The sequence below is a fragment of the Emys orbicularis genome, chromosome 1 (genome assembly GCF_028017835.1).
Source record: "Emys orbicularis isolate rEmyOrb1 chromosome 1, rEmyOrb1.hap1, whole genome shotgun sequence".
Classification (NCBI taxonomy): Eukaryota; Metazoa; Chordata; order Testudines; family Emydidae; genus Emys; species Emys orbicularis.
This window is the reverse complement of record NC_088683.1, coordinates 361285295-361429473: the sequence shown is the minus strand read 5'-3', so window position 1 is coordinate 361429473 and position 144179 is coordinate 361285295. Positions and strand designations below refer to the sequence as shown.

Genomic DNA, 144179 nt, shown 5'->3' with positions numbered 1-144179 from the left:
CTTTTGACACCAGTATCCCCTTCTGCAGGTGCAGAGAGAATATTTTCATTTCAGTTTATTCAACTAGTTCAATTCAATGACTAGTTTTTTTCAAATTTAAGAAACCAGTGGGAGATTAAAAAACAAAAACTCATTTTCCTCTTTCAAAATATGAATAAAGACTATGTATGAGGGAGGAGCTCTACTAGTTCTAAAATTTTGAAGGCTACAGAGACCACAAACAATGAAACTTAATTCGCCAACTCCAGATAATACTTACTTTCTTTAAGAGATCTGTTTTAAATGCAAAACATATTTTAATATATTTTTTACATATCCAGAGAATTCAAGCTAGTTCAACTTAATAAAAAAATTAATGTGGCTTGTGCATTTTTAATTGAACCTGAATTTCCTTCTAAAAAGAGCTTGACACAAATCTCAAATAAAAAAAAAATCAATCATCAGCTGGTAAATAAGAAATGCAGCCCCCCCTTGGAGTGCTCTAAAACCCCCTCAGTAACCCTATTTCCCTCAAAATCACCATGCCTCGGCTCCCCCGCAAAACACTTAACTCTTTGTGGAGCCCCCACCACCTTCCCTGTTCAAGCATCCTTAAAGCCTTCTGTGGGTCCTGCCCTACCCCTCCACACTATCTCTGACCACACCATGACCCCCAAACTCCCTACTCCACACCTCTCCCCCTCCTCTGTTAGTTTCGGCTTTGACCCTGCCAAATTATTGGTTCTAGACACACACCAAAGTTGGGTTTTAAAGTATTGTTTATTAGGTGGCCATCTTGGTCTGAAAAAGAACAAAGTGACCTCCATGTTGTAACAGGTTCTTGTTCCCCTACGCTAATAAAAGGCGGGAAAACAGAAAGTGCGGGAATCTGTTGTTGCGAAGCAACAGGTTCCTATAAAGGCAGATGAGGAGAGGAGCCAAGGGGGCTTGAGCTCTTGAGTCTTTGGGACCTCAGGTATCCAATGCTCTGTGATATGATACACCCTGTCACACTGGTTACTGGCCTGCAGTAACCAGTTGCTAAATAGAACTGTTGTTTGGGGTTTGTTGTTATTTTCTTTTGGGAAGCATACTTGCATGCGGACTTGGTCTGATTAGTTAGCTCAGACTTGCAACCATAGACGACGCAGCGGGGCATAGGGGGGGGTCTAAGATAGGGTTACATACCTGTCTTCTGCACCTGTGATCCACCGTGGGTGGCCAGCGTCGAGTTTGTTGGTGTGAATTCTGCAGCCTCTCCATCAGCAGCATCTGAAAAGGTAGAAGCACATCTATGCCTTATTGAGTGTGTATGCTTGTGTGTGTGTTTCCATTCCAAATCTCCAGAGTGTTAATCCATTCCCCCTCCCCTTCCTTCCCTCTCCTTTAGTAAATAAAGTGTTCTTGTGAGTTTGCATCTGTGTGGTGGTTCCTTTTAATTTTAGCTCTGATAGACGGGCTTAAGGGGGAACTCAGTGGGAGGTATACTGTAAGGCTCCCCGAAGTCTTCTGGTCAGATCGGCCGCCTTAAAAGAGAAAAATCCTTACACCTCCCCCATCCTGTTCAGCCTCTGCCCCCACAAAAATCATTCTCATCCCACCAAAAACTCAGTGGGCCTTGCTCCTCATTCCCTGCTGTGACTCCCTCTGAATCCCATCTAGTGGGCCCTCCCACCAGCCCTCCTCGTGCCTCACTAAATAGGCCCTCTTCCCTTCCCCCTGCAATGCCACACTGCTCTCCGCACACATCCCCGCCCTCCCCGGGAGAGGCACCACTTACCCTTCCCCACCTAAACTGATCTGACCAAGGGCAGGAGCAAAGTCCCAGCATCAGCCCGGCCATGGAACCCCCAGGAGGCAGCTACACCCCAGCCGCTCCTCTCACACACCAGCCAAGTACCGGCCTCGAGAGACATTACCTCAGCCACTTCCCACCCAGCCCCTTTTCCAGCTCACCCCTTTCCAGCTGATGCTCAAGGTCACCCTGCTCCAGGATCCATACGCCTCACAGCCTATCACCCCTGGCTCTAACCCCTCCCTGCCCCATTGCTTGAACCTCCACCTTGGTTGTCTGTGCTCAGTTTTCCCTGCCCCTGAAAGAGTCCCTTTCCCCCCTTCCCAGTTTGCCTCCATGAACCCTCAGGCCCACAGCCCCTTTCTGCCTCCTGCCTGGTTCCGGGCCCTGACCTGCTCTCAGCAGATCCTGCTCCTAGTCCTGCTCTGGCACCTCCTGAATCTCCCGTCCGTGCACCCTGCTCCGGCTTCACAAATCCCCCACCTCCTTGATTTACCCCCAGTGCTCCCTGCTGCCCCCAATCCCCATATTCCCCCTCCCCTCAAGCCTCTGTTCCCTGCATTGTGCCTCAGTCCTGCTCCTCCTCCTGTTCTGGCTGTTTTCCCTCACAGCCCTGCTCTGACTCCTGACTCCCCCCTTCCCTGCTTGGCCTCTGCCTTGCAAGCATGACCCCAAATATCTACCCGCTCTGGCATCTCCACCAGACTCACTGCCCCCCTCACCTGGGCTGAGGAGCAGGAGCAGGGCCCAGACCTGCAGCCCCATCCCCGCGGCTCCTCACAGACACCGGCCAAGCACCTGCAGCAAGAGCAGAGACAGCGTCTCCCACACCCTCGGCTCAAGTGCCCTAGTGCCAGCTCCCTCCAGCTACCTCAGGCCCATGTCCCCTCACCCCCCTCCCCTTCCTCCAATTGCCTCAGGGCCCGCCCCCTCCCCTCCCTCCAACTGCCTCAGGGCCAGCCCCACCCCCTCCCCTCCAACTGCCCTAGTGCCAACTCCGCTCCAGCCCAACTGCCTCAGGCCCATGACCCCTCCCTTCCCCTTCCTCCAACTGCCTCAGGGCCAGCCCCGCCCCCTCCAACTGCCCTAGTGCCAGCCCCCTCCCCTCTAACTGCCTCAGGGCCAGCCCCGCCCCCTCCCCTCCAACTTCCCTAGTGCCAGCTCCTCTCTAGCCCAACTGCCTCAGGTCCAGCCCCACCCCCTCCCCTCCAACTTCCCTAGTGCCAGCTCCTCTCTAGCCCAACTGCCTCAGGTCCAGCCCCGCCCCCTCTGCTCCTATTGTTTCAGTGCCAGCCCAGCCCCACCCCCTCTGCTAAACTGCCCTAGTGCCAGCTCTGCTCCAGCCCTACTGCCTCAAGCCCAGCCCCCTCTCCTCCCCTCCCTTCCCCTCCAACTACCTCAGGCCCACGTCCCCTCCCTTCCCCTCCCCTTCCTCCAATTGCCTCAGGGCCAGCCCCACCCCCTCCCCTCCAACTGCCCTAGTGACAACTCCGCTCCAGCCCAACTGTCTCAGGCCCAGTCCCCGCCCCTCCCCTCCAACTGCCCTAGTGCCAGCTCCCTCCAGCTACCTCAGGCCCACGTCCCCTCCCTTCCCCTCCCCTTCCTCCAATTGCCTCAGGGCCCGCCCCCTCCCCTCCCCTCCCTCCAACTGCCTCAGGGCCAGCCCCACCCCCCCTCCAACTGCCCTAGTGCCAGCTCCGCTCCAGCCCAACTGCCACAAGCCCAGCCCCCGCCCCTCCAACTGCCTCAGGGCCAGCCCCATCCTCTCCCCTCCAACTGCCCTACTGCCAGCTCCGCTCCAGCCCAACTGCCCCAGTGCCAGCCCTGCCCCCTCCCCTCCCCTCCAACTGCCTCAGGCCCAGCCCCCGCCCCCTCTGCTCCTATTGCCTCAGTGGCAGCCCCAGCCCCTCCCCTCTCTCCCGCTACCTCAGCCCCACCCCCTCTGCTAAACTGCCCTAGTGCCAGCTCTGCTTCAGCCCAACTGCCACAAGCCCAGCCCCCTCCCCTCCCCTCCAACTGCCTCAGGGCCAGCCCCGCCCCCCCAACTGCCTCAGGGCCAGCTCCAGCCCTACCCCCTCATTTCCAACTCCCTCAGTGCCAGCCTGGTCCCCTCCCTGCCTCAGGCCCACCCCAACTGCCACCCAATCCTATCCCCGCCCTTTCCTAGCTGCAAGACCCTCCCACCCCACGCCTGAACTGCCGTTTGCCACGTCCCATTTGCCTCACTCCCCCCAAAGATACCTTGGTGGCTCCCGCCCTGATTGGCTCCCACATGAATCCCCCTCAGCCAGCCTCGTTCCTCTCTCCTTACTCCACCCTACCATGCAGTGCTGCCAACTTAGCAATTTTGTTACTAGGTTTAGTGACTTTGGTTTCCCTAGCAAGGAAATAAATGTCAAAGTGACCAGGAACAAATCAAGCAACTTTCACTGCCGATTACAGTGATATTCAGAGAAAGAAGTTGCCAATTTGTATAGGCAGCTCAATAGTGTTAATAAAATCAATTCCTCGCTCTTCTTACTACGCCAAGTCAATGCCATTACATCTCACCTGGGCATGTCCTTGGAACTTCTTGGGCTGAGAGGCTATGAATGAGAAGAAGGGTTTGACTAGAGCTTCTGGTGGCAGAATAAATGCTTAGCACGTAACTGGGGCTCAGCGTCGATTCCTTGGTGGCAGGGAGGGGGTGAAAAGCCAGATCTAATGGGGTGGGGAGGCTGGAAGGGAAAAGGATACAACTGCCCCTATGGGAAAAAATTATGATCTTCTGCTTAGTAAAAGCCATTAGTGATCAGGGCAGGTGCTACTCCCTGGGTGAGGGTGATGCAAGAAAAAACATCTGTCAACAGGTCTTTGAGCCTTTGGCCACTGAAATGTTAACTGATCAAAATCCCCCTCCAAGGAGTGGGAAGCTGGCTTGTCTAGCTGAGCAATTCCTTGGCACTCTGTTGAACCTGCCCGCATTACTTGCTTCTGCGCTCACCCTGCCTGGGCGAGAGGCCACTCCCAGGTGCTGAACAGAAAGCAGAAGCAATGCTGGGTGCTTCCTCTCCAGTTAGATAGTCTTGGCAGCAGCTCTATTAGTGTCTCTCAGCTACTAGGGGACTGGCAAGAGGTTTCTGGCTGTCCTGGTTACATGGGGCAGGGCTGGGGTCCCCCCTTGTTTTTAACCTGGCATTTGGCTGCCTCTCCAGCCCTCTCTTTGGGGCTCTGCTCTCTGGGGCATGGCCCAGATTCACTTAGCCCCTGCAGGTATGATCTGTCCCAGGCAAAGCGAACATGCCTCCCTAAGTCACCTCCTGTCCCTGTGGGCCCTGCTCCACTTCCCAAACCACCCTCAGTGCATCGCCCGCCCCCTCAAGCAGGCCGTGTTCTGCTCCTTCCAGTTCCACCTTCAAACCTATCTGCATTGCCTTCCCATCTCTCCCATCTATGAATCCCCCATCTGCAAGCCACATTCTGCCAACTCATGACTCTACTTTTTGTTGATGTCGACAGAGTTTCAAGAAAACAATCTCTCCATGAATCCCATGGAGATGGCACTAACACTGACCCATGAAGGGGCATCGGCAGCAGGGATCAAACCAGGGAACCCTCTGGAGCTAAATGCATGAGCTGCTAACGCATGAGATAAAAGACACACATCTTTTAGCCAAGGCTGCTGTAGGCTCGTCAATCTCTCAGGGGCCTAACCACCACTAGAGGGGGCCAGAGTGCCACTTCAAGCACGCAGGCGTTACAAGACAAACAGTACTTTTTCAATTTTCCCACTGTGACAGACCCAGACCAGTGGGGTACAGGAGTACAACTGAGTGTTGTTCAGGGCTTTTATAGCCCTCCCAGCCTTCAGCCCAGCTGTTGCTGCTTAGCTCAGTCTATTGCAGTGAGCCAGCCCTCGTTAGGACCCGCAGCTGGGCTCCCTGCTGGCTGCTTTGAGCCTCTGCCCCTGGCCTCTCTGCCCGAAAGCAGGGCTTAGCCAGCATTTTAGCAGGGCATTCAAGGGGTTTCACCCCTGCCCCTGCCACACCTACATATTATTCTGTTTTCCATATAAAAATTTATATTTTCTCCATCAAAAAAATTCAGGAAGAGAACATTAAAGTTGTGCCATTAATCATATCAAAGTCAAGACATTTCAATTTTTAGTTGTAGAAAAGCCTTAGATCAGTATTAGGTTTCAGTGTTAACAGCCAGTTGACGAATTAAAGTAGTTCTCACTTCTGGGAGTTATTATTTCAAGCTGTTTTTCAAATTTCGGAGGAGATTTTGTAAGTTTTTAAAACGTTTTTTAAAATTTTCTTTCAACCATTAGGGCTAGAAACACAATTTTAATAACAGCTTGGTTATATTCTGGAGCAATATTGTACAGTTAAAGGGTTGAGTCTGTGGAAAATATATTCATACCAGTCTCTGCAAAACTAAGGTAACTATGAGGAATTTTGTTTTTCTCAGGAATTCGGTCAACTCTCTTAGATCTAAAATAGGCCTGTGATTTCCTTTTGCTTTGAGAATACAAAAGTAGCGGGAATAGACAACTTTCCCCTGAAGCACAACTGCACTTCCTTTATGGGCCATCCCATATGAGTGACTGGATCTCCTGCTGAAGGACAATCTGGTGAGAGGGGTCCCTGAAGAGGGACAAGGGATTGGAAGGAGGGGTAGAAATGAACTAGAGGGCATATACCAGTTCGAGCATGCTTGAGACCCACAGATCTGATGTTACATGGGCCCAAGCACTTAGGAAGCAGATAAGCAATTTGTAAACAAGAGGTGGGAACAAGATAGAACTAAAGTAACTGGCACACTGCCCTGGACCAACCCATCAAAATGCCTATTTAGATGAGGTAGCTGGAAAGGATGAACATACTGATGCTGAAGAGGAGGGTAGTGGAGGTTGTCTCCTGTCCTTTCTCCTTGTTGGAGCTTGAGAACAGGGAGTAAATCCCTGGCATCTGTATGACTGTTGTGGAGGGAACTGTTTCCTTTTTGTTGCCAGAGTATAGATTCCAAGTGATTTTAATGTTGCCCTGGAATCTTTCAGGCTATGGAGCCTATCGTCCGTCTTATCCGAAAACAAAGAGAGACTTTAGAAATGGAGATATTGGCTAGTATGACAGACCCAGACCAGTGGGGTACAGGAGTCTGGTAGAGGGCAAATATACTGGTCACTGGATGAGTAGTTTTCTGTTCCCAGAGTGACCAGAGCAGGAGCTGCACTAGAGTAATCAGGAACCTGCTAGAACCAGTTAAGGCAGGCAGGCTAATTAGGAGCCAATTAAGAAGAAGCTGCTAGAATCAATTAAGGCAGGCTAATCAGGGCACCTGGGTTTTAAAAAGGAGCTCACTTCAGTTTGTGGTGAGAGTGTGAGGAGCTGGGAGCAAGAGGCGCAAGGAGCTGAGAGTGAGAGGGTGTGCTGCTGGAGGACTGAGGAGCACAAGCGTTATCAGACACCAGGAGGAAGGTCCTGTGATGAGAATAAGGAAGGTGTTTGGAGGAGGCCATGGGGAAGTAGCCCAGGGAGTTGTAGCTGTCATGCAGCTGTTACAGGAGGCACTATAGACAGCTGCAGTCCACAGGGCCCTGGGCTGGAACCCGGAGTAGAGGGCGGGCCCGGGTTCCCCCCAAACCTCCCAATTGACCTGGACTGTGGGTTCTTCCAGAGGGGAAGGTCTCTGGGCTGTTCCCCAACCCACATGGTGAATCTCTGAGACAAGAAAATCCGCCAATAAGCGCAGGACCCACCAAGATAGAGGAGGAACTTTGTCACACTAGTCTGTTAGACCTGTGGGGGAGCCCAGATGACTACAACCACAAACATCTCCTCACAGAAAAAAAACACTTACTAACCTTTCCTTAACTGTTGTTCTTCAAGATGTGTTGCTCATGTCCATTCCACATGAGGTGTGCACATGCTGCATGTGCTGTCACCGAAGATTTTTCCCTCAGTGGTATCTGTTGGGCCAGCTCTAGCACCCTCTGCTGCCATGTGCTCATACACCTGTATAAGAGGCCCAGCTGGCCCCACACACTCTCAGTTCCTTCTTGCTGGCTAGCTCTGACAGAGGGGCAGAAGGGTGGGTCAAGGATTGAAACAGTGCTCTACCAAACTTGGCGTCATCCATAGCCTGTTGGGTGATGATGTAGTGGGAGGAGAAAGTATGTCCTGATGACTAGATCACTGCCCTGCAGATGTTCTGTATCGGGACCGGGGCCAGAAACACCACTGATGAAGCCTGAGCTCTCGTCAAATGGGCAATCAAGATGGCAGGAGACAGGGCGCTCGCTTACTCATAGCATGTACAAATGCAGGAAGTGATCCAGGATGAAATTCTTTGGGCCAAAATTAGTAGGCTTTTGATCCTGTCTGCTATTGCCACAAACAGCTGCATGGATTTATAGAAGAGCTTGGCTCTCTCAATGTAGAAAGCCAGACATCCAGAGTGTGTAGACAGTGCTTCTCTGTATTCTTTTGCAGTTTTGGGAAGAAAACTGGCAGGAAAATAGCCTGATTACTATGAAACTGCGAGATCACCTTTGGGAGGAATGCTGGATGGGGGCTCAGTTGAACCTTTTCCTTAAAGAACACCGCATACAGGGGTTCAGATGTAAGGGCCCTGATTTATGAGACCCTCCTGGCCAAGGTAATCGCTACCAGGAAAGCAACCTTCCAGGAGAGATACAACAGAGGGCATGATGCCAGTGGCTCAAACAGAGGGTCCTATGAGTCTGTCTCATTGGCCACTGTGACCACAAGGATCCTGGGTGTGGGGGGTTGGAATATAGGTATTTGTATTCCTTGGCAGGAAGATAGAGCAGAGAAAAAGAACTTTCTGAGGTTCGAGACAGAAAGGATGGGACCCATAATGGCCTCATTGAGGGATAGGGCTACCTTTGATGGGGCTGCCGTGCCCAAAATATCAGACTGTGGGAGGACTCTTTAAGAACCTCCACCTCTAGCCCCACATTGGAAGTAACCATTTTCAGTAGCTGCTGGTGAACTCTAAAATCATCCTGTGGCACCAAGCTGCTCAGTCCCAAGACGGCTTCATCTGGGGAAGAGGAGGAGGAGGTCTGCACTGGGCGGGGGGAGCCTTCCTCCTCTTCTTTTGCACCTACCATATCCCGCAGGCCTGAGTGTTGGTACTGGGCTCGGTACCGGAGTCTGGGTCGGGTGCCGCATGGTGCAGTAGAGGAGCCGTTCTCTCGGACACCACCGAGTATGAACGGCTGGAAGGTGATCCCGGTACTGGGGAAAAAACCCACAGATTCCAAAATGGTGACTGGACCTGCATCGGTCACTTTCCTCCAGGCCAGGTGCCGGGGTGGGGGGGCACATGCACCAAGATCTGGTGGAATGTAAGTCACGTACTGGTGATGGCTCCTTGATTGGGTGCAGGTCTTCACCTCCAACTCTGAGGACAAGTCCGCTTGAGGAGGCCATGGGAAGGCGGTACCCCTCACTTCCACTGCCCAGTGCCAAGGGTCTGGGGAATGGTGCCAGAGTGGGGAAGTCTTCACTGATGTCAGCAGGGCTGGTTTCCCTCTAGTCGGTACCAGAAACCATGGTGCTGGATAGGAGCTTGGGGGTAAACAAACTCCTTCTGCTCGACATGCTTGCCGGTGCCAGGATTGCCTTATTGGGGTGGGTGGTAAAAGGAGAATCAACAGGTCCCTGGCTGCTACGAAGGCCTCCGGGGTGGATGGCACTGCAATCCCGCTGGTGCCATGATGTCACCCTGGTGTCAGTGGATGGTCTGGCACCGGGACTCAATGGCACCTGCAAGCAGGGCAGAGTCGATGGTGCCACTTGTGAAGTGGAGTTGGAGGAGTGGCCCAACACAGGTCATACTCTACTACACTCACCTTGCTTGTCCTTTCTTGATTCCAGGGAGTGTCCCCTCTCAGATAGTTGTTTCTTGTGCTTCTTTCTCAGTACTGGAGAAGGGGAACGATGCTGAGAAACCTGTGTTGCTGGAGGAGCATTCCATACCAAAGATGAGGAGCTCGGTGATGAGTCTGACCAGCTTGGCTCTGACACGAGTCTAAGTGCGGCTTCCATCAGGATAGCCCTTAGCCTAGACTCCCTGTCCTTTTTTGTACAAGGCTAAAATTCACGGCAGACTTGGCAACACTTTTGTATGTGAGCTTCCCCCAGACACTTAAGACAATTGGAGAGTGGGTCGCTCACCGGCATAGTTTTGCCACAGGAGGCACAGGGTTTGAAGCCCGGAGACCGGGCCATGCCCAGCCCCAGGGGTGGAGGAATCCCCTCTAAGCTACAAGAGGGGGTTTACTATATACACTATTACTATATACGCTATGTACACTTATACTAAAAAATAAAAACTGAAGGTAACTACATTTGAGAATAACGGAACCACTGATGAATGCCTTGTGGAAACAAGAGAAGTTGTTCCAACGACCGTCACGGGTAGTAAGAAGAAATTGAGAGGGTGCAGGGATAGCCAGGCCCCTTATACTGGTGCATGAACGTGCGGCACCAGAGGGTGCTAGAGCCGGCCCAACAGATACCACTAAGGGAAAAAATCTCCAGCGACAGTGTACGCAGCACACGCATATGTAACATGGAATGGACGTGAGCGAGCACTCAAAGAAGAAATAGCTGATGCCATGTTCAAGCAGCCAAGTCTGTGCCTTCTGAACTGTCCTGGAGAGCAGTTCTGGTAATCAGCTTGACCTCTTCCACAAGTACTGCAAACTCCTGCGTAGAGTCCTCTGGTAACTCATCTTTAAATTTTATAACATTTTCCCAGAGAGTGAAGTCTTAGTGAATCAGGAATGTCTGTTGGTTTGCAATCCTGAGTTGCAGACTTCCTGTGGAATAAAGTTTACATCTAAACAAGTCCAATCTCTTTGAATCTATTCCTTTCAGCATTCATGTTTGGTGTCTTTGTCTTTCTCATTCATTAGCAGCTGACACCACCAAGGAACCTAGGAGAGGGTGAGAGTACAAATGCTCATATCCCTTAGACCAGCATTTCCCAAACTTGGGACGCCGCTTGTGTAGGGAAAGCCCCTGGCGGGCCAGGCCGGTTTGTTTACCTGCCGCGTCCGCAGGTCCGGCTGATCGGGGCTCCCACTGGCCGCGGTTCGCTGCTCCAGGCCAATGGGAGCTGCTGGAAGTGGCGGCCAGTACGTCCCTCGGCCCGTGCCGCTTCCAGCAGCTCCCATTAGCCTGGAGCAGCGAACCACATCCAGTGGGAGCCGCGATTGTCCGAACCTGTGGACCTGGCAGGTAAACAAACTGGCCCAGCCCGCTAGGGCCTTTCCCTACACAAGCGGCATCCCAAGATTGGGAAACACTGCCTTAGACAGAGGGGATGTAGTACCTCCTCTCAACTCACTTTACTGTAGGAGACAAGGAGGAGGGTGTCCACCACATTACTTTAACTACTTCCATAATGGCTTTATTAAATGCCAGAGTCACACTGGTAGCGACCACTGATATCAAGATGTCCACCAACTTGTGAGACCACTCACACATCTCCTCTGTCTGAATGTCAAGAACACAGGCCACCTTTCTCAATAGATCTTGATGAGCTCTGTGGTCCTCTGGCAGTGGTGAATTGCTTGCTGCCCTCAACAGCTTTGTCTGGTGACAAGGATGAGGATGCAACAGGATTCTGAGGTGGTGACTGCTCCAGGACTTGTGGTGGGGAAGCTGCCTGAGTGACTTCTGGCTGTTCAGTACCGATCTCAGTCCTGAAGAATGATGCCCTCTGTGCCGATGCCCCAGAGACCAAGATGGTTGCGGGGAGGTCCTAGTGGGAGGGGGGATGCCAAACGGTGTCTGGAATGGCCACTGATAGGTCCCTGGAACCCATCCTTGACCAGGCCATTGCCCCTTAGAAGGAGGTCAGTGCTGAGATTCCTGTATAACCCATGGTCTCCATGTCTCTGATGGAGCGTATGCTCTCTGTCTTGCATGGGACACAGACAAACACATTTCTGAGTCTGAAGAAGAAGAATCCAGAACAAATGACAGCAGGGGAGCAGAACAAGTTGGGACTGTGGATAGGTAGCCTGAACTTGGGGATGGTGGTGCCAGGGAGGCTTGTGTTTCAATTGCACTACCCTTTACAGAAGCTTGGGAGGCTATGGTACCACAAGTTCCTCATGCGGTGAGATAGGAACTGCAGGTTTCAGTACCGACTGTAAGCCTTCCTACACCACCAGTGATACTCGTTACGAGCAGTTAAGCAGATCCATGTGCCTCTGGAGTGGTCGAGAGTGGCAATGACTGATGGCTGCGCTGCAGAGATCTTTCAGGGGATGCCCTTGACAGACCTGGCACAAGCTCCAGAGATGGGGATCCCTTCTTCTTAGCTGAAGAGTGCACTAGCAAGAGACTCACACCTGAATGTCTTCTAGAGTCTCTGCCCCTACTTGGCTTGGTATTGACACACCCAAGCAAGGTACCTAACCTGAGGAGGGCCTAGGCCTTTTCTTCAGCACCAGCGAAAGAGACCGAGGAGCTGCAGACATCTCTGGTGGGCCGTTCCATACCTTAGCTCAGGGGTGGCCAACCTATGGCTCTGGAGCCACATGCAGCTCTTCAGAAGTTAATATGCGGCTCCTTGTATAGGCACTGACTCCGGGGCTGGAGCTACAGGCGCCAACTTTCCAATGTGCTGGGGGGTGCTCACTGCTCAACTCCTGGCTCTGCCCCCACTCCACCCCTTCCCGCCCCCTTCCCTGAGCCTACCGTGCCCTCACTCCTCCTCCCTCCCCCACAGCCTCCTGCACACCACAAAACAGCTGATCACGGGAGATGCGGGGAAGGAAGGAGGAGGTGCTGATCGGTGGGGCTGCCGGTGGGTGGGAGGTGCTGGGAGCGGGGGCGGGGGGGGAGGTTCTATGAAGTTATGAGGAGACACTTATGTGAATACAGAAAGAGAAGCATAAATAAGGACAAAACCTGTTTATTCAAATTAAAAAGTGGAATAGAAGAACAAAATAAACTGACAGTTTCAAAAAAAAAAAAAAAAGAAATTCTTTATGAATCCCACATAATTGGGAGTTTTGACACACCACTATCTCAGCAGCGTTTCACATGCTCTTTCAGTGGCTGAACTGATGAGAAAACAATTGCTTTTTCAAACGTCCAGTATCCTGTGTTTTGTTAAACAAATAGCTTCCCTTCTAATTTTTAGACCGAATACTGCTTTTTTTCTTCAGGATCTTCTAAAAAAACAAAACAGTAAAATGATTAAAGCATAGTCTATCTAACTGGCAAACTTTATGTTACCACATTTATCCTGCCTACAGTCATTCAGAATCTGGCATTCAGAGTTCTAAGTAGTCATATTCCCTTTTGACGAAGCAAAAGTTAGTACAGGGGAAGGCAATCTATGGCATGCGTGCCGAAGGCGGCACGCGAGCTGATTTTCAGTGGCACTCACACTGCCTGGGTCCTGGCCATCGGTCCGGGGGGCTTTGCATTTTAATTTAATTTTAAATGAAACTTCTTAAACATTTTAAAAACCTTATTTACTTTACATACAACAATAGTTTAGTTATATATTATAGACTTATAGAAAGAGACCTTCTAAAAACGTTAAAATGTATTACTGGCATGCAAAATCTTAAATTAGAGTGAATAAATGAAGACTCGGCACACCAATTCTGAAAGGTTGCCGACCCCTGTTAGTACAACAAAGTCACATTTCCAGTTTTACTTTCACAAAGACCCTCTCTCAGGCACTATGATTGTATGTGCTACTGGCTGATATGGAAACATTATTTGCTAAACCTACCAGTTTCCATGTGATATGAATTACTATGCCAAAACATTTCAAAAAAGCCCTTAAGAGACCTTAATGTTGTATAGCTAAGCACTCAAGTCAGGACATTTTCTTTCTTTCATTAGATTTATAATAAAAGTCTCACTACACCTCTACCCCGATATAACGCGACCCGATATAACACGAATTCGGATATAACACGGTAAAGCAGCGCTCCGGGGGTGGCGGGGCTGCACGCTCCGGCGGATCAAAGCCAGTTCCATATAACGCGGTTTCACCTATAACGCGGTAAGATTTTTTGGCTCCCGAGGACAGCGTTATATTGGGGTAGAGGTGTATTCATCAATCTTATCCCTTAGAAAATATTACAAAATTAAAATATAAATAACCACACAGTCCAGGATTACTTGAGATATAAATAAATAAATACATAAAATGACAATAAAAAATAAAGATGTCTCCAGGTCTCAGCCGGTTGCATACACAACCTTAACTCTGCTCCTTGTGTGAGTGCCTTGCGATATTGCATTGCATATTTACATACTGGTTTTCAAATTTCATAGATCACTACACAATTTTTCTACATGTGTGTGTGTGTGTGGCATCTTGCAATGCATTTTCACTCTTGAGTAGTTACACTGATGTAAAATTTCCAGTATAACTTTATGCACTTATGCCCCAGGCCAGCAAGTAGCTCCATTAGGGAGAATGCCATGGCCATTCAAGCAGGAACACAAAACTGGGTCCTTAGACTTTTTACATTACCTTTTACTCTTATCTTTTTACTTTCATTGTATTGCAATACCTTTGAGAGTATCCACATACACTGCTTTTTTATCCAACTAGCAGCACAGCCTTCCTTCTGTTTCAGTTCAGGTGGCAGGGATAGCTCAATGGTTTGAGCATTGGCCTGCTAAACCCAGGGTTATGAGTTCAATCCTTGAGGGGGCCACTTAGGAATCTAGGGCAAAATCAGTACTTGGTCTTGCTAGTGAAGGCAGGGGGCTGGACTCAATGACCTTTCAGGGTCCCTTCCAGCTCTATGAGATAGGTATATCTCCATATATTATTAAGAGTTAAAGAAGAAGTAGGGCTGTCAATTAATCGCAGCTAACTCAAGCGATTAATGCAAAGAAAATTAACTGGATTAAAAAATAGTTGTGATTAATTGCAGTTTTAAAACACACTTTTAAACAACAATAGATTTCATTATAAATATTTTGGATATTTTTCTACATTTTCAAATACATTGATTTCAATTACAACACAGAATACAAAGTATACAGTGCTCACTTTATATTATTATTTTTAATTACAAATATTTGCACTGTAAAAAAGATAAAAGAAATAGTATTTTTCAATTCACATCATACAAGTACTGTCGTGCAAACTCTTTATCGTGAAAGTGCAACTTACAAATGTAGAATTTTTTTCACATAACTGTACTAAAAACAAAACAATGTGAAACTTTAGAGCCTACAAATCCACTCAGTCCCACTTCTTGTTTAGCCAATCGCTAAAACAAACAAGTTTGTTTACACTTACAGGAGAGAACGCTGCCCACTTCCACTTCTTATTTACAATGTCACCCGAAAGTGAGAACGGGTTCGTTCGCATGGCACTGTTGTAGCCAATGTTGCAAGGTATTTATGTGCCATAGTCTAAATATTTGTATGCTCCTTCATGCATTGACTTGTAGATTGCACTTTTTTTACAGTACAAATATTTGTAATAAAATAATAATATAAAGTGAGCACTGTACATTTTGTATTTTGTATTGTAATTTAAATCAACATGTTTGAAAATATAGAAAAACACCAAAAATATTTATAATAAATTTAAATTGGTATTCTATTATTGTTTAACAGTGTGATTAAAACTACCATTAATCATGACTATTTTAATCTTGCGATTGTGATTATTTTTTGCAATCGTTTGATCACCCTAGTAGGAAGCTAAATTGCCTGTAAATGTAGGTGGCCTTGTAACATCTTTTAACATGGTTTTCATTCTTGAATACTTACGCTAATTTTGCCTACTTAAGTGTACTGTTGACAGCACCCATATACAATGCTAAATATTTTCTTATCAACCAGTAATACAGTTCCCCTATATTCACTTCAAGGGATGAGGCAATTATTTACACAGCTAAATTACCTGCAGATGTTATGGCCTATCTACATCACCAAAATTTCACTGGTTCTTTGGGTTGTTACACATAATCTGTAATATGTGGTGTGCACATTTTACTTTGTCTTTTTCATCTAAATGACTCTCCTCTCTCCTGGCCCATGATGAACTGGCATATACAGTACTGCAAGCAGGGCCATGTGTACTGTGCTGCAAGCTGTATCTCATTTCTATTGGCACCCCAGTTCAGCAGTCTAGAAATTCTGTTTCAAGTCCTTTGGAGATGTGGTGGGAAATTCTGCGTGACGCAACTGTTTCAGACTGTTTGCAGATTCAGGCATGGGCTGCACCACCTGAAACCTGTGGCCCAAGTCTGTTTCTGGATTGCTTCCGGGAATGGAGGAAAGGGAAGAGGAGAAGAGAGGGTTACTCATCGTGTGCAGTAACTGAGTTTCTTCCAGATGGATGTCTCTGTGGGTGCTCCACTTCAGATGAATGTGCATCCCTGCACCTGCAATCGAAGAATTTCAGCAGCAATGCCCGTTTGGGTTGCACATGCACTCTCCCCGTCTCGTGCCACCTCTTGGCAGCTACATAACACTGTGCGATCAAACCATCCTCAGTTCCTTCTCCATCACAGCGTGGATATCTGAATTCCAAAGTAGAAGGGAGGAGGGCGGGTAGTGGAGCACTCACAGGGACACCCATCTCAAAGAATTTCAGTTACTGCACAAAGTGAGTAACCTTCTCTTCTTCAAGGAGTGTCTCTGTGAGTGCTCCACTTTAGGTGACTGTAGAGAAATGCCACTCACTGGAAGGATGGGGCTCCACAGTTGGATCTGCAACTGGTGATAAGACAGTGAGTCTTAACAGAGCATCCGAGATTGAGTCTTGCTCAATTGTGTAATCCTCCGTGAACATTTGGTTTGAGGCCCAGGTGCTGCTTTACAGATATCTGTGATGGGTACACTGTTTAGGAAGGCTATCGAAGTGGAGAGCGATCAGGTAGAGTGTGTTCAAGCCCCTGGTTGGGGTTGCAGTTCGTGGTGGTGGTAGCAAAGATGAATGCACCCGGAAATCCATTTAGAGAGTCTCTGCTTGGATATGGCGGAGCCATGGCTGCACCTCTTTGCTTGCTTCACATTTACCTCTTGGAGTTAGTGTTAGTATAGTTTTAGAGTAGAGTTCGTTAGCTATAGCTATCCTCCTCTCTCCCCATTTATTTCCTTTCAATTAAAAAAAAAAATTATTGGTTAAGATTCCGTTCACCCTTTTAGTGTAGTGTAGCTTTAACCTCCTTCATCTGGGGGAACGCTACTGATGGGGCATGCCTGGATCCCCGGGGTTTAAATTACTTTCTTGCCAGGAGTTATGGGCACTCTCAATGTATCTGTTGTCTGGGTGAGACACATGTACCTCAGAAGTGCTCCCATTGCCATAATCTCAAGTCTCATGCCAGAAAAGCAAGGGAGCTCAAGTTGAAACTCCAACTCTGGACCACAGACCCTCCCCCTCCCCCAGACACTGGTCTCTGCCAACCCCAGTGACGGCTTCCAACAGACATTCCCTGTCATCCTCACAGAGGAAATCACTGTCCTCAAAAAAGGTGGTTAAAAAGTGAGCAACAACCTCTCCTTCCAGGGAATCAGCTAAAAAGAAACAATCCCTAGCTCATTTGACACTCTCGGTACCGACCATGGTGCTGTTGAGCACCTACGAGTCAGCGGGATCCTCTGGTATCGCTGATACTGCAAAACCCAAAGACCCTAAGTGGATGGGCTCTGAGAGGAATGGCAAAGAGAAGCTTACTTCCTCCTCCATGGTACCCACAGAGCCGCTTAAACATGTAGCACCAGGCAGTTTAGTATCACTGCATTCTATCCCTGCATAGCACAGCCACATTTGTACCAACAACCTCTACAACTTCAGTGGCACCACCACCAACATCCTCTGCGGTACCGATGCTCAAAGTTCTTGTGATGGGGTGTCTGCCCCACACCGGCCCATAAGGGGTTAATAGAGCCCTAGGGAGGCTGCACAGGAAGCAGCCAATCACAGAAGGGCTTATAGGAGCTGCCAATCAGGGCTGGGCTTGCCCATATAAGAAGGGCTGGGGAGTAGAGCACCTTCAGTCCCTCCTGGAGCTTGAGGAGAGAGGTGGACTGGCTGCCTTTGAGGTTGAAGGCAGCAAGCACCATGGACAGAGCAGTGCTGCAGGCAGAGACCTGGGGAGCTAAAGGCAGCTCCTGGCAAGTTGCAGGGATTTGCAGGCTGAGGCCCTCAGGCACGGGCAAAGAGGGTGCTGGGGCCGCAGGGAAGTGGCCCAGAAAAATCTACTGAGGAGTCGGAGGGGGCGCCGCAAGCAGCGGCCATCTACAGGGTCCCTGGGTCAGGACCCGGAGTAGTGGCAGGCCTGGGTCTCCCCCCCCCAACTTGCCACTGAGGAAGTGGCTGGACTAAGGGACTGCGACATTCCCCTAGAAGGGGGGAGCACAGAGTGTGGCACAGCCGGAGGGCTGTGTCCTGAAGAGGACACCGTGGTCTATGGTGCGACACAGGACCAGGAGCACAAGTGATGGTAATGAGGCACAACCAGAAGAGGGCACACTGGCGAACAGAGCCAATCCCCGGGACAGCCAGCAGGAGGCGTCGCAGTGGTGAGTCGCACCCGGCCACAGTTCTACAATTCCTTTTCCACAAAGACCTGTTAGTCTTGGCAACCCCGGAATCTCCCCTTCTTGGTACTGATATTACTCTGGCACACTCGGTACTGTTCCAATCTACACCACCATCCAAATCGACCCCTCCTTTTTCCAGTGAGGATGAGGAGGAAGGGGACATTTACTCCTCATGCCACTCCTCACCCATTCAGACAACCGCCAGATGAGGTCCAATCGAGCAAAACTTTATTTCAGATGCTCTGTTAGGACTCACTGTCTTATCACTTGCAGGTCCAACTCTGAAGCCCCATCCTTCCAATGAGGGGCACTGCTCTACAGTCACCTAAAATGGAGCACCCACAGGGACATTCCTCAAAGAAGAAGAGTGCAGTAACTGAGTTTCTTCAAAATGGGTGTCTCTCTCTCCTCCCCTCTACTTTGGAGTTCAGATATGCACTCTGTGGTGGAGAAGGAACTGAGGGTGGTTTGGTCGCACAGCGCTATGTAGCCACCATAAGTGGTGCGAGATGGGGAGAGTGCATGTGTGACCCAAGTGGGCACTGCTACTGAAATTCTCCAACCCAGGTTCAGGAAAGCACATTCACCTAAAATGGAGCACCCACAGGGATATTCCTTGAAGATGAAGGAAAGGTTAAAGAGGAGGTGAAGGTGTAGAAAGACTGCTGTGGGTGCAGAGTGGGTGGCCTATATTTCTCCCCTCCCCCTTGCAGAACAGATTGCTGAGAGGCTGTTTGTTCTGTCATAGAAGCAGCAAACCAAGCTGTGGGGCCGTTCCAAATTAATATAGAGAGTGTAATTTGAACAAAACAACAGAGTTTCAGGTATTTTGGTGGGTGTGGTTAAATCAGAAGTCAGACCCCGACCAATGGATTTCTTTTTATGTGTGAGAACAGAATTTTAGAAACTAATGTTAGCACCTGGAGCAGGAGCTCCTTGCCAAATTCCACACCTACAGAATTATGAACTACATTGGACTCTGACTAAAATATGCTACATGCGTATCTAAAGTTGCAACTGTGTGATTAATATATTAGATTATTAGAAAAATAATATAAAACCATGTAATTAAGGAATGTATAATAAAAGTGTACTCACAACTGGTCAAAGATAAGGTAGTGGTTGCAATTTTAACTTTGGCATCATCTGACTTTTGAGTATTTAGTCATGCAACCTTAACACTTCAGTCTGAGTGACAAATACTAGAATTATCATGCTTCCACTACTAAAACATCCTTGGAATTTCTAAATATTATTGACAACCATTTCCTAACTCAGAGTGTTGCACTCAGCATGGAGGAGTTTTTTTTATTAGACCTCATCTTGACCAATAAAAAGGAACTGATCACAGAACTCAAAATTAATGCTAAATTAAGTACAAGAGATCATGACTTGGTCACCTTTATAATGTGCAAACAGAATAAAGTCCAGACCAGTGATATATATATTTGATGCTTTAAAAGGTCTAGTTTCATAAAGCTGAAAACAATTATAAGCCAAAGCAATTGGGAGGAAGAATGTAATCAGAAAAATGTGAATGATAATTGGGAAATGTTTAAGAACACTTTACTAAATGTCCCAAAGGCCCACAAATAACGAAGACGACTGTATTGGTTAAAAAAAAACAATCTGGCTTAGAGGGGAAGTGAAGGCAGCTGTGAAAAATAATATAGGAGAAGTTGAAAGTAATTAATTTAAATCAGAAGCTAGAAATTGTTGAAAATTGATAATGGAAGCAAAGGGACACAAGTAGAAATACATGGCCAGCATAGTTAAGGACAATGAGAAGGAGTTTTTAAAGTATATTAGCAACACAAAGAATTTTAATCATCACATTCGTTTATTACTAGATGAAATCGTAGAACCAGCAATAATAATGCAGAAAAGGCAGAAGTGTTCATAAATATTTCTGTTGTATACTTGGGTAAAAATAAAACAGATGATGTAGTCATATCAAAGGAAATACTCTTTGCACTCCACTAGTATTTCAGAAGGATGTTAAACAGCAGCTACTCAAGTTAGATATTTTTAAATGAGCAGGTCTGGATAACTTGCATCCAAGAATTTTAAAAGAGCTGGGTGAGGAGCTTGCTGGACCGTTAATGTTGGTTTCCAATAAGTCTTGGAACACAGAGGAAATTCCAGAAGACTGGAAGAAAGCGAATGTTATTCCAATATTTAAAAACAGTAAACATGATGGATAAATCTAATAGTGTTGATGTAATATACAGCGATTTCTGTAAGGCATTTGATCTGGTACCACATGATATTTTTGTAACAGATATGGCAATTTCCTGCACTATCTTTGGGAGATCTTACTGTATTAAGTGTATGTACCATTGTGGAACAGGGACTATAAGTAATGCCATGGGAAAGGTAAATGGAATTAAGAACAATGGGGGGTGGGGAGGAAGAGGGGTGATTAGGTAAATTCACTCAGATTGTAACACTTCCAGAGAAGTACACCTCCGTGGGTGATGCTTACATATACTTGCTCAAACTGGATTATCCAGAAGCCAACAGACAAAGAAAGGACTTTTGGATAAATAGCCTGAGTTTAAACTGACTCAGGGCCTTCTTTCTGATCCAGAAAATGGACAGGACCTTTTGTCCCCAGTGGGTCTGGGGAAGGTTTGGAAGGACTGATACTTGCCATTGGGGTGGAGTTGGAGTGGAGTGACCTCTGGGAAGATTTTTAACATGCGTGTAAATTCTTGTAGTATTTTAATCTGTGTTTTTAATGCTTTCACTTTAAGAATAATGTGCTTGCTTAGAAAGGGCTGTGTGGTAACTTAGAACTGTGGGCAATTACAATTGTTCATAGCCTCTGAGGAGAAAGCAAAGTGCAGACACAGGTCAATTTAGGCCATTTGGCTTGCTAGGAAACTCACAGTGTAGACAGGGAACAGTGCAGCTTGAGAAAACCCCGCTCAGGAAAAAGAAAGATGTAGGTCTCTGTCCAAGAGAGATGATGGCTGAAAAGCCAGGAGCCTACAATGGGTGCCGTTGCCGGACCATGAGTGGGAAATACAGGCAGTTGCCCTGAAATGTGGCTATTTTGATTTAAAATCTAGAAAGATATAAAATTAACATGGCACATATTAAATGGATTAAAAGATGGCTAATTATTAGGTCTCAAAAAGTAATTGTAAATAGGGAATCATCAGATGGGTGTGTTCAGGCCTGCCGATGGGGGAGGGCAAGGGGGCAATTGCCCAGGGGCCTGGGAGATTTAAAAGGGCCCGGGGGGCTCAGGCTGCCACTGCTGCTGCGGTAGTGGCGGCGGCAGCCAGGAGCCCCGGGCCCTTTTAAATTGCCTGGGTGGGCTGCAGGGTTCCTACAGGCGCGCGCGACCACTCCGGGTCCAGTGCTTTGAGGGGCCCTGCACGGGCCGGCACAGTCGGTCCCGGAAGTAACGGCGTCCCAGAAGTGATGAATCATCACTTCTGCCCCGGGCTCCCGTCCCCTCAGGGATGGCCCTGGCCCTTGTGCCTGGAATTGCTCTTGGCGGGCATGGGTGTGTTTCTAGTGGTGTCCCACAGGGATCAGTTCTTGGCCCTAATTTAATGTTTTTATTAATGACCCGGAAGAAAACATAAAATCATCACTGATTAAGTTTACTGATCAAACAAAACATTGGGGGAACAGTAAATTACAAAGAGGACAGGTCACTAATACAGAATGATCTGGGCCATTTGGTAAGATGGGCACAAGCAAACAATATGCATTTTTAATATGGCTAAATATAAATGTATATATCTAGGAAAAAAGAATGTAGGCCATATTTACAGAATGGGGGACTCTATCCTGAGAAGCAGTGACTCTGAAGAAGATTTGGTGGTCCTCATGGATAATTAGCTAAACATGTGGCCAAAATGGCTAATACAGCACTGAGATGTATAAACAGGGCTTTTTTCTTGCCAAATATCAACTTGCTACCCCAAAATGTTCCTGTGCTATAACTGTTGAGAGAAAGCTTGCTGATTTTTTTTTTTGCATTGGGAAAATGTTTCCAAATCTCCTTGTTTGTAAAATAGCTCAATGACTTTTTTGCTTATAATTAAAAAACCAAACCAAAACCTAACCAACGAAAATAAAAGCAACCCATGGGCGTCAAAAAATTCACCCCCAAATGTGAATGTTTTGGAAAGCTACAAGGAGCTAAAAATAAAACGATAATTGGAATGGCTTTGGGAACCTTATCTGTAGTAGTTGCAAAACTTGTGCTCCTCCTGTCATATTCGGCTGTATTATTTTCAGATCTACATGATCATTTTTCAAATTGAAAAAAAGGAAGATAAGTTTTGATTATCTTCCAGACTAGAAAATGCTCATATGCTCTTCACATATTAAAGAGTAACTGAAGTGAGCTATATGAAAAACACTTACTGTGCCCGCAGCATCAGAACTACCTTGTGTTGTCTGTCTTTTTCTGGAGGGCCTACAATACAAACCACATGCTGTTTAGACAATAGAGTTTGTGAACAAGCTGAAACTGTAATTATTATGCATGGTTTTGAGAAGATGCTTCTAACATCTATCAAACCAGCTGTGTTACATGACAGAATGTTAGTTAATCACGTTTCTGCATTTCAGATTAAACCAGTCTAGGTGAATGGGTTGCTCTTTCCCCCTAAGTAACTGGCATTAGTGTGCAAATGTTGGCTCCTGCCAGCCTCCATCTCTCTGGAACTCCTCACTCCAGGTTTTCTATAGCACTTTGTATAACCTTTGATCCCTGAAAGTGGATTGATGCTAAATTGATGTTTGGCCAGAGGGAAAAATGCCAATAAACCCACTTAAGGCACCAGAGCAGCCCACCAGCTGTGGAAGACTGGAGGCAGAAGGGAAACTGAGGTAGCTGAAGCACCCAATGCTAGATCAGGTAAGATGCTCCTACACTCACACACAAGTTTCTTATTAAATCTGCAGTCATGATGCTATTATAATAGGTCCTGAACAAAGTAAAAAAAGTGCATTCTGATGACCAGCGAAGCTAGTCTCTGGAATGTACCAGGTGAATTTTAGAAATAAATAGAATAATCACATTTTTTTCTTTATTGAAAGAAACAGGACATTAAATGCTGTATGGCGATCCCATCATATTCTGAGCCAATCATCCCTTTGTCATTTTATCTTTTTTAGCTGTGTAACCTTAACTCTGTATTAACTTTTTCTACATTAAATTTAGTTTCTTTTTTTAAAAAACCAAAAAGGAATTTTCCTTTGCTTAGTAATAGCATTTAAATAGTCCCATTTAGGCACTACAGTTCTAACATCCATGAGGAAAATTTGGGAGGAGGGCCAGCTCCCATCTATGCTGCTACTAAAGCCAGTCAACATTTTTCATATGGAAAGTTTTCCAGCAGAAAAAATGAGGTTTTGTTCTCTCTGAATTTTTTGCAGGGAAACTTCATTTTTGATGGAAATTTTTGATTTTCCTACAGGAAATTTTGATTTTTTTTGTCTTGACTTAAAATGTTGTTTTGATTTTTGAAGATTAAAAATATTCATTCTCCATTTTCAGATGTGTGGGGGTTCTCTTCCATTTTCTCTCATTTTTCTATTGGAAAACAGTAAGAGTGCAAGAAATGCTTTCTCCCTGCTTTCTCACACTTTTATTTACCTTCTCCACACTCTCCAATGAAAATAAATATCTGTGTGTCAGGGGTGGAATAACAGAGGGAGAGAAAAGGGAAGAAAGCCTCAGACCCAAAAATGGCAAACTGAATTTTTCACTTTCCAAAAAAATAGTCTCCGTCACTGGCAATTTTAAAATCAAGATTGGATGTTTTTTTAAAAGATCTGCTCTAGGAATTATTTTGGGGAAGTTCTATGGCCTGTATTATACAGGTATACCCTTGCCCTCACACTGTCCACCGACATTCTGATAATTTATCTGCATGCTGCAGGTGGACTTTCCCGGGTTCACCTTGAGACTGAGCCTTCTGACCAGGTCTAGAAGCATGGTGGTGGCTTCCTGTGTTTCCTGGTAAGATTGTCTCTTTAAAAGCCAATTGTCCAAGTAAAGGTACATCACCACCGGTGTTGGTTAAAGTAAACTTCCACACCTACAGTACCTCAATGAAAACTCTCAGTACTGCCAAGAGTCCAAGGGGAAGGACCTGATACTGGTAGTGTTGCTGGCTGGCCATGAACCGTAGGAATCTCCTGTGTGCTGGTTGAGTATTCACATGGAAGTAGACATCTCTAAGATCAAGGACCATGAACCAATTTCCTGGATTTAGAGAAGGCATAATATACAACAAGGTCACCATTCTGAACTTCAGGTTGCAGATAAATTTGTTCAGTTCCCTGCAGTCCAAGATGGGTCCTGTCTTTTTAGGACAAGGAAGTACCTTGAATGAACCCCTTTCCCTTTCTTGCTGAAGGTGCTAGTTCTTCTGTTTTTGTTTTGAGGAGTGACTACCTCCTGCAGAAGAATAGGTTAGTCCACTTCAGGTGTGCATATGCCTCGAGCCCTTGATTGGAGATTTTCCATTAGCAGTGTCCATTCAGCCTGTGTGTACATATTATGCACTCTTGTGCTGCACACTGAGGATATATAGAGCTGTACGGGAGAACCGCACTCAGTTCCTTCTCCATCCAAACATCCTACTGAGAACAGTCTGAAGTAGAGGAGAAGGGAATATAGTGGAGCACCCATAGGGACACACATCTCGAAGAACTGCAGTTACTGCATAAGTTGAGAAACCTCTTCTTCAAGTAGTGTCTCTATAGGTGCTCCACTTCGGGTGGCTCCTGAGCTGTATCCCTAGAAGGAGGAGGGAGCTTCGGAACTAAGTCCAGAACTGACAATAGTACCTCATTACTAAGTGCCACCTTGAATCTGGTGGCATGGATCAAGGCATAGTGCTTAGAAAATGTATGTAATGGAGCCCATGTAGCAGCCCTACAATATCTCAGATACTGGAATGTTTTTGAGTAATTATTCCTTCCTGTTTATTGATGTAAAATATGCAGGCCATATTGTCCATCATGATCTAATTGATTTGCCCCATTGAGAGGTGAGAAATGAAAGCAAGCATTCCTGACTGCCCTAAGTTCCAAAAGGTAGATGTGGAGATTGGTTTCCTGAGGTGACCATCTACCCTGAGTTGTGAGAGTACTGAGGTGAGCTCCCTATCTCAAGAGAGATGTATCCATTGTGAAGGTTGTTGTTGGAGGTGGGTGAATGAAAGGAATGTCAGCACAGACTTTGAATTGATTTTTCTACCAGTCTAGGGAGTTCTTCATGGGGAGGGAAAACATGACTTGCCTGTTCAGGAAATAGGTCATTCTGAGCCAGCTCTGGAAGCAGTGGATGCATAGTCTTGCATGATCAGTCACAAAGGTGCAGGCTGCCATATGACTCAGGAAATGTACACAGTTCCTTACGGAGGTTCATTGACTCCCCTGAATGGTCCTGACTAGATATGCTAATGTTATGAATCTGTCGGTGGGGAGGTAGACCCTGGCTGTCAATGAATCTAAGTATGCCCCTATGAATTGTATTTTCAGTACAGGGTGGTATGTTGGTACCAGGGAAAAAGACAGTATAGAGGATAACTGGGATACCGAAAGACCCTGTGTACCTATGAGCAGTGGAGAGTCGAGTTCATCTGAAACAAAGAGGTCTTTAGGAAAGCTAAACTTCTGCAGGACCAGAGGTCAACTGAATAGAGGGGGACTAGTTAGAGTCTAAGCCAAGAGGTGTCAGTACCAGTGCTAATCTGGTCTTAGTGGGCGTCTGACGATCTGACTGGACAGTAGTTTTCTGTGATGCAGAAGCCATGGATGGTATGGAGGGTGCAGAGATCAGTACTGAGACTTCTGAAATATCAGAGTCTCTTGTATGGTTTCTTTGGTACTGGACACCCGGCATGGGTCAGTCGGTGGTTCCCATCAGTAGTGGGTACCAGGAGACTTAGAGCTACTGGAAGTCTTTTTTTAGATGGTACTGGGCGCTCAATACTGAAGGAGCTTGGAGCCTCAACAACACTTCTTTTTTGGGCATCAATTCTCTGAAGTGATCTAGGTCTCTTGAAGCTGACAACTCTCAAAGGATAATTGGAAAACTTCTTCTTTGAAGCCTTAGAGGAGTCTCCTATGGTCTCTTCCCAAGAAGGCCTATCAGGAGAATAGGCTGTAATGGAAGTCAACAGGGCACTTCAGTTACCAAAGACTGTTATATGTGGGGATTGTGCAGGCCTGGGTCTGATGAGGATCACAGGGAGTACCCACTGATAAGGAGTCTAAGTTTCATCTACTTGTTCTTCCTAGACCTGCTCCCAAAACCAATACAGATTTGGCACCTAGAAAGGCAGTGGAGATAGCTAGTATGCCCATCACTAACGGGAAGTCTGTGTATGTCTCTTGGCTTTCACTAGAGGTACCCCTGAAAAGGTAAACTGTAAACCAGAAGGCTTCGTTGGGATTCTGGTGAATGTGCTAAAGCTGTTGGGGAGACCGCACTAGTTTCAGGACCTAGGCATTTCGACTGCAGAGGTCACTGCTGCCAAGAGGGGTCTCCTACTTGAGATCTGCTCCAGGAGTGTGTGGCCAGAGGCACAAAGCCAGGAACAGTGCCTAAGCTCAACCCTGTCCCAGCAAGCAAAGGGCATGTGGGATTCAATATGTGGATTAGAAGTGGGCAAAAAGAGGAAGTGTGTGAGGGGGTCTCTTTCTGTTAAAACTTTCAAGGTTTTGAGAATATTTAATCCCCAAACTGGACAAAATGTCAAAACCACAAAAAATAATTGAAGAAAGGACTTTGAAGAAAAAATCCACTTTGAGACAACCGAAACATAACTTTTTAGCTTCCCAGCTACCCTCAAGGAAGGTTCAAGTCAATTTCACAATAAATTGAGAAGAGGCCTCCAGCCCTGCTGCTGGAGAGGCAGAGAGCCCCTTCACTCTGTTTCCCTGCCAATCCCCTCAAGTTCCCAGAGCAAGAAAGGTGTTGTCATGGTGCTCTGCCTGTCTGTCCCCTAGAGCCAGTTGGGAAAGTGGGGAGGCAGAGCTTCTGATTCAGAGCCTGTCTGTCCCCCTGGAGCTAAGGGAAAGGTGGAAAGGTAAAGCACAGCAGTGCTGTCCTTCCCCATCCCCTGGCACTGCGGGGAGATGGTGACTGATGAAGATTTAGTTGAATCTGTACTAGATTTGATGAAACATTTTATTCTGCCTAATTGGCATTTTCTGACTAAACTCAGTTTTGGAAGAAAATTTCCAAGTGGCTCTAAGTTAGATTTCCTCACAGCAGTCTGGTGAGTGTCCAGCAGCCGGGAGCCCAACCAGATCTGTGACAGCACCCTAGGCTAGTAATGGACCAGTTAGGAAGTGTAATAGAGGTGCTTTTGCAAGTGACCAGCCAAGTGTAACACTCAGGGAGCTGGGATTTGAAATAAGTAAAAGTGTCATAACCTTATATAGTGTAAATATGAATGGAATTTTACTTACCTGCTAAAGACCTGAGCAATTTGAGTTCTCTTATGCACAGCAAAGCTGAGAACCAGAAGAAGAAGAAGGATGCTTCCAATTGCTACTCCCATAATGATGACAATGTCACTATTGGAAACTTGGAAAGAAACAGACATGGAACATTACACTTTGTTTGCACTTAGGACTTACTCATACAACTGTAACAAACATTTCCGTATAAACAGATGCTTGTCCCTGTAAGAAGTGTGCATGCATCACACACACATACAGCTATCTCATATGTACATTAACAATACTAGCAAAGAGGGCCTCCAAATTTGTTTTGTCTGCACAAAATATGCCAGCATTGCTGTTTGTTTCTGCTGTGCATTCCCCCTAATCATGGATACCTATCTCATAGAACTGGAAGGGACCCTGAAAGGTCATTGAGTCCAGCCCCCTGCCTTCACTAGCAGGACCAAGTACGGATTTTGCCCCAGATCCCTAAGTGGCCCCCTCAAGGATTAAACTCACAACCCTGGGTTTAACAGGCCAATGTTCAAACCACTGAACTATCCATCCCTGGCAGCATGGGGGCAAGCGGTGTGGTTGGCATATTGCACGTGAATGATGATGCAATATATCTGACCAAAAAAAAAAAAAGCGAATGCAGTTTCAGGTTGTGTATGCACAAGCATCAGATCATGGAGTAAAGAGAGAATACTTCTTTTCTATATGGGCCTAGAGTGACCACACCTAGAATTGAGTTCATTTTTCAGCACTACAGTAACAGAAAGATATTTACAAATTAGAGGGAGTGAAAAAAAATAATGAAACTATCCGGGATCTTGAGGGTTTGATTCACAAGGAAAAAGTAACAGAGATACTAGGTTGAGCAATGACTAAGGGGGAACATGGCAACAGTCTACAAATATGTAAGCATTCTCAAATGAGAATGCTCTGCTTCTGCCGACCCTAGTAATTCAACCAGAAATGTTAGCTGCCGCTGTAAGAGAGGCAGTCTCTCAAAACCTGGATCCCAGGCTAGACAGAGCTTTAAATTTCATACCCAACATCCAGAACTGCAGCCACACATGAACAGATACCCAGTACAGATCATACAACATTGCTGTTATATGCCAATAGCTAACTCACTCAGTTCAAGAGGAGAGCCACTGCCTTTTGCACCAACTACCTTCTGGGGGCAGATTCGGACCCACAGGAAGCATGGAAGGAGTATATAGGCCAGACAGGGTCCTTCCCCGTGACCATCCCATGGACAGAAAAACACTTCTCTAAGGCAGTGGCACTGACACACAAAGCACCACATGGGAAAAGAATTCTGGGTGATACATACACTACAGAGCAACAGCCTGAACTCATGTCTCTGGGTGCCTCCAGCTATCTCCATGATGTCAGCAGCACCAGTGTGTGTGTAACTGCATATTTGTGCAGGAGAGAGGGATTAAATGAAAGTGTGTTGAAGTTGCTGGAGGAGAGGCTAGGAATTGCTGTGTGGAGGGAGAAAGAACATTTATTCACCTTAAAGTAACTTTGTTAAATCAAGGGTAGTAATATACTATGCCTCTCCCAGGTGGTCAAGGAGCTTGTCTACCTGCGGCATTGGGTACACGTCGAATTGGGAAATTACACTGACCCTCCGGAAGTCGATACAGAACTGCTAGGTCCCGTCCAGCTTGGGAACAAGCACAATAGGGCTCCACCACTTCTGGAAGATCGCTCAATGACCCCAAGTTCCAACATAGCTTGGACCTCCTGTTCCTCCACTTCCTACTTGTTGCAGCTGGGTTGTTCAATGGATGACCTCTCCGGGGTTGGTGCATAGCTATGAAAGTCCTAGGCAAAGCCTCAATGAGACACCGGGCTTGCTTCAGCTGGTCCTCTGAGAGTGTATCCCCGAGCAGGGGTGTCTCAGGTTCTGTTTCCATGATGGCCTGCAGCCCCGGTTTGGGTTCCAGGGGGTACAGGATGATCAATAGCCCTTCCCTTTCGCACCAGGGTTTCAGAAGATGAATGTGGTAAATCTGGTGCTTCTTTTTCTAGTTGGGCTGTTGGACCTCATAGTTGACAGGACCTGTATGGCAGATCACTTCATACGGATCCTGCCAGCGAGCTAGCAATTTTGACTCCTCGGAGGGGAGCTGTATGAGGACCTGATCTCCTGGTTCGAAGGTCTGCACTTGTATGCCCCAATTATATCCTCTCACCTGGGCTCCTTGGATGGCTCGGAGGTTCTCTTTTATGAGTTCTTGGAGCTGTATTACATATTGGAGTAAACCCTTGGTCTGGGACAGGGTCTGCTCCCATGTCTCCCTCATGAGATCCAGCAATCCCCGTGGCTGGCAGCTACATAGCAGCTCAAATGGAGAAAATTTAGTGGAGGCCTGCGGCACCTCCCAAACGGCGAGTAACGGGGAGGAAGAAGCTGGTCCCAGCGGTGAAGTTCTTCCAGCGGACACTTCCAGAGCATGCTTTTTAATGTTGGGTTGAACTGCTCAATCAAACCATCTGTCTGCGGATGGTATATGGATGTCCGGAGTCTTTTGATCCCCAGGAGGCCACAAACCTCTCAGAAGAGTCGGGATGTAAAATTTGTGCTCTGGTCGGTCAGGATCTCACGGGGCAGGCCCCCTTCCTCCCCCAAGGTGAAGATCTTTAGGAGTTCTGCTGCAATGACCCGGGCTGTGGCACTCCTCAGTGGCATGGCCTCAGAGAAGCGAGTGGCATCTCCTCTATAACAAAGGTGTATCGGAAGCCCGCGGCACTCTTTGTGAGGGGCCTCACCAAGCCTATGGCCACCCTCCTGGAGTGATGAGTGTGTATTAGGTATATAAGTAAAGCAAGGCTGAAACACAAGGCCTACAGCAGTGGAAGGCAACTTGCGGCCCATGGGCTGCATGCAGCCCCTCAGGCTAGTACGCTGGCAGGCCATGAGACAGTTTATTTACATTGACCGTCTGCAGCTCCCAGTGGCCACGGTTTGCCATTCCCGGCCAATGGGAGCTGTGGGAAGCAGCAGCCAGCACGTCCCTGCAGCCCACCACTGGCCTATAGGCTGAGACCTGTAAGATTTTATCTTAGACATACTAGCCAGGCTTAAGAATGCTTGACATGAGTGAGTGACCTAGGAATAAACCTATGCCAGCAAGGTCACAAGGTTATGGCATAAGATGTGCAAATAGGTGATGTTATGGAAAAATGCATTGCAATGTATTGTCCAAGACTGTGAGACACCTGATTGTAACATATTTGAAAGTCTCTCCTGACCACATCCCAATCGTGCACCCCAATATTCATGGGGTGTGGAAGTACTGAAAAGGAAGAGAGGATTGACACCTTCATGCATATGAATAAGGTGTTAGGTGTGGTCAGAATTACAAAATAAAAGAGGGTTACCTGGTCGGGTAAAAGTGGAAAAACCAAGGTCTGGCTTCATGGGAAACCCCATCAGGAAACATCCTGTGACACTGCACCCCATATTATTCACAGTGATATTATTATTGATATGATTATGACATAATTATAATGCATTTTATGAAAGATAAGTCATGTGAGATGTCATTGAAAATGTTATGATTTGCTGAATATGATTATCCTATTTGTATACATATATCATTTTTGTATCTGAAGTTGTGAATATTGACTATATATCTGTATTTCAAAATGCAGTTACACCTGGGGAATGCCCACTAGACAAGAGGCTTTCATTCTAGATAGCTGGGTGGGGAAGGGCCTATTCAGGGCAATGAGGTATTAGGAAAAAACAATAGGCCTTAGAAGCAGCTTATCTCCCACCTGGGGAGCCTTCTTGAGAACTGCTACAGACAGCCTACGAATAATAGCTGCTATGACTCAACAAAGACATGCAATGTGACCACATCTCTCTAGACTCCATCTTGGGATGTCAGTGTTTTTCCACAGACTGGTCTGGGAACTAAGCTTTGAAACAAAGGGTTCCCGCCATATGCAAAAGCTATATAAGGCAGGGAGTGACATCATCTGGTGTTCTTCGCTCCTCACAAAAGATGACTCCGGGAAACACCTGAGGAACAAAGACTGAACTGAGGGGAAGTGCTGGACCCATGCTAAAGGGATTTTTAGCCTGTGAATGGGGTTCCAAGCTGTATGTATTACAACAGTTATAACTCTAACTTTAAACGGTGTTCAGAGAAATTCCCACCACAAAAAGAAAGGCAGTATAATTATCAAGTTCAGGAAAAATTACAGCCCTACTGCACAAGTAGTAGCAGATCACCATTCACTAGCTGAAATGGTTACAAGACCAAACCATGAAGGTGTTGAGCGAATGAAAGGATGACAACAGAAAATTTTGAATCCAGCCTAGCCTGAAAGAGTTGTTTTCCGCCTTCCATGAAGTTACGGAAAGAGAAGGGTGTAAAAACCCTCTCAAATAAGCAAACTCTCTCTGCTCCTTTCCTCAACTTTACAGCATTCACTATAGCCTCTCATCTCTGCTTAGCTTGTCTCTACAAGCAAGCCAGCTAAGGAGAAAACAGCCAAAGAGCAGCATCAAGAAGAAGCAACCTTTCAGTTCAGATGACATCATCATCAAGATTTCAACATGTATGGTGAAATGAAGTTGTAAAGCCCTGTTACGGGATTAAATTTAATGTTTTTCTTGTAATGATTTTTTAATGGTACTGAAATGCTATTAGACAGACAAGATGGGTGAGGTAATATCTTTATTGGACCAACTTCTGTGGGTGAAAGAGACAAGCTTTCGAGCTATGCAGAGCACATCTTCAGGTCTGGGAAAGGTAGTACTTGTAGTGTCACAGCTAAATACAAGGTGGAACAGATTGTTTTGCATAAGTATTTAACACATATTCTAAGGGACCATTCAAGGTGAAGAAGCCCACTTGTCTCTTTCACCAACAGAAATTGGTCCAATAAAAGATACTACTTTACCACTTTCTCTCTCTAATATCCGGGGACCAACATGGCTACAACAACACAGCAAACATTGAAATTCTATTGTCATTTAAGATATAACAGCTTCTCCTGTTAAACCAAATTATTTAGCCTATTGTGATGCTGTATGATTGAAATATGACCATCTATATCATTGATATTGCCAATGTTAGACAACTGCAACAAATCTTGTACAACCATGGCATGTAAGGTGTCAATGGAAAAGTTGTGATTTTCTAAGTATGATTATCCTGTTTATATGCATGTATCATTTTTGTATATGAAGTTATGAATATTGGCTATGCACTGGTATCTTACATATGTGCTGTATTCCTGAGTAACACACACCAGAAAAAGATGTACATCAAGGTTAGACAGCTGTAAGTTGATGGCCCATTAAAGACACTTAGCTCTCACAATGGGCCATAGAAGAAACTCATTCCCTCCACGTAGATCTTCTGGCAGATGACTCAGCCTCCAAGGGGCCAATGGCTACCCCCTGTGAGTCATCAAGCCATGTAAGGACATTTGATATGCTCATGTGACCCTGGACTCCTGTGACGCTCCCCTCTGGTGTTATCCGGACCGGTGATCTGGTAGGTCACTCCAAAACGGAGCCAGCCTTACCCTGTTCTGCTGTGAGAACCCCCACTCCAAGGCTGTTCACGCACAGCCTCTGGCATGTAAGCTGCTCCTTGGACTGTGCAACCAAATGACACTAGCCAATATCTCCAGTCCCAGACACAAGCCTAGGAACCTCCATCTTACAGTGTCCAGTTATGTTCACTGGATGCTGCAAGCTTATATAAGTTCGTCAATTTAACAAAGAAATTGATATGTACCAGGCTTCTTATCCCAAGGGGAGTCTCTGACACACTTCAAACCAAACACACTGCTTCAGGTAGAACAAACAAACAGATTTATTAACTATAAAGATAGATTTTAAATGATTATAAGTCAAAGCATAACAAGTCAGAGTGGTTACCAAAATAAAATAAAATATAAGCACACAGTCTAAACTCTCAACCCTATTAGACTGGGTAGCAGTGAGTTTTTCTCACCCCACTGGATATTGCAGTGTTGGAATCTTGTCTTCTTCTCAGTGGTTGCTTGCAGCATAGATGGGGGCAGGAGAAGGGCCCAGTATGTGTTTACTCTGTCTGTTTTATACTCTCAGTCCATGTGCTTGGGGAGCACAAGTCTAGGCATATCTGGAGGGCATTGCTGAGTCTCTTCAAGCAAGGCTGAGTAATTCCCCTGGTGTGGCCTTATGCAGGTGAGTCATTGCATTGTAGCTCCCTTGCTGGGCAATGGCTGCTGATGGGTTGTTTGACACCCCACCCAGGCATTGGTTACTTTCCTTGTTGTTGCCTCTGGGGAGCTAATATCTGGCTGATTCCCCTATTTACAGCATGCTTTAGTGACCACCATACAACACAATTCTCATAACTCCATATGCATTAACGATACACATATATGGATAGAGAAAGGACTCTCAGCAGATCATAACCTTTCCCCTGATACCTCACAAGGCATGCTTTATACGTAAGATCATGATTATATGAAAATGAGGAATATGGGGGTTACAGTACGCTCCTCCATAGTATAGAATGTCACAACTCCATCTTGTGCCAGTAACTTTCCACAAACTGGACTGTGAGCTTTGTTTGAAACATAAAATTTCCAGGCACATGGCAAAGCATATCAAAGACCCTTGTGTTGACTCTTATTTTGTTTCTTTCATGCTCTATTCCCTGGATTTACAAACTAAAACGAACATATTGAACTATGGACTGAGGACCTTCCAATCTTTTGAAAGTTACCAGAGAGACTTTACAAGCCAGCAGTCTCCACTATCACTGCTACAAACCTGATATAATGACATTGCAATTATTGAATGCATATGATCTATTAATCCTTTAACTCTTTTTTATTAATAAACCTTTAGATTTTAGTTACTAAAGGATTGGAAGCAGAGTGATTATTGCGATATTGACCTGGCTAAGTGGCTGATTTCTTGGGATTAGAAGGACCCTATATGAGATGACATTGGCTTTCAATAACCACTCATCATAGTGTCCAGTGTCTGTGTGGTGAGATAAGGGCCAGAATGCCTAAGACAACTGCATTTTGACTTCTTTTTAATCAATGTGGTGAGACAGAAGTTTACTTTGGTCACTGGGTTAGTATATCTAATAATAAAATAACCACTAGTTTAGGGTGATTCTGCCCTGTTTCTCAGCTGTTTGTCCTGAATCTGATATTCTCAGCTGTGACCCACTGAGGCACAGTGACACCTATGTATTCCTGGGCAGGAGACATAAATTAACATTGGTAAACAGAGAGAAATAGTGGGATTTAATTTGGATTTAAGGTTTCATTGATTTGCCTCTTTCAACTAAGCTCCTTGAATGACTTCTTTTGAGTAACTGATTGAAATAGTATTTTTGATTTCATAGCACGTAGTTAAGATTACTCACTTTTGCCCATTTATAACCTGTTATGTTATCCATTATTACTCAAAAAGGGCTCCTCTGCCCTTAAACAAAAGCCTTTTGTCCATCTATAAACTGTTTTATTATCTATGATACACTGAGACAAGGCTCACTACCAGTTTTGGGAAATGAGGTACTTTGGCCCCCTCCAAGGGTAGACCAACTCTGAAAAGGTGTAATCTTTGTCAAAAGCTCTCCACAGAGAAACATATAGACAAGATTGTAAGAGAAGTAACCATTGTTTATTGTTTGTGTTCTCTTTTGGTTTTAATCTTTTCCCTGTCTTTAAGAATAGTCATAGTTAATAATTATGATTATTTTGCTTGTCTTTAGTTGTGGTATCCTTTAAGGCCTGGCAAAGAACCTCATGTGACTAAAACAGTGGGAGTCATGTCCTTGAATTGGTATTAAGAGAGAAATTTATTAAGATTTGGCCTATTAGTTCTTATTATTCAAGACTACAAAATTTTAGTCACTTTTAAGATGAAATTACTTGGTGCTCAATAACTTGGAACAGTCCTTTTTACCCCAGATGCACCCCAGAAATGGACTATATGTGGACAATCACTGGAAGAATTGGGGAGATATGGGAATTCAGTGAGTTTATAAAAACTGGAAAGTAATAACCAGTTAAAAGGAATGGGTGACTACGAGGGCTGGGGGATTTAGGGTTATGGTAAGACGGAGAAATTCTACATAAGGAAGAAGAAAAATTCAAGGGGTTTGGGTAGGAACCCCCTGGAAGGTAGGCAGGAAAAAAGTGCATCACCTTCTTTACACTACTCTGGTGTCTATTTAGGGCCAGATTCTGATCCACTCATTCATGATGAATAGTACCTTAACTCCACAAGTTCCCAGTGATCCATTTGAGAAGTAAGGTGCTACTTGTGTAGCCCAAGGGGCTAGCTTTAGCATTTATTTTATTTGGCAGTAATGCAAGGAACCTACAGGCCTGTAACCTGTAAGACATGGGCTTGAGCAGTTAACATAAGGATATGTACTGTGGCACAGATAAATGGCCTAAACTTCACCCCTAAGTTTTGGGGAACTGGAAATAGAGTGTGTAAGGGGGAATTTTGTCCATAATGACACCGGCCAACCACAGGAACATGAGCTAACACTGGCTTTTGGAGAGAACATCTGCAGATATCTGAGCACAAGAGTGCCATAGCAACGAACTGATGTATATGATAATAAGTTGAGATCATTAGTATACTAACCAATAGGAGAAGGGCACCTTAACATTAGTAGGGTGAAGAAATACAGATAAGGAAGAGGGGAGAAACTCCTATTGAATATGGATTAGCCATAGTGGCATCAGTGTAACATATTATAAAAGTTGCATCCAAGCCTGTGTGTGGGAGGAGAGAGAGGTGTAGCCCTTGGGAGGTGCCAGGATGATGAACATTGGAGGTGATGAGGAAGATAATGGTTAACATTTCAGGCTGTTCTTCAAGGGATGGTGTGAGTATATGGATGTTCAGATGTACATTCTGTATTATCTCTATTCACTTTACTGGGTTCGAGTGTTCATGACTTTGCTAAATGTATTGATAAATTATTGTAGAATAGTGACAGTATTGCAACTGTGCACATCAGGGCTCCCAATTATACAGTCATTTTAATAATACTGGGCCCGATCTTGGGACAAGAACCTGTCAAATCTCAGAGTGATAACTGGGAATTCTTAAGTAATCAATATAATTAATACATAATTTATGGATCAGGCTACACTTAGTATGAGTAAGGATATCAGAATCAGGCCTTTTGAGTGTTCTATAAGTAATGACTTCCAGCTCCTTTCAAGGGCAGCTCCAACTGACCACATTGCTGTAGTATGGACTGGATGTGACAAAGGCATGGCTGACAGCTGCAAGGACCACATTAGAATACAGGTTACAGATTCCTGGCTTTAGACTAAAAAACAGGTTAAAATATAGAGTGCTTAGTTTTACACAGCACTTACTACTGGTAGTCGGAGGGGGTCCACTGTCAACACTTCCTCCAAAGCCTTTTAATGTACAGTCTGGAGGGGCCCAACCAAAATTACAATGGCAGTTTTTCTTACTGTTGCACATCTGAAATAGAATAAGGGTATAAATAACATGAACCAAATAAGCAATTTGATGAAAATACGGCCTTCCTGAGCTCTTGGTGCAATCTTACTGCCCTGTACTGTATAGCATCACATACTAAATAAAAGACAGAATGGTAGTTTCTTAGATGCTATTTTAGGTTACTCCAAGTCTCTTGATAGGAGCACCAAGATAACTAGTTATCCAGAGTCTCCATCTTTGGCAGGAGGAGTTAATGTACTGACTGGTTTATTAGCGTGCAATCTTTATCATCTAGTGGCTGACCAAAAGATCTAAAAATGAAACCAATTTCTCAAACCACTTAAATCAGTTCTCCTTTAGTTTAACTTCATTAGGGCTGTATTTTGCAGTTGAAAGACAAAGTTTAATGGAATCACTGCATACTCAATCTGATAGGGATCTCAAAGCCTTTGAAAACAGAGTACACGATAGAGCAAACTTCCCCTCAGATGAGAAAATCCAATGTGTAGTTATTAATTTCTTATAAAAGACATTTTAATGTTATTGAAAGCCCTAGTGAAATCATGTGGAAAGCCCAAAGAGGAAAGATAGGAAGCGAGAAAGCAACAGCAGATTGCATATGGCAGAGTTGGTTTCTTCCTTCTCTCTGGCTTGTAATATAAAAAGTAGAGATCTGGGCATTTTTATCTTGGAGGAGTATGTTTTACCTTCAGAGCCAGGGGAAGCTGGCTTTATTAACCTGTAGGTCTTAAACTCCATTTTCAGTCAAGCAAGTGCTACTGTTTCTATTTTTGCACTGCTCCATCTGGTGCTAGAAATGCAACTTGGGAAGCAGGAGTTGGCTCATTGACTGATGTAAGGTAAAGAAGGAGCCATGGGATTATAAAACAGGTTTTCTACTTCTGGGTGTAAATCAAGGCCAGGACACAATGCTGGTTGTTATAATTTAACATTTACGTTGCAGTAGTGCCTAAAGGACAGAAGAAGGTTGGACTCCCCTTGTGTTAGTTGGTGCACAAATATGTGATAAATGACAGTTCCTGCCCCACAGAGCTTGGTTAGAACTTGGTTGAACTTCGGTTAATACTCAGTAGTACAGTGACCTCGGGTCAGGCCAAAAATCAGCCAGATGTTTTTTATACTGTAGAACTAGGTTTGAAGAAAAATTCTTAGTAAAGGCATTACTTGAATTGTTGCTACTAGAATTTCATAAACCACATTTATTTTTCTCAGGGTTATCAATGAAAACCTCTCCATTCCCTTTAATCAGGACAGGCAAATAGTCCGGGGCCCCCTTTCTTGAAGGGATTAAAGAAGAGAGTGGTTGTCCCATTTCCAGGCTCCAATCCACACACAAAATCCTCTCCCCTCCATTTAGTCAGAAGCTGTGCTTCTTCTTCCCAGGAGCACCTGCTTCCTACTGAAACCTTTAATCTCTTATGACTTCCTCTGTCAGTACCATTCAGCTAGCTAATGTGCTACAATCCTCAAGTCTTCTCCACAGCTTGGCACTTAAGGTGATCTTTACAGGCTGCCCACTGAAGAGTTTAACTCCCTCACAGTCCAGCTAAGACTAGGGCACATACATCCTGGGCTTCTTGTCCCAGCTTCCCATTTGTTTGTGTTTGATTTAAATAGTAATTGCATCTGTGGTCTGCATAGATCACCTTACAGACGGGCATCTGACTGCTAGACACCAACTCCTGAGCATGTCAGTTGCTCAGGCTGAACATTGGCTAACTGGTACGAGGGTACGTTTATGGACTGACTGTCATGTTGTTTTTTAATGAGATTCACAGTTCCATTAGTAGCTACTACAGGAGCTCTCCTTTATCTCAAGCAGTAAAGACTTGGATTTTTGGAGCCAAAGGATCAGGCTTCTAGCCCCTGCTCCCCAAGCCTTATACCTGTCTAGTAGGTATCCTATCTAGTCTGTATCATGCTGGGACTTTGGACAACTTATCAGGAATCCCAGTGACTCCTCTGCCATTGAGGTGATGATATTTAAAAGAGGAGGTTACTCACCCTGTGCAGTAACTGATGTTCTTCGAGATGAGTGTCCCTGTGGGTGCTCCACTCCAGGTGTTGGTGCATCCCTGCGCCTTTGCTCGGAGATTTTTGTAGCAGTACTCGTACCGGCCAAGCATGCGCAGAGCCTGCCCCACGCTCTGAGTATACCTTAATAGTACACATGCATGGCCGGTCTCCTCAGTTCCTTCTCTACAACGGAGGCTACCCCAACTCTGAAGTAGAGGGGAGGAGGGTGAGTAGTGGAGCACCCACAGGGACACTCATCTCGAAGAATGTCAGTTACTGCACAGGGTGAGTAACCTCCTCTTCTTCTTCGAGAGATGTCCCTGTGGGTGCTCCACACCAGGTGACTTAAAAGCAGTGTGTCTCAAGGAGGTAGGGACTTCGGATCTGATGGGAATGCAGTAGATAGTACAGCTCTGCCCAATCCTGTATCAGAGAGAGGGCCCTGAGTAAGGGCATAGTGTTTAACAAATATGTGTTCAGAGGACCAAGTGGCTGCTTTACAGATGTCAGCCAGGGGAACTTTGCATAAGAAAGCCACAGAGGCAGCCAGAGATCTAGTGGAGTGAGTTCTGATGCCGGCTGGGGGTGTAACCGTCTTTATCTGATAGCACAATCGGATGCACTGAGAAATCCAATTTGAAAGTCTCTGGGTAGAAATAGGAGTCCCTTTGGAACGGTCTGCGATGGAGACAAAAAGTCTAGAAGAATTTCTAAAAGGTTTGGTTCTATCCAAATAGAAGGACAAGGCCCTGCGTACATCTAATGTATGCATTGTGGCTTCGAACGAGTTTTCATGTGGTTTCGGAAAGAAGGTTGGTAGGTGTTTCGGCTCATTAATGTGGAATGAGGAATGCACCTTTGGAAGAAATTTGGGGTGTAATCTAAGGGTAACCTTGTCCTTGAAAAATACCGTATATGGTGGGTCTGCCATAAGAGCTGCTATTTCTCCTGCCTGTCTGGCGGAGGTAATTGCCACTAAAAATGCTGTTTTCATCGAAAGGTGTAAAAGGGAGCAAGTGGCTAGGGGCTCAAATGGTTGTTGAGTTAGGCAGGATAGTACTAAATGAAGGTCCCATGGAGTGGTAGGCGGTTTAATGTCTGGGTATAGGGCTTGGGGTCCCTTGAGGAAACGCTTGGTGATTGGATGAGCAAAAACAGAGGTATCGTCAATTCTGTCATGAAAGGTTGTAATAGCAGCTAAATGGACTCTGATGGAGCTGAAAGAAAGGCCAGATTGCTTAAGGTCCAATAGGTAGTCAAGTATGAGCGGGAGAGGTACCGACGTGGGAAAAAGTTGCTTAGCTGAACACCATTGTGTGAATCGCTTCCACTTTCGTAGATAGCTGGTGCAACTAGATTGTTTTCTGCTTTGTAGGAGCACTCTTTGAACTTGTTCAGAGCAATCTAGTTCATTTTGGGAGAACCATGTAGGAACCAGGCTTTGAGGTGAAGCATGGAGAGGTTGGGGTGAAGAAATCGGCCGTGTTGCTGTGATAGGAGGTTCGGGATGAGGGGCAACAAAATTAGTGGTTGAATAGACATTCTGGTGAGGAACAGAAACCACGGTTGTCTGGGCCATGACGGGGCAATCAGGATCACCTTGGCAAGGTCTGTTCATATCTTTATCAGGACTCTGTTGAGAACCAATATCGGGGGAAAAGCACAGAGTAAGTTCCGGTGCCATGGGATCATGAATGCGTCTCCCAGGGAATGTTTGCCCAGTCCCGCTCTGGAGCAAAAGTCGGGACATTTCGTGTTTTTCGCAGTTGCAAAAAGGTCTATGGTTGGGTAACCCGAAAACGGAATATGTTGTGAATGATTCTCTCGTCTATCTCCCATTCGTGATCCCAGGGAAAGCATCTGCTTAATTCGTCCGCTGTGGTGTTCATCACTCCGGGATGATAGACAGCTGATATCCGGATGTTGTTCGCAAGGCACCAATTCCAGAACTTCATAGCCTCTGTGCAAAGCGAGTGGGAGCAAGCTCCTCCCTGCTTGTTTACATAGAACATGCAGGCAATGTTGTCTGTCATTATGCGTACATGTTGATTCCTGATTAGTGGGAGGAAGTAACGGCACGCATTGTGTATGGCTTGAAGTTCTAGGACATTTATGTGCAGGGAGGTTTCGGTTGAAGACCATTGCCCCTGGACTGTGTGGTGAGACATGTGTGCACCCCATCCTGTCAGGGATGCATAGGTAGTCAGTATGAGGGATGGAGCCTCCTGGAGAAAAGGGACTCCAGAACAGAGGTTGGAGGGAACTGTCCACCACAGTAGAGAGTCTTTGACTCGGAAAGGTATGGAGAGAGGCTTGTTTAGAGAGTGCACATTCGGTCTGTAAACCGTGGCCAACCACGCTTGGAAGCACCTCATGTATAGTCGTGCATTTTGGACCACGAAAGTGCACGAGGCCATGTGACCTAGTAGTTGTAGACAGTCTCGGGCAGTGACCTGGGGACTGTTGCGAAGTTTTGTGGCCAGTAGGCTTATGGAGTTGAAGCGGTCTGGTGGGAGAGATGCCAATCCTGTCCGGGAGTCGAGGTATGCTCCTATGATTATGAAATTATGCTGGATGGGGCATAATGTGGATTTGTTTTTGTTTATTTGTAGGCCGAGAGATAGGAAACAATCGACGGTGAGCCGCGTGAATCGGAGAGCTTCGTCGAACATTGAGGCTTTGAGGAGGCAATCGTCGAGATAAGGAAATATTATGACCCCTTGTTTCCTGAGGTAGGCAGTGACAATGGCTAGGAGCTTAGAAAAAACACGGGGGGCCGTGGACAGTCCGAAGGGTAGAACCCTGTATTGAAAATGAGTTGAGCCGAGGGTAAAACGAAGGAAGCGTCTGTGGGCTGGATGTATAATCACATGAAAATAGGCGTCCTGTAGGTCAAGGACTGAAAACCAATCGCCCTGCTCCAGCGCTGGGATTATGATGGTGAGAGTAACCATCTTGAACTTTTGCTTTTTGATAAATTTGTTGAGGTGCCTGAAGTCGAGGATTGGTCGCCATCCCCCAGTTTTCTTTTCTCTTAAGAAATAATGGGAGTAAAAACCCTTCCCTTTGTGTCGTTCGGGCACAATTTCTATTGCTCCCAGTTGAAGGAGATGTTGCACTTCTTGGAGGAGCAGTTGCTTGTGAGAGGGGTCCTTGAAGAGGGACGGGGAGGGTGGGTGGGTGGGAGGGAAGGAGAGGAAGGGGATAGAGTAGCCAATTGTAACGACCTCTATAACCCACTTGTCGGTGGTAATGCTCTGCCATTGATGGGAAAATGGTCGTAGGCCGTGTCCAAAAATAGGTGCATGCGGTGTACGCGCTGAAGTGGGAACGCTGTTTTCTAAACCCTTGACCAAAGGTTCAAATCTGCTTATTAGTTAGAGGGGGTTGAGGCGCCCCTGAAGAATTGGGATGACAACGCTGGTATCTTGGGCTCTGGCGTTGCTGTTGTTGTTGTTCCTGTGATCTATGGAAGTGCTGTGTATATGCGGGGTAGCGTGGACGGTGGTAAGGTTGATATCTATATTGTCACCTTCTGGTCGTAGGGGTTTGGATTCCTAAGGACCGGAGGGTTGCCCTTGAGTCCTTCATTGAATAATAATAATAATAAAAATGAATGAAGTACGTCGTTCGTGGTGGAAGCAAAGAGTTTGTCACCGTCAAAGGGAAGATCTTCAATGGTACTCCGGACCTCTCGAGGAAAGGAAGAGGAGGAGAGCCATGAACCTCAGCGCATGACCACTGCTGTGGCGGTGGATCTTGCTGCAGTATTGGCTGCATCGAGGGCCACTTGAAGAGTGGTACGTGATATGATTTGTCCCTCGGAAACTAGAGCTGTGAATTGTTGTTTCTTTTGTTCTGGAATGTCATCAATAAAGTCCATGAATTTGTTATAGTTTCTGTGGTCATATTTTGCAAGAACTGCAGTATAATTAGCAATACGAAATTGTAGCGTTGAAGATGCATATACTTTATGACCAAAGAGGTCCAAGCGTTTACTTTCCTTGTTGGACGGGATGGAGCGGGAATACTGCTGTTTGGTCCTTTGGTTGGCTGTGTCTACTACCAACGAGTTTGGCACTGGATGGGTAAAAGGGAATTCAGAGCCCTTAGAAGGGATGAAGTACTTGTGGTCCGCTTGTTTACAGGTAGGTAGGCTTGTAGCTGGAGTCTGCCAGATGGACTTAGCAGGTTCTAAAAGGGCGACGTTGACTGGTAATGCAACCCTAGAGGAAGAAGAGGGCTGTAAGATGTCCGTTAACTCATGCTGTTGTTCAGGGACTTCCTCCAAGTTAATTCTCAACTCACTGGCAACTCTTTTAAAAAGGTCTTGAAATTTTGAGAAGTCATCTGAAGATGTTGGAGGAGGGGGAAGTAAGGCTTCTTCAGGCGTTACCTCCGGCTCTACTGGAATAGGAGAAGGATTTGATTGATCCTGCAAGTGTGACGGTGTTACCTGGTGTCTTGTGTCATTGGCAGGTTCGTCAGTTGGTGGTGCTAGGCAGGTGTTGCGCCTGGTTGAGGTGGAGTAGCGCGTGTGTTCCTGAGGATACGATGCCCATGGGGCCCAATATTGCCATGGTGGTGGGAAGGGCATAGGTGGTGCCATCCAGGGGTTCACACACCAGGGGGCAGGATCCTGAGAATAGGTTGAGGTAATTTTTCTATGACCTCTGTTGAAGTCTGAGGATGGGAGTCTTGATACAGTGAAAAATCCCCCTGTGGTCTGGCTTCCTCCTCACTGGAGGAATTCTGGGATGTATTAACAGGTGTGTTGTGAGCAAGACACGAGAAGTCATTCTTCCGCTCTACTCTGCTCTGGTTAGGCCTCAGCTGGAGTATTGTGTCCAGTTCTGGGCACCGCATTTCAAGAAAGATGTGGAGAAATTGGAGTGGGTCCAGAGAAGAGCAACAAGAATGATTAAAGGTCTTGAGAACATGACCGATGAAGGAAGGCTGAAAGAATTGGGTTTGTTTAGTTTGGAAAAGAGAAGACTGAGAGGGGACATGATAGCAGTTTTCAGGTATCTAAAAGGGTGTCATAAGGAGGAGGGAGAAAACTTGTTCACCTTAGCCTCTATGGATAGAACAAGAAGCAATGGGCTTAAACTGCAGCAAGGGAGGTTTAGGTTGGAGATTAGGAAAAAATTCCTGTCAGGGTGGTTAAACACTGGAATAAATTGCCTAGGGAGGTTGTGGAATCTCCATCTCTGGAGATATTTAAGAGTAGGTTAGATAAATGTCTATCAGGGATGGTCTAGACAGTATTTGGTCCTGCTGTGAGGGCAGGGGACTGGACTCGATGACCTCTCGAGGTCCCTTCCAGTCCTAGAATCTATGAATCTATGAAGGTTGTTCAGACACTGACTCAGCCATTGGAGAGAAGCAGGCATTCAGCAGGGGTGACTGCAGGATAGGTGACACGAGCAGATCTCTTGACTGAGTAAATTGCAGTGCTGAGGCTCCTGTGTGAGGTGAAGGCTGTGCAGGAGGAAGCTGCTGTGAGGAAAAATTCCTCTGCACTAGTGTTTTGAGCGTGGGCTCACTGCCAGTTAGCTCAGCGGGTGTCGGTGCTGGAGCCGGTGCCGGGAGATCAATATCAGCCTGCAGGGGGTCAGGCAGGTCGTGGTATGTCGGCACCGCGTCCGTCGCGGTGCCGAACGGTGCCAGAAGAGAGGCAGACAACTGGAAGCGTGAAGCCTCGGCACCGGAGCTTCGCGCCACCGCCACAGGCGGGTTTCGCGCGGTGCCGGAGGAGCCCAGCTCATCAAATGTGCTCAAGCGGGGAAGCACAAGAAGGGAAGCGGTAGATCTGCCCGGAGAAATCTTGTGTCGCAGGGTTTCCTTTATGGATGACAAAAAGTGCCCTCTTTTTGAAGTTTTCTTGTGCTTCTTTGAGGCGGGGCGGCTGTGGTGGGCAGCGGAGCCGGAATCAGCACCTGGGTCTGAAGCTGATCCCCAGGGCATTCCTTCCATGCCCTGGAGCTAAGTTTACTGCAGTGGGCACATCTTTGGGGGATGTGGGTCTCCCCCAAACATTTTATAAATTGTGAGTGGCCATCTGACAGAGGGATAGGCTCCTTACAGGTAGAGCAGCGCTTAAAGCCTGTGGAGCCAGGCATGTCCGAAGCGGCTAAGAGGAACGAATACATTTTTATTTTATTTTTTTTTTAAAAGAAAGAGAGAGAAATGGTAACTAACTACGACTAACAACGAACTAACTAACTAGAAGGGTAATTGTAACAAGAGGAAAGAAGTTCTTAACGAGTCTGCTGAGCTCCATCTCAGGCCGGGGACGGTAGAGAAGGAACTGAGGAGACCGGCTGCGCATGCGTACTATTAAGGTATACTCCGAGCGGGGGGCAGGCTCTGCGCATGCATGGCCGGTACGAGTACTGCTACAAAAATCTCCAAGCAAAACCGCAGGGACACACCAACACCTGGAGTGGAGCACCCACAGGGACATCTCTCGAAGAAGAAATTTGCTGTAGTGATACACATAAATATTGCATTTCACTGGAATTTGAGGGCAAGTTAAGTCTTCCTGTTTCTCATTGTCAGTCATTGCAAAAGGATTTGAAATAACTATGTTAATCTCTTCCTGATTCCTCACATTAATTTTGGAGTATAAGCTAAGATACTACCTACAGTTAATAGCCTTAAAGTTAGCATGGGATAGATTCAGTCTTACTGAGGAGAGTGTTGTTAGATGTTTGGCTTTGTGCGTGTTCTCATGTGTGTTTTACCATGTGCTGTCCCAGCTCTGCGCAGACAGCTGGCACAGCAAACCTCAAGCGAACCACCCAATAAATCCACAGACTTGGCTTGTAGCGAAGGCATTTGTTAAGTTTATTGCCGACGAAGCACGGTGCTAATGCCCCAGTTCAATGGTTACAGGTACACTAACACATGTATGCTTGTGACAATGGACAGGCTCAGGTAGTGGCAGGACTTTCCACTATCTCCTAGGCCAGACAAAGACACTCCCGCTGAGATACATCTTTATACACCAATACAAACAAGTTACGTATCACCCTTGATATATCAGGGTGCCACCCATTGCCTTGTACCTGTAGGTTAGATCAAAACATCTATATTTATTATGCTGTCATCCTGACCTTATCCTTAAGATGGGTCAGCATGTTCCTGTTATCTTTGGGGAATGTGTTTTTCGGGGTGTTCTCGTACCACCCTTCTGGAATGTGCTTGCGTAAGTGTTTTGTGCTAGCACCTCTTAGGAATATGTGTTTTTATAATATCAACCCTATGCTTGCCAAATTCTGTGAGCAGGGCCTGCCTCTTACTCACAACTTAACTTTGCTTCATATCAGCAAGGTTTTAACTACTTTAGGCCTCAGGCCTCATATCAGGCCTCTGATATATGGGCTTATGTTTCAGGCGCTCTTCCTACTACAGAGAGCAAGTTTTTTTCTGAGGTTTTCCCATTCTGCTAATATTCTGGAGCCTTTCAGTCTCTTCACTAAGTAAGTGACAGAACAAGGGCTGTTTGTAATAGGACTGCCATAAAATACAGGGTTTGTAAAGTTTCAGAGTAGCAGCCGTGTTAGTCTGTATCCTCAAAAATAACAGGAGTACTTGTGGCACCTTAGAGACTAACAAATTTATTAGAGCATAAGCTTTCGTGGGCTACAACCCACTTCTTCGGATGCATATAGAGTGAAACATATATTGAGGAGATATATATACACACATACAGAGAGCATGAACAGGTGGGAGTTGTCTTACCAAGTCTTTGACAGACCTGCGGGTGGCTATCTTAAAACAGAAAAACTTCAAAAACAGACTCCAAGGAGAGACTGCTGAGCTGGAATTGATATGCAAACTAGACACAATCAACTCAGGGCTAAATAGGGATTGGGAATGGCTGAGCCATTACAAACATTGAATCTATCTCCCCTTGTAAGTATTCTCACACTTGCTTCTTATCAAACTGTCTGTACTGGGCTATCTTGATTATCACTTCAAAAGTTTTTTTTTTTTTTTTCTCCTCTCTTACTTAATTGGCCTCTCAGACTTGGTAAGACAACTCCCACCTGTTCATGCTCTCTGTATGTGTGTATATATATCTCCTCAATATATGTTTCACTCTATATGCATCCGAAGAAGTGGGTTGTAGCCCACGAAAGCTTATGCTCTAATAAATTTGTTAGTCTCTAAGGTGCCACAAGTACTCCTGTTATTTTTGAGGGTTTGTAAACATTCCTATGAAGTTCATCTAGAAATTCCAAAGTTCACAGGCCTCAAGTTCTATCATTTTCTTGTTGAAGAAGGGATGAAAATTGTTGGGAGAGAAAACAAGAGACAATATAGAAGAGGAGACATGGTTGTATGTGGATGAGAAGCCTACTCAGAAGAAATAAAATTAATCAAGAATTTTGCACCATTCATCTAAGGAGCTCAAAGGACTTTAGTTAACAGAGATTTGCAAGTCCCACACCCCTTTGTGAGCAATATGGGTAGTACTGTATCCATCAGTAAACCAAGGAATCCCAGGTAACAATGATGGTCGAAAATGTTTTATCATCATCTTCTGCTGGCCTGGATATTATGACCTTTGCTGTCAGATGGACACCTCGCCTCAGTTTTTGGCTGAGCAAAATGAAGTGGCCCTAAACACAACTACACAGTATTTCTCTTCCTTCCTCTCTCTGTGTGTGCAGCCTCTCCAAAGTCCGCTCCATAGTTGTTGTTGGGGGAGGAAGAAACAAGAAACAAGCTGTCTGTCCCTCCCTTCCATCCCAGGGGAGAAAAAGATCCTTGGGGTGGGGGTGGGGAGAAGAGGCGACACACACAGAGCCCCTGTCACAGGGGTTGGGGGCTGGGAAGGCAGAGCATAGAGGGTAATACAGAGCCCCTGGTATGAGGGAAGGGGCAGGGAGGTTGCAGCAACTTCCTGAAATAAAGGTGGATTGGAAGGTGGCACAAGGAGCTTATAGGGAGAAATGGAAGATGTGAACTGGTGGATTCTCACCTGGACCAGGGAGTTTGGCAGATAATCATTAATGTACTTATACTTAAAAAGGCGTATATGAGTATTTAGTGTTTTCCCACATCAGTGTTTTTCTCTTCTCCTGACCGTTTCTGGAGCTGTTTTCCCCTACGTACTTGTAGGAATATAGACCTTGTAAATTATGATTTTAAATTGAGTTTGGATGTTAGTGCAAGTGATAAGCCCAAAACATGTGACCAAAAAGAATGAGAAGTGGAGAGGGTGAAATGAGAAGAAAGGATGTTTGTGTTAAATTTATACTGATCCTTGAAATACCAGCATTATCTTCTGTAAGGTTTGGGTTCAGATGCAGTAAATAATTCTTTAAAAATAAAGAAAACATGGTTAATTGGGTACCAGGTGCAGTAAATAATTGATTGTATACGCTTCCTTAAGTTCTTAAGTACGCAGTTCTTATTATAAAGAACTGCTTAATCCAGTAGCTAGGGAGAAATACAGTAAAATAAGAAAAGAAGAAAACCTGGAAGAGAGGGGGGGGTCCAACCATTAATCTTGTCTCAACCAGTCCAGAGGACAGGGTTCAGCCATAAACTGACTCATCAGGCTTTAGCTAAGGTCTGATAACCAGCAATGACATCACTTGCTTATTATAATGTTATAAAAGGCAAAATGTTAGGGGTTCCTTTGTCACGTTTTTTTCTTATTCCTCTGCAGTCATGCCAATGTGGAAGCAGAGAAAGAACTGACAGGAAGGGGATGCAATGTATGACAGTTCGTTAGCAAGAGTCAGGCTAACTGTAACCCTAATAACGCGAGATTTGTAGAAGCGAGGAATGTGTGAGGCAAGTGGGAAAGAACTGTGTGAGAAGTTGTTGCGACCTTGTGTAGATAATGTGTAGATAATATGGAATGTAGACTAAGAGTCTACATTAGTGAGCAAAACAAGATATCAGAATGACCTATGTATAAACAAAATGCAGCTGTTGCTCATTATTGTCTGTAACAAAAGGTATAAATGCTTGCTGTAATTGTTTACCTGTTGAGAGACCTGTTTAGCTCTCTCCCTCTACGCAATTGCTTGAGAAAATAAAGTATCTGACTTGCTGTACCCAAACAAAAAGTGAGAACTCTGTTATTCTCCGACACCAAGATAGAAAGGTTTATCCCAAGCCTGATCCTATTGTTCATATTTGTGCAATGCTTATAATTGTATTGTCAATAAAATATAATATACTGGTATTTGTATTTTGAATATAATCAACACCAAGAGGCCTTTCGACTAATAAAGGAATACTTGTGTACAAGCTAAGTCATGGTAAACCTTAGTAAATGTACTAGGAAAATTATTTCCAACAGTACTGCTTCAGCATTCCAGTCTTTTAGAGTGTCACCACACCTTTCTCTCCCTCCTTGGAATGATCTGGGTCTTACTTATATAGGTCCAGAACCCTCCCCTCCCCATTAGCCTCTGAGGGGACTACTTAATTGGAGTCAGTTACTTGTGTTTTTTTCCCCACTCCCCCTATGTGGCAGTTCACTCTCTAACAGAGGGATGCAAGACTGTGCAAGCAGTGAACTCGGCCTACAGAAGCAATGAAGTGTGGAACCCTCTAAATCCTATCCGTGTTAGCGCCAAGATGCATTAGTGTAAAGTACTCCACATAGGGCTATTCTTGAAGACCCCAGGAAACCTTTATCTTGTGCTATGAGACTGTAACACCCAAGTTTCTTGTTCTGCACTGACTTCCCAGCTGACTTCTATATGTAAGTGCAACATATAGAAATAATTTTTTAGCAATAAAATCCAAAATGGCATGAGATCTGGCTATTTTGCAGATCTGACTGTATCATGTGTCATATGGGGCTTTTCATCAAATGATGTACAGTTGATAAGATACTGCCTTCAAAATACTTTAATTACTGCTTTTCAAGATCTGACTAAAATAATCTTAAGTCTAATGTGAAGCATCACTGCTAAGAGACTACGTTCAGTGTTCTACGTATTATACTCTGAAATTCTGAGGATGTTAAAATCTTTACTACTTACCCCTCTGTTACTGCATTTTGTGTAATTACAATCGTAATCCAGAATTGTTATATTGACACATGTCCTGTTTATACATATCTGTAAAAGTTCACAAATAAATATACATTAGATAATAGAATGGCATTAGGAAAGCCTGTATTCTGACTGGTTATTCAATGTGGAAACCACACTACAGATCAAAAAGAAAGGTTAATGCTAAATAACTTTTTTTACAGAGTTTCTTAGCACAGCGTGATCTTGGCACCATAATCAAAACCCTCTAGAAAATAGGAAGCATTAAGGTCATGCATGTGCTCATTTGCAGAACAGAGTTACTTCCACTTCTTCAGAATCCATATCAGAGACACTGAAGAAGTGGAAAGGGTGAAACTATGTGGACAATCTACTCAAAGAGTCAGTCTCTGGCAAATAGCATTTCTCATTTAAGTATTCTTAGTGTAAAGCCTTGCACTATTGCTTTCTTGAAACAGGCATCAGCTACCAAGTTAAGAGAGTAATGCTGGATGAATGTATGAATTGAGTTTTAAGGAGCAGCCATACATGGTAACAGCTAAAAGTCATCTATAGCCTCTAGACTACTGCAACATACTTTTTTCTAGCATCTCCCCATTGCTTTCCATCAATTCAAAATTATCATCCTAGCTCAATTTTCTGACCATGTAACCCTCCTCCTCCTTTGTATTCCTTTACTGTCTCACCTTTTATTCATTGCATTGCATTTAAAATTCCTTACCTTCACCTGTTACCTGGTCAGATTTAATCATTTTTGGCCAGTATTTTCAGCATTACTTGGTAGAAAACTAGTCTGTTATTTTATATCCTCTGCCTTTTGAAGGATTAAGGAAAATTATTGCTGGGGAGATTCCCAATGAGCAGCTGCACAAAAGAGAGTCTCTAGAGTATCAAATGGACATTTAGGATTATGATTTGTGCTTTATAAATAGGACCCTACCAAATTCATGGTCCACTTTAGTCAATTTCATGGTCATAAGATTTTTAAAATAGTAAATTTCATGATTTCAGCGATTTAAAACTGAAATTTCATGTTTTTGTAATTATAGGGGTCCTGACCCAAAAAAAGGAGTTATGGGGGGGAGGGGGTTCCGCAAGGTTATTGTAGTTATGGTTGTTGTACTGCTATCCTTACTTCTGTGCTGCTGCAGGTGGCGGCGCTGCCTTCAGAGCTGGATGGCCAGAGAGTAGTGGCTGCTGGCTGTGAGCCCATCTCTAAAGGCAGAGTTGCTGCCAGCAGCAGTGCAGAAGTAAAGATGGCCTCATATGGTATTGACACTCTTACAACTACAACTTCCTCTTGGATCAGGTCCCCCAGTTTGAGAAACTCTGGTCTCTCCCATGAAATTGGTATAGTATAGGGTAAAAGCACACAAAAGACCAGATTTCACAGGGGAGACCAGATTTCATGGTCCGTGACGCATTTTTCATGGCTGTTAATTTGGTAGGGCCCTATTTACAAATCGATCCATGGTTAAAGATCATATGGGGAGGTGAGAGCAAAGAGCTGAGTAACAACTGGGTCAGATGGGGCATCAACCTGAAATTCCTAGGATGATGGTGGTAAACTGAGCTGAGAGGGAAAAGGGTGGATCCGGCATCAAAATACAGATTCTATTTGATGCTATTGGGGAGAAAAGTTACCAGTTCAGAAGTTAAAGGTGCTGTGCAGAAGGAGAGGTCACTCGCTTTGTGCAGTAACTGCAGTTTTTCAAGAGCTGCATCTCTATGGGTACTCCATGTCAGTTGTGCACGCATCCATGCGCCTCTGATTGGACATATTCGGTAGCAGTAACCATTTGGCCCACTCATGTGCTCCAGACTTCCTCATGCCCTGTACTGAGGATATATAGAGCTGTGCTAGTGAATTTCCCTCAGTTCCTTCTCTACCATGAAGTCCAACAAGATGAAACTCTGAAGCAAAGGGGAAGGAAGGAGGATAACGGAGCACCCATAGGGAAACATATCTGAAAGAACTGCAGTTACTGCACAAGGTAGTAACCTCTCCTTTCAGTAGTGTCCCTGAGGATGCTTGAATTTACAGATTCCTGAGCACTATCCCTGGAAAGAGCTTTGGATTGGAGTCCAACACTGAAGACACAACTTGATTGTCAACCACCATATGGGATCTGACTGCATGAGCCAAGGTTTAGTGTTGGCTGCTGCCCTACAAATTTCAGCCACTAGAGCATCATTCAAGAGCGCTCTAGAAGTAGACTGGAATCTTGCAGAATGGGCTAACACCTCAGAAGAGATCCACCTTGAGAGTCTTTGAATGGAGACTGTGGATTCCCTGAATCTGTCTGTAAATGAAACAGTCTGGGAGACTTTCAAAAGGGTTGTTTTGTTCAGACAGAAGGCTAATGCCCTTCTGACATCCAATAATTTCCTCCCTGGTCTGGTGTGGTTTCAGGAAGGAGACTGGAAGCTGAATAATCTAATTAATATGGAATTCAGACGATAATTTTGGGAGAAACTTGGGATATGGTTGTAATGAAACTTTCTTCCTGAAGAATACTGTACTGGGAGGAACTGCAATTAGAGCCCCCCAGTGACAGTGTTCCCTCTCTGCTCGTGGCACCTCCTGTTCGTCGCTCTGGAGATTAGCTCAGTCTCTCAGCTGCATCCTCCTCAGCAGTCTCTCTGCCCGTCTTCTCTCCACATGTGTCCTCTCTCGCTCTCGGTGCTGCCGCTTCAGGTCCGTGGCTTGGTACTCCATCCAGGTTACTAAGTCCCTCCCTTTCTGGGGAAAATCACAGTCTTTACGGACAAGCTGTCTGGCAGGCGTCTCCAGTGCCCTGAACCACTACCCAGTGTCTGGTATGGGTACCCAAGCCCACCCTCTATGCTGGGTTCCATCACAGGGACCCTATTACATGCAGCCTAGGCCTGTACTGCCTGTGACCTTACTGCTGTTTCCCTGAGCTTTTTCCTACCTAACTGGCTCCCCCTCTGGGTTCATCTTCTCTACTCTCGCCTCTCAGGAAGTCTGTGCAGCTTGCCATCCTGCAGCCACAAACACTCCTTCCCTCTTTTCAGGGAGTGATTGCCCTTCCCTAGCTGCCATGCTCCTCTCTAGCCAGCTACTTGGCTTTCTAGAAGCCTGTCCTGTCCTGTCCAAGGGAGCCTGTTCCTCATCAATTAACTCTCTTGCTTGTAGCCTAATTAGTAGCATAGGCCCACCTGGGCCCACCCAGCGCTTGCTTGGCCATCATGGGGTGGATGTCCCATAACACCCTTAGTTCCCCGACTCTTCATGCAGAAGTGATACCGTCCTGAAAGTCATTTTCATGGCCAGGTGAAGATGGGGACAGGTGGCAAGTGTCTCAAAGGGGGATTCCATGTAACAAATAAGGACCAAGTTTAGATCACATACAAGGGTGGGCTCTCTAATCAGTGGAAAAAGGTTCATCAGCATCTTAATGAATCTTGCTGTTGTGGGGTGAGCAAACACTGAAAATCCCTCAACAGAGGAATGAAAGGCAACTATTGCCACCAAGTGATCCTTGACAGAACTCATGGAGAGTCCTGACTTTTTCAATTCTAAATGGTAGTCAAGAACAGCATAGAGGAAATTGTGAACACGTGAAAACTGTCACCAGATAAACCAGTGCTGAATTCTGAAGATAAGTGTTTTGGGTAGACAACTTCATACGGTTTAACAGTACCTGTTTTACCTCTGCAGAACAGGAAGTCTCTATCTCCGAGAACCATTCAGTAACCAAGTTCTGAGATGAAGAATTCCCAGAATGGGATGAAAAAGTCCGACTGGAGTCCTAAAACAACAGGTGGGGAATGGCCAGAAGACAACACCAGAAAAGAGGCAAGGTGAATCAGGTAAGGGTACCAGACTTGTCTTAGACACACTGGGACAACTAAAATGATGGCCCTGACATCGTCATGTTTGACTTTGTTCAATACTCTCAAGATCAACAGTATTGGAGGAGTTCCATAGAGAAACCCCTTCATCCAAGGAATGAGGAACGCATCCCCCAAGGAGTGAGGACCCAGCCCTCCTCTCAAGAAGAATATATTGCACTTCCTGTTGGTGGCTGTGGCAAAAAGGTCCACCTTTAGAAACCCTATCGTCAGAAAAATGTGACTGAGGTTCTGTAAATCCAGCTCCCATTTGAAATTATGGAATAAGTGCCTGCTGAGATTGTTGTTCCTGGTGTCTTCTGAGTCAAAACAAAACAAAAACCCCAAAAATAAAAAAGTTGCAGGAGTAAAAAGAATGCATGCAGAAGTCCAGCTGCAGAGTTGGGGCTATCCAGTTGATTGCACTGAAAACAGCATGTAGGATTACCTTGTGGGCAGGTAGCATGTGTGTGTGCATCCGGTGCAAAGAGCTCATGGCCCTCAGAGACTGAGTATGAGCTCTTGAAACCAGAGTGGCTGAACTGGAGGAGTAAAGGGAGACAGAAGTACACAAATGAGACTTTCTAGGACACTGTAGAGTGATCCCAGCTCCAGTCTGACAGCCTTTGTGCTGCTGAGGAGGATGAAAGTCTTGGGGAAGGAGAACATCAAACTGGAGCAGAGGGAAATGATCCCGTAGTTGGGACCCTCTTTTTAGATCATGGTATCCTCTAGCACTGAGGATACCTCTCGGGAGGGAATCTCAGTTATTTAGGAAGAGACAGGTAATAATAATGGGGGATTCAATCATTAGAAACATAGATAGTTGGCTTTGTGATGACTGGGAGAACCATATGGTGAAATGCCTGCTGGTTGTGAAGGCTGTGGATTTCTTGAGACATCTAGACAGACTTATGTATAGTGCTGGGGTAGAGCTGGTGGTCGTGGTTCATGTAGGTATTAATAACATACAGAAAGGAGGAAAGAGGGTCTGGAGGCCAAATTTAGGATGCTAGGTAAGAGATTGAAGTCCAGGACCTCCATGGTAGCATTCTCTGAAATGCTTCCAGTTCCACATGCAGGGTCAGTTAGACAGGCAGAATGGAAGGATGTCAATACATGGATGAGATGATGGTATAGGGAGCAGGGATTTAGGTTTATTAGGAACTAGGGAATCTTTGGGGAAAGTAGGAGCCTATCCAGAAAAGATGGGCTCCACCTAACCCAAAACTGATCCGAATTGCTGGCATTTAAAATGATCAAGGTTGTAGAGGAACTTTTAAACTAGGGGCTGGGGGAAAAGCCGACAGGTTCGGAGGAGCACACAGTACAGACAAAGACATCCCATAATTGAGAATCTATTAAGGGGGATTCTCTACATCCTAGTAAAGAGGAGAGGATGGATGTTGATAAAGTACAGATAGGTGTAGTAGGAAGAGAGTCTGAGACATAAGCCCTTATATTAGAGGCCTGGTATGAAGCAGGACCTGCTCACAGAATCTGGCAAGAACAGGGCTGATATTGCAGAAATACGCATTCCTAAGAAGTGCTAGTCACAGTGTAATTACGCAAACACATCCCAATATCAAGTGGTACCAGAACATCCCTATATGAAGGATGGTACAAAAACACTCCCCAAGTATAACAGGAACATACTGACTCCTCCTAAAAGAGAAAGTCAGGATGACAGTATGGAATAGAGATGTTTTGATCAAACCAACATGTAAAAGGTAATGAGTGATAACTAGCCACGTCAGGGGGCAGTAACTATGTCAGAGGGGGAGTATTAATTTGTTTGTATAGGGGTATAAAGATGTATCTCAGAGGGAGTATCTTTGTCTGGCCTAGGGAGGAATGGAAAGTCCTGCTGTTCACTGAGCTGGTCCATTGTTCCGGGCATATATATATTAGTGGTCCGGTAGAGTCTGTGGGATACTAGTACCATGCTTCATCAACAATAAACCTGGCCAGGTGCCTTTGTCCCTTAACAGATCTTGTGGTCATTGGGCAGTTCGCTCAAGTTGTGCTGTGGCAGCTGTCTGCACAGGGCTGGGGCAGCACACAGCACTCTGGGGAACATTGCTACTTACCTGTCTCCATTCTGAAAACTGACAATTTATTCTTACCCTGGTTTCCTGTCTTTTAACCAGCTACTAATCCATGAGAGATTTTTCCCTCTTACCCCATGACTCCTTACTTTGCTTAAGTGCCTTTGGTGAGGCACCTTGTCAAAGGCTACTGAAAGTCCAAATACAATATATCCACTGTATCCTTGTCCATATGTTTGTTGACCTCAAAGAATTCTAATAGATTGGTGAGGCATGATTTCCCTTTACAAAAGCCGTGTTGACTCTTCCCCCCAAAATTGTGTTCATCTCTGTGTCTGATCATTCTGTTCTTTACTATAGTTTCAACCAGTTTGCCTGGTACTGAAGTTAGGCTTACCGGCCTGTAATTGCCAGGATAGCCACTGGAGTATTTTTTTAAAATTGGTGTCACATTTAGCTATCATCCAGTCATCTCCCACATAAGCTGCTTTAAATGACATGTTACATAAATATGAAATTGCTGAAGTACTAAGTGTGTTAAGTTCCTTCAGAACTCCTGGGTTAATGCCATCTGGTCCTGATGACTTATTAGTGTTCATCAATTTTTTCCAAAACCTCCTCTATTGACACCTCAGTCCAGGACAGTTCCTCAGATTTGTCACCTAAAAAGAATGGTCAGGTGTGGGCCCCTCCCTCACATCCCCTGCAGTCTCAAAGGAAAGGTCTTCCACAGTATTTTGGTGCTCAGTGCAGGACAACTGCAATAGAAAAGGAACGAGCTGCAAAAGCAGCTGCATCTAAGGAAGCTTATAATGAAGTTCTTGCTATAAGAGCTAATCGTCAGCTATGATGGCCTAAAACTATTCAGGATGTTACACAGGAAGGTGCTCAATAAAGCTGTTTAACTCAGTATAGTTGATGTTGTTATTCTTCACCATCAAATTTTAGTGGTCCATGATCCTAAACTGCAGCGTCACGGATGAGTAAGTCTTACGGCCAAACAGGTTGAGGCATTTTTATTCCTGATCATATGGTGTTGGTTTAGTGTGGTATTGTCTGCCATGTTCATTGATGGCCTTGATAACTAAGGAGTTAGGTGAAGGGTGAGAAAATAAAAGTTCAGATTTTTTGGCTGAAATGTAATGCTTTTTTTTTTGGAGCCTTTACATGTAGGTGGTACCGTTGCCAGGGTCTGCCAGATGGTCTTGGAGGGTTTTGGTAAAGCATCATTTACTGGGAAAGTCCCTCGAGGTGAGGCAGTCAAATGAAGAATGTCTAAAACTTATGCTTCAACTCTTGGACCTCCTTTAATGGTATCTGTGGCAAATCAGCAATTTGTTTCATCAGCTCTTGATTTCTGTCAAGATTTTGTCAGCCAGAAAAGGTGGGCGAGGTATTATGGCCTCATTTGGAGAAAAGATGTTATTTGTTTGTGGAGTGACTTTCTTGTTTGCTCTTGCCTCTTGCTCATCTCCTTCAGTTGAGCTTGTTGAGGAAGAAGAGATGGAGCAAGAGACCATCTCCCCCATGGTCACCACAAGAAAGACTTGGGGCTCTTGAAAACTGTTGTCAATAGGTGGCTCAAGGGTCCCAGCATGGCCACAGAGGGGATCCATAAGGCATAGGAGGTGGCAGCTAATGCTGCTTATACCAACAAGAAGGGTTGTCTTGTCTCTAGGTCCTCTCTTTCCATAATGGTGTCAGGGAGGTTGGTCCTATGTTGGCAGATAGGGGAACCTTGCACAGAAATTTGGGAATCGGAAGAGAGGGAATCTCAACATCATCTAGAGGAGGAGGTCTGCCTAGCTCGGGTAGTACTGGAGAAGCAGATGGTACTGTGGAAAGATCCAATCCCAGTGACCCTGTTGATCTCGGTACCAACAGGCATTTGACACCCATTAAGAGGGAGACTCCAGCTTGTCTGAGACAATCAAGTCTCTTGAATATTTAAACTTCTATGGTACCAGATGGATTTGCACAGAGAATGAGTGAGATTCATGATGGTGGAGCCTGCTTTGACAGATCCCGCCTGGTGGAAGTTGTCACTATAGAACAGATCAACTGCTTTGGAGGTAGCGAAGTATCGCGAGATGCCTGATTAGACTACGGCAGTACTGAAGGAGTCTGGGTCGCTTGTCTAGGTACCAAAAGTAGTACAGGAAGGTCTGTCAATACAGTCTTTCTGTAAGCAGAGCGTTTAGAGTCTCTGCTAGTATAGTTATGCTTAGGCGGTACCGAGGTATGCTTAGTACCATGGCTTTTTGAAGCGCTTGGAGTCTTAGAAGGGCTCCCAGTACCTTAGAAGCCTGGAACCTCAGCAGTACCCAGTCCAGGACATGAGATATCTGATGCGGTTGATTTCTGAAGAGACAGAGGCTTTTTTCAAATAGGGTCTTTATGAGGAGAACTAGAACTCCTCTTCTTAGGGGCCTTCCCAGTACCTTCTGATGTCTTTTGTCATGAAGGTCTGGGACAACGAGGTGTGGATGTTAATGGGGAACTACACTTGCTCATAAGAGATTGATGTATGGGGCTGGTATCTTAGCCTGGATCCAAGGTAGGGCAAAAGGAAGTGTTCCAACATAAGGAGCCTGAGCCTAATCTCCCTGTTTTTTTTCTAGCTGTGCTCTGAAAAGTTGAACAAATATTGCACTTTTGTGGGATGTCAATGTCCCACAGACAGAAAATGTACCAGGAATGCCCGCCACTGTCCAGGATAGATTCCCAGCAGGTGAGGCAGTGCTTGAATCCTGGAATATCCTGGTTACAATTTCCAAGTGGAAACTCGTCAGTAGGGAGGAGGGGAAGACAGGGGAGAAGGACTGGAAAAAATAACCCTCAAATGAAGTAAAAAAATAATTAGGATATATTACTTAGAATAGAAATAAATAACTACACTACACTAAACTAAACTCTAGAAGATGCTAAAGCTAAGCTTTGGACAACACTAGAAATGTGCTTGCTAGAAGCTCCATCTCAAGCCGAGATGGCTAAAAAGGAATTGAGATTGGTTTGCTCGCACAACTCTATAAACCCTCAGTATGGGGCATGATGTCTGCAACACATGTGTGGGCCAAACAAGTACTGGTACTGAAAAATCTCTGATCAAAGGCACATGGGGTGCACCTGAAGTGGAGGACCCACAGGGCCACTATCTGAAGAAAAAATTATGTTATTTTTAAATTTCCAGGGTCTTTTCCCATTTTTAAGGCAGACTTTAAAGCACTTTTAAAATACAGCTACAATGGATCTTGAAGGCTTCAGAAAATTCTCCTATGATGTCACCAATATTCAGACATGAATAAATTGATTTACTTACTTAACCTGAGAAAACGAGTACTATGCATCTAGGAGACTGGATTGTGCAGATAGTCTCAGGTATCAAAATAAAAATACAGTGACAGTGGACATATAAGAAGCTAATTAGATGGATAAACTTCTGTATACCCACCCAATGGAAGAATAACATGGTGCCTAGTCATCCCATCAGTTGTATCTTTACATGTGATGGAACAAATAGACCAGGGGGTGGGCAAACTTTTTGGGCCAAGGGCCACACTGGGATATGGAAATTGTATAGCGGGCCATGAATGCTCACAAAATTGGGGGTAGAGGTGCAGGAGGGGATGAGGACTCCGGCTGGGGGTACGGGCTCTGGGGTAGAGCCAGAAATGAGGAGTTCAGGGAGTGGGAGGGGGCTCCAGGTTGGGGTACGGGGGCGAGGGTTTGGGGGGGATGAGGGGTTTGGGGTACAGGAGGGGGCTCCAGGCTGAGACTGAGGGGTTCGGAGGGCAGTAGGGGGATCAGGGTTGGGATATGGGGAGGGGTGTGAGGGCTCTGGCTGGGGGTGCAGACTTTGGGGTACAAGAGAGGGCTCTGTGCTGGGATCGAGGGGTTCAGAGGGCAGAAGGGATATCAGGGCTGTGATAGGGGATTGGATAATGGGGGGGAGGCTAAGGGGTGCAGGCTCCAGGCGACACTTACCGCAAGCAGCTCCCTGAAGCATGTCCCCCTCTGGCTTTGAGGCACAGCCAGGCGGCTCTGCGCGCCGCCCTGTCCGCAGGCACCACCCCTACAGCTCCCGTTGGCCAGGAACTGTGACCAATGGGAGCTGCGGGGGTGGCGCCTGTGGACGAGGCGGTGCGCAAAGCCACCTGGCGACACCTCCGTGTTCTACAGAGGAGCTGGGGGCGGGAGGGTTTGAGCCGGAGGGGGGTCATGCTGGCTGCTTCCTGGGAGCTGTGTGGAGCGGGGCAAGCCCCCGACCCCGCTCCCCGGCTGGAGTGCCAGAGCAGGGCAAATCCCAACCCTGCTCACCGGCGGGAGCTGAGGGCCGGATTAAATGGTTTGATGGGCCGGATGTGGCCCGCGGGCTGTAGTTTGCCCACTCCTGAAATAGACCCTAAATTGGGGGAGGGATAGCTCAGTGGTTTGAGTATTAGCCTGCTAAACCCAGGGTTATGAGTTCAATCCTTGAGGGGGCCACTTAGGGACCTGGGCAAAATCAGTACTTAGTCCTGCTAATGAAAGCAGGGGGCTGGACTCAATGACCTTGCAGGGTCCCTTCCAGCTCTATGAGATAGGCATGTTTTAACCACTATTTTAACACTTGAGGATTTTGTATCTAGATTTGTAGTTCAAACCCAGATAGATACCCAGGCAGAGAAGGCTTAATTCAAGTCTAACTATACTCAGAGTATGTTGCAAGATCAACTTTTTTGGGAAAACATTCTTCCTGAAGAGTATTGTCTTTTTAGTCATGCTTTAGCATATACTGAGCAAATGAAGATGGATTTAGATAGCTTAGCAACTTCAGGAGGGAAGAAGACATCTAGGGACAGATTTTTAAAAGTATTTAGGCCCTGAGGTGGAATTGTCAAAAGCGCAGAGAACCTCAGGATTGTGACACTGACCCCTACTTACCATTTTTCCATCCACCACACAAAAGGGAATAGAACATCTGCTGATCCTTGTAAAGAGTTAAGCTGGTCTTCTTCAGCTGCTTCTGGGTGAGAACAGGCTGTGCTTATAGGTATCTCCAAGGTTTTTCAAGTAAGAGAAGGGAAGGAAACCTGGAGTGGGGAAGAGGAGTTCAAGGCCTTCCTCTCCATTTAACCTCTATTCCACTCCATTCACAAATCTAACTATACTTACTACAGTACCTTGTTATCACCACATGCGGTGCCATCTCCCACTGAGCCAACATCCACCGTGTCTCTCCCACTATTAAATTCTGTACCCCAACACAAGATATCATCAACTGGGGTTTGAACTATGGACCCAAGACTTTTCATCTGAGGTATTTTTTTAACATTAACACACTGCAGTCTTCCACACAAGACATCGCTGAAAGAAAAAAAATAAGAACAGTTGCTTAAAAATTTATACAAGATTTGAAGAACTCTGTGTGAGAGTTGAGGTATGTCTTACTATGGAAGAAGCAAAGTCTCTCCCATAAATCTTTTCCAACACCCATTCTCTGTGTGACTTGTTAATCCCAGTAATGTTCCAGCACAATTACTGATCATTCTGAACTGAACACAGCCATTCGTGGCAATCAGGAGCTCAATGTTGCAGCAGCAAGGTACAGAGGTGACAGCACAGCAATGTCAAAGGCTGCTTCTGCAGTACTCCTAGCCTGATGCCTAGGAATAAGGAATTGAGTTTGTGTCCTGAATTTGGATCCTATACTGTAAGTCTACTGTTCTACCACCAGCCCTCCTACCCTCTGTAAAGTGCTCTGGTATGTATGGATGAAAACTGGTAGTTTTCTCATTTCTATTGGAGTTCTCACTGGCTCTATCATGGTTGTCCTGTTTCAAATCTGAGGGATCAATTTAGTATGGTAGGAAACAATATAGTGCAGCGTGAAAAAGGCTAATATTCTGGGGTGTATTAACAAGAGAGTTGTATTTAAGACATGGGATTAATTCTTCCGCTTGACTTGGTGAAGCCTTGCCTAGAGTATGTGTCCAGTTTTGGGAGTCATACTTTAAAAAAAGATATTGACAAATTGAAGAGTCCCAAGGACAGCAATAAAAATGATAAAAGGTTTTTAAAAAGCTGACTTATGCGGATAAGTTAAAGTAACTGGGTATGTTTAGTGCTGAGAAGAGAAGAACAGCTTCCAACCAAGATACATACATTTGCAATAACTGCCAAAGATCATGGAAATCTCTGATTGACCTATTGAGTCACATGAGACATTGCAAACCATCTACATCAGAGGCTGCAATTCCCACTGTCTCTCACAGACTAAAAGATACCAACAAAATGAAAGAGAAGATTGGGGGTCGGGTAGGATGGGATGGGGTGGGAGCCCTGAAAGAAGTCTTCCAAAATGTTAAGGGCTGCTATAAATAGGACAGTGATCCACCTCTGAAGGTAGGACAAGAAGTAATGGGCTTACTCTGCAGCAAGGGAGATTAAGGTTAGCTATTACAAAAAACATTCATACTATAAGGACAGTTAAGCACTGGAACAAGCTTCCAAGGAAGGTTGTAGATTCCCTGTCATTGAAGGCCTTTAATAACAAGTTACACAAACACCTTTCAGGGATGGTCTAGGTTTACTTGGCCCTGCATCAACATGAGTGTGTGGACTAGATGACCTCTCAAGGTCCATTCCAGCCCTACATTTCTATAATTCTATGTGATCTTTTTGGACTAGGTGACCAGCTGGGGAATCAGAGGTTAATGGTGTGGTAAGAGGAAGCAGAAGGGGTGGAAGCAAGTTTTCAGGGAAGAAAGGAAGGGGTTTGAAGAGTCTTTCAAGAAATAGAGCCTACAGTCTTGGACAGCAGCCAACTTCTCCTGCAATCCTGACCCTGCTTGCTACAAACCAGCACTTCAGCCCTTTCTGCTCCTCATAGCTCAGAGAAGGTGCAGTGTAGTAGGTCACTCATCTTTACTGCTGGCAGGAAGTGGAGGACGACAGAGGTGGTGGTGGCAGCAGCACCATCTGCCTGGTCATTGTATTACCCATTGGTCATAACTCCCAAAGGAAAGACCTGCAGGAGCCAAACTCAGTCAGACCTACTGAAGAATCATGGTTAAGGCTATGTTTTAGTCATATACATGTCACGGGCAGTAAACAAAAATTCACGGCCCGTGACCTGTCCATGACTTTTACTATATACCCCTGACTAAAACTTGGGGTAGGGGTGGCTTGGGAGGGCGGCCCTGAGTGCACCGTGGGTGCTGGGGGAGGACGGCCCAGGGGGCACAGTGGATGCTGGGGAGGGGGTTGGCAGGGCTGGGGCAGGCTCCCTACCCAGCTCCTGGGAAGCGTCGACCCCAGCTCCTAGCTCAGGGGTGGGCAAACTTTTTGGCCCGAGGGCCACATCTGGCTGGGGAAATTGCATGCAGGGCCGGGGCAGGGGGTTGGGATGCGGGAGGGAGTGCAGTGTGTAAGAAGGAGCTCAGGGCAAGGGATTAGGGCAGAGGAGGGGTGCAGGGTGCATGAGGGGGCTCAGGGAAGCAGGTTGGGGTGCAGGAGGGGTGCGGCAGGGAGCTCAGGGCAGAGGGTTGGGATGCAGGAGAGGCGTGGGGTGTGGCAGGGGGCTCAGGGCAGGGGGTTGGGGTGCAGGAGAGGTGCAGAAAGGGGTTGGGATGCAGGCAGGGAGCTCAGGACAGGGAGTTGGGGTGCGGGGTGCAGGAGGGATTTGGGCTCTAGCCTGGCGCTACTTACCTGGAGCAGCTATGGGGTGGCAGCGGCACGCACAGGTGCCAGGGCAGGCTCCCTCTCTGTCTGCCCTGGCCCCGCGCTGCTCCCGGAAGTGGCTGGCACCACGTCCCTGCAGCCCCTGGGGGCGGGAGGGGGGAAAGAGGGCTCCACGCGCTGCACTTGCCTGTGGGTACCTCCCCCGAAGCTCCCATTGGCTGCGGTTCCCTGTTCCCAGCCAATGGGAGCTGCGGGGGGCAGTGCCTGCAGGCAAGGGCAGTGCACTGAGCCCTCTGCCCCGCCCCCACCAGGGGCCGCAGGGACATAGTGTTGGACATCCGGGAGCGGCGACACGGGGTGGCAATCCCGCGGGCTGGATCCAAAGCCCTGAGGGGCCGTATCCGGCCCGGGGGCCATAGTTTGCCCACCCCTGTGCTGCCTCCGCTCCGCCCCAAGCCACGGTTCTGCAGCTCCCATTAGCTGGGAACTGTGGCCAATGGGAGCTGCGGGTGCAGTGCCTGTGGGCAGAGGCAGCACGTGGAGCTAGGAGCTGAGGGAGGGGAGTTCATGTCACCCTTCTGGGGGCTCCCCCGGTAAGCACTGCCCCGCACCCCAGCCCCCCCCCCAAACTTCTGCTGCTGGGCGGCGTGGCGGCATGAGACTGCCCCAGAAGTGGCAGGTGCACCTGGCCCAGAGGCTGCCCAAGCTGCTCAGGTGGCCCCCGGGCCAGGCACACCAGCTGCTGCAGAAGTCATGGAGATCACGGAATCCGTGACTTCCATGACTGCTATGACAAACATAGAGCCTTAATCATGGTTGGTTCACACCATGCCCAAGACCTGGGTGAAGATTGGGAGAATCTCAGGCAAGGGGAATGTGCTCAGAGAGTGGTCTGTGGAAATACCTCAATATCAAAACAAAAATGGGTATTTATTAAATTATTCTTACAATATAAATTAATTACAAAGTTATTTGCAATTTTCCTGAATATTAAGATACATCTACATGTATGTTGTAGCCAGGATGCTTGGTGAATAGGACAATGCATGTTATGTTTTTAGTTAGTTATGTTATGAGATGTTCAAGCTAATCAAAGGAATTCCAAGAGGCTTCTGCTTTCTGTTATCTTGGGGATATGTCCCCAAATGTCCAGGGAGATCAGACCATATTTATTACTCCTAAGAGGGAATATACAAACTCAGTAAAGCTCCATTTTGAACTTTATTTTGCTTTAACTTTCTATGCCAATTTCTTTATACTAATTATTTGGATATAGATGTAAATATGGTTGTTGTGATGGGTGCTTTCTATAGAATATTTGATAGGAGATTTAATTCTAAAAATAGCAACTGGCAACACCATTTGGTCTAAAAGGCAACTAAATGAAAACAGTGTCTTATCAAGACCAGGGCACTTCTGCCTGGTATAAGATACCCGTTCAGTAGACATATAAATCCTTATCTCAAGAAAACAAACATTGTAAAGAAGATATTTTAGGAAAAACCTGGTCATGTAACACAATGTGAGGATGTTCTTTACTCAGGATATTTCACAGAGGAATGTAGGGATGTGTTCTCTAAGCATAAAGTGAACCCTTCCCTTCTCTTTTCGCAAAGAAAAGCCTTTAAGAAAAATGTATATAGTTGGAAATGTTATAAACCTTTTGTTTATTTCTTACATGTTGAAATGGCAAACATCTCTATGAAATGCATACTTGTAAATATGTTACCTAAATGCAAAGCTTCTAATATAATTTCCTAATATCATTGCTATGTCAAATGTTATATGTACCAGAATGGAATTTAGTACTATAAACTACTAAACTGATTAATAATACAAGAAGCTATTTAAAGTATAGAATATTTATATTGGTGAGGGATTACTTAATTATTTAACAGTACATAAGCAACTCCCTCACCCAACTCAGGAAGACAAAAAGAATCATCTCTCCAAAATTATTAAGAATCAACAATTTCTTTAATAACTATTTAAGCTACAAGCTCTCTTTAACATAAAGAACAGGAGAATTAGGACTTTTTGAGAACAGAATTTTATTTCCTGTTGAATTCTAATATAACTGAAGGAATATCTCAGAAAATAGACAGGATAAAAAGAAAATTAAAACTCTACAAGTTATCTGAGATTTTCCTGCCACAGAAGAATAAAGACAATTAGAAGCATATTAATTCTTCATTCATTGCATAGACATTAAGCAGACTGCATATTTACAAGCTGCAGGTGTCACTAAAACCAGCCCTCGAAGGCATGGAGCCAGTGAAAGGATGACAAGACTTAAAGAGGTGTATTTTCCTATAATTTCACGACAATAGGAAGAAGAGTATAAAAACTCTGCAATGAACACCCTCAGCCTCTGCTACAACACATAACACCCATCAATTCATCCTGTCTATCTCTACAAACAAAGTGCTACAGATACATAAGAAGAACAAAGAAGCTGTCACCAGAGAAAGCTCATGAAAACCTACCCAAGGGCAACCTTCTGAAGAGTTCAATATAGATTGGTGACAGGAAGTTAACTGGAATGCTGTCAATAGATTAGATTAAAAAACTGGTTTTATTGTGATACTGAAATGCTTTTTGTTAACAGTTTCTCCTGTTATGTACCAAATGATTAGACCCTTTATTCCTGGAGAACACAGAATTCCTGGAGAGAATATCAATTATTGGTAAACAGAAAAGGTTGGGATTTAATTGGATTTAAGATTCTTAACATTCATTACTTGGCCTGTCTTAAAACAGCTCGTCAAATGACTTCTTCTAAATAATATCAATACTTTCTTTGAGTTCATAGGATTAAGTTAAGATTGAGCATAGTAAACAATTATAAACTGTTATTCCTGATAACCAACAGAACTCACCTATCCTGAAACAAAGTTCTTTGGCCCATTGTGAGAAAGAAAAGGAGTGAGATGGAGCAAGAGAGCTGCCCTGCAGGAGACTTGAAGAACCCAATATGAGGAAAAACCCAATATGAGGAGACTTGAAGCCTGGAGCAGTCTTGCTAAATAACTCAACCAAAGACACCTGGCACAGGAAGGAACCCCAAGCAGCTGATCCCCTATAAGAGAGCTGAAGCATTTCTTGGGGAGGAAGGATGGACAGATTGCAGCTTCTGAGAGTCAAATGGATAAGAGAGACCCTGGGAAGGAACCTTTTTCATTTGCCAAGGCTCTGAGGTAAGAGGCATGACCTGGGATAGATTTTTGGGATTCTGTAAGTGACTGGGGAAATTCTGTTTTTAAGTTTGTTTTTGGACACTTACCCCAAGAAAGGAGCCCAAATGGGCTGTGTGTTGATGAAACAAACTTTCATTAAAGTTTCTTGACTTCTTATTAAACTAAACTGCCAGCCCAGATCCTTGTGTGAGAAAAGGTGGTGGGGTTGGATGGAGAGGAGACAGGTCACCCCTTCATTGCCCTTCTATTCCCATTTATATTAGCAGTCCTGTTTTCTGGACTCTCAGTAATTTGGGAAAATAATACCTCTTATTAACTTAACAAGAGAAAAGCACCCCAGGGGCAGCTCAGGACTACTAATCTTGAGGTTAGTGAGTTTGTTTGACTACTTGTTTCTCTCTCTCTCTCTCTCTCTCTCTCTTTCAGGTTACTTAAAGTTACAGGATCAGTTGGGACTGTGTGTTTGGGGACTGCTTGAGCCTTTGTTCCCTGGATCATCCTTGATTAGCCTCAATCAGCCTTATGATCATCCTCCCCCTGTTTGATTAATGAGAGGGTTGGTCTGATCTAGGAGAGAAGGCCTTAAAAGCCACAGGTTAAGTGATGAAGGGGAGCTAGGAAATGAGGGAGTTTGTAAGAGGGAGTCATAATATAATTGCTATGGTTTGGAAGAGTCACATTGCTAGTACCAATGCTGCTTCTGTCTCCTCCTGGCCTGCACAGAAGAATATGTATAAGTACCTTTAAAAAAAAATCAAGCCTTATTAAACACAGTGGGGGTGAAAATGAAGGGTTTAAACAAACTGTACTGCTCGTAAAATGCCCTCTGCATCTCCTCTCACTTGTCTGATTTATTTTCCGACACTACTTAAAATAAGGGGTTTTGTTTGTTTTTTTACAGTGGTTTCTTCTTAGTACATTTTCCAGTGGATCAGAGACATCAATATATATATATATATAACTTACTTGTCTTGACACTTATTGTAAGTAAGTCCATCCCCACCGCAGTTGCCACACCGGTCACCTTTAGTATTCACTGCTTTGAAACAACTCAATGGGGCCAGATGTGCTGCTGCAAGGGGAGGTGGGGGGAAGCACAAGGTAAATGACAAGACAGAAATAAAGCACACAATTTATTCTATTCATTCCTCCAATCATTTCAAGGCGTTAAGGGGAAACTGAAGTTATTCATCTGTAACCAGAGTTCTTTGGAATGAAGTCTGCATATTCACACTCATGGGAGGCACCCCTAGTGCAGATATGATGATGGAACCTTTAGGTAGCAGTGCTGGTTGGAACTCTCACATACTCTCCCACCCCTGCCCTCACTGTTCCTGAATTTTGTGAGGGCAAGGCTTAGGGTGACCAGATGTCCTGCTTTTATAGAGATAGTCCCAATTTTGGGGTCTTTTTCTTATATAGGCTCCTATTACCCCCACCCCCTGTCCCGATTTTCCACATTTGCTGTCTGGTCACCCTAGCAAGGCTATAACAGGGGGCATGGCACTTCACCCACCTCAGTGACTTCCACCACTTCCTCCCATTTTCAGGTTGTACTTAGGACTCTAAAGAAGAGGAAGGTTGAGTGTGGAGAGTGAATATACAGAGTACAACTTGAATTCTGGCTACAGGTTGATAACTTCCATTTCTTCTTCGAGTGTCCTCTGCATATTCCACCTTGTGGGACAAGCAGTACTCCCTTTGGATGGAGATGGGTCCTATAACAGAGAGAGATTGAAGTACTGCCCTGCCAAATTGTGCATCCAATCTGGATCCTAAATACAAAGAATAGGGTTTTGTAAAATGTTTGCAAAGAGTTCAAAGTTGCAACACTACAGATCTGTATAAAAGGAATATGTCTAAGGCATACCATTGAAGCTGCCTTGGTCCTAGTGGAATGTGACTGAATTCTATCCAGAATAGGGTCTGATGCTAAAGTGTAGGTCTCGTGAAAGTACAGCTTAACTAATTCTGAGCGTGTAGGAGACCTGAGGACTTGTTTCTTTTTATCAGGATAGAAATGAATAGATTACAGCACTATCTGAATCATTTAGCCCTATTGAAATAATAAGCTAAAGATCTTTGGGCACCTACAATAAGAAGCGTGTTTTATCCTGCACAGGTGTGGCCTTAGAAAAAAAATACTAGTGAGTTAATTGACAGATAAAATTAAAACTCAGTCACCACATTAGGGATGGAGATGTAGCTCTCCTCTATCCTTATGAAAAACAGTGAATGGTTGGTCAACCATGACGGCCTGCAATTTACTCTCTTCTAGCAGATGTGATGGATTGGCTAAGCAAGAGACTTCAACCCCCATTAGCCCTTCACACTGTATTTCCTTTTTCTCTGGGCAGGAGAAAAGGTCCTGAACCAGGAGGGGCTGGGCTCTGTTTGTTTAAAAAGCAGCAGCCACATGACAAACCAGGAGCTGCAAAGAAGAAACTCCAGGAACTGTATGCGGAGCCACCTGTGGAACAGGCTGTGACTGCTGAATGTTACAGCTGGGAGCAAGTGTGTATGGGACTTATGGGGCAGTGACAGGAAGCCAGAGCAGAGGGCCCCAATGAGAGAAACTGAGCATGGCTTGGAAACCAGCAAGAGCCTATTCACTTCAATAGGGACTGGACTGGAAAGGGCACCCCAGGCACTATCCTGAAGAACCCTGATTTTCAATAGGACTGCCCCACGGCCCAAAACAAGAACCCTCTATTATGAACTTTGAACTGTAACTCTTAAGCCTTTATACCTAGCATATTTGCAGACTTTTCCTTCCCTGCCAGCCCTAGCACATTACCCTTTCACTTAACCATTGGGCTGAGTGATTACTGGGACCTATCAGGGCTATCATCTACAAGGCTTAGCTGCTGAACCACCTACAGGACTTGCTTCAAAGTTGCTGTACACTAAGTATGCTGCTAGTACCTTAGGAATTTAGAGTACTTCAACACAGAGCAGCCCACCGTAACTACACAGATGGTATGGCTATCTCACTTCCTGCAGAAAGGGAGTTTAGATTAGATATGAGGAAAAACTTTCCAACTATAAGGTTAGTTAAGCTATGGAATAGGCTTCCAAGTGAGGCTTTGGAATCCCCATTGGAGGTTTTCTTAGAACAGGTTGGACAAACACTTGTCAGGGATGGTCTAGGTTTATTTGGTCCTGACTCAGCACAGGGGGCTAGACTTCATGATCTCTCAAGGTCCCTTCCAGCCCTACATTTCTATGATTCTATGATAAAGGCTGTTTTAACTGAGAGTTAAAATAAACACCATTCTGCTATTGGCTCAAATGGAAGCTTCATTAGCTACTGGAGGTTCCATGCTGGATAAGGGTCTTTAACGTGTAGGAAGATTTACTGAACACTTTCATGAAGGTCTTAACTATGTTGTGTGTGAATACAGACTTGTTATCTATGAGAGAGTCGTATACCAATATAGCTGCTAGATGGACATTAATTGCTGATAAAAAAGGTCTAAAAGTTTCAGCTGTAGCAACAAGGAGTCTGGTGGCACCATAAAGACTAACAGATATATTTGGGCATAAGCTTTCGTGGGTAAAAAACCTCACTTCAGATGCATCTGAAAACTTATGGCCAAATATATCTGTTAGTCTTTAAGGTGCCACCGGACTCCTTGTTGTTTTTGTGGATACAGACTAACACGGCAACCCCCTGATACTTGTCAGCTGTAGCAGTTATTCTAAAATATGATGAACTGGAGCCATTGTTGTAGCTACATTACTACTCTTTATGTAGTCTGACTCTCTTCCATTTGAAGCTATAACACTTAAGCTTGTGATCCACTATGATCCCCAGATCCCTTTCTTCAGTACCCCCTTCCTAGGCAGTCATTTCCCATTTTATATGTGTGCAATTGATTGATTGCTTCTTCCTAAGTGGAGTACTTTGCATTTGTCCTTATTGAATTTTCATCCTATTTCCTTCAGATCATTTCTCCAGTTTGTCCAGATCATTTTTAAATTTTAATCCCATCCAGCAAAGAATTTGCAACCCCTCCTAGCTTGATGTCATCCACAAACTTTGTAAGTGTACTCTTTATGCCATTATCTAAATAATTGATGAAGATATTGAACTGAATAGCACCCAGAACTGATCCCTGCGGGATCCCACTTGATATGTCCTTCCAGCTTGACTGTGAACCATTGATCATGTATACACAGAGACCTTATAGTAGTTCCATCTAGGTTGAATTTCCCTAGTTTGTTTATGAAAAGGCCATGCAAGACAGTAACAAAAGCCTTACTAAAGTCAAGATATACCACATCTACCACTCCCCCACAGCCAGAAGGCTTGTTACTCTGTCAAAGAAAGCTAATGTGTTGGGTTGGCTATTTGTTCTTGACAAATCCATGCTGACTATTACTTATCCCCTTATTATCTTCTAGATGTTTGCAAACTGATTGCCTGATTAATTGCTCTATTATCTTTCTGGAGACTGAAGTTAAGCTGATTGGTCTGTAATTCCCTGGGTTGTTGTTTTCCTTTCTATAGATGGGCACCATATTTGCCCTTTTCCAGTCCTCTGGAATCGCTCCCATCTTCCATGAGTTTTCAAAGATAATCGGTAATAGCTCAGACATCGCCTCTGTCTGCTCCTTGAGTACTCTAGGATGTTTTTCATCAGGCCCTGATGACTTGAAGACATCTAACTTGTCCAAGTAATTTTTAACTTCTTCCTTCCCTATTTTAGCCTCTCATCCTACCTCATTTTCCCTGGTATTCACTATGTTGGACATCCAATTGCTACTAACCTTTCTGATGAAAACTGAATCAAAAAAGTCATTTAGCACTTCAACCAGTTCCATATTTTCTGTTATTATTTACCCCTCCCTTCACTGAGTAACAGGCCTATCCTTTACTTGATCTTCCTCTTGCTTCTTATGTAGTTGTAAAATGTTTTCCTATTACCCTTTGTCTCTAGCTAGTTTAGTCTCATTTTGTGTATTGGCCTTTCTAATATTTCCCTACATACTTGTGTTCTTTGTTTATATTCATCCTTTGTAATTTGATATAGTTTCCACTTTTAGTAGGATTCTTTTTTTTGAGTTTCAGATAATTGAAGATAGCCTGGTTGAGCCAGGGTCAAAGAATTGAGTTTCTTTGGGTCTATTATAAGACAGAGATCTCAGTCCTTCTTTGGGATTAGGAAGTACCTGGAATAAAATGTTTTAACACTGGACTCCCCTGTACTATGACCAAGGCACCCATATCTCACAGGTGCTCCCTTTCTGGTTGGGTGTATGCCTGCTTTTCTTTCAGTTCTTACAATGGGGCTGCATTTGCTTCTCATGAGTGCCTCCCCGGCTGATGGTTCTTTGGGCGGGTGTTCAGTGACTCAGCCCTTCAGTCAGACACAGTCCCCCATTCTGGGTTATACAATCACCAGTTCTTTTTCACGGCCCTGGTATGTGGACATAAAACCAAGGTTTCCTCTCCAGAGGTACTGCCTTCTTTAAGGGTACGTCTACACTTACCTCCGGGTCCGACGGCAGGCAATCGATGTTCTGGGATCAATTTATCGCGTCTTGTCTAGACGCGATAAATCGATCCCGGATCGATCCCAGAAGTGCTCGCCGTCGACGCCGGTACTCCAGCTCGGCGAGAGGAGTACGCAGCATCGACGGGGGAGCCTGCCTGCAGCATCTGGACCCGCGGTAAGTTCGGACTAAGGTACTTCGAATTCAGCTACGTTATTAACGTAGCTGAATTTGCGTACCTTAGTCCGAAGTGGGGGGGTAGTGTGGACCAGGCCTAAGAGCCCAACAGGGGCCCATCTCAGTACCTTCCATTGATGTCCTTTCAGCAGCCCTCCCTGGGCTCAGTCTTCAACCAGAACAGCAGGGCCCATCACAGCCCTCCCCCAGTCTGGCTAGATTCTGGGTTCAGTCCCCTGGGGTCAGCCTGCCTGCACTGACCTGTCCATGGTTCTATTGCTCTTCCAGGCACCCAGTCCTCCCTCTTTGACCTACCAGAAGGAACTGGCAGCTCTGCCTCTGCTGCTTCCATTTATATAGCACTCTGGCCCCTGATTGGTCACTCCAGCAGCTCCTCTGATTGGCTGACTGGAGGACTTCTCTGCTCTTTTCTGGGGAAGGAAAAGGCAGGGCCACAAGGCCTCCAGCAGGGGGCCTCCAGATCTAGTCCACCCTATCACACCAAAGTAGATATTGAGAATGACTACATTCTTCCTGCGTATCTCAGCACTCTTTCCTCTTTAAAATGCTTCCCATCTCATTAGCTCTCACTTAGCACCTTCTGTAGCCAAAGAAGACACTCATACCACTTAAGAAGATATCTACCCCAACTTTCCAAACCACCTGTTCCCAAAGTCAGCTGTCTTGTGTGCTAGGAGCCAGTCCAAACCTCTTCTATTGCTTCCTGAGCTGAGGAAGCATGTAGAATCCACCAACAGGGGAAGTAGGGCACAGTGAGACTGTTTAGATATTTCAGTGATTGGTGTTATAGAATAACAATCCTTATCTGTAGGCGTGATATGCAAAATCCACTGATTAGACGGGGAAGCTCAGGGAGAAGGACAGATTCCTAGCAGATGTGAGGCAGGATCAACCAAGACTGCAGCCACTCTCAGCAGGCACACAAACTCTCTTTCCTTTGTGCAGAGCCCCCTGGCCAAAAAAGTCTGTTTGCCCTCTTGGTATTAGGTATCATTTAAGAACTGGCCAATTTCATAAGAGTTAATTGATGTGGCTATGTGTTTTTCTAAATAATAATGCAGGTCTTGCCTTTGCCAAATACAGCTTTGCACTGTCTCTCGTGGTTACGGCATCTCCCTTGGAAACAACAGTCATTGTCACCGCATGGAGTTCCATCTTGCTTAAATACATCCTCTGGGCACCAGTCTGAAGTCCCATTGCAGTACTCAGGAAGGTCACACTCACCAATACTTTCTCTGCATATTTTCCCTTGTCTATGAAACTGTTAAAAATAAGAATACAAGGATCTGGATGTGATTTCTCTCTGGAGGCCTACTTCATGAGCCACCATTTACCTTCTTAAAATATGTTTGTTTTAGAAGTCCCCAAACATCTAACAGGTAAGAAAAAAAACCACCTGCAGTTTCTTTGCCATTTATTTTAACACAGATAAGATAAGAGGAAGATGCAACATAAATACTCCTTGTGCTGTTTATTAAGGAGTGCACTCTAATTCCAATATTTAAAATGTGTGATTCTTTTCCACTCCCAAATGATGATCAACTTTTCATGCTTTTAATCAATAACAATGAAGAAAGGAAAAATAGTTTTTGCCCATCTACTCATTTTTTTCCATGTTGAGTCTGCTGAGACTAGAGCTGGGGACACTTCACCCACAGTGTTCAGAAGCTGGATCTTTCAGTCACTGGGGAGAGTGGGATGGGAACCACCTATCTATATCCTCTCCAGAATGAGCACTTAGTACAAGTGGTATTACTGTAGCACTTAGGAGCCGTAGTCAAGGAACCAGACCCCATTTTGCTTGGTGCTGTACAAACACAGAACAAGACAGTCCTGCCCCAAAGAGCCAGAACCCAAGTATAAGACAAGAGACAAATGATGGATACAGATAGATGTGGGAGCATACAAGGAAACAGTTTGACAGTATTAGACAGCTAGCTAGGCAGTGGTATCAGCTCACCAGCGGCCTAACTACTGTCAATTTTTGGTAGGCATTAAGGAAAAGGAGAGTTTTGAGATGGGTTTTGGAGGGTAATTGCTTAGTTTTAATCAATGTTTATGGAGAGCTCCTCCCAAACATGAGGGGCAGCATGGGAGAAAGCATGAAAGTCCTTGTTTGAAAATTTAACAAGTGGGTAATGGAGGCTGGCATCATGGGTAGATTGGAGTTGAGCGTTGAGCGCTCAATAGCAAACAAGAGATGATATGGTGGGGATTGGCCATGAAGGGCCTTGAAGGTAAAGACAATTAGGTGAAGACAAATGTGATAGAGAAGAGGGAGTCAGTGGAGGGAAGCAAAGAGGCAGGTGACATGATCAAAGTGACAGACTAGGAAAACGAAATTTGCAGCAGCACTCTGAAAGAATATGAGTGGGCAAAGATTGCATTTGTCAAGACCAGAGAAAAGGATGTTGCAGTAATCGAATTGAGATGATGGAAACAAGGATGAGTTTTAGGTATGTGATTGGAAAAGAAAGGCCATATCTTAGATATGTTATACAGAAAGAATTGGCAAGGTTTACAAACTGCCTGGATTTGAGGTCCTAGACAGAGCTCTAAGCCAAAGATGGCACCCAGGTTACAGGCCTAAGGGACAGACATGATGGTATTGTCCAGTGATCAAGAAAGGAGGTAGTGGGGAGGGCGTGGAGGGGCTGGAGAGAAACAGCTGAAGAGTTCTGTCGTAGCTATGTTGAGCTTGAGCTGATGGCTGGACACCCACAAGGAGAAATCAGAGAGGCTGAGATTTCTGTTGTCAGAAAGAAAGACAGGTCTGGGGTAGCAAAGTAGATCTCTAAGAATGTGTTTTGTTTTATCTGTGACCTGAAAGTAGAGTCTGGATGCATCCTCCTATGTTGATTCTAGAGGATTCCATGAATCTTTGAGTAAATGCAGCCTTGTGGCAAATATTTCTGAATAACTGGGCACTGGGAGGAAAAGGCCTATCCGTGTGCCCAACACTACACAACTATCATAAATATCATTTGGAATGTTTCCCCAGTTTTCCTGAGCAACTGGGGTGGAAGGATCGGGTGGTGTGATGAAGCTGGATTGCTCTGAGAGGGCTCCTACTCATGAAAACAGAAGTAAAGGTCTGAAAGGATGGTAGAGAGATTTTCTCCAATCCCAGGGAGCTTCTCTGCTGAGTCCCGTATTTCCTGACCAGTTAAGATACTGATCTATAGGGTGGACTGAATGGAAGCACTTTCTGCTACTGTACTGGATCCTGTGGCAGCAGATATCACATTTATTGCATCAGTGATAGCACAAGAACTCTCTGCTATTGACATAGGCTTTTCTAGAGTCTAGAGGAGGTGACTTTATCCTTTATTGCAGAACCCTTAGTTGGGAGCCTGGCTGTCAACTATGTCTTCTCCAGTTGATCTGAGGAATCTCAGAGAGATCTCCAGAGGGAGCAGAAGAACTTCTTTCCATCTAAATAAAGATGCCTTGTACTGGGAGATGGAGACTTGGCTCTCCTTTTCTTCTCAGGCTCAGATGACTCTGGAAATAAAGGTGCTCCAGGCTATGGCAGGAAGCCAAGAATGACGATGAAGGAAGAGAAGGACAATAGAGAGAAATTGGAAGTCCGTGTAGGAAGATAATATTGGGGGAAATATCAATTTGGGGATGTTTTGAAGTCACATAGGGTATGTCTACACAGCATTTGGGAGCGAGCTTCCCAGCCAAGGTCCACAGACCTGTGCTAGCAGAACTTGTGCTAGTGCACTATTTTTAGCTGTGCAGACGGTGCTTTGACATTTTGACTCAGGCTGGAACTTGTGCTCTCAAGCCCACTCCACCCACCCCAGGTTTGGAGTCTGAGCTCCAGCCCAAGACGCAATATCAAAGCACTGTCTACACAGCACGCTAGAGCACACACTGCTAGCACAAGTCTGATGACCTAGGCTGGGAGGCTCACTCCCAAAAGCGGAGTAGACATTCCGATAGGGCTTGGTAACATGCACTGCCAATGGAGGCAGAACATTCTGGAGAGGATGTTGATGGGCAGGTCCTTTCACCCTCTCACCAGTCTGTCACTCACAGGTTTAGCTGCTATCTTAGGTGAGTGCCATAACTGCCAGGTTATAGAATCATTCTCAAGCTTTCCCTGGCCCAATGATTATTCAGTCATGCATAATGATAATGGAGAGTTATTGGGCCTAGGAAGGAAAGTGAGAATGATTCTCTAGGCTTGTAGTTTGGGCATTTACCTAGGATATAGGGGACCCAAGTTCAAGTCCCTACTCCAATGACTACTTAATTATTTATTAAAAATGGAACAGCTTCAACAGGTGACATTGAGATACACTGACACCCCATATCCCAGTGGCTAGGGCACTCTCCTGTAATATAGGAAACCCAAGTTTAAGTCCCTTCTCCACATCAGCCAAAGGGGGGGAATTGTATATCAGCTTCCCACATCCCAGGAGAGGATCCTAGCCATTGGGCTAATAGTTATAAGGGAGCCCTATCCCCAGAATTTTGCAAATTTTTCCTCCTTTGCTTTTGTCAAAATACCTAAAGTCAAAACAAAAACATTTGATTTGAACATCATTGAAACATTTCGATATTTTGGTTTGGTCAAAATCATTCATTGAACTCTACATGAAGCAGCGAATAGTTTTGGGTTAGGCAACTATTTTCTAAAAACAAGTTGCCCAGCTCTAATCCCAACACATCTACATGGGATTAGCAGATCTAGTACTTGAGAAGGAAACTGTGAAAATGAATAGCATTGCCACTGGTGTTAACTTTAAAAGAAAGTAATTAAACATTCAGTTTACCATTAAATACAAAACCTACTATATGTTTTTCTTACCTGACAGTTTTTGCAGCAAAGTCCAGAAATACAGGCAGCACCTGGCTTTATTGTACAATTGGATAGGCAACAACCACTCCGTAGGCACACCTTCAAGTACAAAATGAATGGCACCTCACCTTAAAAATCTGTTGTGGGACTCTCCTGTAATAACACCACTCTTACCCTTTGAAATCAAACAATAAATGGTAACAAAACTCAATGAATTTGAGAGACAAACTCCCATTTCTCAAAATATGCCCTGTTTTGGCCAGGGCAGTCCCTTTTCTAAGCCCTGTCCCAGCTGACTCAACCTTTTTGGCAAAAGTGGGCATTTTTCCCGTTTGCTCTTGCCAACAAACAGGACAAATGCCCTCTTTTGTCAAAAAAGTGGGGTGCAGAGGAATGTGCAGGAGTGGGTAAGTGGTGATGCCAGCCTCACACAGGGGAGGAGGCAGAGCTCGAGCGAGCAACAATGCTAGCTCCAGCCATAGACTCATGCAGGGGGCAGGCAGGGCCCAGATGAGCGTCTGGGGTCAGCTCAGTGTGGGGAGGGTGGAGGAGGCGGCTCAGGATAGCCCGACATGGTGTCCCGTTTTCCCTTTGGGAAATATGGTCAACCTAACCATAGTTCTAATTACACAGCATTTTTATAAAGTATTATTCTTATTATTTGCTATTTCTGCTACACAAAGACTCCAAAGAGAATGCTACCAAGAGAGGAAGGATGGTCCAGCAGCCTGGGACAAAGGACACTGGGTTCAATTCCCTGCTCTGCTGGAGCTTGGACAAGTCACTAAGTTTTTCTCTTCCTCAGTCCCCTATCTGTAAAAATGGGGCAATAGAGAAATACTATCTCACAGGTGTGTTTGAGTATAAATACATTAAATGGGATAAAAGGGAAGGTCCTTTCATGGATTGAGAACTGGTTAAAAGACCGGGAACAAAGGGTAGGAATTAATGGTAAATTCTCAGAATGGAGAGGGGTAACTAGTGGTGTTCCCCAAGGGTCAGTCCTCGGACCAATCCTATTCAACTTATTTATAAATGATCTGGAGAAAGGGGTAAACAGTGAGGTGGCAAAGTTTGCAGATGATACTAAACTGCTCAAGATAGTTAAGACCAAAGCAGACTGTGATGAACTTCAAAAAGATCTCACAAAACTAAGTGATTGGGCAACAAAATGGTAAATGAAATTTAATGTGGATAAATGTAAAGTAATGCACATTGGGAAAAATAACCCCAACTATACATACAATATGATGGGGGCTAATTTAGCTACAACAAGTCAGGAAAAAGATCTTGGAGTCATTGTGGATAATTCTCTGAAGATGTCCGTGTAGTGTGCAGAGGCGGTCAAAAAAGCAAACAGGATGTTAGGGATCATTAAAAAGGGGATAGAGAATAAGACTGAGAATATATTATTGCCCTTATATAAATCGATGGTACGCCCACATCTCGAATACTGCGTACAGACGTGGTCTCCTCATCTAAAAAAAGATATACTGGCACTAGAAAAGGTTCAGAAAAGGGCAACTAAAATGATTAGGGGTTTGGAACGGGTCCCATATGAGGAGAGATTAAAGAGGCTAGGACTCTTCAGCTTGGAAAAGAGGAGACTAAGGGGGGATATGATAGAGGTATATAAAATCATGAGTGATATGGAGAAAGTGGATAAGGAAAAGTTATTTATTTATTCCCATAATACAAGAACTAGGGGTCATCAAATGAAATTAATGGGCAGCAGGTTTAAAACAAATACAAGGAAGTTCTTCTTCACGCAGCGCACAGTCAACTTGTGGAACTCCTTACCTGAGGAGGTTGTGAAGGCTAGGACTATAACAGCATTTAAAAGAGAACTGGATAAATTCATGGTAGTTAAGTCCATTAATGACTATTAGCCAGGATGGGTAAGGAATGGTGTCCCTAGCCTCTCTTTGTCAGAGGATGGAGATGGATGGCAGGAGAGAGATCACTTGATCATTGCCTGTTGGTCCACTCCCTCTGGGGCACCTGGCATTGGCCACTGTCGATAGACAGGATACTGGGCTAGATGGACCTTTGGTCTGACCCGGTACGGCTGTTCTTATGTTTAAAAAGATGGAGAGGTGCTAGTCATTACAGTGACGTGGGTCACATAAGTACCACAGATATATGTGATGTTTCTAATGATTTTAAGATATGTGAAAACAAAATTAAATAGTTTTATTTTAATATAAACTTTTAAACCTAGTTTCACCAATACACTAGAGTAGCACAAAGAAACCAAAGTGTACTTGTGATTCTGACACAACACTGAATTTGTAATTGACTTACTGGCTTGCAGGGTTATGTTAGTGAGACTGGTACTATGTGATATTAGGTGTGGGGATAGCATAGTCCCTGAGTCCCAATGTCTCCATGGTTTAAGGGCACCCCCTGTACTTCTGCCTTAGTTCTCCTGGCTGTGTTGCCAAAATGGGAGTGGTGCCAAGGCAACCTTTTAAGGTGGGGAGCCTTTTAAGCACTGATGTTCAAGCTAGTATGCAGCCACATAATGTTTAAAGAGCCGTGAATTTGGCCAAGAAAGCTACATGTGTACAGTCACTCCTCATACCAGAGTCATTATAACCAATAGAACGGTGGCATGCAAATTAGCTGCAGACAATGGGTGGGGCTTGGTTGAGTTAGCACTGATGTCACACTGACCCCAGTGAAGTTACCCAAGCTGTTGAACCCCGGGAGGGGTTGGTCAAGGTGACAGTTGGAAAGTGGATCTTGAAAGAGGGAGATCTAGTAATTGTGACAGGACAGTCACAGGCTAGACTTGCCTGGAGAATGGGCTAAGTGAGGAAACGTTAGTAGAGTTCTGAGAAGGGAACCTGAAGAGGCTGAAGAAAGCTGAGCTTGATGTCCCTAGCCCCAGAAGCTTCCCACGTAAGTAGATCATGGTGTATGATGGTGTAAGACCTAGTCTACACTAAAAAGTTGGGTTGATCCAGCTAAGTCACTCAAGTGTGTGAAAAATCCACACCCCTGTGTGACGTATTTAAGCTGAAATCATTCCTGGTGTAAACAACACCATGATGTAGACAGAACTGCAGTGCTGCAGATGTGGCACTCTTGCATTTCAAGTACAGACAAGCCTTAAGTGAGTTAGGCTTTGAAGTGATGCTGTATAATAATTACCACAAACAAGAGTGTATCTCTTGGTTTTCCAGTTCCCAGGAAGAAAAGACTAAACCCTTTTAACTCTAAGTCTAAAAGAACCAAGAAGAGAATAGTACCAGAGGATACATGTCAGCTGTTCACGAAAGGGGAAATAAGTCCTAAAGAAAGTGAAGGTTTATAAATTGTCACAATGACCTGTTATATGAAATTGTTTAAGAAAAGATGTAAGATGGAGACTGAGTGAATTAAATTAAACAAAGAGGGTTTTACTGATACCACTGACCAACGTAGGCCACAGAAAGGAACCCAGAAGGGCACTGCCACCTCCACATGCTCTGGCTAAATCCTGAACCCCAGCTCGGATGTGATACTTCATCTTTCTCCACTCCCACCCCTAATCTTCCCCAGCTTGCCCTCTTCCTTTCCCACCTTGTTTCTTCTCTTTTCCATTGCTCTTCTTTTTCCTTCTGTTTAATAACAGCCTGGCTTAGCTGGCCAAGACTGTATATTTTGCAACATGGCTGTAAGCCTGTGAGCAGAAAGGCAGCTAAAAACAATGCCCTAAACAGCCCAATGTTGGTACAAGTTTGTCAGGTCTCAGAGTGGCTGATAAGCCCGTGTGCTGTGCCTGTATTTCTCCCATAATAAGGTTGTAAGTAAGGGTCAGCACCAGAAATAGAAGTTGCATTTTCTATCTTTGCTGTTCTTTTCTATCTTGTTTTGTGTGATTGTCTTGGTTTGTCAGGATCAGACTTCAAGAAAAAATGCTAAAACAACAGTTCCAGCCCATTTCAACTGACCTTCCTCTTTGACACCATCTAAAGAATAGTTATTACCATCTTTGACACCTCTAAAACACTGCCAAATGAGGTTTTTTTCCCTTCTAAAATCTCTGTCCAGTTAAGGAAAAAGAATAAGGGATATTGTTAAAATAAAAGCCTTTTTTAAGACCTTACATTTCAAATGCTTGAACTGTTTTTCCTTTTCTTCTGCATCTTTAATAATAGGTCAAATGGATTTGGGGTGCTTGCCATGATACTAAGTAGGTTGTGGTATCTGTATACCAAACCTTGTTTAACACTGGTTAATGTTGGACAGTGACTGGGTTATGTTAACAACTTTGACTCTTTGGACTCATATATTCCATCTAAATTAGTACAACACATCTATTATGGGGGTGCTGGCAATGATGTCATAATTTAGGTTGAGTTCCACTTTGCACTTAAAGCCAGAATTCAACCTCTTTGCTATGGTATCCAGAGTAGTTATAAGGAGCTGGACATGGATTGTAAAATGAGTGTGTGAACAATATCTCAGTCAGAAACAGAAAGATTTCTGGGTGGACAAGCATATCACAAGGCATTCCTGAAGTACCATGGTTTGCTGAAATTAGGGGCAGTATAGTTTGGTTCAGAGAAACAAGATCAGCAGGCAGGGGAACAAGATTCAAGAGCCCATCAGGTTCACAATTGCAGAGTGGATTCCCTTTGGCTGAGTCCAGCAGCAAGTTCTACAGGCCTTACTTTTGTCAACTCGTCCTCTGGTAACCACTCAGCTCTGACAATGTAACTGTGCTGGTTGATCACATTCACTGATGGAGACTCTTGGGTGAAAAGTTTCACTCATGATATAAGGGACCTTCTCAGATCAGGATTGACTTTCATTGAGAGGGCCAGTGCCCTATGTTCAGAATAATAGTCGTTTGCATCAGAAGAGAGGGTTACTTACCTTGTGCAGTTATTGAGGTTCTTTGAGATGTGTGTCCCTGGAGGTGCTCCACTTCAATGGCGCTGGAATGCACTGACATCTGATCAGAGATTTACGGTAGCAGTATCCACGGGGGTCGCGCGTGTGCAGTAGGCGTCTTGCAGTGCCATTGGTGCTGTATCTAGCGCATGCACGACCTGAACCCTGCAGTTCCTTCTCTACCGCAGAATCCTTACTGCAAACTCCAAAGTAGAGAGGAGGAGAGTGGGTATTGGAGCACCCATAGGGACACACATCTTGAAGAACCTCAGTTATAGCACAAGGTGAGTAATCCTCTCTTCTTCTTTGAGTGCTGTTCCTGTGGGTGCTCCACTTCAGGGGACTGTAGAGCAGTGCCCCTGAGAAGGCAGGAAAGACTTCGGGTTCATTTGAGTCATAGAGGTGAGTACGGTTAGGCCAACTATGGCATCAGCCCTGGAGTCTTGAGTGATTGCATAGTGCTCAATGAATGTGTGGACAGAAGCCTAAGTGGCCACCCTACAAATCTCTAATATCAAAACATTATTGAGGAATACTATCGAGGTAGACACTGATCATATGGAATGCACTCATGTGCATAGGGGGGTCCGTGTTCAGAATACGATAGCAATGTTGAATGCACATGGAAATCCATTTAGACAGTCTCTGAGTGGATATTGCGCAGCCTTTCAGACACTCGGTAGTGGAAACAAAAAATCTAGAAGATTTCCAGAAAGATTTGGTCTTTTCCAGGTAAAATGATAACGCATGTCTGACATCCAATGAATGGAAGCCAGTCTCTGTTGGAGTCCCATGAGGCTTGTGACAGAACATAGGAAGATGGATTGGTTGGTTCACACGAAAGCATGATGTTACCTTTGGTAAAAAGTTTGAGTGCGGACGTAGCATGACCTTGTCTTTGAGGAATATTGTGTAGGGAGGATTGGCCTAAGTAATAGGAACCAAAAAGGCCACTTCCATGGATAAATGTAGGAGGAAACAGGTGGCTAATGGTTCAAATGGCAGTCTGGTGAGGCACTTCAATACCAGATTGAAGTCTCAGGCCGAAGAAGGTTGGCGAATTTCTGGGTAAATGTTCTGGAGACCCGTGAGGAAGTGTTTAGTAATGGAGTGTGAGAAGATCGAGGTCCCATCAATCTCATGATGTAATGCTGAAATGACCGCAAGATAGACTTTGATTGAGCTCATTGCTAAACCCGAACGTTTCAGCTCCAGTAGGTATTCCGACACTAATGGTAGTAACGCTGTGGAGGCTGTCGCATATTTTTCTTCACGCCAGGCAGGGAATCTTTTCCATGTTTGAAGGAAGTTATTATGCATGGTCACTTTCCTGCTGTTTAGTAATATGTGTTTAACTTGTTCCAAGCAGGCTAGTTCGCCACAATCGAACCATACAGGAGCTACACTTGAAGGTAGAGTTTCTCTGGATTCGAGTGAAGAGTGCAACCATTGTTCTGAGACAGCTATGAGTTGACCCTCATTTACAATGGCCTGAAATTGTGATCATTTCTCCTTGGGGAGCGCCACCGTGAATGAGCTAAGTTTGCCATAGTTATCATAATCATATTTAGCCAACAAGACTGAATAGTTGGTGACTTGGAATTGAAATGTCGCCGAGGAGTAAGCTTTTTGCCTGAAGAGATCGAGCCTCTTGTGTTCCTTATCTTGTTCAGTCGATCTAAACTGTTGTTGTTTGCCACGTTGATTAGCTGCGTTGACCACCAAGGAGTTGTGGGGTGGGTGTGAGAAGAGGAAGTCCACCCCTTTGGCGGGGATGAATACTTCTTATCCGCCCTTTTGCATGTCGGCAGAATTGAGGTTGGTGTCTGCCAGATTGTCTCTGCTGGTTTCAAAATCACATCATTGATGGGCAGAGCGCTTTTGCAAGCAGATGAAGGTTGTAGAATTTGTTCCAGCTTGTGCCGGTTTGTCTGCACTTCCTCCAACGGGATGTCCTGGCTTCGGACAACCCACTTAAACAGTTCCTGAAACTGTTTGAAGTCATTCACCGAGATAGGCAGCGGTGGCATAATTGCCTCATCTCGGGAGGAGGAAGACTTGTGAGCTGGAGATGTCATTTCCCGATCTGTGCCTGTTTCTGTGTTATCCCCAACATCCTGAGCCTCCATTGACTGCAGGATGGGAGATGTGGGATTAGACATCAGCTCGCCTCTATGAGCCGTGGGTGGCCTGGAGCGGGGGCCCTGGTAAATTGCCTAGGGTTGGGCCCATTGCATTGGGAAGGCTATTAGTGGATACATCCACAGCGGTCCGTACCACGGTTGAGCTATCTGGTTGTAAGGGCATTTGGATTCCATCTGGCTCCAGGGTGGTCGTCGCTCTTTTGGTGATGAGTGATGTGGTGAAAAAGTGCATGGTTCTTGCACATCATCATCGTCTTCACTGGACGAGTGTACAGCGTTATAAGAAGTAGGGGATCTCCTCTATAACTTACAGGAGAGCCCTCAGTACCAAATAGTAGGGACTGCAGTGCCAACAAGACAGACAAATCGCTCTGTTGCAGTAGATTTTGTGGTGGTTCTGATGTCGGTACCATCGGTGCCAATGGGGAGAGACCGCCTATGTTTCTGTGGTGCTCTCTGCGGAGACAACTGTGCCCTCTTCCTCAGTCTTTTAGAGGAAGGCATGTCTCCTGTCCCTGCCAAGAGGTCCATTGGTCTGCCTCTGGTTGGAGAGATTTCTCCATCAGTATCATTTTAAAGCAGAGATCCTGGTCACGCCGGGCTCTTATTTCAGATTACTGCAGTAGGCGCGTTTTTGCGGGATATGCACCTCCCTGAGACCTTGGACACACAAAGAGTGCCTGTCAGAAATGGGCATTGCTCCACGGAAAGAGCAGCATCGCTTAAAGCCTGGGGAGCCAGGCATCTCTAATGGTTATGCAACCCCAGTGCGGGGAAACTACGGGGAGGGTAAAACTGGGAAAAGTAAATGTTTTTTTTTAATGAAAACTAGCACCAGCACTAACTATAACTTTTTAAATGACTACTGAAACTTATTTTTCTAAAGGTTTGTTGAGAGTGACGAACACTGCCCCAGAGCTCCATCTTCAGCTGAGGACAGCCTAGCGCATGGACATTGCTACCATAAATCTTTGATCGATGGTGCTGGGATGCACCAACACCTGAAGTGGAGCACCCACAGGGACAGCATTCAAAAAAGAAGTAAGGGTCCAGTACTTCTGACCACTCCTGCTGGGGTCCAGGTTTAGTGCCACTAGTGGGGTAAGAGGAAGAAGCAGAAGAAAAAACTATCAGTTCCCTCTATGTGCATGGCTAACCCATCAGTCTTTCTCCAGACTTGACTACTGCATACAAGACTTGAGCGTTGACATTAACACAAGTGTTAGGAAATCAAATTTAAACACTACGACCGAGTAAGTCTGGCATGCGTTCTGAAGATACATAAAAAGGAAAGAAGCCAGCCTACCCAGGACAATGAACTGGCCATAAATAAAATCAGGCTGGAAATTAGAAGTAACTATCAGAGGCGTGAGGTTCTGGAACAGCTTTCCAGTAGGAGTAGTAGGGGGCAAACTAACTAGTTTTAAGATGGAACTTGATAGGATTATATGAAGGGATTGCCTGCGATAGCAGGGGACTGGACTCAATGACTTCCAGTTCTTTGTTCCACAAAAGCTACATCCCAATGGCTGAAGTAAAGATTGCAGGGGGGTTGTGCGTTGCACACCCTTTGTACAATCCCCCCACATCTGTTGCACCCTCCCTTTACCAGTGGAAGAACACAGGCCTCTTGCAAAAGGGCTCTCTGTGGCCATGGAAGATAGGGCTAGGTTTGTACACAAAGGGCTTCATCCTGTTTGTAGGCAAGTAATACATACAGTAGAATTCACACAAGAAATGCACTCAAAGTGGTGCCTCATTATACATGACTTCTGTTGATTTGAATGGAAGTTGTAGACCTTATGATCAGTACTGGGCTCAAACTGATACACTTTAAGGCCAAAAAGGACCATCATGATCATCTAGTCTGGACGTACATTGCAGGACACAGAACCTTGCCCACCCACTCTTGTAATAGACCCATAACCTCTGGTTGAGTTACTGAAGTCCTCAAATCATGATTTAAAGACTTAAAGTTACAGAGAATCCACCATTTCCTCTAGTTTAAATCTGCAAATGCCCCATACCCCATGCTGCAAAGGAAGGCAAATTCCCCCTACCCCGAGTCTCTGCCAATCTGACTTGGGGGGAAATTCCTTCCTGACCACAAATATGGAGGTCATTTGGACCTTTAGCATTGCAGAAAACCAAACAGCCAGACACCAGGGAAAGTATTCTCTGTAGTAACTCAGATACCTCCCTATCTTTGTCTCATCATGGGCTGTTAGAGATATTTGCTACTTTCAGTCACAGATTGGCTACATTCCATTGTAGACAGTCTCATCATACCATCCCCCTCCATAAACATATCAAGCTCAATCTTGAAACCAGTTAGGTTTTTTGCCCCCACTGTTCCCTTTGAAAGGATGTTCCAGAACTTCACTCCACTGATGGTAAGAAACCACCATCTCATTTCAAGCCTAAACTTGTTGATGGACAGTTATATCCATTTGTTCTTGTGTCCACATTGGTGCTTAAATTAAATTAAATGACTCCTCTCCCTCTTTATCCCTCTATTTATCCCTCTTATGGATTTATAGAGAGCAATGAAATCTTCTCTCAGCCTTCTCTTGGTTAGGCTAAGCCTGCTCTTGGTTAGGCTTTGGTTAGGCCTTCTCTTGGTTAAGCCATCTCTTTGTTAGCCTTCTCTTGGTTAGGCTAAGCTCTTTCAGTCTCTTCTCATAAGGTAGGTTTTCCATTCTTCTGATCATCCGAATAGTCCTTCTCTGCACTTGTTTCAGTTTGATTTCATCTTTCTTTAAAATGGGAGACCAGAACTGCACACAATATTCCAGATGAGGTCTCACCAGTGCCTTGTATAATGGTACTAACACTTCCCTATCTCTACAGGAAACACCTCACCTGATGCATCCTAGGAATGCATTAGCCTTTCACAGATGAATCACATTGGCGGCTCATAGTCATCCTGTGATCAACCAATACACCCCAAGACTTTCTCCTCCTTTGTTTCCAACTGATAAGTCCCCAGCTTTTTAAAAAAAATCTTATTCTTAGTCCTCAAGTGCATGACCTTGCACTTTGCACTATTAAATTTCATCCCATTTCTGTTAGTCCATTTTCAAGGTGATCAAGATCTTCTTGTATGATATTCTGATCCTCCTCCATATTGGCCTCCTGACTGTGTCAGCTGTGAATTTTATTAGCACACTTCCACTTTTTGTGCCAATAAAAATGTTAAATCAGATTGGCCCCAAGACCGATCCCCGAGGAACTCCACCAGTAGCCTCCCTCTAGCCTGACGGCTACCCTTTCAATATGATGTGTTGCAGTCTCCCCTTTCACCAGTTCCTTATCCACCTTTGAATTCTCATATTAATCCCCATCTTCTCCAATTTAACTAATAATTTCTCATGTGTAACTGTATAAAATGCATTACTGAAATCCAGATCGATTTGATCTACTGCACTTCCTTTGTCTTAAAAAATCAGTAATCTTCACAAAGAAAGAGATCAGGTTGCTCTGGCATGATCTAACTTTTATAAAACCATGTTGTATTTTACCCTAATTGCTGTTTACCTCTATGTACTTAACTACTTTCACTATCAAAATTTGTTACAAGATCTTGCATACAATTGAGGTCATTCTAACAGGCCTGTAATTTCCTGGATCGCTTTTTTCCCTTTCTTAAAAATAGGTACTATATTAAGCAATTCTCCAGTCATACGGTGTGGTCCCTGAGTTTATGGATTAATTAAACAGAAGGGGGAAATGTATTCCTGTTTTTTTTTAAATATCCTCATAATTTATTGTGTACTCAAGGAGTAATTTCCTTTGTACTCAAAGCTGTAATTTTGATGTGCATAAGATGTGTTCTTCATACATAATAAAAAAATAGTTGAATCCTATTTTAAATGCAAAACTCAACTTTTAGTCTTAACTATGGAACCATGAACAGCACTTCCATCGTAAAACCATATGTCTCACGGAGTAGTTTTGAAGTTGGATAAACCAATCTTAACAATACTTCTGTAAAATGTGCATGAAGCTAAAGTATTTAATTACTAACCTCATCCATACCACAGTCACATTCCTCCTCATCTTCTAGTTTACCATTACCACACGTCTGTGTTCCAAATATTTTCTTTTCTGGTATGTTAAGAAGGCATGTTTTTCCTGGTTTTCTTATTGTGTCGAAATAGAATCCTCTGGAGCAGTTACTGAACTCTGTGCACAATATCCGCCTGCACAGCGAGAAAATATCTAATACTAGAGAGCACTTTAATCTGTCAATATATCAAAATCCAATGGCTGGAAATTGAAGCTAGACAAATTCAAACAATAGAAAATGGAACTAATAGCTTCATTCAGCACTCAAGATGGATGCACAAAGATATAATGGGAATCTTAAATGTGGCATTTTCCTAATTTTTAAGTGCTTGACTTTGCAACCCAAACAACATTCTTCTTGAAGCAGAAACGTGTATTACCTTCAAGCCATTCACCCAGATAAAATTTGAAGATCTGATTTAAAATTAAATGAACTTCTCTAACACACAACATAGTCAGTTGGTCTCCATTCTATGCACTTAGATATAAAATCAGACTAACTATGCTTGGCTCAGGAATAACACTGATCATTAAAAATGTATATACTGTAGCACCAAATCAACCTGTATTACATTTTCAGTGGAATATTCTCTGGTCAACAAGTTAAAATTTAAATGAATTAAAATACTTTTGATTTTATAATAAATCCCCGTTTAAAAATAGAGTTCCATACCTGGGTCATTCTTTCCTGCAGACTGATTCCATCAGTACAGACCAGATCGGTAGTCTTCCTCTATATGTAAATCAACTTAGAGCCTACCAGTAGTAGTAAAGAATTTTCCAACTTTTTCCACTGACTCCTCTCCGTTATTCTCCAGTCAAAGTTTAGCAAAACTATAACTTCAGCTTAGGTTAGTCAGTAACTGAAGTGTGGGGGATGTGTAGTTTTGGACTTGGTTCACAGAAAAAAATTCCCAAGTGAGAAATTCTTTCTTCTGCATCCTGTTTCTAACATGATGATAGACAAAGCTGTTTTGAAAGGAATATCCTCTCTCCCAGCAGGGGCTAGGAGGGAGAAGAATGGTCAGAAAGAACCAGACATTGTGCCTTTGGAGAACTGGGGGATGGGGGGGAGAGAGATGTCCTAGCAAGGGCCTATGAAAGGTAATCTTAGAAAAATGAAGGTTATTTACCTGTAATCAGAGTTCTTCGAGATGGACTCTGCATATTCACACTCATGGGATGCTCTGATCGGTGGAACCCAAGATGGTAAGGGTATAAAAGGGTGTGGCTCTCCAGCCACCTCAGTTCCTTCCCCCGACATCCCAGGTCCCTTGGTAAGTAGGATTCCAAGGAAATGGGGAAAGATGGGCGGGGAGTATCCATATGCAGAGTCCATCTCAAAGAACTCCAGTTACACAAAAGTAATCTAATTATTTCTTTGCGGGGCCTCTGCATACTCCCACTCATGGGATAGATGAACAAGCAGTAACTGTAACCCAAAATGGTGGGATATGGAGTCCTAAATGAACAATTATTGCAGAACAGCCATACTACACTTTGCATCTGATATAGACTCTAAGTCTAATGAGTAGTACTTAGTGAAAGTATGCATTGAAGTCCAGGTTGTTGCTCTACAAATTTCCACAAGGGGAACGTGTTTGGGGAAAAACCATAGAAGCTGCCTTAGCCCTGGTAGAAAGTCCAACAGACCTTGTACTTTTGTCCCATTGATCTATACAGGGACCATTATTTTAATGGGTCCTTGTTCTGCTCTCCATACCTGCGCATACTCACATTCCATAAGGGGGCATTCTGTTTGGACATGTCCTGGTAGGGGGCAGGGCATGTCAGGGAGAGGACCACATTGGAGAAGTAGAGTGGGTCAACATGGGGCATGGCTGGGGAAGCCTGGCTGAAGCCAAGGCAGGAGTCACAGCTGGAGGTGAGTAGAAGGCAGAAAGGGCCCAACTCAGCATACACCTTGGGCTACATAAACAAAGTAACATGTGACCCTCCAGTAAGCTGTTGCCTACATGTGTATACAGCAGCATAGGGCAGGAGAATCTCACCCACCTACTCCTGTATCAAACCTATGTCTGAGCCACTGAAGTCCTCAAATCATGGTTTAAAGACTTCAAGGTGCAGAGAATCCTCCAGCAAGTGACCCATGCCCCACGCTGCAGAGGAAGGCGAAAACCCCCCAGGGCCTCTGCCAATCTTCCCTGGAGGAAAATTCTTTCCCAACCCCAAATATGGTGATCAGCTAAACCCTGAGCATGTGGGCAAGTCTCACCAGCCAGACACCCAGGAAAGAATTCTCTGTAGCAACTCAGATCCCACTCCATCTAACATCCCATCACAGGCCATTGGGCATATTTACCGCTAATAGTCAAAGACCAATTAATTGCCAAAATTAGACTATCCCATTATACCATCCCCTCCATAAACTTATCAAGCTTAGTCTTGAAGCCAGATATGTCTTTTGCCCCCACTGCTTCCCTTGGAAGGCTGTTCCAGAACTTCACTCCTCTGATGGTTAGAATCTTTTGTCTAATTTCAAATCTAAACTTCCTGATGGCCAGTTTATATCCATTTGTTCTGGTGTCCACATTGGTACTGAACTTAAATAATTCCTCTCCCTCCCTGGTATTTATCCCTCTGATATATTTATAGAGAGCAATCATATCTCCCCTCAGCCTTCTTTTGGTTAGGCTAAACAAGCCAAGCTCTTTGAGTCTCCTTTTATAAGACAGGTTTTCCATTCCTCAGATCATCCTAGTAGCCCTTTTCTGTACCTGTTCCAGTTTGAATTCATGCTTCTTAAACATGGGAGACCAGAACTGCACACAGTATTCCAGATGAGGTCTGACCAGTGCCTTGTATAACGGTACTAACACCTCCTTATCTCTACTGGAAATACCTCGCCTGATGCATCCCAAGACCGCATTAGCTTTTTTCATGGCCATATCACATTGGCGGCTCATAGTCATCCTGTGATCAACCAATATTCCAAGGTCCTTCTCCTCCTCTGTTATTTCCAACTGATGCGTCCCCAGCTTATAACAATAATTCTTTTTATTAATCCATAAATGCATGACCTTGCAGTTTTCACGATTAAATTTCATCCTATTACTATTACTCCAGTTTACAAAGTCATCCAGATCTTCCTGTAGGATATCCCAGTCCTTCTCTGTATTGGCAATACCTCCCAGCTTTGTGTCATCCGCAAACTTTATTAGCACATTCCCACTTTTTGTGCCAAGGTCAGTAATAAAAAGATTAAATAAGATTGGTCCCAAAACCGATCCCTGAGGAACTCCACTAGTAACCTCCCTCCAGCTTGACAGTTCACCTTTCAGTACGACCCGTTGTAGTCTCCCCTTTAACCAGTTCCTTATCCACCTTTCAATTTTCATATTGATCCCCATCTTTTCCAATTTAGCTAATAATTCCCCATGTGGAACTGTATCAAATGCCTTACTGAAATCGAGGTAAATTAGATCCACTACATTTCCTTTGCCTAGAAAATCTGTTACCTTCTCAAAGAAGGATATTAGGTTGGTTTGGCACAATCTACCTTTTGTAAAACCATGTTGTATTCTGTCCCAACCTTATCTCCACATTAATGCATTTTTTGCCATTTAATAATTCCTTCTTTGGCACATGTAGAAGAAGCTGAAGAAGAAGGTGGGGTATCATCATCATCATCATCATCATCAAGTGGAACAGAGGATGATCTTTTGTTTTGTTTTTTTTTATAAACAAACACCTAAAGAACTAGCTGCATGTCATGACTCATGGGTCTTGAATTTGAGTCCACAGGGTGAAGCCAAACTCCATCCTCCACCCAGCAGCCTGCTGCCAACTGCTTACCTAGGGCCCATGAAGCCCAGTCCCAGTTTGAAGCTCTGCCCCTGAGGTCCTATTGGCAGAGTCCTGAAACAGCTGATGGGCCTGCTGGCCTTACTGAAGCCAGCAGCAAGAAGAGGAAGGTGTCTGAACAACTGGGCCCCTCCCTGTTCTGGACTGTGCACCTTGTGCTTCCTGCTCCCCCAGCTTGATTTCGTGGCATCTGATTCATGGTTCTGATCTTCAGTTGATCTCCTTCCTCCGAGCCCCAGATATCCTGACATGGCCTGACTCATGGTTCTGATCTTAAGTTTGTCTCCTGCTTCTGACCTTCCAGTATCCTGACACAGCTGACTTTTGACTCCTGGCTCGTGAGTGTGGACTCTGGCTCTGATCATTAGGTCTGGCTGTGCACGACCTGGCCATGATACTGGGCTAGATGGACCTTTGGTCAACCTAGTATTGCCATTCTTACATTCTTTTGTTCCCTCTGCCAGAAGGCCATAGCCTGGTACTGTCAAACTGGGAAGATTTTCTGCAGTCAATATCAGCCATCTTTGATGACCCGCACTGAGTTTGAACAGCTGAGGCCACCCTGAGGAGACTCCAGCAGGGGCAAGGCACAGTGGCATCCTGCGCAGCACACTTCCACCACCTCACAGTGGATACAGAGTGGAATGAAGCAGCACACCTGTACTAATTGCAGTGGGGCTTGCAGGAACAAATTAAAGATGAACTGGTCCATGTAGAGATACATAGGGCCATAGGGCCTAGATGCCCTTGTGGACCTTACTATCTGCATTGATGATGGTCAGCGAGAATAAAGAGAGGAGAAAAGGGGGTCCCTGCAGTCCCTCTACCCACATGCCATGACCTTCTGAATTGATACCCGCTGAATTGATACAAGCCAATGTGGCTTGTCAGCAGCTGAATCCTAAAGAAAAAGAATGGTGCCGGCAGCACCACTTGTGCGTCTGCTGTGGTGAACGTGGCTTGCTGTTTCAGGTGCAGCAGATAGTCAAGTATTTGTTGGATGGACACATGCGTCAGCGAGACTCCAGTTTGACAAACCCAGATAGAGAACCTCTTCGATTTTGACAGGTAGTGGCCCTGGTGGAGGGCTTTCTGCAACCTAGTAAGACCTGGCAAACTTGCTCCAAACAAGCCTGCTCTTTGGGATGGAGCCTCTAGGCCATTACATGAAGGAATTGCAGGTTCAGGTGGAGCAACTGACCATGGTCCTGGGAGATCAAATCCAGGTGCAACGAGAGTGAGATTGGAGTTGCCACTGATAGCTCCAGTAGAGTTGAGAACCAGTGTTGGGTGGGACCATGCTGGGATTATTAATATAACCCAGGTATGGGCCCCCTTGATCTTTAGTAGCACTCTGTGTGGGAGTGGGAGTGGGGGAAAAACATAGTAAAGCTTTCCCGTCCCAGGATAGCAAGAAGGCATTTGTGATGTAACCTAGGCTATGACCTTTTAGAGAGAAGAATTGGAGACATTTTCTGTTGTATTTGTTCATAAATAGGTCAATTTGTGGTGTCCCCCACTGCTGGAAAATGCACATAGCTATATCCAGGTGAAGAGACCATTTGTGGTGACTGGAGAAAGACCTGCTCATAAAATCTGCTAACTTATTCTGCACCCCTGGAAGGTAAGAGGCCTCGAGGTTGACTGAAAGAGCTATGCAAAATTCCCATAGTTGAACTGCTTCCTGACACAGGAGGGATGACTGAGTTCCTCCCTGCCTGTTGAGGTAAAACATAGCTATGATGTTGTCCATAAGGACAAACAGGTTTCTCCCCCTGGCATGAGGTAGGGAAGCCTGACAGGCAAGACAAATCACTTTGAACTATCTGACATTGATATGAAGAGAAAGCTCTATTGAGGACTAAAGACTCTGAGTTCGGAGTGGCCCCAGGTGAGCTCCCCACCCTAGAGCCGACACATCTGAGACCAGAATCACCAACGGTTGAAGGCAGAGGAGGGGAACGCCCACACAAATCTTGAGAGGATTCAACCACTAATTCAGCAAAATTAGAACCTGTGAAGGTACCATAAGCACAGGATCCAGATGCAGACAGCTTGGAGAGTACATTGAGGCCAACCACAGCTGAAGGGGTCTGAGGTGCCACCTCCCATGTGGTACTACATAACTGTACAAGGCTATATTTTCTAACAGCCTCATACAGTTTTCGGCTGTTGTGATTCAATGAATCTCGAGGAATCTCATGAGAGATTCAATAGATTGAGATCTCGACTCTTTGGCCTGGGTAGAGTCCAACATAGCCCCTATAAACTCTATCCTCTCTACTAGAGAGAGGATAGACTTGTCCGCATTGATCAGTAGTCCTTAGGCCTTGAAGGCTGACTGAATGAGATGAACACTGGATATAACCGAAGCTTTGGACAGCCCTTGACTTGCCAGTCATTCATTTAAAGGTAGACTTGCACTCCTAGTCTCCTAAAGAACACTTCTACCATGAAGACATGTTCTGTTAACACTCAAGGAGCTACAGATAGGCCAAATGGAAGCACTGTGAACTGGTAATGAGGAACTTTCTGTGCTCTTGGTATATCGATACATGAAAGTGGGCATCTCTTAAACTGAGGACGGTGTACTGGTCTCCAGCACCCCGAGAGGGAATAATGCATGTCAAGGTTACCATGTGAAACTTTTTTTTTTTTAGATAATTGTTGAACAGAGACAGGTGTAAAATAGGTGTGAGTCCTCTCTTGGTTTTGGGGATTAGGAAATAACGGGAGTAGAAAACCTTCCCTCTTAAATTTTGTGGCACCTCCTCTATGGCTCCTACCTGAAGGAGAGATTGAACCTTCTGGACCAGAAGTGGAGTGCCTGAAGAGGGACGGGAAGGGAGGGTAAGTAGGTGGGGTAGAAATAATTTGTAGGGTGTACTCCACTTCTGTCGTGCTCAACACCCAACGATGCATGGTGATATGGGACCAAGCACTGAGGAAATAGGAAAGGCAGTTTGCAAATAAAGGAAAAAGAGGGTGGGTCTGGCATCCTGGGAACTGGCATTGAAGCAGAGGTAGGAGGAGGAGGTGATTTACAGTTAAAACTTCTTTCTCTGCAGGTCTTGTTGGAGAGTGCAAGCAGAATACCGGAGGGGTTGTTGAGGCCTGAAGTGCTTCCTGGAAGGAGCTGGAGTGTACAACTTGAATGTTGCCCTTGAGTCCTGTAACCCATGGGGCTTAGCATCAGCCTGCTCTGAAAAGAACTAAGATTCTTTGAAGGGCAGATCCTGCATAGTTTGTTTGACCTCCCGTGGGGGCCACAAGGACCACAACCAGGAATTCTTATGCATGGCCTCCGCTGAAGCCATGGACCTGGCAACCAACTCAGCTACATTCAGAGAAGCTTGCACTGAGACATTCGAAATCAATTTTCCCTTATCCACTAGCAAGGAGAATTCCTGCCTAGCCTATTCTGGGAGCATATCTTTACATTTCAGCATAGAGACCCACAAATTAAACTCTTACCTGCCCAAAAGTGCATGCGTTTTGGTGCAGTCTCAGCGTAATCTTGTCCGGAAAAAATATTGTGTAGGGAAGATGCACCATCAGAGCTGCTATCTCTCCTGTTCTCCTGGCTGATGTAATTGCTTCCAGGATGGCCCTTTTCATGGATAGGTATGTTAGTGAACAGGTGGCCATGGGTTCAAAGGTGGGCCTCATCAGTCTTTTCAATACAAGGTTCAGCTCCCATGTGGTAGTAGGAAAAAGAGGTACTGGTTCTATGGCTCTTAACTGGAGGTGGCGATCTATCTCCTGTTGTAGTAAGCGCTCATGAGAAGGGTCCCTGAAGAGGGACTGGGAAGGGAGTTCTGGAGGGGGTAGGTAGGTAAAATGGATGGAGTACCCGGTTAGAATGATCGGTAGGACACATCAATCCGATGTTATGTGTTCCCGGGCACTGCAGAATGCTGCCAATCGGTGGACAAATGGGTGTGGAACAATGATCGGCTGTGTCAATTGAGGGGAGTGGTCTAACAGTGCCTTGACCTGCCCATCAGAAGTGGTGCTTAGACGTAGAGAGCTGCAATGAAGGTTGTGGGCCAGGTGGTTTGTGTTTAGGGAATTTCCCTTTCTTTCTTTGCAGCTCTTAGTGGCACTGAGTTTGGTACTGAGAGGTCTGTGGTCTGTGCTGGGATTGGGGACTAAGTAATCTCTTTTGTCTCGGTGCAGAGATACCCAATGACCGCAGGGTAGCCCTGGAGTCTTTCAGGGTGTGAAGGGAGGCATCAATCTTCTTGGCAAAGAGCTTCATACCCACAAAGGAGATGGATCTAGCTGCCATGTTGGCCACATTGAGGGCAGATTGCAGTGATGTCTTAGCTACTAATTGACCCTCCTGGATAATGGCCTTGAATGAGTCACAATGTGCTTCTGGCATCTTTTCAATAAAGTCATTCAGCTCAAGTAATTTATGTAATTGTATTTCGCTGTGAGGGCCTAGTAGTTGGCAATACAAAATTGTAGTGTGCCTGAGGAGAACGCTTTTCTACCGAATAAATCAAGGCACTTCATAGAATCATAGAATATCAGGGTTGGAAGGGACCTCAGGTGGTCATCTAGTCCAAAGCAGGACCAATCCCCAACTACATCATCCCAGCCAGGGCTTTGTCAAACCTGACCTTAAAAACCTCTAAGGAAGGACATTCCACCATCTCCCTAGGTAACCCATTCCAGTGCTTCACCACCCTCCTAGTGAAAAAGTTCTTCCTAATATCCAACCTACACCTCCCCCACTGCAACTTGAGACCATTACTCCTTGTTCTGTCATCTGCTACCATTGAGAACAGTCTAGATCCATCTTCTTTGGAACCCCCTTTCAGGTAGTTGAAAGCAGCTATCAAATCCCCCCTCATTCTTCTCTTCTGCAGACTAAACAGTCCCAGTTCCCTCAGCCTCTCCTCAGAAGTCCTGTGCTCCAGCCCCCTAATCATTTTTGTTGCCCTCCGCTGGACTCTTTCCAATTTTTCCACATCCTTCTTGTAGTGTGGAAACTGGACACACTACTCCAGATGAGGCCTCACCAATGCCAAATAGAGAGGAATGATCACGTCCCTCGATCAGCTGGCAATGCCCCTACTTATACAGCCCAAAATGCCATTAGCCTTCTTGGCAACAAGGGCACACTGTTGACTCATATCCAGCTTCTCGTCCACTGTAACCCCTAGGTCCTTTTCTGCAGAACTGCGGCCTAGCCATTCGGTCCCTAGTCTGTAGCAGTGCATGGGATTCTTCCGTCCTAAGTGGAGGACTCTGCACTTGTCCTTGTTGAACCTCATCAGATTTCTTTTGGCCCAATCGTATAATTTGTCTAGGTCCCTCTGTATCCTATTCCTACCCTTCAGGGTATCTACCACTCCTCCCAGTTTAGTGTCATCTGCAAAGTTGCTGAGGGTGCAGTCCATGCCATCCTCCAGATCATTAATGAAGGTATTGAACAAAACCAGCCCCAGGACCAACCCTTGGGGCACTCCGCTTGATACCAGCTGCCAACTAGACATGGAGCCATTGATCACTTCCCGTTGAGCCCGGCGTTCTAGTCAGCTTTCTATCCACCTTACAGTCCATTCATCCAGCCCATACTTCTTTAACTTGCTGGCAAGAATACTGTGGGAGACCGTATCAAAAGCTTTGCTAAAGTCAAGGAATAACACATCCACTGCTTTACCCTCATCCACAGAGCCAGTTATCTCATCATAGAAGGCAATTAGGTTAGTAAGGCATGACTTACCCTTGGTGAATCCATGCTGACTGTACCTGATCACTTTCCTCTCCTCTAAGTGCTTCAGAATTGATTCCTTGAGGACCTGCTCCATGATTTTTCCAGGGACTGAGGTGAGGCTGACTGGCCTGTAGTTCCAATGTCTGTTGTAGGTAGAAGCCCTTGACTGGTGTTGTTGGCTGTGAGAGTTGACAGTGTCCACCACGATGGAGTTGGGTGGCAGGTGGGAGAATAGGAATTCAGATTCCTTGGCGGGGACATTGTATTTTTTGTCTGCTCGCTTGCAGGTTGGGGCCACTGATGCTGGGTTTGCCACACAGTCTTTGCCAAGTCTAAAATGGCCTCATTATTCGGAAGGGTGATCTTTGAGGAGGCGGGAGAATGAAGAATATCAAGGAGTTGATGGTGGGTATCCTTGACTTCCTCCAATGGAATCTGGAGAGTGTCTGACACCCTCTTTGCCAGTTTCAGGAAAAGATGAAAGTCGTCCACCAAAGATGGTGGGGAAGCCATGACAGCTTCATCTGGAGAGGAGGAGGATATGGTCCTTGGAGTCACTTCCTCATCAGTATTGGCTTCCTGTTCCTCTAAATTGTGAGATGGTTCCGAAGCCCTGGATGGTGCAGCCCAGGGAGTGTGCCTCAAGGGTTCTTGGGCGAGGCTCAGAGCTTGGGAGGCATGCTGGCAGTGTGCTGCCCAAAGGTCCCAATATGGTTATTGGGATGGTGATGGCATAGAGCCTGGTGGTGGTGTCCATGTGTTGCCATACCAGGATGGTGGTGGTGGAGCCATCTGTGGGTATATCCTTGGGCTCTGTTGGTAGTGAGCACCATAAAGAGGAGGGAGGAGTACTACAACACTACCTCCTCAGGATAACTGTCTGAACCCTCGGTAGAGAGCAGAGGGGCATGGCATGGCATGGCATGGCAGCGGGGCTAATTTCAGTGCTTGGAAGAGGCTTGGTGCAGAGGTCTTGATTACCGAGAGGAGGGGACTCGGGTGCATCCGGCATGCAGATGTTTCTTGAATGGCAGACTTATGCCTTTACCAATCATCCCGGCATCGGTGGCGGTGCTGGGGGGACGAAGATCTTGTCCACACCGGTCGCTTCTATGCTGGGTGAGCCATTGCTGGTGGTATCAATGTGGACTTGCATACCAGGAACATCTTTTTAAAGGAGTGCTTAATCCCGTCCTTCGGTGCTGATGACTCTGTGCCTGTGCCCATCGAATCCATGGACTTGTCAGCGGTACCAGTTGCTGTCAGTTTCCATGAGCCATGGTTGCCAGACTGAGATGGCTTCATTGCCAAAGATACCGAGTGAGATGGTGAGCGCTTGCAGCTATCTCATGACTCACTATGGGGGCTTCCTGCTCTTTTCTTAGATGGTTTGTGAGAGATCTCCGCAGCCTGCTTCTTCAACCCTCAGTCCTTAGATGTAGAAGGCTGTACGGAAGACTCATGTCTGCCAGGCAACTGGTGTTTTAGCTGCCTCCATGAAGATAATCTTCTGGGAAAGCTCTCTCTCTTTGCAGGATCTTGGCCAGAGTTGTTGGCAAAGACCGCACTTCTATTGTATGTGGCCTTCCCTGAGGCAGTGAATGCAATGAGTGCACTTATCTGCAATTGGAATCACCTCTTTACAAGTGAAGCACTTTTCGAAGCCCAGCAAAGGGGGCATACCTTGTTGGGGGAAAGGATCCCCAATGGGGAAGAAAACATGGGAGGAAAAATAAAGTTTCTTTTTCTTTTTAAGAGGAAAAACTGCAACTATAACTATAACTAGGAGACTAACTAACTATAGGTATGTAGATTAAGACGACAGTCTTAATGGACTGCTAATGGCTGTCTCTAGCCAGAGGTGGTTGAGAAGGAACTGAGGAGGGCTAGCCAATGCACATGGGCTAGCCTTGTGGTGCAGCACGAGGAGAGACAGTGCATGTGTGAGCCCAATGGACACTGCTACTGAAGTTCTCCAATTAGCAGCGCAGGGATGCAAGCACACCTACAGTGGAGCGCCCATAGGGACACTACATGAAGAAGTACAGGTGTGGCCAGTGGGTAGGTGCCACTTCCCTTTCTGAGGTAACTGAATTGGAGTGCTTGCAATACAATATGTAAATGGGGGGAAAGCCCCATGGATTCCAAAGAGCCCAATGGATAGGCGTAGGCCCCCAGTGAATTCCTCATCAACCACTCAATGGTACTCCCATGAGTGGATCCATGGAAGAGTGGAAATGGCAGGAGGAGGAGCAGTGAAAGTGGCTCAGAGGACGAAAAACATAGGATTGAACCTCTGACTCAGAAGACGACTCCTCTCCTTCTGTTCACCATGGAGGTGCAGTTTCAGATAATGCCAGCGACTGGTGCTTGAGATGGAGAGGCCCACAGAGAAGCGAGCATTGCAGGTTCCCTCTTTGACAGTACTGAAGGGCGAGCTGTCAGGGGTACATGAGGCTGGTACAATACTGAGTGTAGTAGCGATCCTGCCTGTTGTCCCGTGTGTGCCAGCACCGATAGTGTCGACTCTTGTATTGCTGGCAATAGCAGCACCAACAGGGTCATGATGTTCCGGGCAGCCACAAATGCCTCTGGCGGGTCGCTATCAAGATAGTGTCATTGTGGTGCCACAGATGCAGAAGGAGCTCCTTCTGTCTCTGGATTAGATTAAAACTGCCTAGGCACTGAAGTCAGCAGTGTATTATTCTGCAGTCTCAGAAGAGTGCTTGGGCTTGGACCGCAGTCTACTCTTATCCCCATGCCTAGCAGACTTCGGTGCCCAAGATCTCTCCCTTTTGGCCGTCTGCTTCTTATGTCTCTTCTTAGGCAATGGGGATGATGAGCAGTGTCGGGACTCAGGTATGGCAGGAGAAACACTCCTTACTGACATCGAGGCACTCGGTGCTGAGTCTGACTAACCTGGCTCAGATGGAGAGCTCAAGAACTCTTCCATGAGTACAAACTTTAGGATGGCTTCATGATCTTTCTTCATATGGATAGTAATTTCATGCTCTAATAAGAATATAACGTTAGGGATCTATTATCGACCACCTGACCAGGACAGTGATAGTGATGATGAAATGCTAAGGGAAATTAGAGAGGCTATCAAAATTAAGAACTCGATAATAGTGGGGGATTTCAATTATCCCCATATTGACTGGGAACATGTCACCTCAGGACGAAATGCAGAGACAACATTTCTCGATATTTTAAATGACTGCTTCTTGGAGCAGCTGGTATGGGAACCCACAAGGGGAGAGGCAACTCTAGATTTAGTCCTGAGTGGAGCGCAGGAGCTGGTCCAAGAGGTAACTATAACAGGACCGCTTGTAAATATTGACCATAATATAATAACATTTAACATCCCTGTGGTGGGAAGAACATCTCAACAGCCCAATACTGTGGCATTTAATTTCAAAAAGGGGAACTATGCAAAAATGAGGGGGTTAGTTAAACAGAAATTAAAAGTATCAAAGGGGTAGCCATGTTAGTCTGGATCTGTAAAAGCAGCAAAGAGTCCTGTGGCACCTTATAGACTAACAGACATATAGGAGCATGAGCTTTTGTGGGTGAATGCATCCGAAGAAGTGGGTATTCACCCACGAAAGCTCATGCTCCTATATGTCTGTTAGTCTATAAGGTGCCACAGGACTCTTTGCTGCTTTTACAGAAATTAAAAGGTACAGTGACTAAAGTGAAATCCCTGCAAGCTGCATGGGCGCTTTTTAAAGACACCATAATAGAGGCCCAACTTAAATGTATACCCCAAATTAAGAAACACAGTAAAAGAACTAAAAAAGAGCCACCGTGGCTTAACAACCATGTAAAAGAAGCAGTGAGAGATAAAAAGACTTCGTTTAAAAAGTGGAAGTCAAATCCTAGTGAGGTAAATAGAAAGGAGCATAAACACTGCCAAATTAAGTGTAAAAATGTAATAAGAAAAGCCAAAGAGGAGTTTGAAGAACGGCTAGCCAAAAACTCCAAAGGTAATAACAAAATGTTTTTTAAGTACATCAGAAGCAGGAAGCCTGCTAAACAACCAGTGGGGCCCCTCAATGATCAAGATACAAAAGGAGAGCTTAAAGACGATAAAGTCATTGTGGAGAAACTAAATGAATTCTTTGCTTCAGTCTTCACGGCTGAGGGTGTTAGGGAGATTCCCAAACCTGAGCCGGCTTTTGTAGGTGACAAATCTGAGGAACTGTCACAGATTGAAGTGTCACTAGAGGAGGTTTTGGAATTAATTGATAAACTTAACATTAACAAGAAACCGGGACCAGATGGCATTCACCCAAGAGTTCTGAAAGAACTCAAATGTAAAATTGCGGAACTATTAACTAGGGTTTGTAACCTGCCCTTTAAATCGGCTTCTGTATCCAACGACTGGAAGATAGCTAATGTAACGCCAATATTTAACAAGGGCTGTAGAGGTGATCCCTGCAATTACAGACCAGTAAGCTAACGTTGGTACCGGGCAAATTAGTCGAAACAATAGTAAAGAATAAAATTGTCAGACACATAGAACATACATTGTTGGGCAAAAGTCAACATGGTTTCTGTAAAGGAAAATCGTGTCTTACTAATCTATTAGAGTTCTTTGAAAGGGTCAACAAACATGTGGACAAGGGGGATCCAGTGGACATAGTGTACTTAGATTTCCAGAAAGCCTTTGACAAGGTCCCTCACCAAAGGCTCTTACATAAATTAAGTTGTCATGGGATAAAAGGGAAGGTTCTTTCATGGATTGAGAACTGGTTAAAAGACAGGAAACAAAGGGTAGGAATTAATGGTAAATTCTCAGAATGGAGAGGGGTAACTCGTGGTGTTCCCCAAGGGTCAGTCTTTGGACCAATCCTATTCAAATTATTCATAAATGATCTGGAGAAAGGGGTAAACAATGAGGTGGCAAAGTTTGCAGATGATACTAAACTGCTCAAGATAGTTAAGACCAAAGCAGACTGTGAAGAACTTCAAAAAGATCTCACAAAACTAAGTGATTGGGCAACAAAATGGCAAATGAAATTTAATATGGATAAATGTAAAGTAATGCACATTGGGAAAAATAACCCCAACTATACATACAATATGATGGGGGCTAATTTAGCGACAACGAGTCAGGAAAAAGATCTTGGAGTCATTGTGGATAGTTCTCTGAAGACGTCCAGGCAGTGTGCAGAGGCGGTCAAAAAAGCAAACAGGATGTTAGGAATCATTAAAAAGGGGATAGAGAATAAGACGGAGAATATATTATTGCCCTTATATAAATCGATGGTACGCCCACATCTTGAATACTGCGTACAGATGTGGTCTCCTCATCTCAAAAAAGATATACTGTCACTACAAAATGTTCAGAGAAGGGCAACTAAAATGATTAGGGGTTTGGAACGGGTCCCATATGAGGAGCGATTAAAGAGGTTAGGACTTTTCAGCTTGGAAAAGAGGAGACTAAGCGGGGATATGATAGAGGTATATAAAATCATGAGTGATGTGGAGAAAGTAGATAAGGAAAAGGCAGCAGGTTTAAAACAAATAAAAGGAAGTTCTTCACGCAGCACACAGTCAACTTGTGGAACATCTTGTGAAGGCTAGGATTATAACAGCGTTTAAAAGAGAACTGGATAAATTCATGGAGGTTAAGTCCATTAATGGCTATTAGCCAGGATGGGTAAGGAATGGTGTCCCTAGACTCTGTTTGTCAGAGGGTGGAGATGGATGGCAGGAGAGAGATCACTTGATCATTACCTGTTAGGTTCACTCCCTCTGGGGCACCTGGCATTAGCCACTGTCGGTAGACAGGATACTGGGCTAGATGGACCTTTGGTCTGACCCAGTACGGCTGTTCTTATGTTCTTATGTTCATGTGAACTTAAAGTCTGCACATTTGGGAACGCTCTATGATATGAGCTTCCTCAAGGCACTTCAAGCAAGTTGAGTGCAGGTCGCTCATGGGCATAGCCTTATTGCAGGAAACACAGGGCTTGAAGCTGGGTGATCAAGGCATCCCACAGTACTGGGAGTTGACTGAAATCCTGAGATGGTAAAAAGAAATCTAACTAACTAAACAAACACTAATTATTTACAAAACAAGAGAATATAGTCCACTGGGAGAACTTTCAAATGCAAAAAGAGCAGTTCCAGTGACTGTCACAGGGGGTGAGATGGGACTGAGGAGGGTTGGGTGGGTCTTTTGTACCCATGCCACTATTGCACAGCAGCAGAGGGCACTCAAACCACTGAGGGAAAAAATTTCTGGCGACTGTGCACGGGATATGCACACACCAAGAGTGGAATGCACATGTGCAATCACTCAAAGAAGAACTAACATTTAACAAATACTTAATCTATTTACTGCCTAACTATTTGCAAGTAACAATAGATGACAAAGAGAGCTGAAAGAACCAGGGCTTGAAGGAACACAGGGTGCTCCAACTCCATCACAACCAGGGAGAAGGAACTGAGAGGGAGTTGGAGAAGCCTTGTCCTTTATACCCTTCAGGTGTGAGCACAAGGACACAGCACACATTTACAATCCTAACGGTAATGATTGCAACAATCCTCAACTCTTGTTCACTGGTCACACATACACCTACAATGAAATGTATACATCTGCAATCACTTGAAAGAGAACCACTGCTGCAAAGTGCTACGGGCCAGTAAAAGGAGAGTAGGGCCCATAATCCCTTGGCATTCTTGGGTTTCAACCTGAACTCAAAAACTAATCTGCAAAGCAATTGATGATAGATCAAAAGTGGAATAAAGAGCCAGAGAGAGAGAGAGAGAGAGAGAGAGAGAGAAACACAAAGGAAAAATATCATATGTACAAGTCAGAAAAGACTTCTGAATTTAATTGATGCTTCAAAGGCAGGAAGCCTAATAGCCATGTCAAAAGGAAGAGCAGAGGAGTCAGTGACTGAACATGAGAACATTTTCAACTGGTATTCTGTGCCTCCTACATGATATGCAATGTAGGTGAAGGACCATCCTGTCTCATGTGCACCATGGGCAACCAGTTCATACAAATAAAAGCACAGCCCCCTAATTCTCTAATGACTGTGATAGGGTGTACAGACCCCACTGATTAGGAAGGTGCCAGAGATGCCATGGAGGAAGGGCTAGCCCCACACCGCTGGTCTTGCCAATCATATATGGTAGGGAGGAGGTCTTTGAAATGGAGGAAACTGCAGTCAGCTGGAGAGGGAAGAGCAAGATTACCCTAAGCTGGAGCCACAGGGGGAACTCACAGGGAGACCTTCTCCCCGACCTGTGGGCAGTACAGCAAACACCCATGGTAAGCTGGACAGAGTAAGCCTGACTCAGCAGCCCAGCCCGAGAGATTTCTTAAAACCCACTACACAGATCCTGTGTTGTTGGCAGCATTGTGGACCTTCTTTCCCTCCTATAAGGGGCCCCGGGAAGGGGAAACTCTCGAGTCCATTGGGGTACTTAACTTTCCTTTTGATTCCACCATCCAGAAAGATGCAAGGAGCCCTGCAAAGGGCAGGGCCTCCTTGCAAAACCTAAGGAACTGGGGCCTGTGCTGGAGCCACCCAGTGTAAATAACCATCCCACCATCTGGGAGAAAAAACTTAGGAGACTCCTTTACTACGAGCTTATCAAAAGACATAATTATTTTATTATAAACTTTAAAACCAAGCATTACTCACCAGGCATGTGACCACATCACGCATGTTCCTCCTCTGGGGCATTTGCAGACACAGCCTCTAGCTTTATTTCTCTTAGAATCATCATGAGGAAAGCCAAGAGAATGGCCCATCTCATGTGCAACACTGATTGCATCATAAAGCACTGATCTAGATATCGCCTGTACACAGTTAGACAAAACACCAAGACAAGGAGTTATGAATTACATATGAACATAAAAAAGCCAAATTTTAAGAGTTGTGTGACTGCATGAACACACTGGATAATATCATTTGCAAACATATATCTAGAACATGGCAGAATCCCACAAGAGAACTTTCAGCATGAAGGAATAATTTCTTCACACTGCCCTCTGAGATCATTTTAAGAGGTGGGGAAAAAATGAAGCACTCACAAGTGATATGTCTAGCTCTGCCAAGGTCCCCAAGCCATAGAATTTTACCCAATAATTCCTACATCTATTCCATAACTTCTGGTTGTGCTAAAGCATTTCTTTTATAAGGACATACATTCCTGATTTAAAGACTCCATGTGATGAAGAATCCACCATAACACGTAGCAAGCTGTTTTAATGGTTAATTAACTTCACTGTGCCTTATCTCCATCCAAATTCACTCAGCTTCAGATTCTTCTCTTTGATAAGCCAAATAGATTGAACTTTTTAAATCTCTCACCTTAAAGCAGGTTTTTCAGACTGAATCATTAACATAAGAACATAAGAACATAAGAAAGGCCGTACTGGGTCAGACCAAAGGTCCATCTAGCCCAGTATCTGTCTACCGACAGTGGCCAATGCCAGGTGCCCCAGAGGGAGTGAACCTAACAGGCAATGATCAAGTGATCTCTCTCCTGCCATCCATCTCCATCCTCTGTCGAACAGAGGCTAGGGACACCATTCTTACCCATCCTGGCTAATAGCCATTTATGGACTTAGCCACCATGAATTTATCCAGTCCCCTTTTAAACATTGTTATAGTCCTAGCCTTCACAACCTCCTCAGGTAAGGAGTTCCACAAGTTGACTGTGCGCTGCGTGAAGAAGAACTTCCTTTTATTTGTTTTAAACCTGCTGCCTATTAATTTCTTTTGGTGACCCCTAGTTCTTGTATTATGGGAATAAGTAAATAACTTTTCCTTATCCACTTTCTCAACATCACTCATGATTTTATACACCTCTATCATGTCCCCCCTTAGTCTTCTCTTTTCCAAACTGAAGAGTCCTAGCCTCTTTAATCTTTCCTCATATGGGACCCTCTCTAAACCCTTAATCATTTTAGTTGCTCTTTTCTGAACCTTTTCTAGTGCTAGAATATCTTTTTTGAGGTGAGGAGACCACATCTGTACACAGTATTCGAGATGTGGGCGAACCATGGATTTATATAAGGGCAATAATATATTCTCAGTCTTATTCTCTATCCCCTTTTTAATGATTCCTAACATCCTGTTTGCTTTTTTGACCGCCTCTGCACACTGCGTGGACATCTTTAGAGAACTATCCACGATGACGCCAAGATCTTTTTCCTGACTCGTTGTAGCTAAATTAGCCCCCATCATGTTGTATGTATAGTTGGGGTTATTTTTTCCAATGTGCATTACTTTACATTTATCCACATTAAATTTCATTTGCCATTTTGTTGCCCAATCACTTAGTTTTGTGAGATCTTTTTGAAGTTCTTCGCAATCTGCTTTGGTCTTAACTATCTTGAGTAGTTTAGTATCATCTGCAAACTTTGCCACCTCACTGTTTACCCCTTTCTCCAGATCATTTATGAATAAATTGAATAGGATAGGTCCTAGGACTGACCCTTGGGGAACACCACTAGTTACCCCTCTCCATTCTGAGAATTTACCATTAATTCCTACCCTTTGTTCCCTGTCCTTTAACCAGTTCTCAATCCATGAAAGGACCTTCCCTTTTATCCCATGACAGCTTAATTTACGTAAGAGCCTTTGGTGAGGGACCTTGTCAAAGGCTTTCTGGAAATCTAAGTACACTATGTCCACCGGATCCCCCTTGTCCACATGTTTGTTGACCCCTTCAAAGAACTCTAATAGATTAGTAAGACACGATTTCCCTTTACAGAAACCATGTTGACTATTGCTCAAGAGTTTATGTTTTTCTATGTGTCTGGCAATTTTGTTCTTTACTATTGTTTCAACTAATTTGCCCGGTACCGACGTTAGACTTACCGGTCTGTAATTGCCGGGATCACCCCTAGAGCCCTTTTTAAATATTGGCGTTACATTAGCTAACTTCCAGTCATTGGGTACCGAAGCCGATTTAAAGGACAGGTTACAAACCTTAGTTAATAGTTCCGCAACTTCACATTTGAGTTCTTTCAGAACTCTTGGGTGAATGCCATCTGGTCCCGGTGACTTGTTAATGTTGAGTTTATCAATTAATTCCAAAACCTCCTCTAGTGATACTTCAATCTGTGACAGTTCCTCAGATTTGTCACCTACAAAAGCCAGCTCAGGTTTGGGAATCTCCCTAACATCCTCAGCCGTGAAGACTGAAGCAAAGAATCCATTTAGTTTCTCCGCAATGACTTTATCATCTTTAAGCGCTCCTTTTGTATTTTCATCGTCAAGGGGCCCCACTGGTTGTTTAGCAGGCTTCCTGCTTCTGATGTACTTAAAAAACATTTTGTTATTACCTTTGGAGTTTTTGGCTAGCCGTTCTTCAAACTCCTCTTTGGCTTTTCTTATTACACTCTTGCACTTAAGTTGGCAGTGTTTGTGCTCCTTTCTATTTGCCTCACTAGGATTTGACTTCCACTTTTTAAAGGAAGTCTTTTTATCTCTCACTGCTTCTTTTACATGGTTGTTAAGCCACGGTGGCTCTTTTTTAGTTCTTTTACTGTTTTTCTTAATTTGGGGTATACATTGAAGTTGAGCCTCTATTATGGTGTCTTTAAAAAGGGCCCACGCAACTTGCAGGGATTTCACTTTAGTCACTGAACCTTTTAACTTTTGTCTAACTAACCCCCTCATTTTTGTATAGTTCCCCCTTTTGAAATTAAAGGCCACAGTGTTGGGCAGTTGAGGTGTTCTTCCCACCACAGGCATGTTGAATGCTATTGTATTATGGTCACTATTTCCAAGCGGTCCCGCTATAGTTACCTCTTGGACCAGCTCCTGCGCTCCACTCAGGATTAAATCTAGAGTCACCTCTCCCCTTGTGGGTTCCCGTACCAGCTGCTCCATGAAGCAGTCATTTAAAGTATCGAGAAATTTTATCTCTGCATTTCGTCCTGAAGTGAAATGTTCCCAGTCAATATGGGGATAATTGAAATCCCCCACTATTATTGGGTTCTTAATTTTGATAGCCTCTCTAATTTCCCTTAGCATTTCATCATCACTATTACTGTCCTGGTCAGGTGGTCGATAATAGATCCCTAATGTTATATTTTTACTAGAGCATGAAATTTCTATCCATAGAGACTCTATGGAACCTGTGGATTCGCTTAAGATTTTTACTTCATTTGAATCTACACTTTCTTTAACATATAGTGCCACTCCTCCCCCTGCACGGCCTGTTCTGTCCTTCCGATATATTTTGTACCCCGGAATGATTGTGTCCCATTGATTGCTCTCAGTCCACCAGGTTTCTGTGATGCCTATTATATCTATATCCTCCTTTATCACAAGGCTCTCTAGTTCACCCATCTTATTATTTAGACTTCTGGCATTTGTGTACAAGCACTTTAAAAACTTGTCCCTGTTTATTAGCCTGTCTTTTTCTGATGTGCCAGATTCTTTTTTATGTGACTGTTTATCATCTGATCCGGCCCTTACATTATACTTTTCAGTCCTCTGCTCCTGACTATAACCTGGAGATTCTCTATCAATAGACTCTCCCCTAAGGGAAGTCTGTGTCCGATCCACACGCTCCTCTGCAGCAGTCGGCTTTCCCCCATCTCCTAGTTTAAAAACTGCTCTACAACCTTTTTAATGTTTAGTGCCAGCAGTCTGGTTCCACTTTGGTTTAGGTGGAGCCCATCTCTCCTGTATAGGCTCCTCCCATCCCAGAAGTTTCCATTCTTATACCTCATCTAAATCACTTCCAATTTTTCACCATTCATGTGAAAGTAAAGAGTAGGTAATGTGGGAGAGGGAAAGTGGAGACCCCATGTTTGGAAGATTAGCAGAAAGAACTTTGTCATAATGGATCACTGATATCAATTTCAGATAAGATAAGAGTAGGTAAATAACTTTCACCTATTGCATCCATATCTTGGTTGTAGGGAGTCCACATTTTTTAATACTTCTAAATAATTGCACAGGATACAGACCAATGGGATTCTTGACTTCATAATGGTGAGGGTAAGGACTAAGGCAGAAAATATGGTTTATTTTCCCCTCACTTTGGAGAGTGCCTGGATATTTACTTGTAACAATGATCAAGTGGCACACTGTTCCCTACAAAGCTATTATAACAAAACCACTAAGCTGTGGGTGTATCAACTGGGGAAATAGGTCTCCAGCTGAGTCACTTTAAGTTCAATTCATTCGATCCCATTCCAGAGTATATCATAGTTCCGTAATTACTGACCCTTTTTGGGGGGGGGGGACACGGGCCTGCCTGCTACTCTGGGTCCCAACCCATGGACACTAGAAGTAGCAGCCACCTGCTGCGTCCCTGTATTAATTGCTGCGTTTCCCTGGACCACTTCTCCATGGCCTCCCAGTACCTTTCCTTCACCCTTAGCTCAGACTGAAGTCTTTCTTAAGTCCCAGCAGCCAGCCAGGAGCTCCTTCTTGCTCCCCCAGTCCCTGCCAGTAACTGCTCTGTCCCTGGTATTGCAGTTCCTTCAGCCAGCCAGGAGCACTGTACTCACTCCTCTGGCTCCAGGCAGCAACTGACTAACTCTTTTACTGCAGCTCCTTTTATGTGGGCTGGCTAGGTCCAGGTTGGCTGCTTCCCTGCAGCCTCTCTAGGCCACTTGGAGGTTTCAACTCCCTTGCTCCTTTCTGGGATGGGGGGTGGCAGGACCAAAAGGTCTCCAGCAGGGGGCCTCAGGGCCTGTACACCCCATCACAATGATGATATAATACCTTGGCTGACAAAGTTTGCAGATGACATATTGGTGGGGAAGTAAATAATGAGGGAGACAGATTACTGTTACAAATAGATCAGAACCACCTGATTAAATGATCGCAGTCTAATAAAATGTGTTTTAATACAGGCAAATGTAAGATAGCATATCTGAGAAAGATGAACAAAATGCATGCTATACATACAGGATGGAAGACACCATCTTGGAAAGCAGTGATTAAGAGAAGGACTTGGAGATCATCCAAGCTAATTGTCTCAATGTGAATGGTCAGTGCATGGTATGGCAAAAGGGCTAATGCAATCCTTGAATGTATGAAAAGAGGAATATCAAATACAACTAGGAAAGTGGTCTTGTCTCTGTACACAGCATTGGTAAGACTGCTACTAGAATATTGTGTCCAGTTCTGGTTCCACACTTCAAGAAAGTTGTGGAAACACTGGAGAGAGTTTTGTGGAGGGCCGCAAAAATGCTCTAAGGGCTGGGGGAAAAAACAGATACTAACTGTTGTTCTTTGAGATGTAACTCTGTAACTGTTCTTCAAGATGTGATGCTCATGTTCATTCCACGCTAGGTGTGCACGCACCACGTGCACAGTCGACGGAGATTTTTCCCTCAGTGGTATCTGTTGGGCCAGCTCTAATGCCCTCTGGTGCCATGCGCTCATGCGTGCATATGAGGGGCCTGGCCGGCTCTGCACCTTCTCAGTTCCTTCTTGCCGGCATCATCTCTAGCCTGCTAGGTGATGGCATAATGGGATGAAAAACTATGCACTGATGACCAAGCTGCCCCCCTAGAAATATCCAGAAATGCTGCTGAGGAAGCTTGAGCTCTGGTTGAATGGGTGGTCATGATGGCAGGAGTTGGGGCACCCGCCTGCTCATATTATGTGTGAATGCAGGATATGATCCAGGATGAAATTCTTTGGGCTGGAATTGGCAGGCCTTTCATCCCGTTTGCTATTGTCACAAAGAGTTGCGTGGACTTACAGAATAATTTGGTCCTTTTGATATAGAAGGCCAGGGCACGTCTAACATCCTGCATGTGGAGATGCTGCTCCTCCCTATTCCTGTGCGATTTCATGAAGAATACTGACATGAAGATAGCCTGATTACTATGGAACTGTGAATCCACCTTAAGGTGGAACACGGAGAAAGGGTGAAGTTGCACCTTGTCCTCAAAGAACACCGCATACAGGGGTTCTGACATTAGCGCTCTGGATCAACCAGACCCTCCTTGCCGAAGTAATTGCTACCAGGAAGGCAACTTTCCAGGAGAGGTATGACAAAGGGCATGATGCCAGTGACTCAGAGCCTGTGAGTCTCGACAGGACAAGATTTAGGTTCCACGGTGGAATGGATTCGCAAATCTGCAGTATAGTCTCTCTAAGTCCTTGAGGAAGCAAATGGACATTTTGTGAAGAAAAACCCGACATACCATCCACTGCAGGATGGAAAGTAGAAATGGCTGCTAGGTGTACCTAAATGGACGAAATGGCTAGGCCCTTCTGTTTCAGATGAAGCAGATACTCCAGCACGGACTGGAGAAGTGACCTAGCATGTGAGAGGCCTCACTGGAATTACCACATGGAGAAACGCTTCCACTTGGCAAGGTAATTTGCTCTAGTAAATGGTTTCCTACTATCTTGCAATACCTGCTGGACTTGCACCAAACAGGCCACCTCCACTGGGTTTAACCATGGAGTTTCCATGCATTCAGGTGGAGGGCCTTGAGGTTTGGGTGGAGCAATCGGCTGTGATATTGTGAGATCAGGTCTGTGAGGGGAGGAAGCATCATCAGGGTTGCTACTGACAGGTGCAATAACATGGTGAACCAGTGCTGGCATGGGGCTATAAAAATAAACTATAGTCTACCCTGTTTGACTTTGAGTAAGACTTTGTTCATGAGAGAAATGGGAGGAAATGCATAGAACAAGTGCTTTTCCAAGGTGAACAGAAAGGCATTTGAGAACAAGCCCAGGCTGTGCCTGCATAGAGAGCAAAACAGCTGACACTTCCTGTTCTGCTTGGTTGAGCACAGGTCTATGAGGGGAGTCCCCCATGACTGGAAGATGGTCATGGCTATACTGGGACAAAGGAACCACTCATGGTAAGAGGAGAAAGGTCTGCTGAGGGGAACTGTCACATTGATCCAGGCTCCCAGAAGGTGAGAAGCTACAAGGTGGATCAAGTGCTTCCCTCAGAATTCCCACAAGTGAATAGCCTCTTGTCACAGGGGGGAAGAGTGTGCTCTCCATGCCTGTCTATGTAAAACATGGCTTCTGTGTTGTTCTTAGGGACTTGCACAACCTTGTCTGCAATCTGGAGTAAAAGCACCTGGCATGCTAGGCGGACCGCTCTCAGCTCTCTGACATTTATATGCAAGGAGAACGCCTCCTGGGACCATAGACGTTGAGTCCTAAGGTGCTCAAGGTGAGTCCCCCAACCTAGCGCAGTTGTATCCAAGATTGGGGATACTGACGGTTGGGGACTGATGAAGGGAATGCCAAAGCCAACCTCCGGGGGTCCCTCCACCAATCTAGAGAGGTGGGAACCTTGACGGGAACTGTAAGCACTGAGTCCAAATCATGATGGTTTGGTGAGCATGCTGAGGCCAGCCATGCTTAAAGAGGTCTAAGGTGCAGTTTCGTGTGTTGTACCACGTATGTGCACGCAGCCATATGACCCAATTGTCTGAGGCAGAAACTGGCTGTCGTGATGGGGCGGGCCTTGACCTGCTATATTAGGGATGACATTCATAGATTCACAGATTCTAGGGCTGGAAGGGACCTCGAGAGGTCATCGAGTCCAGTCCCCTGCCCTCATGGCAGGACCAAATACTGTCTAGACCATCCCTGATAGACATTTATCTAACCTACTCTTAAATATCTCCAGAGATGGAGATTCCACAACCTCCCTAGGCAATTTATTTCAGTGTTTAACCACCCTGACAGACAGGAACTTTTTCCTAATGTCCAACCTAGACCTCCCTTGCTGCAGTTTAAGCCCATTGCTTCTTGTTCTATCCTTAGAGGCTAAGATGAACAAGTTTTCTCCTTCCTCCTTATGACACCCTTTTAGATACCTGAAAACTGCTATCATGTCCCCCCTCAGTCTTCTCTTTTCCAAACTAAACAAACACAATTCTTTCAGCCTTCCTTCATAGATCATGTTCTCTAGTCCTTTAATCATCCTTGTTGCTCTTCTCTGGACCCTCTCCTATTTCTCTACATCTTTCTTGAAATGCAGTGCCCAGAACTGGACACAATACTCCAGTTGAGGCCTAACCAGCGCAGAGTAGAGCGGAAGAATGACTTCTCGCGTCTTGCTCACAAAACACCTGTTAATGCATTCCAGAATCATGTTTGCTTTTTTTGCAACAGCATCACACTGTTGACTCATATTTAGCTTGTGGTCCACTATAACCCCTAGATCCCTTTCTGCCGTACTCCTTCCTAGACAGTCTCTTCCCATTCTGTATATGTGAAACTGATTGTTCCTTCCTAAGTGGAGCACTTTGCATTTGTCTTTATTAAACTTCATCCTGTTTACCTCAGATCATTTCTCCAATTTGTCCAGATCATTTTGAATTATGACCCTATCCTCCAAAGCAGTTGCAATCCCTCCCAGTTTGGTATCATCTGCAAACTTAATAAGCGTACTTTCTATGCCAATATCTAAGTCGTTGATGAAGATATTGAACAGAGCTGGTCCCATTGCCAGACACTGCCTGGAAGCAAGCCTCTGGGAGAAAGGCTCTGACCCAGGTGCAATTAAGCATCACACCTATAAAATCTATCTTCTGAATGGGGATGAGTGTTGACTTCTGCTCATTTGTCAGCAGGCCCAGTGCTTGGAACGTAGATTGGACCAGATGGATGCTGGCTCTCATCTGGGCCTCGGATGATCAGCCAGTTGTCGAGGTAAGGGTAGACTCACACCCTTTGCCTTCTCAGGAAGGCCACTACTATTGCCATGCATTTCGTGAATACCTGAAGGGCTGCCAACAGGCCGAAGGGGATGACAGCGAACTGGTAGTGGGTTTGGTTCACAATGAACCTGAGAAATCTTCTGTGGTCCTGAAATACGGAGATGTGAAAATAGGTGCCTTTTAAGTCGAGGGCAGTGTACCAGTTCCCTGGATCCAGGGAGGGAATAATGGAGGCCAGGGAGAGATGGTTTGAAAACAAAAGGTGGGCAGGATATGGTACAGGAACTGGTATAATGTCCTCAGGCACCACATCAAAAGTTCTGCTTGGGGCCTCCCAAGTATCTGTGATGGCCCCTAGTGAGGCTGAAGTGGGCAGGGGCAAATGTCTGCATTTATAACCCGTTTCGCTTCTTAAACAGGTCCTGGCATGGTGGCAGAGCTGAAAAGTGGACTGGTTGTTGAGGCTGGAAGTGTTTCCTCGAAGGCACTGGGGCACATAGACCCAGGGACTTGAGGGTGGCTCTAGAAACCTTTAGGCTGTAAAACTTCACATCCCTTTGTTTGGAGAAGAGCAAAGTGCATTCAAATGAAAGGTTCTGGATGGACTGTTAGACCTCCGTTGGTAGACCCGAGGACTGGAGCCCAGAATATATATGCATGAGCACTGCAGAAGCCAGGATCCATCCTCCAAAAATGGTGGCCTGTGGGGAGGCCCTGGCCACAAACTTCCCTTCCTCCACCAAAGCAGAGAACTCCTATCTGGATTCCTAGGGAAGACAGTCTTTCAATTTCATCATCGACTTCCAGACATTAAAATTGTATCTCCCCAGCAAAGCCTGCTGGTTGGAGCTGTGGACCTCCTGTAGAATAAACCTTTCTTCCAAACAGTCTAGTCTCTTTGCGTCCTTTGCTTTGGGAGTCACTCTTTGCTGTCCCTGTCTGTCTCTCTCATTGGCCGCCAAGACCACCAGGAACCCTGGAGGGGGGTGGGAGTACAAGTACTCATAGACTTGGGTGGGAAGAAAATACTTCTTTTCAGCACTTTTTGCAGTGGGAGGCAGGGAGGACATGGTTTGCCACAAAGCTTTAACTGGTACCATAATGGCCTCATTGAGAGGGAGGGCCACTTTTGACGGGCCTACAGTGGACAGAATATGAACCAGGCTATGGGAGGATTCTTTGACTACCTCCACTTTCAGCTCCTGGTCAGCTGCAAAGTCATCATGAGGGGAGGATACAGGCATCCCAGACACTGCCTCATCCAGGGAAGAGAACGAAGAGGCCTATATTGGAAGGGGGTCCTGCTCCTCTCCTTCTGCACTGACTGGGTCCCAGAGATCTAGGTCCTAAGGCTTGGTCACGTGCTGGTCGTAGGATGGGGGCATTCTTCCTTCCGAGATTACGGAGTAAGAGTGTCTGGAAGAGGGCCCTTGCATAGGGGGAAAACCCCACAGGTTCCAAAGTGGCTGTTGTATCTGCATAAGCAAGTACTCATTGGGCCAAGTACTCAGCAACACCCCTGCACCCAGGTCCATCAACTGGTCGGGCTGCCCAGTGGGGAACTGACAGCAGTTCCTCGAGTGGGAATACAATTCTACCTCCAAGTACAATGACGAGCCTTCCTCTGAGGAACATGGAGGAGAGATATCCATCGGTGCCAGGGAATGGTGCTGAGGTAGGAATACCTGGGTTGAGGCAAGCAAGGACGGTTTCCCTCTAGATGGTACTGAGGGGGCTGGTACCGAATGGGAGCCCAGGGCCACAGGCTCCCTTCTGCTCCCCGGTACCAACTCTTGTACCACTGGCAATGGTGGTACTGAAAGCACCAGCAGGTCCCTGGACACAACAAATGCCTCCAGAATAAATGGTACCACAATCTTGCTGGTGTCGCATTGCTCCTCCAGTGCCAAGGGATGGTCCAGGACCAGACTCAATGGAACTTGCCTATGAGGTGGAGTTGATGGTGCTGCCCTCAGAGTGGGGGCAGAGGACTGGCCAGACTCAGGTCATACTCCATTGCACTCTGTGTGGTTGGCTTTCTTCAGAGTCTGAGAATGTCCCCTCTCTGCCAGCTGCTTCTTATGTTTTTTCTTTGGTACCAGTGGAGAACAGTGCAGAGATTCTTTCACGTCAGAAGGAGCACTCTGCACTGATGCTGAGACACTGGGTGCCACGTCAGACTGGCTCGGCTCTGATTAGGGATGGAGCACCGCCTCCATCAGGAGGAACTTCAACCTGGCCTCCATGTCCTTCTTCGTACAGAGCTTGAAGTCCCAACAGATCTGGCACCATTCCCCGATATGAGTCTCTCCCAGGCACTTCAGACAAGTGGAGTGTGGGTCACTTACAGGCATGGGCTTGCTACAGGAGGCACAGAGCTTGAAACCTGGGGACCGGGGCATGCCCCAGTACCGAGAGCAGACGAAAATCCACTAACAAGGCAAGAAGTTTTAACTAACTATATATAAAATTAATCTACAACATCCAAGCTGAGAAAATAAAGAACTGGGATAACAAAACCAGTAAGCAAGAGGAGCTGTTCCAGCGACCACCATAGTAGGTAAGAAGGAACTGAGAGGATGCGGAACCAACTGGGCCTCTCCTATTGGCACATGAGTGCTCAGTGCCAAAGGGCACTGGAGCCGGCCCGACGGATACCATTGAGGGAAAAATCTCCAGTGATTGTGCAGATGGCATGCATACACCTAATGTGGAGGAATGAATATGAGCAAGCATTCAAAGAAGAACAAGTTTTATGACGTGAGGCTTAAGAAGCTCAGTTTATTCAGCTTATTAAAGAGATGGTTGAGAGGTGACTTGATTGCTGTGTATAGCTTTTTACACATAGACCAGATATCTGGGGGGGGGGGGGGGAGTTTCAGTCTTGCTGACAAAGCCATAACAAGTTCCAATGGCTGGAAGTTAACGTTAGACAAATTCAATTTGAAATAAGATACAAATTCACAGCGATTAGGTATCTTTCTAAAAGATCTGCTTTAATCAAGATTCTGGGAGAAATTCTATGGCCTTTGTGTGTGGGTGGTTGGCTGGATGGTCATAGTGGTCCCTTCTGACTAACATCTGTGAATCTATGCATCCCCTGTTCATTACCTCTCTTCATGAGCCATGGAGAACAGAAAGCTTTGCATTGCTCTCAACATGCTCATAACACTTGCAGCTTTGCATTAGGACAAGTAATATAATCAAATTGAATGCTTCAGGGTTTCAGGTGTTTGCAGGGGTCAGGAAGGATTTCCCCTGCCCCCAAAATGCACAATTGATCAAAACTGATCAAATGTACTCTGGTTTTTTCCCCCCACCTTCCTCTGACACATCAGAGTGTAGTCAATTATCCCCAGCTGGAGATGAGACACGCGATGGGTGGACCAGGACTTTGAGGAGGTGCAGGGAGTCCTCTTTCTTAGATGACTGGCTGGTATGCCTTGTTCATATCCTCAGGGTGCAACTGATCACCAGATTTTAAGGAAGGAATTTCCCCCAGATCTGCTTGGCTGGGACGTTGAGGTTTTTTTCTCCTTCTGCAGCATGGGACATGGATCACGTGCTGGGATCCTCTAGGCATAGCTCACCTAGTTAATTCCCTGCCATTGCAGGAGCCCTGGTGGCACCTTAGTCTCTTCTGTTCTCTGCCTGTGTCACATAACAGTTTAGTCATTTAAGGACCGAAAGGCTTTGGTCTGAAATTGGGCTTTATCTAGGGATAACTGGGTGCAATTTACTGCCCTGTGATATACAGGATGTCAGTCTAGATGATCTAATAGTTCTAGACTTAAATGCTATGAAACAATCAATTATTAGCATAATGTTACTGGAGAAAATATTTACATTAATTAAAATATCAATTTTTGAAGTGTACATACTGTAGACTATATTTCACATACTTTGACAGTAGCTACTGAGGGAGTACCAGTGCACAGATTGTCTCCATATGAATACCCATCAATCCCTGGATATTTTCCACCCCTAAAATACAAAATAAAGTAAATGTAAATACAGTAAATACAGAATGTTCATTTGATATTAAACTGTTCTCTACAGCTGTAAATAAATTCAGTATAAATAAAACAGTGATATATAAGATCCGTATTTAGATCTATAAGAAAACATTATGTTCTTACTTGTAAATACGTCTTCTCATAACATAAATGTCCACCAATCCAGAATTACTTACAAGCTAAAGTCTGCCCCATCAGAACCAACTGGAAACATCTTTGCTGAAGTGTCTTCTGCTGTGATCAGTGACCATATTAAAAGATAAGTCACTTCTTCTTCTTCCATATGCCTTGGTAGCAACAATTCCAAATCTATATCTAGGTTTGATAGCCAGCACACTGTTGCATACAGGTGTTTACCTCATTTTCCATTTAAAGAGGGTTTGTTCACATCTCCCATGAGATGTCCTGATGTGATTCAATCTGCACCAGTCTTTCCAACATAAGTCAAAACCCAGTGGTTCCTTGGCGGGGTCGATGATGAGCTGTTTGTTTTGAGCCATCGAAACACTCCACATGGCTCTCCATTGAGCCTCAGTGTCGAAGTTAAGTGTAAGGGGCTTGATGCGGTTCCACAGAGGGTTGCGAGATTTTAATCTGGTCTTGGGTGGTGTAGCGAGGCGGTGGGATACCCCACAGCCCCGCTGAGGGCCGAACCTCCCCTAATACCAACGTGGGCGGAGCCACCGGGTCCGGCGCCCGCCCCTCAGAGGTCACGGCCCCGACCCGGAAGTATAAAAGCCCGCCTGCAGAGCTCAGTGGAGCCCACGCCGGCGGAGAGAGCAGACGTCTGTGGCCGAGCTCCCGCTTGGGAGACAGCCGCAGGCCGCGACCGGCCTGCTGACTTACCAGGCCTGTCGAGCCTACCTCTCGCCCGGTACCCTGAGGAGGACTGGCCAATCCTGCCCCGTGCCAGCTACCCCGAGGAGGAGCCGAGCCTGCCCCGTGCCAGCTACCCCGAGGAGGAGCCGAGCCTGCCCTTCGCTACCTACCCAGAGGAGCCGATGCTGGTGGAGAGCACCGACGACAGGAGGACGGCCCAGGTACCATACGAGGGGGAGTGTGGAAGTAGCCCGGGGGTAGCCGACCCCAGTCTGGCTGCTGCACTGCCAGAGCCAATGTCTGTGTTGCGGCCAGGAACCCCACTGACAGCAGCAAGTTTCCGTCGCTGCTAGGGCCCTGGGCTGGGACGCAGTGGAGTGGGGGGGGAAAAGACTCCCCCTTTTTCCCTGGCCTAGAGAGGCTGGGACCTGCTACAAACCCTGACCCAGCCCCTGCTTAAAGGCCTGGGTTTCTGATTAACTATTTGCTTGCTGCCCCGCCCTGACCTAGGGCCTGAGCTGCTATAGACATTGCCTCAGCCCCTGCTTGAGGGCCGAAGCTCCAGACTGTGTGATTACTGCCCCGCCCTGATTGAGGGCTCTGGGCTCTTTTCTGATCTATTGGCTCAGCCCCTGCTTACGGGCCTGAGCCCCCTAACTGTGTGTCTGCCATCCCAGACTGCCGCCGGACCAGAGCAAGGCAGTGGGATACCCCACAGCCCCGCTGAGGGCCGAACCTCAGCCAACACTACTACAGGTAGGTTCTGCAGATTATTGTGCAAAGGGATCCTCATATTTGCATTGACATGGCTGAGAAAGCGAGATGTCTGTGCAGCTCTTCTAATCTGTGGAGGCTGGATATGCGATATGACTGTGAGCCAATCAACTGAAATCGATTTGAGCATCCCTGACACTATGCACATGGCATTATTGAATTGGGTATTGAGGAGTTTAGTGTGAATGCTGTGAGACCGTACTGGCACACACTATTCAGCTGCAGAATATACAAAGTCAATTGTTGCGCTTCATAGGATCTGTGGATTGGAGCCCCAATATGTTCTGGCCATTTTCCTGATAAGTGTGACACGAGACCTGAGCTTATCATGGGTGTTCTTGAAATCTTGTTGGAAAGTCAAACTCTGGTCCAGTGTAATGCTGAGATACTTTGGAATAGCCTCATGGCCGACATTCTCACCGCAGAACTGCACATCAAGTTCGGTATTAGCCATTTTATTGTTCAGATGGAAAGTAATCATCATGGTTTTTTTCAGCTTAGGCCTAAGTTTCCAGCATTGGAAATAATTAGCCATTGTGCTAAGATCTTGACAATGTCATCCACATACACAAATATTCTCAACTCTGTTGTTGGTATATCCAAGGCTGTGACGTTATTGATATAATCTGGGACCATATAGATCATTGTTGCAACAAAGGGGGTCAAATGAGGTGTCTAAGACAAGTTTATGGTTTGCTGGTTATGATTATGCTGTCTATATGTGTGTATCAATTTTGTAGTTGAAGTTATGAATATTGGCTCTATACTGTCTGTATTTCAAACTTATGCTATGCTTCTGGGAGACATCCCAGACAAGTTGGTGTTAGCTCTGCCTAGCCTGCTTGATGGCCCATTAAGGACCATCAGCTATACAATTGACACATTGAGAGAAGGCAGATAGCCTTGTAACTCAGCAAAGTATGCAGGGACTTGCCCATGTGACGCCAGACTCCATTTTGCTGTAATTTTCCACAGTAAGAACAAAAAGGTGTTCTTACATCTGGAAAAGACTATAAAAGGCTGATGCCTCATCTCCATCTGGTCTTCAATCCTGCTTCTTACCTCTGGAGGGACTTTGCTACAAACGGAAGCTCTACACAAAGGACTGAATGACCCATCCCAGCTGTGGATGTACTCCAGAGACTTAATTTGAACCTGCAGTTTATTCTATTGCTTGACCTGGGTCTGGGGCTTGATCCTTTGGGATCGGGAGAACCTTTTTTTCTTTTACTGGGGTATTGGTTTTCATAACCATTCGTCCCCATGAAGAGTGGCACTGGTGGTGATACTGGGAACTGGAGAGTCTAAGGGAATTGCTTGTGTGACTTGTGGTTAGCCAGTGGGGTGAGACCAAAGTCCTCTTTGTCTGGCTGGTTTGGTTTGTCTTAGAGGTGGAAAAACCCCAGCCTTGGGCTGTAACTGCCTTGTTTTAAGCAATTTGTCCTGAATTGGCACTCTCAGTTGGGTCCCGCCAGAACCAGCATCGTTACAACGGCAGATAGATTTAAAAGTATTGGGGCCATGATGGAGCCCCGAAGGATGCCTGAGTTAAGAGTTCTTCGTCTGCTGATCTGGCCATTAAGGTGTACCTCAAAGCGGCAGTCCCTAGTTATTGCTATCAAGAGACAGATTGTTCGCTAGCAGTGAATTACATGGGGGATCTTGAGAAGGAGGCCCTGTCTCAAGATGGTGTCATATGCCAAGTACAAATCAACAAGGGCAATCCCCGTCTTCAGTTTACGTTGGAATCCTGTCAATGTGGCTGGTAAGTGAAGCCACTTGGTCACAGCAGTTCCTCTTCAGGCAAAATCCTGCCTACTCCACTGGGAGGATGTCTTCGATAATGTCAGACAGATGGCGGAGCAGCACCCATTTCATGAGCTTGCTAATGGTTGAAAGTAGAGAGACGGGGTGGTAGTTGGGAATTTCCCAGGCTTCAGTAGAGCAAACACGGTTGCCTGTTGCCAGCTTGTTGGAACTTCTCTGGTTCTATGCACAGCAATAAAAAGCGCCACCAGCTATTCCCATCAATGTCTCTCCAGGTTCTTGAGAAACTCTGGAGGAATGCCATCAATCCCATTAGCTTTCCAGCTTTTGATTTCCAACAGCGCAACGTTGATCTCTGCAATAGAGTATGGAAAGGAGAGTGGAGATTCCTCCGCGAATTGGTGAAGGTTTCTGCAGAATTGCCACTGGACCTCCTGGAGCATAATCTTGTCTGTTGGCACCTTGCTATTAGAAAGAAGATGAGAGGTGACAGCATTTGCAGTTACCTTTGCCAGGTGTAGCATTACTGGACAGGACCCTCCAACTTGCCACAAAAGAGCCCATGCCTTGCAGCTCGAATGGGTGAAATCAAGACTCAACAATCTCTTCCCACATTTCCAGGTGCGCCAAATTCAAGTACTGAAGCAGCACAGTGGCTTTATCTGGGTCGCTGCTGTAACAGGTTATCCTCACCACCGTGGGCACCTCCTGCCGGCTGCTCTGGAAATTAGCTCTGTCCATCAGCAGGGCGCCCTCCTCTTGTGGTGTCTCACTCTCTGTCGCTGCTTCTCCACCGTCTCCACTGTCTGTGGGGACCCGCGTCACTCCCTGACCGCGGCGTCCTCTTCAGGGCATGGCCCTCTGGCTGTGCCCCAACTCCGTTGTCTCCCCCCTTAGGGGGAACCGGCAGTTCTTCGCCTGGCCTCTCGCTGCAGTGGTGAACTGCAGCCCCTAGTCCAGCCCCTTGCTCAGGGGCAAACTGCAGTCCCTTAGCTGGCCACTTCCCTCGGCAGCCAGTGGGGCAAAAGGGCGGGGGGTCAGGCCCACCCACTACTCTGGGCCCAATCCAGGGACCCTATAGCAGGTAGCCACTCACTGCGTCTCCTTCCCCTCTGCCACTACCTGCTTTCCCTGGGCCACTTCCCCATAGCCGCAGCACTTACTTGGCCTCTGTATCAAGGCCACAGTCTGGGAGCCAGCCAGGCTGGAGCTCCGCTTGCTCTCGTGACCCTGCCCAGCACTGCTCTGTCCCAGGTACTTCTCTCTACAGGTAGCCAGACCTTCTCCCTCAAGCTCCAGGGGGAGACTGAACTCCTCTCTTCCCTGCAGCCCTTCTTATAGGGCCCAGCCTGGCCCTGATTGGCGGCTTCTAAGCCTTCCTCTGATTGGCTGGGTTCTGCACAGCAGCTCCAAGGGCTGCTATTAACCCTTTGCCATCCAGTGAGGGGCAGCTTCCGTCACATGCTCCTTTCATATTTCCTCAGGAGGGACTCAGATTCTTTTGTCCAGCAGCCTTGTGGTGACTGCGCGGGATGTACTTCTTTGCGGTCAATTTTAGGATGTTTGTAAAATGGCCAAAGTTTCTAGGTATCAGTTTGAGCCGTGGGATCCAATGTTCTGTTTCCGAAGTGTAGGTGGGCAAGTCAGCCTTACGGAAATTCCAACACAGCTTTGGCACCGACTGCAGAAGAGGCATTTCCAGGCTTATCTGGAGGATAACTGGGTGATGTTGGCTATGCAGGAAGTGACTCAAGATGATTCTTGTGGCTAGTGGAATGCCTGTGCTGTTATGGGTCACAAAACACAGGTCAGGGTTGTGATCCATTATCTAACTTGCAGACCAAAAAGATATGGCTGGCTTCGGATCATAGAGCTGGTGGAGGTCTTTGAGGGAGGCCCATTCTGTGCTCTGTTCCCTGGCTATGTTATTTGAGCAGTATCCTCAGTCTTTGTGATGGCTGTTAAAATCACCTATGTAGATGGCCAGATGAGGAAGGGAAGAGAAGATGAGATCAGGCCACATTATGTTACATGGCTTGTATATGTTTATTATAATGATGTCCCTGATTCTAACCATGCTGATCTCTTTTCTGCTAGTTGATGATTCTTCCAAAACTTCTACATCCTCTAATCCATTTCACGTGTACACTGCTAGCCCATATTTTGGATGGTTGACAGCAGTGATTTTGGTGTAGCCATAGATTTTTATGTCTGGCAGCTTTGTCATCTTCTTTCATGAGTGTTTCTTGGAGGGCCACAATGTCAATATGATGGTCTTTGAGAGTCCTCGAGAGGTAATCCACATTTTCCTGTAAAAAGCAACAGAGGGTCCTGTGGCACCTTTAAGACTAACAGAAGTATTGGAGCATAAGCTTTCGTGGGTGAATGCCCACTTCATCAGACGCAAGTGGGCATTCACCCACGAAAGCTTATGCTCCAATACTTCTGTTAGTCTTAAAGGTGTGTGAAACAGGAGGGCCAGGGAGCAGTGGGAAGTGGTAGAAGGGAAGTATATAAACCCTAGGTTAATTAAGGCGTGGTTCCCTGTAGACTAGGGAGGGTTGCTACAGGTTAATTGGAGCACCTGTAATCAATTAAGGCCCTGTAAGAAACCTAATAAAACCCCCTGCTTCAGGCAGTCAGGGGGAAGGAGGAAGGAGAGAGGACTGGAGCTTGGAGGTGTGTTGTGAGACTTGGAGGAACAGAAAACCGGAGTAAGGGAGACCCTGCCCCAGCAGGGGAGGAACATTCCCTCCCCCAGCATTTAAGGACTGAAGGTACCCCACCCAAGGGGGAAGAGGGTAAGAACCTGCAGGGGTTGAGAGGGGCTGGGTCTCAGAGTGAGGAGCAAACCCAGACCCCTCCCCCGCTTCCCTCCTTTACCACCTTCCTGGGCCACTAGTGGGGCCCTCGGTGCCCCAAGAGCAGGGGTAAGGGGTGGTATTTTAGTCCCCCCACCAAGAAAAGCACAGGACCCACCATACTATATCGACCATCTTGTCACACGTGCCACAGGACCCTCTGTTGCTTTTTACAGATTCAGACTAACACGGCTACCCCTCTGATACTTGACACTTTTTCCTGGACATCCCTTCTATATTAAATTGGTATATTTGGACGACTGGCCCAATTGTTCTTTTTTAGTTCTGAAAAGGGCAGTTTAAGGAAATCTAATCATTGCTACTTTCAGTAGGAGATTGGTAACTCCAGTGGTCAGTTCTTGACATTCGTATGATAGTGAATTTGCACAAAACACGAAAAACACCAACACTTAACAGAAGCACCACATGAAGATTGTCGTCTTGCTCCCGATAAGTCACTTATGTTATGTGAGGACAAATATACATGTAAGAATGCAGTTGTCCCAGTCTCACATACATAGGGCCAGATGCTCACCTGGTGTAAACTGGCTTTAATGGAGATATACCAATCTGTATCATCTGATGCTCTGGCCCAAATTATCTTCACTACTGGTTAACTAGTTTACGGCAGTACAGAAAAAGGTGCAATGAAAGTATTTGTATAAACATGGCAGCTTAGCAAGGCCCATCATCACCCAATGAGTTGAAATTTATTTTACAGTAATTGGTAAAAGTATACAGATACACCCAGGTTGTAAACTTTTATATGAAGTTATAAAATATCTATTTGTTTCCAGCTGCTGATTTCTCTTTGCTGCAGGATATCTGACAGGCAATTTAATTCTAGAAATTGCCTTCAAGAATTCTGGTACCTGATCTTGCGATGATAGGGCTGTTGGTGGGCTCTGAGTACTCCTACTATTGCTGCCTGCATTTTCAGGTTCCAATTTAGCAAAGTCCCAATGATTTCAATGGGATTTAACCACATGCTAAAAGGTTAGGCATGTGATGAAGTGCTTTGTTGAATATGGGCCTCAGACAACTGGAATGAAGGGCATTATGAAAGAGCATGTAAAAACAATCGAGGAAACTAAATCCAAAGATTCATCAGCTTAATTTATTTTCTGTGTCTTCAAACACAGACTCCTAACTTCTCGATCATGATGCCCAAGCATCCCTGTTAATAAACAGCAACTTGTACAATCACAAATATGAAAACATTTGGACCTTCTCCTAGTTTCTCACCCATGCAGCAGCTCCAATTCTGAATCTATAACTTATAGCACTTGTAAAATTCCTTTCAGGTGGTTAGTTATAACTAGACAACAAAACTAACTAGAAAATTTAAAAAAACAAATAACCTCAATTTTCTTACTTGTAAACTGGAAGTTCTTCAAGATGTGTGGTCTTTCTCAGTATGCCACACACATGGTATTGCATGTACACCATGTGCCTGAGTCTGGAAATTCTAACAAGCAGTGTCCATTGGCCTACACATGAATAGAAGACCGCCTTGTGCTCCCAACCAAGGGCATAAGAAGCAGCACAGGCTGATGACTCTCCAGTTCCTCTTCTTACTGCGAACCCAACAGAATCCAAAACAGAGGGTACGGAGGGCAGGTAGTAGAATTCATATAGGGACCACACATCTTGAAGAACCTCCAGTTACAGATGAGTAACTTCAATTTCTTCTTCAAGTGCTGGTCCCTAAGTGTACTCCACATGTGGATGATGGACAAGCAATGCTCAGACTGGAGGGGCGTGCAAGGAAGCCAGCAACCAAGATGCTTGCAGTCCTTCAGTTCCCACTGCCCCACCTGCAGCAGGAGCCTCACCCAGCATCTCATATCTAGCAAACATGTGGATGGAGCTCCAGGTGGCTGCCCTGCATATGTCTAGTATTGGAACTTCCTGCACGGATGCTGTAGAGGCAGCTTTGTGCTCTTGTGGAGTATGCCCTGACTCCATACTAACCAAGATACGTCTGACATTGAGAGAAAGAAGTATTTTCTCTTCGACAGAAGCAAGGGGCTTCAGTAAAAAGACAGGTCAAAGGATACTTTGGTTGACATGGAATTCACAAATAATCTTGAGGAGGAACTTAGAATAGAGGTGATGGGAGACGTTTTCCCTGTGAAAATCCATAAAAGGGGGATCTGCCATGAGGGGTCCCAACTCACTTACTCTCCTGGCCACAGTGATAACTACTAAAAATGCAACTTTTATGGACAGGTAGGACATGAAACACGTCACCAGGACTTCAAATGGTGGTCTGCTGAGGGTTCACAGGACAAGACAGAGGTCCCATTGAAGTGAAGGTTTGACCACTGGAGGAATGGTACTTGGGTGAGTGAAAACAAAATGTCTCTCTACTGGAGGGAGAAAGGCACTAATTGCTGTGAGATGGACCCGTAGTGAGCTAATGGAAAGGCCTAAGCTTTTAGAGACCAGAGATAATCCAAAATGACCAGAATACCTGCAGTGCCTGGAGAAGGACGATTATGCTACACCCATGCAGAGAAACATCTCCATTTAGCTAGGTAGCAGGTCCTACTGGAATCATTCCTATTTTAGGTATGGACAGCCTGAACAGGTGAAGAAGAACAGTATTCTATTTCCAATGCCCATCCAAACACCAGGTCATGAGATGGAGCAAGTCTGGATTAGGGTGCCTGATTCTGCCCCCCTCCTGAGTTAGGAGGTCTGAAAAGGGTGGATCCTGATTGGTGACGGGCTTATATTTTCAAGAGCTCTGGGAATCAAAACTGCCTGGACCAACTGGGTGCTAGGAAAATTACTCTAGCCCTGTCATGATGGATTTTTCTCAGGACCTATGGTACCAGGGGAATGGGAGTAAAGGCATATCTCAGATTGTTTCTCCATGACAACAGGAGAATGTTGCCCTGGCAGCCGTGACCCATAGCTCCTTTGGAGCAAAACGGGAAAGTATTCTGTTCATTTGGGAACAGGTGAACCCCACTGAGTGAATATTTTGCTCAGGGCAGAGTTGTGAACCTCTCACTCGTCATCCACAGAGAAGTGCCTGCTCAGGTTGTCTGCAGGTAGGTATGCAGTTTGAATAGTAATGTGGTTTCAGAAGCAACACTTCCAAAGCCCGACTGCTTCCAGGCAAACAGAAAGAAATTTTGCTCTGACCTGTTTGTTCATGTAAAAGACGATGCTAATATTGTCTGACATCACTTAGATATGAATTTAATGTGTAAGTGGGAGAAAGGCTGTGCAAGCCAGGTGGACTGCTCTCAGTTCTAGTATATTGATGTGCAGTCTGGTCTCCCATCTCCCATGAGGTATCTTGAGCAGTGTGGCTTTTCAGGTGGGCACCCCAGAAGAAAAGTGTCTGCTATGATGGTGCCAGGGAGGGGAGTGTTGAAAGGAACACCCATTCTCACTCTCTTTTGTTTCGACCACCAGATGAGGGAGGCGACAACTCTGGTGGGAACAGTCACTCTGGAATTGCTGTGATCTATCTGGTGAGTAGACCAACCGGAGACAGGCCTGCAGACATTGTGGAAGAAGACTTGCAAAATGTCATCACAAAAGTGCACAAGGCCATATAGGGCTTGTCTACACTGCCACTTTACAGCGCTGCAACTTTCTTGCTCGGGGGTGTGAAAACACACACCACGAGTGCAGCAAGTTTCAGCGCTGTACAGTGCTAGTGTAGACAGTGCACCAGCACTGGGAGCTATGCCCCTCACGGATGTGGTTTTTTTAGAGCACTGGGAGAGAGCCACGGCAGCAATTTAACGTTGCCAGTGTAGACTAGCCCATAGTCTTACACCAAGAGGGCACATTCTCACCGTAGTTCTTGGTCTGCAAGTATCCTTGCTGTCAGGTTGCTCATTAATGGAAATCTTTCTGTGGGAAAGAACTCTGTCATGGAAACAGACCCTGATGTCATTTATCACCTCTGTGGGTGATAAATAACTTCTCTGTTTATGCAGATACCCAGGGCTGCTAGAAGATGGAGCAGAAACTCCATCACTGATCTGACCTCTTGGCAGAAGCAGCCTACCAAGAGCCAATCGTCCAGATATGAGAAAACTGGATGACTGACATCTCATTTGGGCTGTCACCACAAATAAAATCTTGTGTAAGCACTCTGGTTGCTATTACTAGCCCAAAGGAAAGAACTCTGAAATGGAAATGTTCTTGGCCAACAATAAACCACAGGAATTTTCTGTGGGCAGGATGAATGTCTAAATGAAAGCCCGTGTCCCTCCTGTTGAGAACCACAACCACATCCTCTTCTGAAGGGAGGGGATTATTGATACTAACTTAACCATCCTGAATTTCAACTTTCAGAAAAAGATGTTGAGTTGCCAAAGGATCAGAATGAGTCTCCATCCTCTTTGTTTTTTGGGAACTAGTAAATACAGTCAACAGAACCATCTACCTTGAGACTCACATGAGATGCACTGCAGAAGGGAGTCTGCAACCTGATGAAGAATCACCCTGTGAAAGTGTTCCCTGAAGGGGGACCAGGAAGGGGGTTTGTGAAGGGAGAGAGTGATGAACTCGATAGAGTGACCTTGATCGATAATTTCAAAGAGTCAACTGTCTGTCATGATCAATGGATGCTGGTGGTAGAACTCTTGAGGAAGGGGTGGCCTTGGCCTATAGGCTTGTCTCTGGTGTTTTCTCCTTGGGACCAGAGTGTAAATCCCCAGCGAGTGAAAAGTCAATCTTGAGCTCTTTCAAAAGTGCAGGAACTCATCCATTTCTCATTGAAGAGATTCAACTCATCACAGGGAAGGTCCTGTATTATATTCTGGACCTCCCTGGGGAAACACAAAGACTGTAGCTAAGAATTCCTCCTCATGATTATACCAGTGGCCAGGTCTCTGGATGCCATTTCTGCTGCATCCACTGCAGCATGAAGGGATGTTCTTGCCACTAACTTGCCCTCCTCAATGAAGGACCAAAATTGGACACTTAGGCATATAGGTGACAGAAATCTATATATAGGAAACGCTCTACTTTCTTTTGTCTACTGAATGGGTCATTACAAGTCAGTGTTTGGAAACAAAGAAAAAAATATGAGCAGATAAGAAGTTGCATTTCTGTGTTGCCAGATGCTGACTGATAACTTCTGAGATCGGTCTAGCAATTATGAATAAAATGAGCACCAAGATTGCCAAGGCAAAAGGAAACTCAATTACTTACCAATGACCTCGCCGATGGCACATCTGCCAAAAAAAAAAGCGGCACAGATTTAATATGGAATGCCAGAAGGAAAAAATCAGAGAGGACCAACAGCTTGACTGAAGACCATTAATGTTAGTGGAAGTTTTTCCAGGGCTTAAGTGGCTACCTTGTAACTCTCTAAAAAGTAGGCCTCTCCTTTCACAGAGAAAGAGAAGCAATGCTTCTAGAGAAGTGGAATCTAATACTTTTTGGACAAGAAACACTGGCTACTGAACCAATGGTGGAAATAAAAGATCTGATCTGTTTAGAGAGGATACACTATGGAGCTGGACGCTCTTTAACAACCCTACCAAAACAAAAATAGTCTCAGATTTTAACCATTCTTTGGATCCATCAACACAGAAGTTTATAGCTCTAAGGCATTCATGCGGTGACAGTTATAGCTGGTCAAGAAATTGTCCAACAGAATGATTTTCCAACAGAAGATGCAGGCTCTGGAAACTCAAAATTTTCCAAAAAATTGATTTTCTGTAATGAAAACTGGAATGAAATATTTAATTTCAGGTCAGTACAATCCTGTTGGATTATTTTGTTCTTTTGAATTGACCCAAAAAGCTTAATTTGTGCAACAAAATATTAAACTGCATTTTCCTATCACCACACTGCCTTATGGCAGCTGCAGTTTGGCTCTGCATTCTATCCTATGGGCTAGGTTCACTTGAGGAGTACATCTCTGTGATGGGGTGTACAAACCCCACACTGAGCAACAAGGGGTTAGGGGATCATTTTTGGCTCAGCCAGCCCCGCCCCACCACACCTGCAGCAAATGCTCCATCTGCTGGAGGAATTAAAAGGCAGGGAAGTAGCTCATTTGGGTGGCAGAACTGGAGGTGAGCAGAACTGCAGCCCACAGCTCCAGCAGAGCAGAAGGAAGCCTAAAGGCACTGACACTGCTGCCCAAAGGGGCCCTCCTTATAGGAAGGGAGGAACCACCCCAGAGAGGGACTCCTGTGACTTTGGACATTGGTACCATCCTCTTACTTCTTTTGGTTTGGATTTCCCCACCAAAGAAATGACTTGGACTGAGCTGACCCGGGGGGCGGGGAGGGGGCGGAGCGACAAAAGGAACAGGCTCAGGGAGGACAGCCTTAAGTAGCCCAGCGGAGTGGAAGGGCACCGGCTCCCCTCCCCACAATCCCCTTGGCAGTGCAGGGTTGTGGCCATGACCACTAGGCCATGCTTCCCAACCAGACCACGACTGAGGACCAATACAGTCTCCTATGATTCATTCTGACCAAGCTTCATGGTATTTCATAGGAGTCACATATCTCTGCGTGCATCATGAGACATGTAGTCTGATCAAGGAGCCTGACCCACAAGGGAAAATGAAGACTCCTGAATTACAACTCTCATGAGGGAACGTGCCACATTGGAAAAATGCAGTTTAATATTGAACTGAGCTGAAAAGAAGCAAACAAAAAATACATACATTTTAATTTCAGAATTTACAAATATTTTGTTTCCAGTGAAAGTGTTGAAACAAAATTTGTTGACATTTTCTAATGGAAGTTTTTTGGAATTTCCCTTCTTCAAAACAAAAAAAACCCAAAAATACAAATTTCAACATGTTGCTGTGATTTGGGCTGAAAACAAATGCTGAAATGTGGGTACTTCCCATGCAATGAAACTGCAAACTTCACTCAGCTCAATGTATTTCAGTTGGTTCTTTGAAATTAGCTAGAAACAAGGAAGAGGAATCTTCTCATTTTGGTAGAAATGGGAAATAATTATGACAACAAGGGAAAGAGAAGGGAATAGTTCAGAGGCATTTGTCATAATGAAAAATGGCATATGGGTAAGCAAAGGAAGAGAGCTGAAAGTTTGCAAGTAAGTACACTATTTATGACAGCCAGGAAGGGATTTACTCAGCTTTTGAAATTAGCAATTCCAGAGACAAAATGGACATGAATCCAAAAGGAGGGAAACAGGAATGGTTCAGGAAAAGGTTAAGGCTCCAGAGAAAAGGAATAAGTCTTTGAGGAAGTTTCTAAAGCAGAGCTGCAATATGGAATCTGGAAGAATGTTTCTCCAAGGTCACTATCTTCTATCAGTTCTTCCCATGACAGCACCCATTGCTGAGGTATGAACTGTTAGATAAGTTACCAAGGTGGTAAGCACCTGTCCAGACCTGCCAAAAGAAAATCATGGATGTTTACATTAGAGGATTAGATATGTCTAATCCCTTTAATAGCAGAACATGAAGAAAAAGCATTTTATATTCTGAAGTACGAGGATAGCGGCAGGGCTTGAAATGGAGGCACTTACCCACTACCTTCTAAGATAGGTTTTAAAGAATACCAGACTTTCAGCTCAGTAGCCAACACTTTAGTACATACATGAGCATTTAGGTTTAGATGAGGACCTCTTTTGTGGGACAGAAGGCCTAGCATTCTGTTCAGAGTAAGGATGATTGTGGCAGAGCAGCCTGGAAGCACCCAATGCACTGAGCTCTCCCTCTAATTTCTGTGACTGTAGATTTCTGCAAGATCCTTGATGTGGTGCTACCAGATCTGAATTCTGCATTTAAGCTGCACTGTAGTGCTGTGTACTGCATAGGGCAGGCTAAGTCAGCAGTTTTCCACAGAAAGGTGTTCTGAGATAGCTGGAGCACTATAAAAAGTCTTAGCAGCAAGTAATGTGACTTCACTAGGATATCGGTTGAAAAGTAATTCAAAGAGAATGTGAAACCTAAGACTTAAGCCCATACATTGCTTTTTATGCTGTGTTTTGTTACATTTGTCAAGTTTTATCTATATTTGTTATTAAAACAGTTAAACAGCATGTCAAAAATATTTCAGCCTTCAGGTCAGCATTCCATGTGCCCAAAGCGATCTTGGTCAATCAGTTCTAGAGAGGCATAATACAGACTGTGAAGCCAGTCCAGGGCCACTAAAGTGGAAATGAACTCTCTTTTCTTCTCCTTTCTTTCTTTGAGTCTTTGCAGATCAGTGGGACCAAAGAGAAGAAAAAAACCACAGACGTTGCATTCCAGTGTGCAATCTCTGGATGCAGTTAATGGTTGTAATATATTAGTGTGTCATGATCGATGGTTCATCTGTTGAGGTCTATTTCTGAATAACCTAATTTTTTGGCCAACATCTGAAATGTATCTGTTCCAACAGCTTCTCTAGGAAAAGCTGCTGCCTTGTTTACTGTATCCACCTGGGGATGGATACACCTCAAAAAGGCATTCTTAGAATCACAAAATATTAGGGTTGGAAGAGACCTCAGGAGGTCATCTAGTCCAATCCCATGCTCAAAGCAGGATCAACAACAACTAAATCATCCCAGCCAGGGCATTGTCAAGCCAGGCCTTAAAAACCTCTAAGGATGGAGATTCCACCTCCCTAGATAACCCATTCCAATGCTTCGCCACCCTCCTAGTGAAATAGTGTTTCCTAATATCCAACCTAGACCTCCCCAACTGTCTTGACTTTGTATGAGGCCTCTGTAATGATTTGGAAATCAATCTCTATAACTTATTAATTTTTCTGCGAGACTATGAAATCTATATGTATTTTTATTAGATTGTAAACTTCATTTTGAATGTGGAGTCTAGTTGCCTTGTCTGTGGTCTCTTTGCCTCCATCCTGAACTGAAAATTCTAAGGTGTAGTGATAGAAAGTCATTAAATTGGGATGGACCTCTATTCAAATACAAACATCCTATACATTAGACTGGCTCAGAACCATGGTCATTGATTTGTCTGGAGAGAAGATGCCTAGCAACAAAGTCACCCGAGGAGGCAGATCCAGGAGTCATCTGACAGAGGGACTAGAAGGTTATACAGGGCAGGAAATTAGTTATTTGGGTCTTCAGCCATTTTCAGCAACTCAAGACAAAAGAAGCTGCTATATGAGCCCAATGAGGCAGGAGGAACCCTGCCAACTTGATCTCAGATGACCACCAAGGACTCCAAAGGGATGGGTGAGTTAGAATGAGCAGCACTGCATTCAGGAGGTGTATTGTTTTCAGTATGATCCGTATTCTCTGTGTATTCTTGTGTGATTAAAAAAAGAGCAGTAGTGCTGTAGATTCCTGTACAAAGTGTCTGTAACTTTCATGCATTAAACCTACCACAGAGCCCCTTGAAGAAGTAAACCAGAAGGCTCACACCCTTCTACAAGAAGAACTTAAGGAGTCAGCACTTGTGCCAGGGGCTTGTCAGGGTACAGGGCTGTCATAGCTCTCAGGAAGGGGTGCCAGATAGAAGATATGCACCCCGAGAGCATGCCTAGCAACCTCAAGACAGGGACAGTGCCTGGGATGTACTCAGACTCTGGAGGCTTAAAACATACACAATCCAGTGACTGGATCCCCTCACAGCAGTCTGGTGAGTGGCCAGGAAGGGGTGCTTGACTAGATCTACAACAGACAGTATTTACTCTTTTGTATGTAAGAAATGAGTGACGCTCCCCACCCCCACCCCCCTTTTATTTTTGCCTCAAGAACATTTTGTTGAGAGGTACTCAAAAAACATTTCCCTCTGCTTAGCTGATGGAGACCATGAAAGGTGTTTAGCTTGAACATCAGCCTTCTAGGACATAAAACAAAAATGTGTTTTCTGGCTACTATACTGGTTGCCAGTGCTTTGGAGACAAAATCTAGGGGTCCAACTCTACATCTGAGATGATAGCTGCTGCCCAAAAAACTTATGGAGCATAGATGACAAAAGAAAATGCAACTCATGTCATACATACAAGAAAGAGGAAGAAGAGAGAGGAAATCCCCTTCAGGTAAAATTACTGAATCCTTTACAACAAAAGCAAATGGCTGCATTCACTTTGGGAAGCGACAGATTTGAACATAGCATACAAATTCTGAGCTTTCTTACTGAGCCATAAGAATATAACATAAGAATGGCCATACTGGGTCAGACCAAAGGTCCATCCAGCCCAGTATCCTGTCTGCTGACAGTGTCCAATGCCAGGTGCCCCAGAGGGAGTGAACCTAACAGGTAATGATCAAGTGATCTCTCTCTAACAAACAGAGTCTATGGACACCATTCCTTACGCATCCTGGCTAATAGCCATTAATGGACTTAACCTCCATGAATTTATCTAGTTCTCTTTTAAACCCTGTTATAGTCCTAGCCTTCACAACCTCCTCAGGCAAGGAGTTCCACAGGTTGACTGTGCGCTGTGTGAAGAAGAACTTCCTTTTATTTGTTTTAAACCTGCTGCCCATTAATTTAATTTGGTGGCCCCTAGTTCTTATTTTATGGGAACAACTAAATAACTTTTCCTTATTCACTTTCTCCACACCACTCATGATTTTATATACCTCAATAATATCCCCCCTTAGTCTCCTCTTTTCCAAGCTGAAAAGTCCTAGCCTCTCTAATTTCTCCTCATATGGGACCCGTTCCAAACCCCTAATCATTTTAGTTGCCCTTCTCTGAACCTTTTCTAATGCCAGTATGTATTTTTTTTAGATGAGGAGACCACATCTGTACGCAGTATTCAAGATGTGGGCGTACCATCGATTTATATAAGGGCAATAATATATTCTCCGTCTTATTCTCTATCCCTTTTTTAATGATTCCTAACATCCTGTTTGCTTTTTTGACTGCCGCTGCACACTGCGTGGACATCTTCAGAGAACTATCCACGATGACTCCAAGATCTCTTTCCTGATTAATTGTAGCTAAATTAGCCCCCATCATATTGTATGTATAGTTGGGGTTATTTTTTCCAATGTGCATTACTTTACATTTATCCACATTAAATTTCATTTACCATTTTGTTGCCCAATCACTTAGTTTTGTGAGATCTTTTTGAAGTTCTTCACAGTCTGCTTTGGTCTTAACTATCTTGAGCAGTTTAGTATCATCTGCAAACTTTGCCACCTCACTGTTTACCCCTTTCTCCAGATCATTTATGAATAATTTGAATAGGATTGGTCCTAGGACTGACCCTTGGGGAACACCACTAGTTACCCCTCTCCATTCTGAAAAATTACCATTTATTCCTACCCTTTGTTCCCTGTCTTTTAACCAGTTCTCAATCCATGAAAGGATCTTCCCTCTTATCCCATGACAACTTAATTTACGTAACAGCCTTTGGTGAGGGACCTTATCAAAGGCTTTCTGAAAATCTAAGTATACTATGTCCATTGGATCCAGCTTGTCCACATGTTTGTTGACCCCTTCAAAGAACTCCAATAGATTAGCAAAAAGAACGAGGAGTATTTGTGGCACCTTAGAGACTAACACAGGGATTGGCAACCTTTCAGAAGTGGTATGCCGAGTCTTCATTTATTCACTCTAATTTAAGGTTTCGCATGCCAGTAATACATTTTAATGTTTTTAGAAGGTCTCTTTCTAGAAGTCTATAATATATAACTAAACTATTGTTATATGTAAAGTAAATAAGGTTTTTAAAATGTTTAAGAAACTTCATTTAAAATTAAATTAAAATGCAGAGCCGCCCAGACCGGTGGCCAGGACCTGGGCAATGTTAGTGCCACTGAAAATCAGCTCGTGTGCCGCCTTTGGCATGCGTGCCATAGGTTGCCTACCCCGGACTAACACATTTATTTGAGCATAAGCTTTCATGGGCTAAAACCCACTTCATCGGCTGCATGCAGTGGAAAATACTTCTGTGTATATATATATATATATATATATACACACACATATACACACATACACACACACACACACAAAGAACATGAAAAAATGGGTGTTGCCATACCAACTGTAACGAGAGTAATTAAGGTGAGCTATTATCAACAGGAGAAAAAAAAACTTTTGAGGTGATAATCAGGATGGTCCATTTCCAACAGTTGACAAGAAGGTGTGAGTAACAGTAGAGGGGAAAAATAGCATGGGGAAATAGTTTTTTACATTGGCCAATCTGGACAGTCTCTACACAAAAGAATAAATGGACACAAATCAGACGTCAAGAATTATAACATTCAAAAACCAGTCGCAGAACACTTCAACCTCCCTGGTCACTCAATTACAGACCTCAAAGTCCCAATACTCCAACAAAAAAACTTCAAAAACAGACTCCAACGAGAAACTGCAGAATTGGAATTAATTTGCAAACTGGACACCATTAATTTAGGCTTGAATAAAGACTGGGAGTGGATGGGTCATTACACAAAGTAAAAAACTATTTTTTCCCCCTACTGTTACTCATGCTTTCTTGTCAACTGTTGGAAATGGGCCATCCTGATTATCACTACAAACGTTTTTTTTTTCTCTTGCTGATAATGGCTCACCTTAATTAATTACTCTTGTTACAGTTGGTATGGCAACCCAAATATATCTTCCTACTGTATTTTCCACTGCATGCATCCGATGAAGTGGTTCCTGTGTGAGGAAATAATATGAATAGAAACCCTTCCCTCTGTTTTGTTGGTACTGGTTCTACTGCTTCTAGATGTATGAGGTAGGTTACCTCTTGTCACAGTTCGTGAGAGGGGTCCCTGAAGAGGGACAGGGAGGGAGTGTTGGTAGGGAGGTTGGAGATAAAAGGGATGGAGTACCAGTTTCAATAATTTCCAGTATTAATCTGTCTGTTGTAATAGTTTACCAGATTGGGTAAAAGGGAATGAGGTGATCTCCGAATGGTTGGGAGATGGTTCCAGCGCTGAAAAATGTGGGGATCTCGGGCCCTTGACCAATGTTTCAAATTTGCTGCCTTGATGTCAATGGTAAGAATGTAGCAGTCAGAGGAGTAGATTGTCATCTCCTTGTGGGTCTCTGTTTCCATCCCAGTTGCTTATATTGTCTGTGCTGTTGTGCATAGGGAGTGGGTCAGAACCTCTGTGGTTCATAATAATTTCTCTGTCTTTTCTTGGTCTAGGTGTATAAATACCCGGGGACCTCAACGTTACCCTTGAGTACTTCCGTGTATGGAGGGACTCATCTGTTTTGGCTGCGAAGAGTTTGGGCCCTACAAACGGCAGATCTTTGACCACTTCTCTGGGGAACCCAGAGAGATCATAGAATAATAGAATATTAGGGTTGGAAGAGACCTCAGGGGATCATCTAGTCCAACACCCTGCTCAAAGCAGGACCAATCCCCAATTAAATCATCCCAGCCAAGGCTTTGTCAAGCCATGCCTCAAAAACCTCTAAGGAAGGAGATTCCACAACCTCCCGAGGTAACCATTCCAGTGCTTCACCAAGCTCCTAGTGAAAAAGTTTTTCCTAATATCCATTCTAAACCTCCCCCACTGCAACTTGAGACCATTACTCCTTGTTCTGTCATCTGGTACCACTGAGTGTAGATCCATCCTCTTTAGAACCCCCTTTCGGGTTGTTGAAAGCAGCTATCAAATCCCCCCTCCCTCTTCTCTTCTGCAGACTAAATAATCTCAGTTCCCTCAGCCTCTCCTCATAAGTCATGTGCTCCAGCACCCTAAACATTTTTGGTGCCCTCCACTGGACTCTTTCCAATTTTTCCACATCCTTCTTGTAGTGTGGGGCCCAAAACTGGACACAGTACTCCAGATGAGGTCTCACCAATGCCAAATAGAGGGGAATGATCACATCCCTCGATCTGCCTGCAATGCTCCTATTTACACAGCCCTAAATGCCGTTAACCTTCTTGGCACAAGGGCACACTGTTGACTCATATCCAGCTTCTCGTCCACTGTAACCCCTAGGTCCTTTTCTGCAGAACTGCTGCCTAGCCACTCGGTTCCTAGTCCGTAGCAGTGCATGGGATTCTTCCGTCCTAGGTGCAGGACTTTGCACTTGTCCTTGTTGAACCTCATCAGATTTCTTTTGGCCCAATCCTCTAATTTGTCTAGGTCCCTCTGTATTCTAACCCTACCCTCCAGCGTATCTATCACTCCTCCCAGTTTAGTGTCATCTGTAAACTTGCTGAGGGTGCAATCCATGCCATTCTCCAGATCATTAATGAAGATATTGAACAACACCCGCCCCAGGACCGACCCTTGGGGCACTCCGCTTGAAACCGGCTGCCAACTAGACATGGAGCCATTGATCACTACCCGTTGAGCCCGATGATATAGCCAGCTTTCTATCCACCTTATAGTCCATTCATCCAGCCCATACTTCTTTAACTTGCCGGCAAGAATACTGTGGGAGACCATATCAAAAGCTTTGCTAAAGTCAAGGAATAACACGTCCACTGCTTTCCCCTCATCCACAGAGCCAGTTATCTTATCATACAAAGCAATTAGGTTAGGTTAGGCAATGCTCCTACTTATACAGCCCTTGGTGAATTCATGCTGACTGTTCCTGATCACTTTCCTCTCCTCTAAGTGCTTCAAAATTGATTCCCGGAGGACCTGCTCCATGATTTTTCCACTGAGGTAAGGCTGACTGGCCTGTAGTTCCGCGGATCCTTCTCCTTCCCTTTTTTAAAAATGGGCACTACATTAGCCTTTTTCCAGCCATCCGGGACCTCCCCCGATCACCGTGAGTTTTAAAAGATAATGGCCAATGGCTCTGCAATCATATCCGCCAACTCCTTTAGCACCCTCGGATGCACTGCATCCAGCCCCATGGACTTGTGCTCGTCCAGCTTTTCTAAATAGTCCTGAACCACTTCTTTCTTCACAGAGGGCTGGTCACCTCCTCCCCATACTGTGCTGCCCAGTGCAGTAGTCTGGGATCTGACCTTGTTTGTGAAGACAGAGGCAAAAAAAGCATTGATCCCTCACTCTCACAAATCTTGAGAGACAGACCAGTCCTCGCTTACAGACAGCCCCCCAATCTGAAGCAAATACTCACCAGCAACCGCACACCATACAACATAAACACTAACCCAGGAACCTATCCTTGCAACAAAGCCCGATGCCAACTCTGTCCACATATCTATTCAAGTGACATCATCATAGGACCTAATCACATCAGCCATGCCATCAGGGGCTCGTTCACCTGCACATCTACCAACGTGATATATGCCATCATGTGCCAGCAATGCCCCTCTGCCATATACATTGGCCAGACTGGACAGTCTTTATGCAAAAGAATAAATGGACACAAATCTGACATTAGGAATCATAACATTCAAAAACCAGTAGAAGAACCTCTCTAACCACTCAGTGACAGACTTGAAGGTGGCAATTTTGCAACAAAAAAGCTTCAAAAACAGACTCCAAAGAGAGACTGCTGAACGTGAATTAATATGCAAATTAGATACCATTAACTTGGGTTTGAAGAGACTGGGAATGGTTGGGTCATTACACTAATTGAATCTATTTCCCCATGTTAAGTATACTCACACCTTCTATGGGCCATCTTGATTATCTCTTCAAACGTTTTTTTTCTCCTGCTGATGACAGCTCATCTCAATTGATTGGCCTCTTACAGTTGGTATGGCTACTTCCACCTTTTCATGTTCTCTGTATGTATAAATATATTCTTGCTGTATGTTCCATTCTATGCATCCGATGAAGTGGGCTGTAGCCCACGAAAGCTTATGCTCAAATAAATTTGTTAGTCTCTAAGGTGCCACAAGTACTCCTGTTCTTTTTATTGAGTACATTAGCTTTCTCCACATCCTCTGTCACTAGTTCCTCCCCCATTCAGTAAGGGGCCCACACTTTCCCTGACCTTCTTCTTGTTGCTAACATACCTGTAGAAACCTTTCTTGTTACTCTTAACATTCCTTGCTAGCTGCAACTCCAAGTGTGATTTGGCCTTCCTGATTTCACTCCCGCATGCCTGTCCAATCTTCCACTTCTTGTAAGCTTCTTTTGTGTGTTTAAGATCAGCAAGGATTTCACTGTTAAGCCAAGCTGGTCGCCTGCCATATTTACTATTCTTTCTACACACCGGGATGGTTTGTTCCTGCAACCTCAATAAGGATTCTTTAAAATACAGCCAGTTCTCCTGGACTCCTTTCCCCCCCATGTTATTCTCCCAGGGGATCCTGCCCATCAGTTCCCTGAGGGAGTCAAAGTCTGCTTTTCTGAAGTCCAGGGTCCATATTCTGCTGCTCTCCTTTCTTCCTTTTGTCAGGATCCTGAACTCAACCATCTAATGGTCACTACCTCCCAGGTTCCCATCCACTTTTGCTTCCCCTACTAATTCTTCCCTGTTTGTGAGCAGCATGTCAAGAAGAGCTCTGCACCTAGTTGGTTCCTCCAGCACTTGCACCAGGAAATTGTCCCCTACACTTTCCAAAAACTTCCTGGATTGTCTGTGCACTGCTGTATTGCTCTCCCAGCAGATATCAGAGTGACTGAAGTTCCCCATGAGAACCAGGGTCTGTGATCTAGTAACTTCTGTTAGCTGCCTGAAGAAAGCCTCGTCCACCTCTTCCCCCTGGTCTGGTGGTCTATAGCAGACTTGCACCACGACATCACCCTTGTTGCTCACACTTCTAAACTTAATCCAGAGACTTTCAGGTTTTTCTGCAATTTCATACTGGAGCTCTGAGCAGTCATACTGCTCTCTTACATACAATGCAACTCCCCCACCTTTTCTGCCCTGCCTGTCCTTCCTGAACAGTCGATATGAACAGTTTATATCCATCCATGACAATACTCCAGTCATGTGAGTTATTCCACCACGTCTCTGTTATTCCAATCACATCATAATTCCTTGACTGTGCCACGACTTCCAGTTCTCCCTGCTTGTTTCCCAGGCTTCTTGCATTTGTATATAGGCACTTAAGATAACTCGCTGATCATCCTGCTTTCTCAGTATGAGGCAGGAGTCCTCCCCTCTTGCGCTTTCCTGCTCGTGCTTCCTCCTGGTACCCCACTTTCCCAGTTACCTCAGGCCTTTGGTCTCCTTCCCCCACTGAACCTAGTTTAAAGCCCTCCTCACTAGGTTAGCCAGCCTGCTTGCGAAGATGCTCTTCCCTGTCTTCATTAGGTAGAGCCTGTCTCTGCCTAGCAATCCTTCTTCTTGGAACACCATCCCATGGTCAAAGAATCCAAAGCCCTCTCTCCGACACCATCTGCGTACCCATTCGTTGACTTCCATGATTCGACAGTCTCTACCTGGGCCTTTTCCTTCCACAGGGAGGATGGATGAGAACACCACATGCGCCTCAAACTCCTTTATCCTTCTTCCCAGAGCCACGTAGTCTGCAGTGATCAGCTCAAGGTCCTTCTTGGCAGTATCATTGGTGCCCATGTGGAGAAGCAGAAAGGGGTAGCGATCCGAGGGCTTGATCAGTCTTGGCAGTCTCTCCATCACATCGTGAATTCTAGCTCCTGGCAAGCAGCACACTTCTCGGGTTTCCCAGTTGGGGCGGCAGATAGATGACTCAGTCCCCCTTAGAAGGGAGTCCCCAACCACCACCACCCGCCTCTTTCTCTTGGGAGTGGTGGTTGTGGAACCCCCATCCCTAGGACAGTGCATCTCATGCTTTCCAATCAGTAGAGTCTCCTTCTGCTCCCTTCCCTCAGATGTATCATCTAGTCCACTCTCTGCATTAGTACCTGTGGAGAGAACATGAAAATGGTTGCACACCTGTATCTCCATTGCTGGTACATGGATGCTCCTCTTTCTTCTTCTGGAGGTCACATGCTGCCAAGTTTCTTCACCATCCTTCTGTCCCAGCTGCGCAGCCTGCTCTGATTCTTCAGAATGTTGTGCCCGAAGAAGCATCTCCTGATGTCTGTCCAGGAAATCTTCATTTTCTCTTACGCAAAGCAGGGTTGATACTTGTTTCTCCAGATCTTGAATCTTCTCTTCCAATATGGACACCAGCTTGCACTTTGTACAGACAAAGTCCCTTCTGTCCTGTGGAAGAAAGACAAACATGGCACATCCTGTGCAGGTCACAACAGCAGATCGCTCACCGTCCATATTACCTTCCTTCTAAGAGCTTCCTCAGCTGTTGCAGTATCTACTCAGAGAAGCCTGCAAGATGAAAGCCTCAGTGGACTCTCCCCAGGCGAACTTCTTCTATTAGCCTCTCCACTGTTCGCCGCTCAGCTGGTTCGCAACTGGCTGCCTTTTTATAACAATCAGGCCCACCTGGAACAAGGCACTCCCAATTCACACTTTTCAAACAATCAAGCACATGGTCAAACTGATGGAGCCAAGATGCCCTTCTCATCACCACCTCAGTGGCTACAGATCTTGCTGCTGTGTCCGCTGAGTCCAGAGCAGACTGCAGTACCGTCCTGGTCATAAGTTGTCCCTCCAATATTATGGACCTGAATTGCTCTTTTTTCTATTCTGAGATAAATTTAATAATTTCTGAGACTTTGGAGTAATTATTATGATCGTACTTGGCCAGTAATGCTTCATAGTTGGCTATCCTCAGATGTAGAATTGCAGACGAGTATGCCTTATGGCTGAAAAGGTTGAGCCTTTTCCAGTCCTTGTCATAGGGCATGTTTTTGGGGTGTTGTTGTCTGCCCCGTTCATGAACTGGGTCCACCGCCAATGAATTGGGTATGGGGTGCAAGAAGAGGAATTCTGTTTCCTTCACCGGTACATAATATTTTTTTTATCCAACCTCTTGCACGTAGGTGGGATCGTTGCTAGAGTCTGCCAGATTGACCTAATTGGCTCCATAATCGCATCATTCAGAGGAAGTGTGATTTTGGAAGAGGCCGATGTATGTAAAATCTCCAGGAGTTTGTGCTGTGCCTCCTTGACTTCTTCCAGTGAGATGTCTAGTGAGCTCGCAACTCTTTTGTAAAGATCGTGAAATTGTTTGAAATCATCTCCTGTGTTGGGAGTTGGTATCATTATGGTGTCCTCAAGGGAAGATGAAGAAAAGTGAGTTGCAGGTGCCATTTCCTGGTCAGAGGTTTCTTCCTCCTCTTCAGCCCCCTCTTCTATAGGTTCCAATGGTCCTGGTACCAAAGGTGTGGGTGAATGATGTAGGCTCCCCCGGGTGGGCTG

General features: G+C 45.2%; 1 protein-coding gene across 1 annotated transcript; it reads right to left on the bottom strand.

Moving 5' to 3' along the window:
• Positions 1 to 37018: 37018 nt before the first annotated feature.
• On the bottom strand, positions 37019 to 142511 carry LOC135873349 (disintegrin and metalloproteinase domain-containing protein 21-like). Its single transcript, XM_065397782.1, has 7 exons — positions 142281 to 142511; positions 77625 to 77714; positions 73871 to 74063; positions 61409 to 61518; positions 50329 to 50406; positions 37183 to 37294; positions 37019 to 37086 (listed from the first exon to the last, which is right to left on the bottom strand). Exons 1-7 carry the CDS (start codon positions 142509 to 142511, stop codon positions 37019 to 37021), a joined length of 882 nt encoding a protein of 293 aa, XP_065253854.1.
• Between the last annotated feature and the right edge of the window lie 1668 nt (positions 142512 to 144179).

Coding starts and splice junctions, on each gene's coding strand:
- LOC135873349 (XM_065397782.1), bottom strand. CDS start 142,511: ATGGAGAGACTGCCAAGACTGATCAAGCCCTCGGATCGCTACCCCTTT. Junction 74,064..77,624: donor TTTGCTGCAAAAACTGTCAG/GTAAGAAAAACA, acceptor TATTTTTAACAG/TTTCATAGACAAGGGAAAAT. Junction 50,407..61,408: donor CCGCATGTGGTGATAACAAG/GTACTGTAGTAA, acceptor GAACTTTTACAG/ATATGTATAAACAGGACATG.